Source organism: Rhipicephalus sanguineus, chromosome 6 (genome assembly GCF_013339695.2).
Source record: "Rhipicephalus sanguineus isolate Rsan-2018 chromosome 6, BIME_Rsan_1.4, whole genome shotgun sequence".
Classification (NCBI taxonomy): Eukaryota; Metazoa; Arthropoda; class Arachnida; order Ixodida; family Ixodidae; genus Rhipicephalus; species Rhipicephalus sanguineus.
Genome location: NC_051181.1, coordinates 173696127 through 173840305, shown reverse-complemented (window position 1 = coordinate 173840305; position 144179 = coordinate 173696127). Strand labels below are relative to the sequence as shown.

At 46.2% G+C, this 144179-nt stretch overlaps 2 protein-coding genes across 3 annotated transcripts; one reads left to right on the top strand and one right to left on the bottom strand.

Annotated features, from left to right (window-relative positions):
• Window positions 1-23066: 23066 nt before the first annotated feature.
• On the bottom strand, window positions 23067-121818 carry LOC119397068 (SAGA-associated factor 29). 2 transcript variants are annotated; one of them, XM_037664503.2, is made up of 5 exons: window positions 121684-121818; window positions 121295-121460; window positions 108679-108907; window positions 93610-93758; window positions 23067-24150 (listed from the first exon to the last, which is right to left on the bottom strand). In XM_037664503.2, the coding sequence occupies exons 2-5, from the start codon at window positions 121367-121369 to the stop codon at window positions 23740-23742; spliced, it is 864 nt and encodes a 287-aa protein (XP_037520431.1). In that variant the 5' UTR covers window positions 121370-121460; window positions 121684-121818; the 3' UTR covers window positions 23067-23739. The 2 variants fall into 2 exon arrangements, with proteins under 2 accessions (XP_037520431.1, XP_037520430.1); XM_037664502.2 differs by having other exon boundaries at window positions 93610-93791; window positions 121684-121817.
• A 7844-nt stretch (window positions 121819-129662) lies between these two features.
• On the top strand, window positions 129663-132486 carry LOC119397067 (TELO2-interacting protein 2). Its single transcript, XM_037664501.2, has one exon. The coding sequence runs from the start codon at window positions 129865-129867 to the stop codon at window positions 131173-131175; it is 1311 nt and encodes a 436-aa protein (XP_037520429.1). The 5' UTR covers window positions 129663-129864; the 3' UTR covers window positions 131176-132486.
• The last annotated feature ends 11693 nt before the right edge of the window (window positions 132487-144179 follow it).

Below are 144179 nucleotides of genomic sequence, written 5' to 3'. Positions count from 1 at the left end.
GTTGCGAGTGTGCGCTTTGTGTCGTCGGTTCCTCCCTTTTGTCCTTGTTCCCATAGTGCGCCTATTTGCTTTAAGATATGAACCGTTACCAACTAGCCCAAATGGCTGTTTTGCTACAATATATGAACGTTGGTGCTGTGGATTTTACCCGTCACTGGCACCATAACCAAAAAGAAAGAGAAAGAATGAGGGGAGGGGGGGGGGGGGCTTCCTTCTAAAGGAAGCCGCAAGTACGACTTCAGGCGTCACTGGCAAATGCGGCTAAAGCGTTTGCGACCGTGGCAGCCAGCAAATGTGTTGGTCGGGACGGGGGGGGAGACGTTGAAGGTTATTTTTGTAGCCATTGTTGGGATCACAACTCAGCGTCTTGAGGGGAAAATAGCGGGAAAGGCGAAAAGCAGAGAAAAAAGGGTTGAAGTTGATCTGTTGATCTCCCTGGCCCTTTTTGCTGGACACGGCGGGGGCCCGCGGAGATTCCAGCTGGTGTTGCGTGGAGTCTCAAGTACAGATTATCGTATTCACCGAAACCTCATTCCTTTCAGTCATGCAGGGCAGGGCTTAGCTGCTTTAGCGAAGTTACGTGTACTCGCGCAACCAAACGGCACGTGCCAAACAAGAACCTATGCACACGCCACTTTTTTGAATGAAATGTTGCTGAAATGTTTGGCACCATTCTTGAGTGACATCTTTCTCTCGCACAAGGACCGCCACATTCAAAAAGATTTTGACTTGTCTCTTGTTGTGAAGGTCTGTAGGTTTGTTGACGACTACATTGTATTTGTAGATTGTTCGGACGCCGATTTTGAAGTTGTTGTCCCTAGACTTCTGGGTTTGTTTAAGGATCTATTGCTTCCACTAGAACTTACACATGAGCTACCTTCAGGTAATTCTATTAGGTTCTTAGACCTAACGCTCTGTTTTCGGAGTGATCATTTGTGTTGGCTGTTCACACCGAGAAGTGGAAAACCCATTTTACCCTTTCACTCAGCTCATTCAAAACTGGTGAAAAGGGGCATCATCAATGTTTGCCTCGTCAACGCTCTTAGGAGGTCATGCCCGCACTCGATGCAACGAAGTTTCAAAGCACAGGTCGAGCGCCTCTTAAGCGCTGGTTACCCGATTGCCCTGATTTCTGCTGTTGCGGAAAAGCTTTTGAAGCAATTCAAATATCAAGGAGGGCAGTCTCAGCCTCAAAATGCGTCAGTTCCTAAGAACTGTGTTGCAGTCCCTTATCTGCATAACGTTTCGCATAGGCTGAAAAAAATTGGGAAACGCGCTGGCATCACTGTTGTCTTTTCCGCCCCGAAAAAGCTATCGAAGCTTTGTAAGTTGGTGAATCAACCAGCTGCAAATAGAGTAAGATGCTCTGTGAACCACAGAACGCGCTTTGTTCCTTGTGCTACTGGTGTCGTGTATCTTCTTCCGCTTTCCTGCGGTAAGAAATACATAGGGCAAACTGGTAGGTGCTTGAATGACCGCCTAAGAGAGCATAATAACAATGTGCACAATGCGGTTCAAGGACACCTCGGAATTCACTGCCGCGACTGCGGCTGCGTGCCCCTCTTTGAGCGTTGCGAGGTAATAGGCAAGCACCACTCGCAGGCCACGCGTGAGATAATTGAGGCCTATCACATAAGTAAATTTGACGGTACATGTGTAAGTTCCCCATCAGTTGCGCTATTGCAAAAAGAGATAGCTTATCTCGGTCATTTTTAAGATGTGTACTGGTTTCCAGCTCAATCCGTAAAGTGACAAGAGTTTTGCTGGTATTGTATCGCAGTGGCTGTTAACTGCACCCTTCTACGCATGCCCATTTTTTCACTATATGTACTTCGCTCCGCTATTAAATCATTGTTGAAAGTCAGCGCTGTGTGTTGTTACCTTCCTTTGTCCTTGTCAGTTGCGCTGTTCGTATATTCAATTATGACCTACCAACTTGCCCAAGTTTCCACGCTTCATACCTTCCAGCACATTTAGCACCGTTCACGGTGCGGTCTGTGCCCGTTTTCGCTGAGTTGCTCAGCACCTGCCGTCAGGCGAGACTGTGTCGTTAGCAAATAACCGAGGCGTAGCTCATGCAGGGGCAAAGAAGGTCGTCTGAAGAGAAAATTTCGGTTTCTTCGGAAGAATGCTAGGGGCACAATTCGCAGGGGAAAAGGCTTCCACAGGTGGACGGCTTGAATTTGCCTTTGTTGGTGCTGGCTACCTGCGTATTCGCAGAAGAAAGATCAGTAGAAAGGTTCCCTGACTTTTTTTGACGTCGGGATTGAAAGGAACATTCTGGAAGGTCTCTGGTCACCGATGTCAGCAAGAAAATAAAGCACACATGGAGGAGGGGGTCTTTGGGGATGTGGGCGAGGGTGAGAGGGGGGAGGGCTGGTGCCGCTTGGGGGGGGGGGGGGCAAGTGCCCCTTTTGCACCCCCCTGCGGACGCCCATGATTTTGAGACCTTTAGTCTGAAAGCGTGAGCGCACAATGTCTACCTGAATAATTCTTTGTATCTTCAAAATTGGCTAGCGCGAAAATCGACAAGGACTAAGAAGGAACACTGATGTACAGGACAAGCGCTACTCGCAACTAAACTTTATTCAGAAACGTCTTCCTACATATATACACAGCCGAGTGGCGCGCGCAGGCGCAATGCACATGACAGTCGACATGCTAATCAGGACCGGGATACCAAAACATATTCGCATTATAACCAAGTGTCTAAGAACAGTCTTTCCTTACTGCGCAGAACAACAGAAGTGTCACTGATACATTCACGGTCTTTCTTTTTAATATGATAAGCCTCCATTAGTTCTCTGGCCAGCGCATTCCCACTTCTGCCCAGAATTCGAATGCTAGACAGCACTGGCTCACAGGCACAGGTCCTACAATGCGTAGGCAGATGAAAAGTCAAATTATTCTTAACAGAGCGCTCGTGTTCCCGTGCTCGATCGTTGACGCAACGACCAGTTTGTCCGATATAAACCTTGCCACAAGTGAGTGGGACAAGTGAGTTTTTCCAACGGAAGTACTCGCTCTTTTTGGTTGCATTCAACCTTCGTTTGGACATGCCAAACGAATTTGCCGCATTCTGAAATCTGAGTTATGGAGACAAGTGCGGTTATTGTACGACTGGCTACGAGCGGTTTGCTGCAAGCCAAACGCCGGCGGTGTTTGTGACATGACCTTCAAGAGATTCAAGAAGTTAGCGGCTCAAACTACGGAGTTCCAGTGGCAGGCCCTCGTTCTCCGTTTACCGAAAGGACCTGGGCGCGTGCCACCAAAACCTGGTAACCTCACTGTTCTCGGGGATGTTCAGCTACCACAAGGCGTCTCCACGACCCTCAAAAAAGGTCCCAAGTTTAGCCTTCAGCCAGGTTTGCGTGCGCACGAACTTCTTGCGCTCAACAGGCGTGTGGCTGACAAGGCAGGGAACGACGACAAGGAGAGTTGCCTTTTGGACGGCGTGGACAGCCTATTGAAGACTGTGAAGCACTCCCACCTGAAATCCAACGGAAAAATGAGTGATGTGGTGAAATTCTGCAAGGACAACGAACTTCGTCTTCTACAAGCAGATAAGGACAGTGGTTTTGTGGTATTGCCTTCAACGACGTTTCGTCAAAAAGCCACTGAAGCTTTGACCAAGAACTTCGCTCCTGCAAAAGTAAACCTGAGCAAGGTAAAAACAAAAAGCCGTTTCTTTGTGTAAAGAGATGCAACTTTCAGGGTTGTGTAAGGCTATTATGGACAGTAAGCTTTTGTCATTGTCCGTATTCTTCAGTGTTAAAACCCATAAGGTCGACATACCTTTTAGAAATATAGTTACTGAGCAGAATACTTGGCAGCAGCAGCTAAGTCAGTTTTTGTTAAAAAACTTAAACACTCTGGTTATTGATGATCCATTTATTGTTAAAAATTCTAAAGAAGTGACAACGTTTCTGGCATCTCTTGATTCCTGCAAGTCTGCCTTTTCGATAGATGTAGAGGACTTGTTCTACTCCGTTTCCCACGATGCCCTGTTACCTGCCGTACGCTGTTGTATAGAAAAGAACGGAGATGTCGCTTTCCAGAATTCTACCGGTATCTCGGTCGATAATTTTATGACCTTACTAGAGTACTATCTATCCTCAACTTCTGTTGCTTCTGACAGCGAGACGTTCATCCAGCGAAAGGGAATTTGTATTGGTTCATGTGTTGCCCCAGTGCTCTGCAATATCTTTTTAGCTGCTATTGACCGCGTCTTGAATAACCTATTGGACAGCGAGAAAGTTCTACGAATTTTTAGATATGTAGACGACTTTCTTGTGATTTTAAGCACTAATCCCTTCCAGACGAATACTAGTGCTGTTGATGATATTTTAAACCTGTTTAGACGACATGGAAATGGTTTAACCTTCACCCATGAACTTCCTAACAATGACACCTTGCAATTTTTAGATCTTAATTTGCTTTTAAGGGGGCAGCATATTTGCTGGAAGTACTCTCCGCGAGCCCAAAAAGAGCTTTTACCCTTTGATTCTGCTCATAGTAAGGTTGTAAAACGAGCTATTGCCTCACAATGCCTTGAATCGGTGCTGGCAAAGTCCTGCGTTCACTTGGCTCAGGATAGTTTTAATAGCCAGATTGAGCGCCTACAGGCGGCTGGGTTCCCCTGCTCGAACTTGACTGCTGTGTCCGAAACCCTCCTTCAGAAACTGAAGGGGAAGAAGAGGCCTGGCTCTGCTCGTGCAGAAAAAAGGCCGGAAGTGGTGCCGTATGTGCACAAAGTGGCACACAATTTAAAAAATGTGGCAAATAGGTACAATGTACCTATAGTTTTTTTAGCGCCGCATAAACTGGCTGGGCTATGCCCTCGCATTTCGGGACCACTTAAAAAACCGACGTGCGGAAAAAAGCACGTCCGGCCCTACGTCACATGCGCCGTAGGCGTCGTGTACGAAATCCCACTCACTTGTGGCAAGGTTTATATCGGACAAACTGGTCGTTGCGTCAACGATCGAGCACGGGAACACGAGCGCTCTGTTAAGAATAATTTGACTTTTCATCTGCCTACGCATTGTAGGACCTGTGCCTGTGAGCCAGTGCTGTCTAGCATTCGAATTCTGGGCAGAAGTAGGAATGCGCTGGCCAGAGAACTAATGGAGGCTTATCATATTAAAAAGAAAGACCGTGAATGTATCAGTGACACTTCTGTTGTTCTGCGCAGTAAGGAAAGACTGTTCTTAGACACTTGGTTATAATGCGAATATGTTTTGGTATCCCGGTCCTGATTAGCATGTCGACTGTCATGTGCATTGCGCCTGCGCGCGCCACTCGGCTGTGTATATATGTAGGAAGACGTTTCTGAATAAAGTTTAGTTGCGAGTAGCGCTTGTCCTGTACATCAGTGTTCCTTCTTAGTCCTTGTCGATTTTCGCGCTAGCCAATTTTGAAGATTATGAACCAACTAGCCCAACAACGTATACTCTTAAGCTATAATTCTTTGTATGTTTTGTCTGAAAAAAATATGCCTGAACAGCATGTTAAAGGAGCAACTACTCTCGGTTTTATTTTTAAAAATGTCATAGTTTCGCCGCAACGGCGAAGAAATGAATGCGATAGCAACAAATTGGAATGTAAACGAAGAACGGAAAGCAGCTCGAAATTTCCAGCGCGTCGCTCAATCACAAAGGACGCACGAAAAGAACACGCACAGGACGAGCGCAAACTATCATGCATCACAGCTCGACACTTGAAGCGCACTGCTCAAACATAAAGCAGGACGCGCGAAACGAACGAACAGGTACACACAGGAGGAGCGCGAACTAACTGTCACAATTGTTGCTTATTTCTGTTTGAACAGCGCGCTCCTTTCGCAAATGCGGCCGCTGCAGCGAGCGAAGTGACCTTCGTACGCTCTGTGACTTCAGCGACAGCGGAAGCGCAAGGTTCTCCCTGCGCAAATATTAGAAGTGAGCGAGCTGGCCGACGCCTTTACGTGCGCCCGTCGCGCTCCTCGCGCCATCTCGCTGGCAATGAAGAAACGCTTATAAGCGCCTGCCGCGTCTGAGTACTGCGGTAAAAGGTGTGTATATAACGCTCGCCGTTAGCTACCTGAGGGATCTGCCTTTGGTGGCGTAGTGGTTAGCGCCACGCGCTGCGGACTGAGAGGTCGCTGGTTCGATTCCGCGCTTCGGAAGTTTTCTTCGGAATTATTTTTCGTTGCGACTTTTATATATAGATACATACTTATACATATACGCAGCATGACGGCGGCGACGGCAAAAACGAGCCGAGACTGTCCATATAATTGCTATCGCAATAAAAGAAGCGTTGCAGACGACAAGACCTCAATAAGAATTTCACACTACAACATATAGGCCAGTTGATGGACACTTGGGTAAGTACATTCTTTTCAACCCAATGTGCTCACATGACAATGACTAACGATACTTCTCAGCAATACTATAGTCTGCAACAAGTTATCTTGACAGTGGTGCGAAGGCTATGGAGGCGGGGCTTCCGCATATTCGTGTTGTTCCACAAGTAGTACAGCAACTTGTGGCTGATTTCGGTTTTTCTCGCTCGCATCGTTAACGCGATTAAAAAATTATATACACAAAAAATATGAATGGGAGAAACATTTCGATTGTTCAGTATACATTTTAGTGTCCTGTTACAAGTATATCTTTCTTGGAGAACTAAACAGCACGTTTGCAGCCGCACACCAACCCACTACATCTTGGAAGCCATGTTTAGTTTGGAAAACGGGCGTGCTGAAAAGGTGGTGCTGTCTAAGAAATGGAAAGAAAAGGAAGACATTCTTGCAAAGTGAACAATAACTGTATTTTACCTATGACTTCCCGCAACTGTTTGAGTCTCATAATAAATAAAGCAGCATTTATTTCAGCAAGGCAAATGAGAAAATTATCAGTAAACTTAAGTAATAATTTTTGGTACGGTAGCAGGCATGCACTTCGGTTCGGTTAAAGTCCCTAGATTTTTCCCTGTTCTTTCTTAAAGGCCAACTCCGGCGATTTTTCGAGGTCAATGGATCTCAGTGAAATTCGCTGGGTACGTTCCTTTGCACGTTTCCGTCATTTATGCCAAATTACAGGCTTGAGACATGCTCAGATTGTTTGCAAATGAATTTTAAAGATTGTCTGCAAACGCCCTCCTGGCTTCCCACAATTATTGGCAACATTGCGTCTGTGACGTCAGTGTTGGCAAGGCGGCGGAAGTGACGCAGCCGAGGGCACCGGCGCTTAGGCCGCTACAGCGAGCGTCTGCTGTGCACAAGACGACAGGCAGCGTTGGTTTGGCCGGCGCTTCGCTGGTCGTCCCGGCTGTCACAGTTTTCATACTCCGCGCCGGCGTGACCGGCATGCCTTGCACGACTTCCGGTTCGTTCGTAACAACGTCTACGTCACACGTAGACAGTACACTCGGTTGGGTTTCGGTTTCGGTGTTGCGCTTTTTTGCTTATTTAAAATTATTCTCCAATTTGCCGAGTATTTCTGCTATCGGGCCCGTAACAGGAGCGTCTCAGGAACATAAAAAAATCGCCGGAGTTGGCCTTTAAGTACCGACAACCATTGAAGCGCCACCGACGAATCTCATTTCGGTAGCCATGTTCTTCCTAACGCTTTTCAAGCACCTGGTGAAACGCGTCCCCCGCTCACTAATGACGGGGGGTTGGCGGGAGGAGAAAGGCGCGTCACCTAGCATATTGTCCGCTGAAAGATGCGTGGCTAATCTACTTAGATGTACGTGGCTTTGTAAATCTTCCAAGTTAGGAAGAAAATGGCGGCAGACGCCGGCTGCGCGTGAAAGAGGGCCGGGAAAGAAGGCAGTTGTTGGTACTTAGGCAAGAAGGGAAAAATCTAGGGAGTTTAGGTTCGGTAGCTTCCACAGTGTTGTCCAGAAAAGTTGTCACCGAGTGTAGACAGGTTGGAACACTTTATAGCAGTACGCTCGCACAGCAGTGACTCGCAACAGGCACAAAATGCGGGTGCAGGTGTGCTGCATGTGGTGAGAACCGATTACCTTTGCAATACTCTTGTTGCAACGTGCCCTCCACGATCATTCACTAGTGATTGGGGAGCCTCGTTTTGTGCTGGCAACAGTGCGTATGGGAAGTTTGAAACATTAACTCTATGGTTTGAAAGATGCTTATGCTTATGCTAGAGTGACCTAGAATAGGGGGAGTGTCCAAAGCGCCGGCTCCCGCGTGGGCCTTTTGCGGTGAACCCCCGCGCCGCGCCGCTGCTGTGCCGGACCCGTGGGCTTTCCGCGCTCGGGAAGCGCGCGGAAAGTGAGGGGCGTCTGCTACGCGCTGTAGTTTCTGGCACCGCGTTATCGCGTTTTCACACAGGGCACTTGAAGTCTACTTAACTTTTATAATGCGGTGCGGAATGGAGCTTATCCATCTTTAAGCGTTGTGTTAGTGCTGGGGCAACAACAGAATGCAAAAAATCATGTGTCAAGCGGCATCAGCGTGGCCTAGTCCCGGTCACAGAGATCGAGAACGTTGGTGCGTGTGTAAAAACGCGCAAAACGGACACGCACACGCAAAGAACAAAAACAAAAAACCTTATTCGCACGAGTAATCGAGCAATAGCATCACGCATGCTCGAATTAAGAGTAATAAAAAAAAAGTAAACTGCACGCGCAGTCAGCTTAAATACTTGCGCGCAGTGACCGCTTCACGTTACGGGCTTTTTACTCATGGTCGCCACTGGTTTGCTAGCCATACGCACACCGCTTTATTCAACAATTCATTAGCCTCCACTAGCTCTTTATTATAGACCGAGCACACCGGGAAGACGCAAGGAAAACAAAAAAAGAAAAAAAAAGAGTAGAGACGGCCATACGACCGCAATGCTGTTGGCTTATGTTTTTGCTTCTGAGGTAGCGTACAACAAGCATTGCTTCAAGCCTTCACTATACGTAATGAAAACAGTTTCAAACAACTTATTCTCAACTTTTCTCAACTTGAGATGTTTTCATGGTTCTCGGAGGTTAGCGTTCGCCCGGTTCAGAGAATTTACAAAAAGATGTGGACGAGTAGTTACATAAAATACAATTGTTTCCGCGGCAGTTGAGTGTGCGCCAACAGGGCACCCGACCGCAATTTCCCGCTTTTTCCTGATGACCTCAATATAGCGCCCACCACAATTTCGTGCTAAAGCTCCGGAGTACTTAAATAGCGAGTCTGGTCATCTCTTGAATAAATATAAAGAGATGACCAGACGGGTAAAGCAAGACTTTTTTGTCCCGCAGACGCGTGCAATCAGCTGCTCTAAACTGAGAATCACGTTTGTTTTCGGGCGATCGCTCGTAACGTGAAGTGAGGCATACACGATGATGCACTGTTATCGCTTTATTTACTTTGATTTGTCTTGTTTTTTTTTTTTTAAGGTAGAGCCTTAGATGGGCCTCATCAAACACGAAAATTGACCGTCGGCGTCCCGCGTAGCCAACACGAGTGATGCACAATACAGGGATGCAACAGCCAAAATAGGATTTGGAGCAATTTTTGGAGCAGGAAAATCTCTCTTTTGGAGCAGGAAAATCCAAATTTGGAGTAGGTTACGGTAAAAAAAACTCCGTTTTGGAGCTCAAAATTCCAAATTTGCAGTAGCTTCACAAACAAAGCTTGCTTTTGGAACAGTAACAAAAAAATATATGCAAACATTTCGATGTCACCACCACAATCTTGTTTTCAGTGAATAACATGCTGAATAATGCCAGTGAATTCTCCGGAAACCAGTAAGGCCTTGTGCATTGGTGAATTTGCACCAAGGTCCTTTACACCTGGCCTACGCCACTGGCTGATCACGTCACTGTTGCAATCCACTTGATTCAGCACCGATGCGCTGAATTTTGTATTCCGCCCTGCTAAGAAGATCTTAAGGAGAAAATCCATTCTAAAGAGAGCCGCCATATGTGTATATAGTGCAAGAGAAAAGTCTAAGTCCGGTGTTTATATGTCATGCAACGTCTAAGACAAACCAGCCAATAAGTACAATCTTCATAAGTGCGTCCTCCCCCTTATCTTTATTATATATATATATATATATATATATATATATATATATATATATATATATATATATCTCTATATATATATATATATATATATATAGAGAGAGAGAGAGAGAGAGAGAGAGAGAGAAAGGGAGGGAGGGAGCTATGCACAGCGAAAGTCGGCATCGTTTCATTGAACGCAGTGCCTGTCGCCGCGTAGAGCCGAACCCTTCCTAGTTTCGTGCAGCGCGTCTCCAACAAAGCGGACGCCATCACTCACGGGTCGGTCGCGTGCTCTACCGTACGACAGCTTTTCCCGAGGAGTATTCCTACCCGCTCCGCTCGTGACCGCATGTAAGAATACGGCAAAGATTTCGTTGGGTTAACAATGGTGAGCTGCTTTCGTTTCTGCAAGCGACACGCAATCTGCGTTTCCGCTCAGGTGGCGTCAGCCAACGGCAAACTTGGGTTCGTCGCCTATATTATGCGTGCAATATATTAACAGTATAGTACCAATAGCGCTATGCCGCACGTGCTACCGAGCAGATATAAAGATCCTGATCGCGATAAGGTTGCTGGCGATAACTCGTACTGACGTGCTCGTTGGTATCTGCCATGAAGCATTCGCGCCAGGAAAGCGGTGACCGCACTCGCGTCGCCGTCTAAATGATTAGTCGATCAATGTCCACATTTCCAAAAAAAACGGAAGGCCTTTTTCGGCACATTGTGGTGTCGGCCTCACCGCGACCGGGGAGGAGCAAGTACCTTGATGAACTCTTTCGGCTAAGGCGGTCAGGGTTTTCGCGTGTAGTACTTCTCTAAGCAAAACTTTACTCGTCAGTAGATTTAAAAAGACTTTACTGTATACAACCCGCGAATTCGTGCACGTGAGTACTGCTATTTGAACAAAGGCAACGTTGAACCGGAATCCACCAAACAATAACGACATCCCCACTAAGATTTGCAGCACGTGTCAAACGGCTCGTTTGTAAGTTAACTTTCTTTATGCGGTGCTTCCACATTAAATGGGCGTTCACCTTTGCTCATGCTGAATGACCCTGTAAAGCAGCGTTTGAACCAGCAGTAAAAACTTCATTTACGCCCACCGGCCCACCAGCAAACACACCGGAACAGATTAACGTCCTGTTTGAGTCAAGCGCCACTGGGTCGAATTGGATTGGATGAAAGTGCCTCTGGTGCTTCTTTCAACATTAGGTCGCCAATACGGGCTTCGTTTTGCGTTAAAACGAGGCTAAAACTAGCGCAACCGAAAAGTTTTGCGGTTACCGGGGGCGTTTTGGCGCAGCGTGGCGCAATTTTGAGAAATATCGCGGTTTTGGCGCAGCTCGGCGCAGAAAAATGAAATTGTATCAAAATGGCGCAATAGACCGATCTCACCGCGAGTTGCACTACGCCACCGCTGCCGCCGTGCATGCCGGTACTTGTAGTACTCGGTACGTTCAGCTGCCTACAGCTGGTGCATTGGCGAGCTGCATTACCGAGCTTTAGCGGCCTTATTTGGATGAATTGCGATGGTTGGGTTGACGTGCTGTGTGCTAGGATGCTACAACAGGAGCCTGAAGCAAAAGGACTCGGATTTTACGTGTTCTCAAAGGATTTCAAGCTCTGACAGGAATGTGCGCGACAGTCAACGAAGTCGGACAGAGAGGCAACTATACCGCGCACTTTCTTGTTCAACGTGTTTGTGAACTCCCTGTGCATGATGCATCGTGGTTTAGCAGTCATGGTTGCATGATGCATCGTGGTTTAGCAGGCCGCCGCCGCCAGCCGGAGCGAGCTACTGCTTATCCGTCGCATTGCGTGTGTCGCCAAAATCTCTTACTGACTCATCCATCCCTTGTACAGCAGGAAATATTATGCCATTCACGAGATTTTTGTGATGTTAACCATTGGCAAGCGGCATGAGCGGCCAGTCACCGTTCAGCGGACGCGCCTCTAACCTGCTTCACGGCGACTGTTTTATCTTCATTCGCATTTAACGTATTACTGTGATCGAAGTCCTGCGTTGACAACACAGTCTACATGGAAAGTGTCGCCTCGACAAAAAGAAAAAAAGCGCATTAAGCTTCTTTTTTTTGTGTCCCTTCGGCTTTTTTTTTTTCTCCTGTTGTCGTATAGCGGAGAGCTCTACGCAGTTTGGGCAAGTTATTTTCCGGATACTGTAGCTTGTGTCGCTTGCATGCTTGCGTTCACTGAAGAAGATATTTGCTCTCATGACGACGGGAACGTGATTCCTTTTTTTTTAATTACTAATAGTTAATCAGCAAAACGACGCAAGCGCATCAACCCTACGAGACGACCTCGTCACATGCAAGCACTATCAACTGTTCTTTCTTTCCTTTAGCGCTAGGATGCAGTTAATCTGAAATAAAATAATATAAATTGGAGGTGCGGACACAGTTTTCCACCGCATTCAATCGTCTTGCGGGTCGAGGATTGCTGCAAAACGCCAATATACCTGAAACACGCAGCAAGCAGCCGCACCAGCAGCGCTCCGAGAACTACAACTAGGATGGCGGCAGTGCCACCGTCGGAAACTCGCGCATGCGCAGATGGTCTGGTGGGATCGGTCTATTGGCGCAGCTGTTGCATCCCTGACAATATCATCACGCGATGACGTTGACAGAACTTGTGACGTTACTATGACGTCATTCAGACGTCATATGATGACGCCATCACGTGACACGGTCGCTTTGCATTGCCTCCGTGATCGGGGGCCGATCACAGAGGCAATGTAAAAGCAGGTGAGGTGCAGAAAGCTTGCAATGCCTTCGATCCTGTCGGCAGTCCGAAAGCACGTTATGTACAGAAGAAAGCTTTCGGAGAGGGGCGAGGGAGGATCAATGCATCGACTGACGAAAAAGATGGCTTTCGTTTTCGAGTCATCTCAGGCGATGCGCATAATGCCTTACATGCGTTTAGCAGGTACCACGGCTCTTCGTAGAATGACGAAAAATGGCCCAGTGCCTGCTGCCCTACTTCTCAAACATTACAATGATTTATAGCGTAGTGGGTTCCTCGCAAGTGCACTTGTAGTGGTTACCAAGGAAGCCCATAAGCGCATGATCCATTTCCTCGGGGTCTCCGATAAATAACAGTGATTTAGAGCGTAGTGGGTTTCTCGCAAGTGCACTTGTATTGGTTGCCAAGGAAGCCCATAAGCGGATGTTCCATTTCCTCGGGGTCTCAGTAAAATTACAATGATTTAGAGCGTAGTGGGTTCCTCGCAAGTGCATTTGTATTGGTTGCCAAAGAATCCCATAAGTGCATGATCCATTTACTTGGGGTCTCAGTAAAGTTCTTCACCCCACCCCGTCTCTCTCCCACGGCAACGTATGTTATACAGCATGACGGGAGAGGGAAATAGCAACCGCGCGTCACCCAATGCAAATTACTTAACTGGTGGGCCGTTGAAAGCTTCCAACCCATTACAAAGGGCTGAGAAAAAATTCTTCATCATCATCAGTCGTCGCGTCAACAAAGTGCACATAATGCCTTACGACGTGCGGCTGGTGCCTCGCTTCTCCGCAGAATGACGAATAATGGCTTAGTAGGTGCTTCCCAACTTCACAAAAATTGTGATTTATGGCGTAGTGGGTATCTTTCTAGTGTACTTGTATTGTAGCCCCAAGAGAGCTGACAACGGGCTCTAGAAACGCCGCTCTTCCAGCTTTCGCTGTGACTGTGCTGCGGTTTCAGCGCAGGCCTGGCGTTTTTTTTTTTTTTTCATGTAGTTTTTTTCGCATACATTTTACCTATGCGGTCAGTTCTTCAAAATGTACGTTTTTTATAACCTGACGGAAACAAATCGTCAGAATTATTTCTGGCTACAGAGAGCGGGTTTGCGCGCCACACACCATATTATTATTGTTAGTCGTTACGCAAATGGCAAGCATGTCAAGTTAGTGATGCCATGATCTATCGGTCTTATTGGGCATACGTACATTCGTGCCCCTCCGTGCTAATTTTCGTGTATATACCACGTGAACGAGACGCGAGTAATTTTTTACGCCGACTGACACATTCGGCTTCCCATAAAATGGCTTGAAACAGCAGAGCGCCGTAGGTAGCCTTGTAAAACAAATCGAATGCACGAAATAAAAGATAGGATATGAAGGGTGCAAACGCGTTAGCATGCATGAGCTAGTTACTACGTGTATTATGTGGCTACGTTCTCCTGGTTATCTCCAGATTATTCTTTCCTGCAGCAAGTTTTCGTTCGTCATTCCACACGAAAGTAAGTTAAGCGCCTTTTCTCACGCTGAAGTGCGCGCAGGATGCGTTCCTCAAACAGCCGCGGAAGTGTGGACCAATGCGGTGACAAACCAGCTGAAATATATACAAAATCCCCGTTTCAAAACACACAAACTAACAAACGCGTTTTCTGTGTGATGAGTCGCTGCTGTATTATGTTGCAGTGACGCAGTATTAAATATTGCCCAAATTTCCGCAATTTTAGCTAATAGCGGCCAAAATATCACGCGCGTAGCAAACGCTCGCCGCTTTGACGCGGCGTCCGCCGCGGAGAAAGCCCACGGATGGATGGATGCTATGAGCGTCCCCTTTGTAACGGGGCGGTGACATGTCTGCCACCAGGCTCGGAAAAAAAAAAAAGCTTCCTTGTTTCATGTTGGCCTAATACCTTATCTACATTGATTAAATCTATGTTATTATACCAAAAAATACAAATTCACGGTCTATCTCTCTGCCTCTTAAGGCAGAATGACCTTATTATTCCCCCATTATTTATTTTTGTTCTTTATCTCTACTTTTCTGCCACCAATACTCTAACCGTCTCTTACTTATTTCTATCGCGGACATGTTCAGCTTTCCATTGTTGTCCCTAAAACCCAAGGCTTCATGCAGACTCGTGCCCACACGTATACCTGGGTGAATATCGCCACATTCAATCAGTACATGTTCCATCGTTTCCTTAGTTCCCCCGCAGCATGTACATTGTTCTTCTTCGTTACTGAATCTCGCTTTATAACTACACGTTCTAAGGCAGCCCGACCTTGCTTCAAACAGTAAAGCGCTTCCCCTTGAATTATCATAAAACCTTTCCCTCCTTATTTCCTTTTTTCCCTTTCGGTAGTTACTCAGAGCCGGCTTCTTTTCCATCGCTGACATCCAATAAGTCCTCTCCGCGTCTCTGACCTTCCGCTGAATGCTCCTTGTTGCCATATCGCCCGCACTGCTAGCCGTATATTTACTGGTGAGCCTCCTAGTTCTTTTTCTCCACTGCGTGTCAACACTTTTTTCTATACAAATACCTGAAAACCTTCCCTGCCCATCTACTCTTCTTCATTTTCCTCAGCCTCTCTTCGAATCTCATTTTGCTCTGAGCTTCCCGCACTTCAAAGCCTGTCCATCCCATATCACCCTTTACAGCCTCATTTGTCGTCTTCCCGTGAGCGCCCAACGCGAGGCGGCCCACCGTCCTTTGATTTACATCCATTCCTGATTGTACCTCTGACTTCATGCACCACTGAGTTCCCAAATGTAAGCCCCGGGACCATCACACCCTTCCACAGCCCTCGAAGCACCTCGTACCTATTGTACCCCCATAAAGCTCTGTGCTTCATAGTTGCAGCATTCCTCTTTCCCTTTGCTACCGATGCTTTCTCTTGTACCTCGATATATCTATCCCCCTCATTTACCCATACTCCGAGGTACTTGTACTCGCTTACCCTCGGTATTTTTTGGCCCTGTATAAAGACCGCATGGTCTTCGTGATCATTGAATACCATCAATCCACATTTTGTTGCACTAAATTCTAGTCCTAGAGCCTCACATTCCCTTCCGCATATATCTGCCAGTCGCTGTATATCATCTTGACTGTCCGCAAATAAGACAATATCATCAGCATAAAATAGACCTGGAAGCTTCTGCTCAACCATCGTGCCGACCTGTTTGTGTGACAAATTAAATCCAACGTTGCTACCTTCTAGCGCTTTTTCCATCCTCACCATGTACAGCATGAATAACAGCGGGGACAAAGGACATCCCTGTCTCAGCCCCCTGCTAATTTCAACGCTGTCCTTGCTACTTATTCCTTCCCATTCTATACAAATTGTATTTTCTCGGTATATTTACCTCAAAAGCTGTATACAGTCGTCACCTATGCCCACTTCTTCCAGTATATCCCACAAAATTTCCTGATTAACGTTGTCATACGCCCCGGTAATATCTAGATAAGCTACGTATAAGGGCCTGTTTTCTATTTTCGATATTTCTATACACTGAGTAAGAACAAACAGATTATCGTCTAACCACCTGTCGATTCGAAATCCATTCTGAAGTTCTCCCAAAATATCATTTTGTTCCACCCACGCTTCTATTTTTAATTTTACTGCCTGCATCGCCAACCTGTATAGCACCGATGTAATGGTTAGCGGTCTATACGATCGAATGTTATCCTTTTCTCCCCTGCCTTTATATATTAAGTTCATTCTACTTTTTCGCCAACTGTCTGGTACTTCCCTCTCCTGTAAGCACTTTTCTACGGCTTTCAGCAGTGCTTCTTTAGTGTTATGTCCGAGTTCGTTAATGAGGCTGACGGGAACCCCATCTAAGCCCGGTGTAGTGCGCTTAGGAATTTTTCCTTCGGCTTTCTTCCAATTGAAATTCTCTAGTACTACATCTTCGTCGGTTGCACTCCTTTGCGTACTTTTACTCACCGGGGGAATCCCCTGGGCGACCTTTTTAAACGAATCGGCTGTTATCTTTCGGATGTAACCTAGCGCTTCATACCCTTCCAATTGATTTCCTCCTTCATCTACCATATGTTGTTGCATTGTGACAGACTTCCTACCCAGCGCTTTTAGGTGGCTCCAGAATATCCTAGGCGCGGCCTTCTTCTTTTCGCGAATCTCTGTCATCCAGCGTTCACTTTCACCTTTAATTTTTGCCTCGACTAATTTCTGCACAATGGATTTTTGCTCTAAATATATTTCCCATATTTGGTTGACTTCGTCCTGTGGCCGCTTCTCCTTTTTTGCTTGTCTGTGCTCCCGTGATGCCTCACGTCGCTTCTCGATCGCCTCCCGGATTTCTTTGTTCCACCAACTTTTTGGCTTTCTCTTTCCTTTCCAACAAATCGTTTTCTTCTCTTTTTCCATTTCTTTTGTGATTATATGTAGCAGCTCACTATACTTCTAGTCTTTACCTGGTAGTTCGTCTACTTTTTCCTCGACTCTTGCGGCGCGGAAGTTCACCGCAAAAGGCCCTCGCTCCTGCCATGTATTCGCGCGGCGCTTTGGACACTCCCCCTATCCTAGGTCACTCTACGACTCTACTTATGCCCCCGCACCCCCGCGATGTATCCATCTTTGGTGGCTTGGTGGTCATCATCATGAGTTATGTGTAGCGTTGCCGGCTTTTCTGTACACGGTTCGTTGTTTGTTAAAAGGACACTAAAGAGCAAAACGATTTTTCTCATATTAGTAAAGTACTCTTTCACGATACCAATAACACCACGCTTGCTACGAGAAGACGCTTAGTAAGTGAGAAAACGCGCAAAAACAAAATGTGGGTGGCAACGCTACCTAGAAGTTTCCGCACCATTCGCCGTGACGTCACGTTTTGACGGCGCTTACTAGGAACTACAGGTCCGTTCGATTCGCCTGCACCACCGGAACCAGTTCACGAGGTGCTGCACCTTTCCATTCGTTTCAGCAGTGCAGCAATGGCGGCCTCTGAACCACGCCATTCGTTTTAAAAGGTGGAAGAGTGGTGCAGCACTGGTTCACGATTTTCCTGCACCCTCTATCATGACGGTAGGTCTCTTCGATTTGGCTGCACCGGCGGCACCAGTTCAGCGGGTGCAGCACCGTCGTCCTCGTTTTGCTGGTGCCGCGCGCGCCCGCTACACCGGTTCCCTCGTTTTGTCAAGGTGCAAGCGTAGTTCTGCACGAGTTCTCTGCCGGCCTGCACTCGCTCAAAAGCTCAAAAGGAGGTGCAAAGAAGTGCAGCATGGCGCCCTTCCTCCTCCCAAACTTGGAGCAGACGACGCTGCGTGTTGTTGTTCAGGGCGTGCAAAAGCAAGTTAAACTGCTGACTCTGACGGGTAATTTTAGCCACGTCTTTTCGGCAGCTATTAAGGCGGACCTTTTACATGTCTCGTGAGCAGAAAAATTCACCGTACATGACGGCAATATGAATGATACAAAAAAAAAAGTAATAAAGATGTGGCGCGATTCGCGATGCTGCTCTCTCAGTTCGCCTTTGCGAAATCGTGAAGCTGATGCGATAGGAAGTCTTCTAGAAATACTTTTGAGTTTAAAAATGTATTCATCAGGTGAGCGTGCGTATACACGTGTCTTATTGGTTTACAAGAATTGTCACATTCGTCCCTATATATAGTCTAGCGTGATGTGGCGACGCCAGTAAAACCCTTTGAACACAAATTTGCGAGCATACACTTTCCAAGATAACTGAACATTCGCGTCAAGTCGTCTTAGCGTCGCTCAAATGACCTCAGATACTTTCGTTTTTTATTGTTGTATGGTCTCGCACACGCTTTCATAGAATGCCGAAACCAGCGCAATTTTCCGCTGAACCAGTAAAACGCCTCTAGATAGTCTGAACAGTCTCTTGAAATTACACTCATGGAACCTGCCGACGACGTTCTCGTACCCGGGAACAGGAGTTACATCTTCACGTACCAACATGCAGGCGACAAAACACATACACCGTCAAACTATGGTCCCTATATATAGTCAAACTCCTCCTCGGAGTCGCTGTGAGGATCGCCATTGTCCGAATCGTCCTCGCTGCAGAGTCGAGCAGTTCCATACGGCAGCTACGAAGAGTGCCACCGCGGCAGTGTTTTGGTAAACAACACCAGCGATACACGCTGCGTCGGCTGTTCGACCAACACGGCCTGCTCTTGCATCTTCGGTGGTAGCCGCCGCGTGGTAGTGTCGCCAGTGTCGCGGCTGCACCGGCTGCACCTGCACTTTGCTGAACCGGCGCAGCACCGCTTCGCACCGCCACGGCACTTTCCAGAACTAGTGCAGGCAGTGCAAGCAAAATCGAAGAGACCTTACACGTAGTTCCTAATCGGTAAAAATGAAGTACATTGTCTTCTGAGGGGGCCATACACTTAACATACCAAGTTTGGGGTAATTTTGTTGAGCCAATGGCGCCAAAATATGATAAATACACCTTGAAATCTGCGACGTCACGCGGCGAGATTTTGGCGTGAAATTTAAAAATGAAACTTTGAACTTGATTTTCTCCTCTATTAATAAACCTATGATGGCGAAATTAATGACAGAGTTCTCAGAGCACAATTTATCGATCTAAACCGATTCATTGTTTCTCTTTATTGTCCCCTTAACTAGAGTCAAATAACTGTGCTCCTACTGTTTGCAATGTGTTTTGCATAAGTGCTTCGTAAAAAAAAAATGCTCTACAGTGTGTTTTTGCTGACGGTTTGCTAAAAGAATGGCTGGATCTTTGCTTGTCACCTTCGCTGCATGTGAAGCATCTATGCACGTCGCAAAAACACTTTTTCCAGCAAGTGAAATTCAATGCACTTGACTTTTCATCAGTACTACAGGAACTTTTTTTAGCTGTATTGTAACTAAAACATTAAATACAACATTTATTTGCTGGCAGTTGAATTTTGGTTGATGTAACACAAAATTTTGGAGGATGCGCTGGTGCGAATCATCAACCACTGATTCACCCTATTCTGGGTCCTTTTGTTCACCGTGGTAGAATAGGAAAGGTGGCCAAACGATCCTCTAGAGTTTCTTGCAGTAGCTGCCAAGTGGTGGAACGGGGTAATGGGTTTTAAAAGGTGCATTGCAAGCTTTCATTGTGCTGTAAAAGGTTGGTCATCATAGCAATTCAAGCGAAGCTTGTACTGGTCAGGTGAAGCCGACGTCGTGAGAAGGAAAAACCCAGTCTCGCTCAGAGGCGACAGGCTCTCCTCAATCGCAGCAGGCCGCCGGAAACCCTCCACTCTCGCAAGTGGCACACTGCATCATGCAACTCTCACAGCCAATTACAAGCGCTCTCTTCGTCCAGAAAAGGGAAAGGAGACTCCATGTGCACCATTTCTCACAAGTTCAAGGCCAACTGAGCTCTGCCGGACAGGGTTGCACACGACAGTAGAGGAGGGGCTGAAAATTTTTTTCTGGCTTTAGAACGTTGCGTTTTTAACAGCTTGTAGTGGCTGTCGGACGGCTTTGCCCACAAAAGTCTACCAGGCTCTATGGAGCTCAAAAAAAAATTTGGCCAGTTCCACGCCGTGAGAACCGTCTGACAGCAAAGCTGGAAGTGCTTGGTTAAAGTGAGAGCACATGAACTGACAGCTCAGGCAATGGCGTTTCAGCGAACACCTTATGTCACGATTTTCTGCCAGCGCAGCTGGAATTCTGCCAAGTGTGCACTCCTTGTTACCTACATGACCCTCTTATGCACCCAGGTGCCTTGCCTTGGTTTATTACAATGAATGTAAGTCTTTAAGGAAAGTCCAAATTGCTTTACCGGTATTTTGTACCAAAAGCACCACAAGGTGCCACAAGTGTTCTGCTTTTCAATTGTGTTACAATCGTCTGTACAACTCATTCACGTGCTTTCCATAAGTTCATATTCTGCAAGCATAGGTGTATAGCCCAGAGATTATGACACTTGCTTTCGGATCCCGAAGGCCCAGGTTCACACCTCGCCTCACCAAAGAAATTTATTTCGTTTTATTATTTCTTGGGATATTAAAAATATACCAATATTTTATAAGCTACGGTATCTATTTCCACCTACGTACCCTTCTAATCCTTTACCATAGTTTTGTCGAATCAGATGTGTGACATTATATTTCAGTTTGCAGACTTACGGATCCCACAACATTACAGCCAATTCAGGTAGCTCAAAATACAGTTCTACAAATAATCTGTTTTACCCAATGCACTAAGTCCATATTATTTGCTAATCCACTATTAAATATTTTGCACTGCATTGTCACATTCATTTCCACAATGCAGTTCTTACGTACAAATTAAAAAATATATATTATACACAGCAGCACTGATTGTTGGCAGGCGAGTTGGTGCATGTTGAGCGTGAAAAACAGTGTGCCGAGAAAGAAGAAAACAAAAAGAAGCACACATACACAGCGCTGTGTATGTGTGCTTCTTTTCGTTTTCTTTGTCCCGTCTCGTGCGTGCTGTTTTTCACGCTCATTATACACAGTCCGACAGTTGAATTTCATCAACACACAACACAGTATGCAACACGATCCTCATTGTTAACGTTTTTAAGTCTCGCGTGCACGCACAAATTATGGAACCTTTTCCTTTATAAATACTGCAGCCAGCCTTTGGAATACACTTCCTAAAAATTAATTGCATCATCAATGGATCAGTATCTTTCCAACTCACTGTGCCAGTACTTTCTGTACTAATCCTAAATTCATAAAAGCTTAGTTTCCTTTTACGTATTGTGTACCGCTTTGCCTTTTTTCTTTTTTGTAATCTTTTCTGTTTTGTATAGTTCAGTTTCCTTTTACGTATTGTATAACATTTTGTTTTCTATACACCCATGTATAAGATCTGTTTACACGGATATAAATAACACTATCTGTCATAGGGACCCCTTCCACAACTCACGTTGAGATCTGGGGACCCAACTGTATAAATATGATGCACTGCACTCTATTTTGTTATGAATAATAAACAGATTGATTGAGTGATTGATTGGACTGACTGGTTTAGTCATACCCTCCCCCCCTCTTTTAGACATTTTGTCTGAAAGTGCGATCGAGCACAGGGTATAAGACACCAGATGAAAAAGTGCCATTTCCAGCCGGATTACTGAACCGGAAGCCTTTCCAGCTGGAAAGACCTACAGTTCAATAATTCAGCTCGAAGTGGATGAATATTCAGCTGGAACTATGTCAGTTCACTGCTGGCATTCGGCCGTATTCCAGCTGGCTATTCGTCGATTTCGAGCTGAATTATAGCACTATATAGCTGAATTATCGAACCGGAAATCTTTCCAGCTGGAAAGGTCCAATAATCCAGATGGAAATAGAACTTTTTTCATCTGGGACAGCTTTGCTGAAAAAATTTCTAATGGGCCCCTGCAATATTGACCTAACTGACACAGCACCAATTGCAAGGGACACATGCGTATTTTAGCAGTGAACCTGTTCTTAGCGTTAGTCAGCGAGGGATTATTGGTCAGATGCCAGCTCGTAAAAAGATATGTGCTTCATGATGCCAGCAGGTAGAAAAAGAGTGTTCCACACTCACCGTCATGGCTACTAGTAGCGCTGACTAACAAGGTTTAAATGCACATATATACCCCACAAAGTGGACAGGAGGATGACCACCACCGTAGCTCAGAGGTAGAACCTCAGAAGCATTATTCAAAGGTTGCAGGTTCGGTCCCTGCCAGCGGTAAGTTATCTTTTCGTCTACTTTACATTCTTCACATTTACATCACAATTACTAAAAATAACATCCCCGATACTTTCCTTGGCTTCTTGTCTGTTAGTTCTAATGAGTGATTTTTGTGATTTTTAAGAAATGAATATGCCATAAATTGTCACGTCCCTAGAACTTTTCCATATAAACAACTTTTCTCAAGTTAATGCTTAAAAAGTTCATTATTGTGTTTTTGTTAATCACTCATTTCAATGTAGCTTTAGGTGCGGCAAAGTTTTTCCACCTCAGCGTAGAGTTCATTTACAAAGACGAGCCCGACTGTCATAGAATTTTTATAAAATCTCTATTGTCTAAAAAAACGCCCTATATATACTAACACTACAAAGCAAACATTGCAGATGTATGCCGACCCAATTCATCAAAGACAGCAAAGCTGTATTAGTCAGTTCTCACACCCCTTTTGAAGCTTGGCGGCTATTCTCAGCAATCACCGATGCCCTAGTCGAGTGACCACTTTGGAATTGCACCGCCAGAAAGCACAACCGTATAAAATCCTTACGGACTTCCCACAAGGAGTGTTTATAAATATGATGTGAGAAACAAAAATGAGATATTGCTGATAAAAGAGATGTGCAAAGGAGCAGTTCACAATTTTAGGAAGACATTTGTAAGGTAACTTTTATTTTATCATCATTGATAATTACATTACAAAGCAAATATTCCGGGCTTGGATGTAAGCTGTGTTGTTTATTATGTGCACACTGACCTTTATCACCTCATGAAAACAGCTGTGGAGTTCTCCCTAACAGTTTTAATGAAGAAAATTTTAAAATGCCTTTAAGTGTTCCATCAGCAGACTTCAATTATAAGGCAGACAAATGACAATGAGAAGATTAATATTACTGCATCAGAGCCTCCTAATCAAATGCCCAGAACATGTCATCTGTTCCCCCTGCACAAGAATGGTGGGAGTACCTTAGACACCACCTATCACAGTGGAACTTCCCAGAAAAAGATGTGCACATTGGAGCAGGTAACACAGATGTGTGCAATCATGAATGGGGCAAGTGCCAAGCAGACATCAGCAGAATCCCAGCTGATACCTCATTAACAGCACTTGGTGTGAAGGAATTTACAAGATTTCATTCACCAGCATGACTAAACTTCACTTTGTTAGATCTCTTCCTTTACAGCAGGACACAACGTACAACTTACCCCTTCGAATCTCTTGGAGATTTGTGCATTCCAACTGTGCAGCATAGAGCAACCACTGTAGCCGTAAGAATTACTGTCTGCCCTCTGAAAAATGCTAAAAGTCTGTGCACTACTTCTTGCGCATCTCTTTGCAGCAGATGACATAACGTTGTGCCACTGCAAGAGGTGGTGAGTAACCTTCCGGGTATGAGGAATCTTCAAACAGTACGAGATAGTCGTCTTGGGGACCACTGGGAGGCTCATGAACCAGTGCTCGATAAAAGCAGGTAGTCTGTGGATACAATGCCATCACGAGTGTTCCTTTCAAAAACAGTGCCGATGGGTCGGTCAAGGGATTGGCTCGCTGAAGCGGTAGGGGAACAACTCTGCGACGGCTGAGCGTGTGCCGCTCCTTCTGTTCTTCGTCAATATCGTCTACCTCATACTTGGCACTGCCATGACTGTAATGGAGCACTTCCGCTAAGATCCAGTTCTCATCATCATCAGGACCACGTGCCAAGGCTGCCACCATGTCACCAACCTGTCATGACAACAAGAAAGGTGCATAGCTAAACAACTCACCAAGCGAAACTCATTATGCAAACAAAACATACAGGGACATGTAAAGCGCCTCATTCCTAATGAGGGACAACAAATGCAGATTTTAATCCAAAAATGCCTTTCTGAATATAAGGTATGTTAAATAATTATCACCAAGTTTAACGTGTTGACGTCACATCGTCAAAATATGTCCAACAGCGCTCTAATAGGTCGGTGATGTTCTGTCCTTCACAAACATTCCATATCGCCTCCTTTGGGAACGGCAGCAATTTTCATACCATGTGATGAGGCACTGCACTTCATTTTTAGCTCCTTCAGAAAAGCACTTGTTTTGAGAGGGCTGTAAATTTGCAGAATCATATTATTGTCCTGATATACTGATGCCACCGAAAAAGATTTACTCCCCTACTTTCTCAAAAAAAAAAAGGGGGGGGGGACTTAAGGGGGTATGGTAGGGTAAATCGACCAAAAAAAGCGATTTTTTTTATTTCATTACTAGAAAATAATAAGCACACTCTGAGGAGCAAAACCGTGTACTGGCGAGCGCGTAGGAGTGCTCCAAGTCATTTCAAAATGGCGCCAAAGACTGCCTCCTGACGGATGTGCAGGCTCTTTTCCATCATTGTTTCTGCATGTATGTATTTTTTTTATATTAAAGAGACCCTGAAACGGTTTCGACGATTTTGTACAAACACATTGGGCCGGTAGAGCAAGCCCTAAGGATCATTTACAGACTGATTTAAGCTCTCTGCGTAAACTGTGTAATTTATTACAAGGCTATAAAGCTGCGAACCGCCACCGATGATGGCGACTCACCCAAACACGTTTTCAACCGCCCACGTACTCTTTGCGAGATGTGTGTGTGTAGGCGGCTGATCTGATTGGATGTACACATGTTATGCCACAGGCAATTTTTTTCGACATAACTGCGAACCAATGTTGTTCGTAATCTTTTAAACTCTTTATAATTTGTTTTGATTAAAATATTGTCACAAGTAAAGAGAACATAATCGCAATTTACAAGTAGGCTTTAGGACTTTTGGTGCACAGTGGACGTCATCTGCTTGTGATACCACGTGCTGCATGTTGACGAGCTGCGCGACCAGCTATCTAAAAACACTGGCAACCAGCATTCTGCATCGCGAGGTTTGTTCTCTGGGTTCGTGGTGTCTGACACGATGAATTGCCCTTGCTACGTTGTGAGCTGCAAGTCCAGCGTTTGGCGCCAAGTAAGTCTACGACACCGGGTGCCTTTGGAAAGCAGCAGGCGTACTGAGTGGCTGCAGCGCATCGGCCTCCCGGTGTCGGATCGACGGCACGATATACGCATTTGCGGTCGCCACTTTAAGGCGGAAGATTATGAATACAGTTCCATGCTGGTGCAGTGATTCGGCCTCGGCATCAAGAAGGATCGCCTCAGACCCGCCGCACTGCTGTCTTTGTTTCTTACCGCTAGAAAGATAAGTTCACAGTCGATCCAAATTTCGTGTGCTGTGCATAGTGCTAGGTAACCTTGGTTCGCACATGGGCACTCTCAAAATTCAACGTAATCTCATTAGTTATTACCATAACCAATTCGTCTCTTCAACGTAGCGTGGTTAATTTCGCAATGCCTCTCGCTGGTTTGCAATTTCCAGCGCTGGTTATAAAATGACAGGGTGCATGTGAATTCAAAACAAACCATTTGACACCACTGCACAAGTGTCAACGTCGTAGGGCCAGCTGGAAATCCCCGGTTTAAGTGTGCGGTATGCATGTTTCCTACATAATGAGCTGAAATAAATCAAATATTTATGTACTTATTGATTCATTTGGCGGTGGAGATAATTTTATCATGTGACTAGTTTGCCCCAATTAAACCATACAGGTGCAAATGTATGCATGTGTGTATAAAGGCAGCATTGCAAGAGAATGTGTGTCAAGTGCTCTTATGCTTAATGTTATCAACAAAACAACATTAGCTGAAATAGCAAATTGTTTGATAGTTGGTTCGATTCATTGACTGTGCTGGGGGAAAATGCATTTTAAAAGATTATCACGGCTTAAGGGGGTGATTGTAAGCAGGTGGCTGTTATAGCATTTACCGTAGGGAAGTGAACAAGCCGAGATATGTTTACACTGCAGTGGCTCTCAATTAATTCACTGATAGTTTTGCTGCAAAATTCCATTTGTTTCTGCCATAGATGGGGGTGCGTCCCAAGCTGTTGTGCACCAAATCGCCCGGTTTAGAACATTTGCCATTTCATCAACACCATTGTTCGTGTAAGGACACCAAATCACAGCAAAGTGATGAAATGCTGGCTTGACAACAAACAAGACGAACTTAGCAGTTCAACGAAGGAAAAAAAACTGCTGATTAGCACAACTCCACTCAGAGTTAATGTACTTGTTCCATCCCAGAAAACAATGACGCCAAAATGTTATACAGCATTTCTTGGTAACATGCTTTTATTACAGACATAGAACAATTCATGCTAGGAGGAATAAGGAAATTATTCTGCATGCAGTGTGCCAATAGCAATCCAAAGACAACACTCAAAACGATTGTTATCCATTACGTTTGTGGTGAATTAAATTGCTGCTTTTTTCCAGTTTCACACACTGCTCCAGAAGAGTGTCCCAGAGCATGAAACTGCCTCGGAACCATCTGCCAGCCAGGTTAGTCCTGCTCTATTTGTGTGGACTGACACTGCAAAGACGTTAACGAGAGAGTGTAAAAGTATCCTATATCATCTCTACATATTGTGGAAGAGAATTCAATAATATCTTTGTTATGCAGCCCCACACTGTGCAACAAGCTAACTCTGGAGAAGGCAGTTCAACTTCCATGGCTCTTACCTCAGAGGTGAGAAAATATTTTGTGTTCTTTCAAACATAACTTGGCACCAGGAAAGTTATACCCATCAGAAGCATTTTAATATCCCTGGGCACGTAGTGGTTGAAAACAAACACAAGCCACTTTGCATGAGGGGATTTTAATACCTCATGCTCAGGAAGGTACCATGTGATGTATAAAATATACAGTTTAGAAAAACCTGATGGTGTAACGTGGTATGTGTATTATCACCTCACATCCAGCAAACCACATGGAAAACTGTGCGCAAGACAGCCACAAGAACAGTGGCAACTCAGACGACGCTGGAATGCCATTCCATTGGTAAGTTGACCAAACAATTGAAAACAAAGCACATCTCAAGCACGAAATGTACAGACGTAGTTCAGAGAGAGGATTCACTCGTAGGCTGTAAAAAAAAAAATAAAGAAAGAAAACTTGCCGAAAATAATGCAAGTTATTGATGAACAGTTGGGCACGACAGCCACTTCAGGAGTTTTGCTCATTTGTGTGTATCATAACCATCCAGCTACGCAGGTGCACATGAGCCTGGAGACTCTGGTTTCTGCCAAGACACAGACAGAGCACGGTGCTGCATCGCATGAAGCACCAGTAGCAGCTGCAGTCAATGTTGCTCCACTGCCACTGCTCTCTGCAGATTTCAGGCCTCTTCGTGGTTCAACACCTGTCCCATTGGATGAATCATCCTCTGCTGATGAAGAGATGCTGGCGGCTGAAGTTGACGCCACCTACTTACCATAATTTCTGCAGGTATTACATGAATTAGTCTACGGTGGACTAACAACAAAATCAAACTCTTGGAGATTCACAAACTACTCAGAGATATTCAAACCATCACTTGAGATGGTTATTGTGTGGCATTGTGCCCACACTTTTTATGTTTGTACTAACAACCAGGCGTCACACAAATGCGAATTCTGTAACTGGGTGTCACAAAATGCAAATTGCGCTACGAGTGGTTTGTTGAGTGCTTCCAACCCATTACAAAGGCCTCTGCGATAATTCTTCATTGTCATCAGCCACAGCATCAACAAAGTGCACATAATGCCTTACAAGTGTTTAGCGAGTACCACGGTTCTTCGCACAATGACGAAAAATTGCATAGTGGCTGCTTCCCTACTTCACAAAAATAATGATGATTTATAGCGTAGTGGGTTCCTGGCAAGTGCACTTCTACTGGTTGCCAAGGAAGCCCATAAGGCTCCCATGATCCATTTCCTCAGGCTCTCTTTAAAGTTAATTCCTTCTCTCTCTCGCTCTCCATTTCTCCGGTTAACGTATGTTATAAGCGTGGTGGGACAGTTAAATAACGACCGGGCGTCACACAATATGAATTACGTAACTAGTGGGTCACTTAAAGCTTCCAACCCATTACAAAGGGCTCAGCCATAATTCATCGTCATGAACCACAGCAATAACCAAGTGCACATAATGCCTCACAGTTGGTACCTCGCTTCTTCGCAGAATAACGAATGATGTCGTGGTGGGTGCTTCCCAACTTCCCAATAATTATGATTTGTGGTGTAGTGGGTACGTTGCTAATGTACTTGTATTAGTACCCACACGAGAATTTACAACAGGCTCTAGAAATGCCGCTCTTCCAGCTTTCGCTGTGACTGTGCTGCGCTTTCCGCGCAGGCCTGGTGTTTTTCCTACCTGAGTGTTTCCAAAGAATACAAATGTGAGGAGGAAGTTCTGTGCCTGTGGGAAGCCTGCTGAGACACTTTCGTGCATTGCATGCAGAGCTGCAAATTTTATGATGAAGCACATGAGAGCTGGTATAGGCAGCGTTAACAGAACCTTTCATTGAACTTAGCTAGAGGAAAGGAGTTTCATGACAGCAGCGATGATCGCTCTTGGTGCTCATTTGCAATAATGATGCTTTATAACACAGCAGTGCTCTTAGATGTTGCCACAAGCTTTAGCAAGATAACGAGGAGTATAGGAAGCCACGGTCCCCTACAATGAGCATGCTTAGGCCCAGCAGCTAGACTAGCAGAGCAATTATGCTAAAAGCTGTGCCCGACTAGAATTAATCCTGCAGGGAGGCTTCACAGAAAAAATTATGACCTAGTTCATAAGAAACACAGAGAGGTTCATGATGAGCACTTTCCTTTATTACAAACACATATTGCACAGGTTTTCAGATGTGGACCAAATAACAAGGGACACACTGACCCATTAGTGCAACTGCATTCTGCGCAGCATCCCCAATGGGCTGCCAGTTACCAAAGCAGTTGCATAGTGGACACAAACAAACAGTAAAATGATTTCATGTGGCATTATTAAAGGGACACTAAAGAGAAACAATGAATTGGTTTAGATTGATAAAGTGTGCTCAGAGAACTCTTGAGTAGCTTATTTCACCACCATAGGTTTATTATTAGAGGAGAAAACCAAGTTCAAAGTTTCATTTTTAAATTTCGCGCCGAACTTTGTAATTCGTGAAGTAAAAGATTTCAAAGAGCATTTAACGTATTATGGCGCCACTGGCTCGACGAAATTTCCACAGACTCGTAATGTCAAGTCTCTGGCCCCCTCAGAGGACAATGTACTTTGATTTAACTGATTAGCAACTACGTAGGCCCAAACAGGCGCCGTCAAAAATATGTGACGTCACGGCAAATGGTGCGGGAATTCCAAGGTGGCGTCGCCACCTGTATTTTCTTTTTGCGAGTTTTCTCGCTTATTAAGTGTCTTCTAACAGCAAGCGTGGCGTTTTTGGTATCGTGGAAGACTACTTTACTAATGCAAGAAAAATCGTTTTGCTCTTTAGTGTCCCTTTAAGCATTATTACTCTGTTCATACATAAGGTTGTTCTGTATAAAGCATTACCTATTATTTTATATAAGACACTGCCAATCAATTCTATTCTAAGCTCATGGAGTGAGAGTTTTACAATAGCCTACTTCTGCACCACTGCGGACAAGCTTTCAGCTGGTATTGCTAGTAATGACAGTTCAAAAAAGATGTGTGTGGCTGGTTAGAAGTGTTGACTGTTAAGTGAAAAGCCATACTTCCAACCAACTGTGGCACTCCTAATGGCAAGCAATGGCCTGGTAATAGTAGGAAAAGAAAAAAAATTCTAGACAAGCGTGCAATAAATATATGCTACAAGCACAGCCTATAGGGAAATATAATATTGTAACCACGCCACAGCATGTATGCTTCTCATTTTTGCCGCCATTACTAGCAGCACTTGATTCATTTTTGATTGTGAGTCCTCCCCCCCCCCCCCCAATTTGGATTCAAACCTATGATAAAGTAGGATGACCTACTACAGTCGAACCCACTCATAACGATCCCAGATACAACGATCTATCGGTTATAACGACCATATTTCGGTGCACTTACGATTTTCCTATGCTACCCATTGAAATTGCGTCCACATATAGCGAACATTTTTCAAAGCCTCCTACTTTTACAACGAACGCTTCAGACACGGTCGCGGTAAAAATATGGCGTATACGAAGCGAAAAAAAAATGTTAAAGTAGGCCTTCTAAAGCATGAGAAGCGCGCGCTCGCGCGTGCCCCGGTCCAGTTTACTCGTGACGAAGATACCAGATATCGGCGAGCACCGCACGCGCTGCTTTCGGACGCTACGAGCGAGGTCACTCGCTTTCCGGTCGTTTCTTCAGTGGCAGAATGGCAGTGGGGAATAAAAAAAAAGAAAGAAAGAAATAGTAGGCAGCATGAAGCCTTGCAGTCAGCTTTCGCACGGCAACCTTTCCTGGCGCCGTTCTCTGCAGCTACGACCGCCTACGATGAACCTATGCCTGGAACGCAAGAATCCATAAAATGCAATAAGCGATGACCGCAATAACTTTTCGGCGCTTAAATGTTCACTGCGTCGACGTCACAATGTGCCGCAAAATGTCTTTCATCTTTTCTGTAATGGCAGAGACCGGCCGATCAGTGATTACGGCTTCTGCGCGATTGTGGCGATTCCTTCACAGATAAGCATCAGAAGAGAGTGAAGGCGACGTGGCGGCCGGCGATGAACGTGCAGTTATGATTTATCGCCGACACCCTTATCACAGTCATCTGCAGCTATCGGCTCGGCTGCACGTGTGGCGTAAACTGGTGACGGCGGTACAAGCAGTACAAGCGCGCGATGCCATCCCTTACGGAAATGTCATATATGGCACTTACCGTAAAATGCCGAGCAAGCGCCCCCCTACAGTGAAGGATAATCTGACCAGATTTGGAGGGGGGCGCCTGCTCGGTCCCTGACCGAAATTCAAGATGGCGGAGGGAGAGCCGCTCAAAATAAAAAATGCCCATGCATGTTTCTAATGAAATTCTTTATTTATTTACTGCTTTTATTCCCCCTCGTCACTGCTAAACCATTGAAGCAGCGACCGGTTTGACCAATACACGACAGGCCACATGACAACAAAAGTTCATAAACAACATTAGATACCCATTGAGTGTACTCATTGTGGTTCTTTTTACACAAGCAATGCTCGTCTTGAAAAGAAAAAAAGTGGCCGCAGGGGCGGGGGGGGGAGGGGCGCTTGTTCGGTCACTGGCGCTTATTTCAGATCTCCCGAGAAAGGAAGGAGGGCGCTTGCTCGGGTGGGGGCGCATGCTCGGCATTTTACGGTATATAAATTATATGCGGCCATATATGAGTATATATGTCTGCATATGTGGCTACCGCTTACCATATATGGATGTAAATAGGGCCATATATGGCGCGATTGGCCCATATATGGAGACAAATACAGCCATATATGGCGCGGCTGGTCCATATATAGAGTGAAATGCTGTTATATATGGCACGGCCACACCATATATGTACATCAAGCAGATCCATATATGGGGTTGTGCTACCATATATGGGATGAACAACGTATATACGGCACGAGTTACTAACATATATGGGGATTGTCATATATGGCAATACGTACAGGAAAGTGGCCTAATTGGTATCTACACCAACAAGAGTATCAAGTATAAACATTGTTGCAATGCAATCATGAAAGATAAAATAATAAGGTCTATGTACGTGTCAGTGAGTGGTTCACTCGTGCATAGCTTGTACTGAGTTTTACATGAACTTTAGGTTTCCAACAATAAGTGGCAATTATTACGAAGTCATTATTATATATACGAGATGTTTTTACAAGGGCGCTATCCTGTCCGCACATATAATACATGCAAGCTCCCAAACCTCGCTATTCTCATTAACCAAGCCGGTGTGTATAGTTGTGGTATATAAAAAACGCCATGCATGCAACTTCTATTGTTCACAGTAATGCATGGTTAAATAAAAGCTAGTTTTAATGCAGCTTTTTATCTCGCACATCAGTGGACAAACTTGCCGATAATTCGAAGTTTGTGATGGCTATATGCTGGACACTTCATTTAACGAGGTTTCTGTGAACGTTGTTTACTCACGTCTGGGATCACTTTCAGTTGACATTTACCATAGTAGTATGCGCAGAGCAATATTTGAGGCAGTACTTTCAAAAACAAAAATGAGACAGTACAACTCGCAGGCCTTATGCTTACATTAAAAATTGGTGTCGTGCTCATGTCTTTCAAAGATGCGCTTTGCGTTTCATTTGGCTGCATATAAACTTCTTGAATGTGCAGATCGTCAACTTAATGTCCATTTGTAATGAGTACATTCAAAGAATTCATTTGATGCGAGGTTTGAAAGCGTCAGTTGAATCTCACTCGATACATACTTAAGGGGCATACGTTAAGAAGTGTCCAAGTGATGCACACACGATGCACATTTAATTCACCAATTATTAAGCGCTCAGAATAATGCAGTTTTATAACACCGAATTCACCAGACTTCTATTTTGTGCGTGTCATTTCTTGATCGGGATCGCTAATAACGTGCACCAATTGCCTTAAATGTTACCTTGCGAATGCATTTATCACGAGACGTTTTTGTGAATAATTAAGGGCCTGACATAAACCAGACTGGCCATTCTATTTACAGCGCTCCGTAGAGCAGCCACGTAATAAATAAAACTACATGGGGCTTTATCCTTTCAACACTAACAGTGTGGCGCATATGCTTGTGAACTATACGCGAATACGTATACATATGCGCGCACATGCATAATTACACGCTCGCGCGCAGCGGCTCATGGGTACGCGGACACACCCGTTTGTTTCAATGGGGCCATATAATTTTTGCCATGGGAGTAATATCGTTGATTCAACATTCATCTAGGGTTTGTAAGAACAGTACATTTATTATGACCATTATTATTATTATTATTATTATTATTACTATTATAGTTGTATATGTGCAATTTTATAACGTTTTTTATCCCTGATATTTTATTATGAATGTTTGCCTTTGTTTTTTTTTTTCGTGCGCCAGTACAAAGACCTTACAGTTGTTCCTGGGCACATTAAAAAACGTTTGATTATTAAATAAACGTTTGATTATTATTATTATTAAAGCATGAGAAGTAAGATAAATATCCGGATCGAACACGTCGTGGCAGCCAGCGTACGTGAAGCAGCGAATTGCAGATTCTACGAACGCCTCCCTAAAAGGTCATGCACCTGTCACTCTCGGCAGCCAGCGGGGATAGAGCGAGCCCTATTGTCCCGAAACCCGCGTGACTAGTTAAACGCGGGGCTGCTTGCACTCGGCGGACACAAGCGAGGACGAGCGATTTCGGTCTGAGGGGTGAGCAATTCGGCGAATGCATACTGGAAACTTCCACTGCACGCAGGAACACAGACGACCAGAAGGCCCGTAGGCCCATCTACGGTTGCGATAAAGAAAATAGCGCACGAAAAGTTTAACTTGTAAGGTGTTAATATCGCGTTAATAATTATGAAGAGTTGAAACTTTGTTTGCCAATAAGCTTCGCAAAATTTACTGCAGCGACAACTGTGTAAATTGCTGATCTCACGGACACCTTAGCGCTGCATCATGATCGAGGCTGTATCCATCCGCGCCGCTGTTGCTTCTTTGCTGACCGGAGCAGCATGCGCGGCTCGTGTTCGTCACTTGTGGTCTCTCTTGCACTTATTTCGTGTTCAGCGACTGCTTTGATTATGCACTGACTTCAACGCAGACCTGAGGAATTTACTTCTCTGCATGTGGTGCAATTGTCGATGCAGAGGCAACTGTGTTTTTGTGGAGAGGCCGTTGGTTTGACCATCGTTAACTTTTGGTGCGGAAAAATGGACGCCTAAGCTTGCGTCCAAGTTTTCCTCGCATCTTCCTTTCTGAAAAGCTGTACGGATAAGTGTGGTCGTCTTAAGTTGTGATTAAGTTCCTCTGGATTTACTGGCTCTGTACACCACAGCCTCTGCTAAATTTTAAGGTAAGTTTATCGTTTTCATTGCCTTCTTACGCTGTACTCGAAAATTATGAAAACTCACAAAGCGTAGTGCATTGCATGTTTTGATTAGTATATGACTGCATAATAATTGTGGTTACGTGATTAAGCCGTCGTATTCTAGCTATTTTATTTTTACAACACCATTTTGTTTTGTTTTTTCTATTTCTACCAGACATGACTCCCCCAATTTATCGGAAGCAAGCGCTGTACCAACTAAATTATGGCTTTCGTGTTATTGTAGTTTTTGTAAAATAAAAAAAAACATAAATATATCTGTATATTTTTTTTTGCTTTGACATTTGAGAGAACACCAAAAGTCAATTACAACTTACGCAATTAACAAATGAAAAACAGTTGGCAATCCGCATCCCCATGTATGTGTCATGACATTTATGTGCCCGTGTCCTAATTTGTCGGTTCTCGCCCAGCTTTTACCTTGTTTTTAGAATTACGCTTGTCTTGAAGATAGGTGCACGGCTAAAACTTCTTGCGAGGGCAATTCTAGAAGACGGTGCACAGTACTCACGGTTTGAAACGGGACAATTTAGGACCAATTAACGCACATACTTTCGTCTCCACCGTCTTCAGTTCGGGTCATATCGGCGTAATTGCGACTCGATCGCGTAGACCAAAGCAACATTATATGTAGAGACCAGATTAGTTGCGATATGATGTGGTTATCTCGAGCGGTTGCGCATACCAGTCGTTATACTAAAAAAATGTGATGTCGCCTTTGAATCCGTGAGCACTGTACGTAATTTTGTACAAGTCGACAAATTAAACCAGACTGATCTGCTTAGGACTTGCAATTGATTAAAATATTAATGTTTTAGTAGCTGTATCAATAGCAGGCAACGTTTTGAAAACACAATTTTTTAGCGTCTGGTTTTCAAGAAATGTCACTCCATTTCTACTCGCACAGAGACTTATAGCTGCCATTTTTCCACTATACTTGCACATCACAAGCTTGCGTACCAGCCGCTATTGGTCGAACTCCATAAAGGTTAAATATCACGTCCCCTAAATCATTCAATGCACACGCAGTCCACATGGTCAGTGGCAAGTAGATAATTTAATTTGTCTCGCAAAAGAATCCCAATTGACACGCAAAAATATTCTCAATAAAAACACGGTGGACAATGTGTTTATGAAACTGAATAGTAAAAATACGTTCTTTGTGCGCAAAAACGGTTCAGAAAATACAGATAGGAGTGCGCTCTGTCCTATCTGTCTTTTCTGAACCGTTTTGCGCACAAAGGACGTATTTTTCCTTTTAGAATGCAGTACCAACCAGCCCAAGTAGCCACCCTGTTGAAACTGAATAGAATATGTCGATAAGCACTCAATTTAAACACAATGTATCTTTTCGTGAAAAGTTGATATAGCTTGAATGAAATCACTACAAAGAAACAAGAGAGCAACTTATTTGCATGCTTTTTAGCTACATGGGCACAGAATGCTTCGATCGTGCATGTTAAAAGAATATAACTGATCTGAATCTTAGCTGCCTTGCCAAACTGTTGTTGTGCAGTGAATGTCTCCATACATTAAAATAACTTGACTAACAATCATGTGCTGACCCCAAACAGTAATAAACAGCAAAATGACAGTTCTAGCAATAAAGCTTTGAGGATAACTAATTTTTCTTGGGAGGGCAGTGAAACAGCTCACAACCCTCGTGTTAAAAACACGACTGATACTGCAGACCGTTGGGTGGCATCAATAGGCCTGGTGCGCGCCGACGGAAGCGCCATAGGCGGCGAACTCAATCATTGCTCTTGGGAAAGCAAGCAGACGGCCGCCGTGGTTTCCTACGTTGTTGTACATGTGTTTCCGCGTTGTTCACGTTTCCGTAGTGAAATAATCAACGTTCGTCGTATGTGTGTTGACCGAAACTTCAAGGGATGTCGAATAACAATTGCTGTGGAGTGGAGTGCTCAAACACCAACAAAAACGCGCCCGGAACACGGTTTTACTCACTTACCGCAAGGCCTCCTGAGCAAGAGCGACGGGAGCAATGTATCGCCGCTGCTCGTTGGCAAAGACGAGCCGCTTCGTCATTGTGCGGGTTAACACGTCGCTTCTTGTTCTAATGCTTTCGTTCTGCCATATCAGTGCTCGCTGGATGCACTGGATCATGTTGATACTGGTAGACGACCAACGTTATCGGCCTGAGCATGCGTTGGTTCGGTTCGGCCGCCGTGCAGGGCACTTCACTCAAACGTTCTATATTTCAGAAGTGTTGTAGTTCGGGCGAGTTGGTCATCCATGAACTTAGCTTGTACTAGCGCGGTACATGTACCGCGCTATTCCAAGCTAAGTTCTATATTTATTATTTACAGAAACAGAAATGCAGCAATGGTTGACTTCAGAAAGAAGAAGAAGTGATTGAGACGTCACCTTTGTAAACAAAACAAAGCGGATGTTCACCACGAGCTGCACCTCATAGCTCGATCTTGTTACGCTGGTCTGCGCGACGCACCTTTAATATTCACCGGCAAGACGATTCACTCCACGCGGACGTTCGTTCTCCTCCGCAGTCGGTCATCACGTCTTCTCGGCGACTCTCTTCAAAACTTGTCACTGTCATCTCTTGATACTTAACTCACAACACTAGATCATCAAACAACACGTCTTCTGCGGTCGAGCGAACGATGCTATCACTAGAATGACATAACTTCGCCGACTAACTCCTCACTGACTGACTCTGCCCCCGCGTGCTTGCTGCGCTTACATTGCCTGTATCGGCTCGCGCCTGGGTTCGGGAAGGTGCGTATGATTCGTATGTGCGTAGCACAGCGAAAGCTAGGGAAAGCGCGAGATCCTCTCACCGATTCGTCTGCGGAATCAGACGGCGCCGCTGGCTCGGCTTCGCTTTCTCGAATATCCCAATCTTTCGCTGCTTTCGCGTTCGTTGGCTGTCGGTGGCGTCTTCTGCGGAGAGGGTAAGAGGCGCGCGGGCGCACTCCCGGCGCCTTTTTATACTTGTTTTTTCGATGCGCGCGCTCTGTCGCGCACGAACCGTCGGCGCCAGGCTTTCATGCCGTAGTTCGAAATCGGCGACGTGCGCTTAGTTAAGCGCTCGTTCGTGACAAACATCGTGCACAAGTCCACTTTCGTAGAGGCCCGCGCTTTTCCTGCAGCTGCCAGTGCAGAATTAGTTGTCTGGCACCCACACGAAGGGGGAATAGCAGCCGCGAACTTCATTCATCTCCTCACAACAAAGCTGTGCAAAGCGCTGTCGTCTGCTCGGCTTCCCGCACGTACTGTCGGCGGCGCCCGCTAGGTGGCTATCAGTGGCGCCTCTATTAGAGTCACTAGAAAACTTTCAGAGTACCGCAAATGTAGGCTGCACGCGGGCAACATTGAGCGGCAGCGGCCATTTCCCTTCCGGACCGTCTGGCGCGTTGGTAGCGTGTGTTGAGAAGTGACCGATCTCTTCGCCTCGATGCCGTGTTACGCTCGGCGTAACTGCAATATGTGTGTGTGTTTCTTCAAAAGGATATCAGAAGTGATTTCGAGTCATCGACAGTCTGAATTGACTGCGCGGTAAGAGGTGTAGCTAATGAAACGTGCGGTGAATGTTGCCATGTGCTCGCGGTCGTGGCTTCATCGGTCTCTTTTCGTTACACGGCCGGGTGTGTTCGCAAGGTCCGGAGCTGTAGACATAGTTGCATTAGCGTAATGACCGTGCGAGATGCCATTTACTTCGACACTTGGTGAATGTTGACTGTTTGCGCTAGCTTTGCAGTCGGTGTTCACGTTCACCTCATAGCGCATTCGATAACATTATCGAACATAGAGAACACTCAGCATTGCGTCCTTCGACTGATCGCTGACGCATATCTTACTTGCGCACCATGCTTGCTGTTCAGCTGGGTGTTATCTGTAATAGAAGTGGTGTGTGTACGGTGAGTGGAAGTTGTGCGTGAAGTGTTTGTCTCGGTTCGGAACGCCAGCAGCCGAACGCATGGGCAAATCGGCGTGCGGTAGGTAAGGTGCATCTTATTTTGCGAACACGTTGTCATTTCCTAACAGATACGTAGAAAATAGGCCACCAAAAATGATTGACGTCACTACTCAGTTGTTTCATTTCTTATTTTTTGTCTCCTTAATATTACCAATGTCGCAATGCATTTGCAAATATTTTGCTGTGTTCCGACAAAGTTTTCTTTTTCTTTTTTTTGGCGTTGCCAGCGCGTAAACGGCTAGTGTTCGGTTTCTGCACTGCTTTTAACTTCAACTTTTTTTTTCGCAATGCACTCTTGTTAAAACTTCCTCGGTGCAGTGCTTTAAGTTATCTTGATCAGAAATAGCACATCCCGAAAATCTTTAACGCGCATGCTACTGCAACACAGTATGTATATAGATCTAGGGCTCGCATGAAATCGATTCCCTCAATAGGTGAGAGGATAAGCCCTTTTTTTTTTGCTGTGACCATTTCTCACCCGCTAAACAGTATTGTAAGGGTACGCTCGGCGCAATGCAGCATTAGCAACATTCTTTTTTGAAAAATATAAAATACGCTTAATAACATTGCCTTATACCAAGTTTATCAACAGAGTTCCACGCTTCAGTTTTGCGCAGTGGCAAATGATCATGCGACAATTGCCTTCAAGGTATAAAGTAAACAGTTATTATTTTAATAAGTCTTCGATTTCGCTCTAGTGCGTGACACGCTTATGTAAGTCGAAATGCATGCACAATCTCAAAGTCAAAGTCAAAGTTTATTTTCCATTCTGTTGTACAGAAAGAAAGGACTGTGAAAAAAAGCTGTGTTAGAGAGCTGATCTGTTCAACAGATTGAGATATAAACAGCCGAGCAAATAGAAAGGTATGTATGTAGTTCTCAATATCGCTGAACATAGTGAACCGAAAAGGTGAAGTATCCTGTTGCATGAGAGGTTTTCCAGCAAAGCTTGTGTAGTTCACTGCAGAAAGGAGTGTTCTTCGAGGGGGGCGAATTCATTCCGCGGCCATCTGTGCAGCCACGTACAACGACGCTCTTTGACGTTAATGTTTCCCACACGGAATGCAAAAATATACGAAATTCCCGGAGTAGCTCACCAGCAACGTTCGGTTACTGGTGAGCTACTCTCTGGTATCTGCATGATGCGTTTAAAAAAGCGACGAACTACTTCTAGGGACCGTGGTACTGTTAAATGTCCAGCCGCGCTCTGCATTCAACGCGCCTGCACCCAAAGCGCTTGGAAGGGATATGGCGGCGAGAGGTCACGTGATGCGAGTAAGCCAATCGCGGCGGCGGCGGCGCGCGGAAAACAGATGCGATACTCTGAAATTTTTCTAGTGACTCTAGCCTCTATAGGCGGTGCACAAGGCGTATAATCATGGAGCCTTAATTCTAGCTGTAGAATGATTTCTGCAGCTTTAATTTATGCCGTCCTCACTAGCGGAATTCATATGTAGCATTCATCTATATATGGCTATATATAAAAGTACCCATATAAAGCCATATATGGCTTGCATTCATATATAGGCCTCATCCATATATGGGTATATCAGGAATTGGGCATATCAGGCCATATATGGCCATATATGGCACATATCAGGAATTGGGCATATCAAGCCATATATGGCTATAAATGGCACATATATGGCGAATATTCATATATGGGCCTGATATGCCCAATTCCTGATGTGGCCATATATGGGAATTTTTATATACGTCCATATATGGGATTTTTGTAAGGGATTGCCGTTCGAAAGTTAGCTTCCGCCGCGCCGTGCGAGATAAAGTGCGCGTCGCTTCGTGTAAACGAAACTAGCTTGCTGGTGTTGAGCGACACAGGCACCGAGAAACGTTGATGCACTTACGAGCGTATACAGCGGGTTTTATTAGGCGGCAACCCAAGTGCGCCGCGCCTGTCGTGCAGGGCCGTCAGAGCATCGCGGAGACGCAGAGTGTGCGTTGCTTGCAAAATGCTTGTCTTCGCCACGTTGAACGAACAGGCCGCTCGCCACACCCGTGCACGCTCCGAAGTGAAGCGGGCACAAAGAGCGCACAAATGCGCGTACAAGTGCAAGCGGCCCGGCAGTGATGGCGTGAGCCGAGTAGGCGACGCGCTGCACGCAACTAGCCAGGAATGATCGGCTCCACGTAGCGGTACCGCGGTTCAATGAAACGGTGTCGGTTCACTGCAAAGGCAGTTTAATTCACTCGTGCACGCAGCGGACCTCGCTTCACAACACGAAAAGGCCTAACTTCTCACCGGAGGAGTTGTTAGCACTTTTCAATAAAAATGCGCAGAAAAACAAAAAGCGGCTTGGTCGCTAAATGCATGTTTTTGAGGGCGAGTCCATTTACAACGAACTACTGATATAACGACCAGTTTTCGCGACACTTTCGAGTTCGTTATAAACGGGTTCGACTGTATCGTGTAAATACGGTAATAACTCTTGTTCTGTAGTGTGTCCTGGCCCGATAGTGATATCGTTTCCCTTCATCATGCAGGATATGTCGAAGAGCTGCTGAAACACTCTGTGGACCTCTGTGAACACTCGTCGTACAAGGAGAGTTTCAACAACGAGGCAGTTCAGCTGTGCCATATGTCCCTCACATGAACGGCCATCAAATGAGGAGCTCAGTACTCAGAGGAGCACACGCTTTTCGACACGATCACCCTCATGAAAAGAACTACATCAAATCAGTAACACGTATTTATGATGATGATGATGGTTGGCATTCAACATCCCGAAACCACGATTTGATCGTGAAGAGCGCCGAGGAGTAGGGTGCCGGAAATTTTGACCCTCTGGTGTTCTTTAACATGCACCTAGTCCTAATCCAAGTACATGGGCCTCAACCATCTAAGCCTCCATCGGAAATGTGGCCGCCATGGCCAGGATTTGATCCAGTGACCTTTGGGTCAGCAGTCGAGCACCATAACCACTAGATCATCGTGATGGGTAGTGACATGTATTTAGGGTAGCATCAAAAGCTTGCCGTCAAATCTATTTTCACATGTGTGCTACGGCTAGCTGTCTACTGAGAGCCACTGTGTGAATCGAGCGAGAGAGGCACATTTGATGGGAGAAAGATCGAATGCTCGGCTGAGCAGAAAGTGTGCAGTCACAGAAGCGGTGCAGCTGAAGTCTTCTGACACTTGGGCAATGCAGCAACCATTCCTGGCTGATGGGCAATGATGCAACCGTGACTATTTGTGGAATCTGCCGTTAAAACTTTTTTCATGTGTGCGTTTTCTACGGCTAGCCGTCAACTGAGAGCCACTATGTGAATCGAGCGAGAGAGGCACATTTGATGGGGGAAAGATCGAATGCTCGGCTGAGCAGAAAGTGTGCAACCACTGAAACGGTCCAGCTGAAGTCTTCTGACACTTGGGCAATGCAGCAACCATTGCTGGCTGGTGGGCAACAATGCAACCACAACTGCTTTGTGGAATCTGCTGTTAAATCTTTTTTCATGTGTGTGTTTTCTACGGCTAGCCATCCACTGAGAGCCACTGTGTAAATCGAGCGAGAGAGGCACATTTGTGGAAAGTGCCGTCAAATCTATTTTCACGTGCACGTTTGCTACAGCTGGCAGCACACAGTGAGCCACATGAACTTAAGACACAAATTGCTTAGAACTAACTAGAAGTAACAGAACAGAAGCTCAAGGCAAACTTCTGGTCTGTTACTTCTAATTAGTGATTAACAAAGAAAAAACGAGCCCTTACAATTCCCTTTTTTTCATTCATCTCCTTGAGACAGGATCACAAATCTGAAAGGACGACTAGATTGGAGTATTTGGGAAATGTCACTCATGTTGGGGCAAGTGCCTCTTGGAGGCACACACCCAAACATATATATAAAGAAATGTTGAATCATACTTGCTCGTCTGCTTTGTATGACTGTTCTGTTTGGCAATTGCCCATGGTGTGTGCACTTCTATACTGTTTACTCTGATGAAAATGGTCTGTGATTGTCATCAGTAGAGAAAGATCTGATGGTTAAGCCCTAAAAATTATTAACTTAAGAGTTAACTGAAGATCATGCACGAAGCACAGTTACTTTGGAGCACAACATGATTAAGTAACAAGTCTGCTGGCAAAAATGGAAACCTGAGCAGACAGCTCAACCTAAAAGGAATGTGGAAATAATTTATGCGTCATTTATTCTGCAAGCAGCATTCAATTAAATTTCAAGTAATGATGTAAGAAACTGTCACGTGCCTACAGAGGTGGATATCTGAAGCCCACGTAGTCGGCTGATGGAAACTGCTTCCGGATGGCCGTGACCACGCACACAGGCAGCACAACTCTGTTGCGTCTCCCCAGCCTCTTCCAAACCCACCGAGTGAAGAATCTGTACGCCAGAAAGCGATATTTCCTGAAAGAAGGCGTAAGATTATGCTGCTGGAACTGCAACTTCAACATGTTTTTTACGTCAGTATTAACTGTGCACTTCTCCTTCAACCCCGACGCCGTTTTCCTGCAGCTCCCAATACAGAGCGCGCAGCACCGCGGAGCTCAGGCACATGCTTCGGAACTCCTCATGCGTAGTGATGCAGCCGTCCGGACTTCCGCGCACAACTTCCAGTATGTCGCGGCAGCACACTTGTTCAAGGGCCGTTGGCGTTGGCCCGCAAAGCCCGCAGTCACACCTGCATCGCCGAAAATCGGCGTAAGCGATCGTTATCACGAATGCCACACATACACCGCGAAATAGACAGTGTCTTGTCGGAATCGTTTGTAGCGCTTGTAGTTATCAAGCACAACATACAAGTTACACACACGGCACAGCAAGCGCGACAGCTCTGTGAGGTCGAGCAAGTACCGAAAAGAAAAGGTTACTTCGATCATTTACGCTTACCGGTGATCGTTGTCATCGTCGTGGAAATCCAGCGAGTCTGGCGGTGGTGGATCACTGCTGCCATCCTCAGCACGAAGCGCAAGATCGCGAAATGGCGTGTCACTGTATGGGTCGAAACCCATTTCTCGGCTCATTCGGCACAACCGCTCTTCGAGGCCGGGGTCCATCCTCAGCAACTGTCTGAACTGCCGTGAAACAAAACACGCTGCTCGGATGGCGCTCACAGGAGACTGACGATCAGCCGAGCCAGCGGCCCAGCGCCTCACCCACTGGTGGCTACTGCGCTGGCTTCGACTTACTGGAAGTAGACGAAGCGATGGCACGCAAGCGTTCTCACACGTCACATCGTGACGCGGAGCCTCTTGAAGGCGGAGTTTAGCCCCAAGCGCTCAAAGGAAAAGTTGAGGGTGAAAGGTGAAGTGAAGGAGGAGGGAAGCTATGTATTATACATAGCTCCCTTAATAAAGGGCGTTTCAACTGAATTATGGTGCCAATGATTTTCTCCAGTAATGGTCTTAGCAAAAACGAAATGTCAAAAAACAGTTTCAGGGACCCTTTAACTATGGCTAGATCAGTTGAATGTATCCACTTCTTACCATTTTCATACGTTTTGATTGCAAATTTTCCCACAAAAATGACTTTGTAGCATAGTCATTGCTGTACATTGTGAGTTTTTAAAAATAAACGTGCGTTTTCCTTACGATTCGTTTTTTTTAATATTTTACAAACTTGATGTATCTTTTCTGGAAAACTATCAGACCGATCGCGCTGAAATTTTCTGAGATTATACCTAAATCCCTTCCAAATAGTCTGAAACTAAAACTTTAAATAACTGTAAGTTATGATTAAGAAAAAAAAATTAATTGGAAAGTCTCTTTCATGGCACGTGACATGTAAAGACATTATTTTTTTTTCTTGTGAGATAAATGTAGGAGCCCATTGTTATAGGTAGGGAATACCAATATCAGGTGGAATAAGCATGCCAAATTTCATGGTCGTACTTTTTTTTAGTTTCTGAGAAAGGGTACATTTACCTTTGTACACCAGTCCAAAATTTGGTACTCAACCAGAGAAAAGCAAGAGAAGCTACAGGGTTGGAATTACACTGAGTGAAGGCCACAAGTTTTCTTCTTGAGTACGCAAAATTGAGAACAAAATATGGAAGAGTTCCCGAGATATAAAGCTGACACCAGGACAAGCCGTTTACCCCACTATACCCCCTTAAAGGCCAACTCCAGCGATTTTTTGGCCATGTCAAAGTAATGGTGCTTTTATGTTCCTGAGACGCTCCTGTCACGGGCCCGATAGCAGAAATACTTGGCAAATTGGAGAATAATTTTCAATAAGCAAAAAAGCGCAACACCGAAACCGAAACCCAACCGAGTGTACTGTCTACGTATGACGTAGACGTTGTTACGAACGAACCGGAAGTCGTGCAAGGCATGCCAGTCACGCCGGCACGGAGTATGAGAACTGTGACAGCCGGGACGAGCAGGCGCACTGTGGAGAGGTGAGCACGCCGCGCATCAGCTGTAATGTCTGCGACTGACAGTGCCGCATCTGATACAGACAGTGTCTCGACCAGCACAGCACACGCTCGCTGTAGCGGCCGAAGTTAGCGGTGTCCTCAGCTGCGTCACTTCCGCTGCCTTCCCAATACTGACGTCACAGACGCAATGTTGCCAATAATTGTGGGAAGCCAGGAGGGCGTTTGCAGACAATCTTTAAAATTCATTTGCAAACAATCTGCGCATGTCTCAAGCCTGTAATTTGGCATAAATGACGAAAACGCGCAAAGGAACGTACCCAGCGAATTTCATTGAGATCCATCGACCTCGAAAAATCGCCGGAGTTGGCCTTATAAGGCCAAGGAAGGTATAAGAAACATTAGTCGTAGTTTTTAAACTGTATTATAGTAATTATGATTTAAAACTAAAGAAATTACAGTGGACGAAAAGACAAGTTGCCGCTGGCAGTGACCGAACCTGCAACCTTTGGATAACACATCCAATGCTCTAACACTCCACCTACTTTCTCAAAGGCACATAAAAGGAAAAAAAATGAAAAACCAGGCCATTAACAGATGGGCTTTCCTTGCATGGAAGGAGGAGTGTGCCGGCATGTGAGGGCCCCCAGGCTTTCCTGCCTGCTGCAGAGACACGCTTGGGTGGCCCTATGCAGGATGAGAAATGGCACTCTGAGAACGTTCGAGCCACATGTGCACTTAGCAGCCTTCGGCCGACGGCTTTTACAGCGAAAGCTGTTATGAGATCATTTCACCGGCCGTTTTTGGCGCCGTAGTTGTCCGCCGCCGCCGGTGTCCGTAACCAGTATCGCTCGAAATAAGAAAAAAACAAAATAAGAAAAAAATTCCAGGATGGAACGAGGTTCGAACCTGGGCCCTCTGCGTGGGAGCCCAGTATTCAACCTCTGATCCATGCCGGTGCTTGAAACTGCTTTGCAAAAAGGTCCTATACAGGCTTCATGTCGGGAAGGAACAACATTAGCATATGTAATATGGCGTGGTAGAAGAGTAAAATAAGCACCAAGCGTCGCACAACGCGAATTCTGTAACCAGACGTCACACAATGCGAATTGCGCAACGAGTAGGTTGTTGAATGCTTCCAACCCATTACAAAGGGCTCTGCCATAATTCTTCATCGTCATCAGGCACAGCATCAAGAAAGTGCGCATAATGCCTTACATGCGTTTAGCAGGTACCAACGCTCTCCGTAGAATGACGAAAAATGGCACAGTGCCTGCTGCCATACATCTCAAAAATTACAATGATTTATAGCGTAGTGCGTTCCTCGCAAGTGCACTTGTATTGGTTGCCAAGGAAGCCCATAAGCGCATGATCCACTTCCTCGGGGTCTCAGTAAAATTACAATGATTTATAGCGTTGTGGGTTCCTCGCAAGTGCACTTGTATTGGTTGCCAAGGAAGCCCATAAGCGCATGATCCACTTCCTCGGGGTCTCAGTAAAATTACAATGATTTATAGCGTAGTGGGTTCCTCGCAAGTGCACTTGTATTGGTTGCCAAGGAAGCCCATAAGCGCATGATCCATTTCCTCGGGGTCTCAGCAAAGTTCCCCCCCCCCCCCCGTCTCTCTCCCACGTCAACGTATGTTATACAGCATGACGGGAGAGGGAAATAGCGACCGGGCGTCACCCAATGCAAATTACATAACTGGTGGGCTGTTTAAAGATTCCAACCCATTACAAAGGGCTGAGCCATAATTCTTCATCGTCATCAGTCGTCGCGTCAACAAAGTCCACATAATGCCTTACAGACGTGTAGCTGGTGCCTCGCTTCTCCGCAGAATGACGAATAATGGCTTATTAGGTGCTTCCCAACTTCACAAAAATTGTGATTTATGGCGTAGTGAGTACCTTTCTAGTGTACTTGTATTGTAGCCCCAAGAGAGCTTAACGGGCTCTAGAAACGCCCCTCTTCCAGCTTTCGCTGTGACTGTGCTGCGGTTTCAGCGCAGGCCTGGCGTTTTTTTCACCCTCAAAGGCAAGAGGGATGTCACTGGAAAAACCAGCTCATTGGAATTTTCAAAATAAACCTTGATGAAGAGAGGTCCTCTTTTAAAACTGTTTGTTAATAAGTTTTAACACGAAAGTGTTTTATGCCGGGGTCCACCATGGCTACACTGACGTATTTCCGTCACGGATATTATGTTGTGAAATATAAACTAATACATGTCCAAGAAAAAAACTAGAAGAAAAAGTTCCGTTGCCGGGAGTCGAACCTACGACCCCTCACTCCGCAATGCGCGGCGCGAAACCACTCAGCCACAAAGCGTACATTCTCCGGCTTACTAACGCCGAGCTATTTATATACACCATTTACCGTTGGCAGTACTCAGAGCTTGGTGGTTTCAGGGTGTTCTTGTTATCACTAGCGAGATGGCGTGAAGAGCGCGGGTGCGCGCTTAAAAGTTGTCGCGCAGTACTCAGAGCTCGGTGGCTTCAGCGTGTTCTTGTTCTCACTAGCGAGATAGCGTGAAGGATGCGGGGGCACGCTTTAAAGTCGTCTCCCCGCGAGTTGCAATGCGAGGGCGCCTATACAAGGGGGTGTCTCTCGTGCACGCGCACTTATCTCGTGAGGGGGGCGGTTTGTACACCTTGTGCTTTCACCGCAAGTTTCTGTTGATGTTACAGAGAGCATGAAGGTCACTTCACTCACTGCAGCAGTGCGTTTCCGAAAGGAGCATGCTGGTCGCACGCAAAGAAGTAACAATTGTGACAGTTGTTAGCTAGCGCTTGTTCTGTGTATGTTGTTTTCCTGAGTCCATTCTGCTTTATAGCGCGCTGCATGTTTTGAGCTGCTTGCAGTTCTTCATGTGACATTACAATTTGTTGCTATAGCATTCATTTCTTCGCCCTTGTGGCGCAACAATGCACAATAAACACTAAACTACCCATGTGAAGACGCATTTCACTTTCGCGTTATACCAATTCCAATGAAAGGGGGATTAGTTATGTTTTTTTTATAGTATCTTCACTATGTGCATCCACTTTCGTGGACATGACTACACAACAGCAAACTGCTCAGTGCCATTGAAAACTCATGCCTTCGTTGCCCAGAGTGTCCTTTATGCATACTCCAAGAGTGAGCAGCAGAAGTCAACATTAGAGGCTTGTGCAAACAAAACAAGAACGGAGGCATGCAGCTCTAGTATATATTTTTTTTATACACAGTGGTGTGAAAACAGTTTCACCAACAGTAGGGGGTGAATGTCTCTCCAAATACATTTTTAATTGTGCCGCATTGTCTGCTCATCTTGGCCCTGTCTCTGTAGGCCTAGCTGCTTCAAAACAAGCAGCTGATCTCAGTAACGTTGAAACACACCTTATGCTTCATTTCCAGCGTGAGATGACACAAAGCTACGGCTTATATACAGTTAAACCTGGATGTAACGAACCTCTATTTAACGAATTCCTGGAATAAATATTTTTTTTTATTCCCCAACTTCATCCACATAGGGAACGTGAACTGAGTTGGTGGTGCCGCGGCGCTGGAGTGAACGAAAGCTACTGGCATGCTCCGCGCAGCAGCCGACCCACGAGCAGAGCTGTGTCAGGTTGTTAGCGGCGTTTCGCAATGTCAATTATAAATTGCTGTGTCGTAAGCTGTGCTAATAACTATAAGAACTATGCACCTGGAACAACGTTTTCCAGTTTTCCACCGTGACCATGCTTCAGAAACAGGTGGGAACACTGCATTAGTCTACGCCACGTAAAGCAAGTGATCCTGCGAGCACGCTTATGAAGCACATGTAGCTAGTTTGCTGTGAATTAACGCTCTACGCAAGTTACTTAACTGATATTTTATACTGCTGACGGAACCGCGTGGCAGCCAGCAATGTGATCAAGTCTGCAGTCTACGTTTCATTGGCAGAAAGCCATCGACAGATCCAGCAATTTTCCGTCGTATGCTGCTGCTGTTTTTCCGCTGTACCGCAGTTCGTATACTGTGCAGTTGGTAAGCAGGAACAGTTAGGAAGAAGACCCTCATGCCTGACAAAATGCATCGCGGACCGCGAGAATTTAAAAATTTATTCCCTTTGTACTGCCGTTGCCCTTAACCTCACTGTGCATGCAAGCAAAGCCGCGCCACGCCGTTCTATTGCGCTGCGTGACAGCTAGGATATCACGTGCAAAGCTAACATGTGACAAAATTACTCAATGACTCATGCAGCCCGAGCAATGTCTATGAACAAAGCTTAACTACAGCACGGAAAACTTCGTGGAACTGCCACACATTGCTAAATGCAACATGCACAGTTCAGCGACTGTAAATTTTACTTGCGCACATCGCAAGGGGTTGTCTAACACACGTCAGACACAAATGTCATCGTTTACTCAACAATAAGCAGGCAAAATGACAAGAGAGAATGCATATAAACATCAATGGTGACGGCCTATGCTTCGAGGTTTACGCTGGCCAGCTGCACGAATTGCCCTTTCAAAACACTCCGTCGCACGTCCATGCTTTGTCACATCGAAAGCATGATTGATTCCATACAATTTGTCCTTTCTCTTCGTCTGAGGCCCTAAAAGAATCCTGCACTGCCAACTTTCTGAAAGCCTAGCCGTTCTATCAAGTTTGTCGCCTTCGCGTGAACGCACGGTTCATGGCACGCCAGTTGAAAATGAAGTGGCCGCTAATGGCCACTCGTGGCACTGGCGGCATAAGGCGGCAAGTTAATCGAACATGCAAAGACACACAAAAAACCCTTCAAATTATCAGTGGACCGGCTGCGCATTGGCGACAAAACGTACGCATACGATGTCACCACTGCATCAGTGGTTGAACTCAACAGATAGCTAGGCACTGGGATGTCTCCAGCGCATCGCGTTGCTCCATCCTTTTCATTGTCATTCACAAATATTCGAAGTGTCATGTCAAAACGTGACCATCTTGCTTCCTATCTTGATGACTGCGATTGTGACGTTCTTGTGCTGACAGAAACATGGCTGCACCCTGATATTTCCGACAGTGAAATCGCTTCTTTAGCGGACGCCCATAATATATACCGCTGTGACTGCACCAAAAAAAGAGGTGGTGGTGTCCTTCTCGCAATAAAAAAAAACGATCATCTCCCATGTTATCAACACAAATTCTGAGGTTCCTTCCTTTTGTCCTTGTTCCCATAGTGCGCCTATTTGCTTTAAGATATGAACCGTTACCAACTAGCCCAAATGGCTGTTTTGCTACAATATATTCTGAGCTAGAGGTTGTGTGGGCCGTGTGTCTCAGTTCCACCACGCAGGTTCTGTTTGGAATTTGCTACCGCCCCCCTGACTCCACAAAGTGCTTCGTTAATGAACTCCGGTCTAGCATCGATAAAGCAACAGAGCTTTGTTTGACCAAATTCACTTACCTCCTTGGTGACTTCAATTTCCCCCTAATTGACTGGTCACAGCTGTCCTCATCATGTCGCCTCTCAACAGAATTTATTGATCTAACTGTAGACTTTAACTTATGCCAGGTTGTTCATCTACCGACTCGCGGTAATAATTTGTTAGACCTGATTCTTACGAACGCACCAGAGACTATAGAGCAGATTACACATCTAGACGGTTTCAGTGACCACAACCTACTCCAAACAACCATAAACGTTCCTTTTCAATTCGCTGGAGTTGAAACAAAACCATATGCGATTATAGCAAAGGAAACTATGTTGAAATTAACAAAGAGCTTGACTCCTTCTTAAGCCTCTCACTTTTACCGTCATTTTACTCAAGACCCATTGAAGACAACTGGATAAGGTTCAAAGAGAAGTTGTGCGCACTGGTCGACCAACACGTGCCTCTTATCAAAATAACAGCTGATAAAAATCCGTGGTTCACTAAACATCTTCAACAGCTTCGTAACAAAAAGAAACGCTTATACAAAGCCGCAAAACATTCTGGCAAACCGACATCCTGGGAAAAATATGACTGCTGCGCAAAAGATTACTGCTATGCTCTTTCTGCTGCAAAAGATAAATACTTTGCTCATGATCTCCCCTCACTGCTCAAATCTAACCCTAAGAAATGCTGGCAAATCTTGCACCCCAGTGATCACATTAACCGCATTGTGTTACACAACGATAACGGTGCTCCTTTTCCAGACAATCAGTGTTCATCTGCCTTCAATCATTTCTTTTCATCCATATTCACGAATGAAAGCTTAGATAAGCAGCCAGTGGTCACTGATTTTGACTACCAATACATGACACCCATAGACATTTCAATCGAAGGTATCACGCCCCTAACTGATAATCTTAAGCTATCCACTACATCAGGTATCGATAATATTAACTCCAAAATTCTAAAGGACACGGTCTCGGTTTCTAGTAAGATTTTATTCCACATTTTCAAGCAATCTCTAAACACTGGTCAGATTCCCACTGATTGGAAAACCGCCAAAGTTGTACCCATCTTTAAAGATGGCGACAAAAACACAGTTTGAAATTACCGACCCATTTCATTAACGTGCATTTGTTGTAAGATGATGGAACATATTATCGCATCTCATGTTTAGTCATCTCGAATCTAATAACTTCTTTTTCGCTAAACAGCACGCGTTCCGGAGAGGTTTGTCATGCGAGACTCAACTACTGGCATCAACAACAGATTTGCACTTTAACATGGACTCAAACTTACAAACACATTGTATATTCCTTGATCTCTCTAAGGCATTTGACCGCATTGCACATTGTCGCCTCTTCATCAAGCTATCCGCAATAGAACTGGATTCGTTAACTCTATCCTGGCTCTGAAATTTCCTTTCCAACAGGCAGCAATTCACCATAGCTAACAATGTCTCCTCATCTTTTTCTTATGTTTCCTCATGCGTACCTCAAGAGAGCGTACATGGTCCTCTATTGTTTCTAATTTATATCAACGACTTGCCCAATAACATATCATCCTGCATGCGCATATTCGCTGACGACTGCATTATATATCGCCCGATTCACAGTTCCACCGACCACATGGCCCTTCAAGAAGACCTCAGCTTAATTACCGACTGGTGTGACACATGGCTAATGCACTTGAACTCAACAAAATGCAAAGTAATGTCTTTTAGCAGGAAGCATTCCAAATCCAACCTTTGGTACAATACAAATAACAGCACATTATCCGAGGCCTCTTCTTTCAAATATCTAGGCATCACCGTTACTCTGAACCTTTCATGGACTACCCATATTACTAACGTATGTGCCAGCGCTGCCAAGTCATTAGGGTACTTACGTCGCAACCTTCGAAGCTCGCCCTCCCTCATTCGCAAACTTGCTTCCCAAACATTCATCCACCCACAACTTGAGTTTTCCTCTTCTATCTGGTCTCCCCATCAAAAGTATTTGATTACCTCATTAAAATCAATCCAAAACAGGGCCGCTCGTTTCACTGCTAAAAACTTTAACTATCGTTCAAGTGTGACACAAATAAAACTCTCTCCTTCCTCGAGTTGTTAAGTGATCGTCGCAATATTGCCCTGTTGTCGCTATTCTATAAATATGTGTGCCAGTTCGACCATCATGTCTTAGGCCTGCATACATCACCTCACACACCTCGTAGAATACAAAATAATCTAAGTTTCACGCAACTTTACGGTAACACTGACGCCTTCAACTATTCGGCTCTTCCGCGTGCCATACGAATATGGAATAGCTTATCTGATACTACAGTTGTGGAAGCTGACTCAGTGAAATTTCGGCAGTCGCTCAACGCGCATTTCACCAGCAAACCATGTTCTGCCCCCCAACTTATCATAGGGAATGATTAGTGTTTTCAGGAGTCATTCAGTTGATTGCGTAGTTACATGTGCGATGCTTTCATGTTGTAGTCCCCCCCCCCCTTATTCCATGGTATCCGCTGTATCACATGTATTTGTCTATGAAGGAAAGAAGATGGATTTTAAGGGCTCGTTTTTCTTTGTTAGACACAATATTAATGAGAACTAACAGACAATAATGCCAAGGAAAGTATAGGAGATGTTATTTTTAATAATTGGGATATAAATGTGAAGAAAGTAAAGTGGACGAAAAGATAACTTGCCGCCGGCAGAAAGATAACTTGCCGCCGGCAGTTATCTTTTCGTCCACTTTACTTTCTTCACATTTATATCCCAATTAACATCTCCTATACTTTCATTGGCATTATTGTCTGTTAGTTCTCATTAGTATTTGTCTATGTATATTATTGTGCACAAAATTGTTCTATGTAACTTGTATTTCATTTTGATGTTACCTTTTGTGCCTGGTTCCTGTATCATCGACCTTTTATAGCATTTTTATTGCACAGTAGAACCCCGCTGATATGTTTTCGAAGGGACCGTAGGAAATAAACGTAAGAGACGGGAAACACAAGAGCCAAAAAACAAGAAAAACGACAAGATATATAGTGGTACAGAATTTTACTCCAACGCTTACGAGCTGCACGAAAATTGGCGCACTCAGCCACGATCTAGTCGACAGATAGAAACGTGGAGCTGGGGACGGCGTCATCCACAGAAATATAATCAACGTATGTGATTTTTTTTTAACACCAAATAGCTGTAGGCATGAAAGAACTAAGCACATGCAATCGCGACTAGCGCAGCGAGTCCGACCGTGAACCGCGCGCACGACCATGCGAGCTCCAACCAGCTTGAACTCCTCCCGTCCATGATGATGAGTCTACGCCAACGCGATGGCAGAAGTGAATGCCAATCCCTAAGGCCTTGCTTTCGCAGGCAATTACGTCATGGATGCCATGTTTGTGCAACACAAATCTCAAAGGCTATGTTTTTGTCACTAGAAAATGCCAATCTCGAAGGCTTTGCTTTCGCGAGGCCTTCGAGATTGGCATTGACGTCATAGACGCCATCTTTGCAATACGAATTTCGAAGGCATCAATCGTTTTGTTTGCATCAATCGAAAGATCCTGTTGCTTGCACTTCTCATGCGGCTAACGTTACGGTCAAGCCAGGCCAAGCTGCGTGAAAATGCACCAATGACCGCTCTCTTCGGTAGTCACTCGGTTGGCTCCGAGCGCACTTCGTGACGTATCATACGGGAACGGTCCGACAGTTACGACGTAACAGCGGGGTTCCCAATACATTGTATCCTATGGGAGCTATGCCGGGACCGGCGGAAAACGACGTAACAGCCAGGAAAACGCAGCGGTGAGGAACGTAACAGCGGGGTTCTACTGTACTACTTCTTTGTTTTACATGCTTTGTTCTTGTATATCTGTTTTGCTTACCTCATATAAATTGGTTTATACCTTTTGTGTATGCAATTTCTGTCACACCCCCCCTTACCCAATGCCCACGTGGCCATGTAAGGTACTTTCAAATAAATAAATATTGGCGCAGTGGACTGCTGCGCCACCTGTAGGTGCTGCACGTTTTCCACAGAAGCCCATGTATTTTTGACCTCCATGTAACGAAGGCATTGTGGCAAATGACATGGGTGTAACGAATTTTCCATGCTCATCATTCATTATTTTGAGCAGTAGATCTGTCGAAAATTTGAATAAATAATATGTAACTTTTGCAATTGCTAAAGAAAAGGAAAGCGGCGATCGCGACAGGAACGTAGCGAGCGCAGTGAGCCAGAGCATTCGATCCGGTGTGCCGCGATGATGATGATGACGAAAGCCGCTAGCTCCCCCAACGCTGCGCTCTGTGGCAGATCTGAGTTTTTCTCCCTTTTATTGCGATAGCAATTATATGGACAGTCTTGGCTGGTTTTTCCTGTCCCCGTCGCCGCCGTCATGCACCATATACAGTCGATCCCGGATATATCGAACTCGGATATATAGAATTATTGGCTATATCGAACAGCTGAGAAATCCCCTTGAATTTCCCATGCAAAAGTATGGGGTTGGTGTGCACGTATATTGAACTCCCGCACAGCGAAACATCCGCTATATCGAACGCTGCCCTGCGCCGAAGCCCAGAAAGTGCATTTTTCCTAAAAACTATTGATCATTTTTCGGCCGCGTTCTTATAAGTTCCAATTCTTCGTCGCGCACAGATGACGAAATTGCATTGCTCTAGTTCGTTGCGCAGCGCTTGTCAGTTCACCGGTTATTTGACGCCCGGTCTGCAGGTTTTAACGCATGGGCTAGTGTATTTCAAAGAGGCTGATTGCCGAGGGCACCAAAATGAGAATCCGAAGTGACTTGGCAGCCTTGTTGTAACGTTTGCATTCCTTTCCTTGTCTCTTCGCGCACGATGGCATGCGGGCCCGCAAAGCATGGCCTTAGAGATCCGCAACTTCGACGTATTTTTAGTTTTCGGTTTTAAAATGCTGATCTCAGAGGCTACGCTTTTTTCGCATTTCTTGCCAAAGTAGCGGCTGCCTTCTGCAAAGCCACAAGTGCCATCGGTATCGCCAACATGTCGACGATGGAGAAATGTTTCTTCGTGCAGCGTTGTCTCTTGCAGAATGTGTACTTTGCGCTTTGTTCTTGATAAATCGTCATTCGGGAGTCGAACTAAGCATTGTCCCGCTCGTAGCGATAAAAATGATGACCGGTGCTTGGAACGACGTCAAGTAAAGCACCGTCGTGCACTGTTTCCTTATGGGCCTTGGTGCCAGGTGACGGCTTCGGGCGCGTCATGACCGCCAACTACGGCGTACGGTGCGTCAGTGAAATTTGCGACTTATCGTTTCCGGGCGCCGTATCTGACGGGAGCACAGCGAGTGACTTCATCGGTGAAGATAACGACGTAGCTGTTTCTTAATGCATCGATGGCGAGATCATAGCCGACGTTGCCGGTGCTGCGGAAATGGACCCGTGCGGTTTGAAGATGCCAGCCGCCGTTGCCACCGCTAAACCCTTTGCCGCGCTACAGAGCTCGCATCAGCGTTCAGCATCGATCACCGCTGTTATGGCGGAAGGTGCTGAATTTACTTATTTGGAAAGCTTCAATAATGTTGACGATGACTTGATGAATTCACGGCGTGCAAGAAGCAAGACAAGTTGACAGACTTTTTTCATGCGAAATAAAGTGCGCTAACTTGCAAAAGAAGTTCTCGCCTTGTTCTTTAGCATATGTGAGCGAATCGTCATGTTCGCGCTTTTTACGATTTCAGAAAAGTGTGTCGAGGCCTGCAGTGCTTTAATTAAAGCCTTACATACGCATATTTCGAATTATCGATATATCGAACTATTTCGCGGTCCCCTTCAAGTTCGATATATCCGGGACCGACTGTATGTATAAGTATGTATATATATATAAATGTCCCAAAGTAAAATAATTCAGAGAAATGCTTCCGAAGCGCGGAATCGAACTAGCAACCTCTCGCTCCGCAGAACGTGGCGCTAGCCATTGCACCACAAAGAGCAGATCCTTCAGGTAGCTAGCGGCGAGCATTATATACACACCCTTTACCACTGGCAGGACTCAGAGACGGCAGGCGCTTACAGTCGAACCCACTTATAACGATCCCACATATAACGATCTATCGGTTATAACGACCATATTTGGTAAAACTTGTTGTTGGGCTAGTTGGTGCATGTTACAAGAAAATTCGACGACGCACACCACCGAGGAAAGTAGGCGAAAGGAAAGAGCGTCAACTCGAAACTAATTTTATTCTTGCAAATCCACCGCAATATATACACCATGCCACACATGCGCAATAACACACCATGCGTCCCATCCAACAATCGCCCACTCTCAATGCACGTGCTAGTTTAGAAACCTGTCAAAAAAATCAAATTCAGCTGAACGCAGTACCACCGACGTATCGCTAATACATATATCTTTTTTCTTTCGGATGAGGTATGCTTCTAGCATCTCTCGCTCAATCACCTCCTTGCTTCTACCTAAAATAGTGATATTGGCAAATCTTGCCTCACATCCACACGCGCTGCAATGCATAGGCAAATGTGCCAAAAGATTATTCTTTATCGAAAGAACATGCTCCCTCGCTCGATCGTTTACGCATCGGCCGGTCTGGCCGATGTAAACCCTTCCTTTCGCCTACTTTCCTCGGTGGTGTGCGTCGTCGAATTTTCTTGGACCATATTTGGGTGCACTTACGATTTTCCTATGCTAACCATTGAAGCTGCGTCCAGATATAGCGAACATTTTTCAAAGCCTCCTACTTTTACAACGAACACTTTGGACACGGTCACAGTAAAAACATGGCGCATACGAAGCGAAAAAAAGTTGACATGCCTTCTAAAGCGTGACAGGGGCGCGCACTCGCGCGTGCCCCGCTCCAGTTTACTTGCGATTAAGATACCCAGATCGGCGAGCACCGCACGCAGATTTCGGATGCTGCGAGCGAGGTCGCTCACTTTCCAGGCATTTCTTCAGTGAGAGAATGGCAGTGAGGGGGAAAAAAATAGTAGGCAGCATGAAGCCTTGCGGTCAGCTTTCGCACGGTAACCTTTCCTGACGCCGTTCTCTGCTGCTACGACCGCCTGCGATGAACCAAACAATGCCTTGGAACGCAAGAAGGCATAAATGCAAGAAGTGATAACCGCGATAGCTTTCCATCGCAAAAGGTTCACTGCGTCCCTAAACTCGTCGACGCCACAATGTGCCGCGAAAAGTCGTCCGTCTTTTTGGTAACGGCAGAGACCGGTCGTTCGGTGATTACGACTTCCGCGCGATTGCAACGATGCCTTCGCGGATAAGCATCAGAAAAGAACGAAGGCGAGGTGGCGGCCGTCGATGAAGGTGAAATTATGCCTTATAGCCGACAACCTTATCACAGTCATCTGTAGATACTCGGCTTTGCGTGTGACGTACGCTGTACACTGCGGATTGACGGCGGTACGAGCGCGCCATGCTGCCGTTTGCAAGTTCGCCGCCGCCGCGTCGTGCGAGACCGCTTTTTTTTTTTAAGTGCGCGTCGCTTTGTAGAAACGAAAGTAGCTCGCTGTTGTTGAGCGGCGCGGGCACCGAGAAACGTCGATGCACTGACAGCGAGCGTATACAGCGTGTTTGACTAGGTGACAATTGAAGTGCGCCATGCATCGTCGTGCAGGGCCGCGAGAGCATCGCGGAGACGTAGAGTGCGCGTTGCTTGGAAAATGCTTGTTTTCGCCGCGTTGAACGAAGAGGCTAGTCGCCGCACCCGTGCACGGTCCGGAGTGAAGCAAGCACGAAGAACGTACAAACGCACGCATACGGCATACAGCAAGCGGCCCGGCAGTGACTCCACGACCTGAGTAGGCGACGCGCTGCACGCAACTAGCCAGGGATGATCGGCTCCATGTCGCGGTACCGCGCTTCGGTGAAACGGTGTCAGCTCATTGCAAAGGCGGTTAATTCACTCGTGAGCACGCAGCGGGCGTCGCTTCACGATGCGAAAAGGCTTAGCCTGTCACCAAAGGGCAGGGCCGGATTAAATGTGCGGAGGGCCCGGTTCAAAAATATAAGGGGCGCCCCTCCCCCCTCGCCCCGCCCCCTTTCTTTCCCACTTTGTCATCTGATCATGCTTGAGACTTGACGCTTTTTAGATTTAGCTGCAAAGAACACAAGCCATATTTATTCTAAGCCTCTCCGGAGTGTGTAATATCACCTGGGCGTTTTCTTTCTTGCGGAGCACGTGGAGAGATTGTCATCGTAATAATTAACTATATCAGGAGACGAAGACACATGGACAGCATTAAGATTTGTCTGGTTCCTTGGATCATACTGAAAGAAGACTAAACTCTGCGAGAAGTTAAGACGAAAAGAAGGAATGCATACGACACTTAGAAGTGCAGTCCAAGCGCCGTGTGTGTTTCTTCCATTCGTCTTAACCTATAGCGTTGTTTACCCTTATTTCAAGAGAGGACATCTTCCCTCGAAAATCAGGGAGCGCCTTTGTGAAAAACAGCTTCCTCTATCTGCTTCAGCTTCACCGATTCGGTAGCGCACGCTTTGGTTGCCTGCGTGCGAGCACTGCCGAAGTTGACAGGTGGGCCTTTTTCAGAAACTGTTCGCACGTACTTACAGTAAATACGCTACCAATCGTCTAGCTACTTTTGATTTCATACAACAACACACATTTAAGCTCTTCTAAGGCAGCATTTCGATATAGTGCTATTATGCATATTGTATATGCCTACTGATCACAACATGTAATACAGATGGTTTAAAATTAAAATATCTTCAATATGGGAAGGGGGTGGGCCAAATCTTTCGGAAAAGGTGGCGCCTATAAAAAATGAGATCCGTGTAGAACTTTCACAAAAACGTTTTTAATAAGACTCGAAAAACGACCACACATATTTTCATTTATGCACAAATCGGTCGCTTTTAAACATGTAATAGGGTAACATTTTTGCCGGCAATATTCACTTTCATAGGGCTATAGGAGAAGGAAACACATTCATTGCACACATCTTTTCTGCGTTTAAATGCAGAATATCTTGATATTTTACGAAATATTTCTTCTTAAACAGTGTACAAAATTGGTGAACTCTTTCGCAGAAATGCAACCTTGAAATGGGGCGTGTATACCTATTAACATGTTCTCTGTTTTCATTATTCTTTTAAGTAGAGAAAGAAGGTATGTACGTTTCTACAAGCGTTTTCGTGTCTTTTGCTGAGACAGTTTGTTGATCAGCTCTTCAACATTTACCCTTCTAAGAACCTCCGTCTCTACGCTCAGCAGTGACAAATCACTGAGGTGGCTGTCGGTCACCGTTGATCCGAAGCCTGTTTTTGATCAATTTCAGTTTGCTGAATGATCGTTCACCAGTGCAATTTGTGACCATTAAGCAAAAAAAGAATTCTAAGAGCCACATGGACATCAGGGCAAGAACCTTCAAGCTTTTCACGAATTAGAAGTTCAAAAGTGTTAAAAGAAGTTCAAAAGTGATGGTCAGTTGAAGACCCCCACCACAACGCTCAAGCAATCGCGGTGAGGGTCTGCTGGCGGCCAGATAGTGGATATATGTTGTAGATATTTCCTGCGCACAACCTTTACCAAGTGATGGTCTCTTAAGGGGGGACAGGGGTCCTTAGACCAAAAAAGTCATCAAAAAATCAATTTTTCGAAAATAGCATTTTTGGAAACTGCATCTATTACTCTTCCTTATCTGCCAAGTTTCCTGTCTCTGAGGTTAATATTTCAGCTGTAACATCAATTTCAAAATATGTAGAACACCCGATTTTTTGCCTGTGTTGACGCTAAAACAACATATTCAATGATGCCATGCTTGTATTTCACTCCCTAGAGGGTCTACTGATTGTAACCAACTAATGTTTTGCGAGTGTGCATGTGCACACACATTTGTGCCGCTCTACAACGAAATGTCATATTTGTTTGTTTTCTTCATTTTCTCAAAATAATAATTTTGCACACCCAGCAAGACAGTTACTGTGATATATCAGTGGCTATCACAGATAGAACAAAAATTCTTTTTGCAGCATGAAGCTAAGGGTTTGGAGCACACAACATAGCAAGTAAATTTTAATTAGATTGGTTTTAGGTTTTTCAAAATCTGTCTTTTCTGGGACTGCTGCATGGCCATATTAAAAAAAATGGAGTTTAATGTACTGTAAAGTAAGGAATAATGATGCATTTATAAGAGTACTTCCTATGTTGTGAGCCTTGTGCTTGTTCCTATTGATGCATATGTCATTTGCATATTTCTGTGAGGTGGTTATTTGTCTATTGTAGTAAGAACAAAAGATATTGTCTTCTTAATTATATAATAAAATAATGAACCCAGAGAAAAATAACTGCATCTTTAGAATCGAAAGAAGCAACTAATTAAGCATGCCAATTCTTATCAAATTTGGTTCAAAAACAACTAAGGAGAGCTTTAAAACCCATGTGCCCCCTTAAGTTTCCCTATATAACCACCAAGCAGGAATTAAGACAGAACGGCAATGCCATAAGCGAAGAATCGAACCATTACTCCTTCGGAGTCCTGGCATAATCAGGAAGTTCCGTACCATACAAATATTTCATGGTACGTTGTTCACACTATAATCAAAGCATACTATAGCATACCTATGCGTCAGCTTCATACCGGTTATTTTCATTCAGCGCATTAAACGATATTTCAAACAGGAACCACTCTCTATGCGCCTTCGCATTGCGTGTTGGACCGTAGCTGCTAAAATCCTCGTCAGGCTGCTCCATGTGTCCATCCGCTGGATCAGCTCCTTCCCTCTACACGATGCATGGTCTTGGGCGAGTAAAATGTTTTTACCACAGACTGCAGAACTCTGAGCTGACTTCAAGATTATGCACGTTATGCAACGAACAACCTCTTATAGAAGCATGTATATTGATTATTGAAATAGACAATCTGTTTCTATCAGGGGAATCCAGCAGGAGGGTTAAACTTTTTCGAACAAAACAACGAAGTCGGCCATTTTTTCTGGCCCTTGGGGGGCCCACTAAAACCGGAGGGCCCGGTTCATTTGAACCCTTTGAACCCTGGATAATCCGCCCCTGCCAAAGGGGTTGTTAGCACTTTAATAAAAGTGCACAAAGAAAAAAAAAACGGCTTGGCCGCTAAGCGCACGTTTTTAAGGGCGAGTCCATATACAACGAACTACTGATATAACGACCACTTTTCGCGACACTTTCGAGTTCGTTATAAACGGGTTCGACTGTATAAGCGTTTCTTCATTACCAGCGAGATGGCGCAAGGAGAGCAACGGGAGCATTTAAAATTCGTCGACTAGCTCGCTCGCTTCTTCTAATATTTGCGCAGGGAGAACCTTGCCCTTCCGCTGTCTACTCGCAGACAACTTTTCTTGGCAACGAAGGGAAAGCTACGGGGGTGGAGCGTCTGCACATGTACTGCTATGCGAAGTAGTCCGGTTTGGTGCACGTCTCGTAACACCGTGGAAAGTGATGGCTAGCATTGCATTTTGACGTAAACGCTGCTTAGCGTCTAAGGTACGGGTAAAAGGCGCGACTTTTTCACGCACGCAAAAACGCAAAGTGACAACGTATAAAGTAAAATAAATACAAATATCTCGCTTGTGTGCGCTGCGTTCGTCTCAAAAAGCTACATGTAGAAAATGAAGGAGTATTTTATATATCTCACGCAAAAAATACAGACGCGATTGTGGGACTACATTCATTAGCGGTAGGATACGTGCATTGTGGCTCTGTAGCCTTCGCTTCACTGCCAAGAAAAGTTGTCCGCGAGTATAGTTGCTGCCAGGGGGCAGATGTTTACGCAGCGTAGCAGCACGTCCATCACAGGCCACTTTTCTTGCTATCGCATTCATTGCTTTGCCCTTGCGGCGAAACTGTGACTTTTTTTTTTCGCTTACGCATTGTGACACCAGGTGTCACTGCTGTGCATACCTGATTTTGTTTGATTTTTCAATCTTGTGCGTGTTTTGTTGTCGTTGCATTGTGTGCGAGTAGACACGACGTGAGCCTTAACGTGAGTGTCATTGTCAGCAGTGTGTATTGCGCTTTCTCGCGCATTCTCACCGAAATCGAAAGAAAATGAGTTCGGCGAGAATGCGTGAAGTTTTGTCTTTCGAGGACAAGCTGTCGATCGTCAATGCGGTCGCCGCTGGCGTGAAAAAGAAGGATGTCACTGCGCGATTCAACATTCCTGCCAGCACTGTCGACTATCTTGAGTGTGAAAGACAGCATCCGCAGTGCAGTAGAGTCGGGCACAAGCTCGAAGAAAAAGAATGAAGTTGTCAACGTACACCGAGAAGCGTACGTTGGAGGGCTAGTTGGTAAGACATAATTGAAAAAATTTATAACTGCGCTAAGGATGAGACACCAGAAACGAAGTGGACAGCACGATCGCAGACTAACAACTGGTTTATTGAAACATACACCACCCTTTGTCTGCGATCGTCCTGTCCACTTTGTTTCTGGTGTCTCGACCTTAGTGCAGTTATAAATTTTTTCAACGTACACCGATGTGGACAAAGCCATGTTTACGTGGCTTTTGGACACACGTGATCGAAACGTGCCCATAAGCGGTGCCATCCTACAACAAAAAGCGAATGATTTTGCTTGCATCCTGGGCCACGACAACTGCAAGGCTAGCAATGGCTGGCTACAAGGAATTAAGAGCCGAAACGGACTCGTCGGGAAGATCATAAGCGGTTATTCGTCCTCTGTCGACAGGGATGCTTGTGCATCGTGGGTGGCTGAGGAGCTGCCTGGCGTTTCGAGCCGCTACGAGGCAGCCGACGTTTATAACGCTGATGAAATAGCTCTGTTTTATCAGCTCTGCCTAACCGCACACTGGCGCTTAAAGGAGAAGACTGCCATGGAGGCAAGCAAAGCAAACTCCGCATGACAGTTTTGCTTTGTGCCAACAGCGATGGCAGTGACAAAGAGTGACAAACGGGTCTCGTTAGTTATCGGGAAAAGTGCCCGGCCCAGATGCTTCAAGGGAACAAAGCGAATTCCGGTAAAGTATGTGGTCAATTCATAGGCGTCGATGTCACGCGCGATCTTTTCTGATTGGTTCAAAGACTGCTTGAATGAGTTGAGCGCATGCGAGGACACGGACAAAAGGAAGAGACGTACACACACTGGCGCTACTAACAACAATGGTTTATTTCATTCTCCTGCCGATTCATATACCAGTTTTGCGCACGACAGTCACGTGAACACTCTTTCATAAAAAACAACAATTTGATAACAAAAAAGGAAATTCACCTCACGAGATAGATAAACAGGGTGCACAGGCAATGACAAGCAAATTTAATGATTCATGCGCAGAAAGTGTAATTCTTTAGCACTCAGGGACATTGAGGGATTGCTAACACAAGCGTCTCCAAGATAATCGATTTGTTCGGCTTCAATGATCAGCCTAGTAATTTCAGACGGCTTCCTGGCGCAACATTGCCATGGTTGTGCGTGCAAACCGAACTTTCAGGGAACTGTTGTCGTCAGCAGGAACCGGTCCGAAATTACTAGGCTGATCATTGAAGCCGAACAAATCGATTATCTTGGAGACGCTTGTGTTAGCAATCCCTCAATGTCCCTGAGTGCTAAAGAATTACACTTTCTGCACATGAATCATTAAAACTGTTTGTCATTGCCTGTGCACCCTGTTTATCTATCTCATGAGGTGAATTTCCTTTTTTGTTATCAAATTGTTGTTTTTTATGAAAGAGTGTTCACGTGACTGTCGTGCGCAAAACTGGTATATGAATCGGCAGGAGAATGAAATAAACCATTGTTGTTAGTAGCGCCAGTGTGTGTACGTCTCTTCCTTCTGTCCGTGTCCTCGCATGCGCTCAACTCATTCAAGTATGACCAACCAACAAGCCCGCATCGCCACCCTCGTCAAAGACTGCACCGAAGACATAAAGCGACAAGGCCGCCAAATCTGTTTGCTCCTGGACAATTGCTCTGCACACAACGTTGATGGCCTTCAGCTCTCAAACATAGAGTTGATATATTGCCACGCCCACTTCTCTTGTTTTGATGTGTTCGGGTTTGACCGGCAGGGACGCTTATCAGCGCTCGACGCTGTCCGCGAATCAGTGTTCGAGAAGCTTCGCGATTGTAATAGATCGTTTTGTTAAGATTGCGCCCCGCACACCAATGTTCCAGCTTTGTCTAGAGATAACGCCGCCACCAGCGATATTGCTGGAAAGTTCGATAGCGCCTGTATAAAAGCTGACGCGCTTGACCGCTTGTCAGTTGATCGACGGTCGACGCTCTGTTCGCCGCTATCAGTGTATTGCTGTAGTTTGACTTTCAGTTTCCCGGCCACAAGTTCGGCCAAATAAAGAGTTTCATCTCTGACGTGCAGACTGCTGCCTTCGTCGACGTCACGACCATGTGACATCTGGTGGAGGTGCTGCTTCTTCCATGATGCGGACGCCCCCGCGAAGCGCTGACCCAAGCCCAAGCCGCGAGGAGGACGACGGCAAAGAAAACCCGGATCGTCGAACAAGCCGCAGGCAGAAGGGACAGCAGCCAGAGCACGGGCTCCTTCCCGAACAAACCAGGCAGCCCCAGGTCCCAACACCGACCGCAGCGACGATGACCGACCCCGTGCAGCCTGCGCCGATCCTACTCCGGCAGCCCAAGGAGCCGCCAACCTTCCGCAGGTCATCATTCGAAGACCCGGAAAACTGGCTCGAGACTTTCGAAAGGGTAGGGTACGGATTTGGGCTGGTTGGTGCATGACTTCACGTAGAAAACAGCGCTACGAGACGGGACAAAGCGCCGTGTTTGTGCCCTTTCTTTGTCCCGTCTCGTAGCGCTGTTTTCTACGTGAATTCGAAAGGGTCTCAACATTCAACAACTGGGACTCTGAGGACAAGCTGCGCCACATTTACTTTTGTAAGACGCAGCAAGGACCTGGTTCGAGAATCGGGAGTCCACTCTTCGAACTTGGGACGCCTTTCGCAGCGGTTTCCTGCAGACGTTTGCAAGCGTCGTCAGAAAAGAAAGGGCCGCAGCCTTGCTAGAGACACGGGTCCAACTTCCAAATGAAAGCGTTGCCATCTTTGGAGAGGAAATGAACAGAATGTTCCGCCACGCTGACCCAGCCATGCCTGAGGACAAGAAAGTCAGGTTGCTCATGCGAGGGGTAAAGCAAGAGCTCTTCCCCAGGCTGATGCGGAACCCACCCTCGACAGTCCGAGAATTCATCTCAGAGGCGACGACGATTGAGAAGACGCTGGAAATGCGCAACCGCCAGTATAATCGCCGATCGATTCAAGACAGCCCAGCTGTTCATGCCATTGGCTCCGACGACCTGCGTGAAACCATCCGGTCGATTCCACGAAAGATAAAAAAACGGTGTATACTTGATGTTTCCGATTTTCCTGATAATTTTGTAGGTTGTGCACATATGACTGCACAGCACGAAATCGCAGTTCGTTTTCAAATAAAAAATTTTTTCAACACAGGAAAATTCTGCAAGCGTCGCCGGTTGACGACGACCATTTTACGAAGAGTGCGTTTTCGTAAATTCGGAACGATGCTGGCAGCTACTGAAGCTATATATTACAAATATCTTTCTTTTTACCGGAAGTAGAAGTAAAGGGGAAATAGCTCTTATTACTTTATGGAATCTTGAGCAAATTACGTATTTTTAAAAATTCACAAAAAACGCGTTTTTGAAAATCAGTCATATTTGGGACGCTATGGCTACTTCTGTGAACATCTTAGCTTGTTCATATTTGCAGTATGAATAGGCCTTTATGTGAATAATGAACCTCTGCATTTGTATTTCTCTAATAACTTTCATAGTAAATTTTCATGCTCGAAACACCAAAAAGACAAAAGTGCTCCTCGATTCAAAAATCTATAATAAAAAAACCCCAATCTCAATTTTGTTCAAAGTCCCGCAAAATGTTCTCAAAGGACTGCAAAATGATATTATGAAAAAACATGTTGCATCATTTTTATTAGAACAAAAGCAGAAAATGTCAAACATTGTGTTTCCAGAGCGTGGTGGCTACTGCGTAAAGGACATCTCTAGCAACAAGAAAATACAGTAACACGTCTTTTTCCTTCTCTGAGCTTCGCTAAACAACAGTAATGATCTATTGTCGGAAAGTGGGAACTTTCCGACAATAGACAATAGTGGGTACAAAGCTTTTGAGATACTAGCAGATTTTTATTCAAATGAAACAAGATTGGTCGCAGTTAATAAATTTTCATGCGAACATTTTAGGGGCAATTAAGGCTGGGGCTTGTCTGTCCGTTTGGCATCCGTGTGCACGGCACAGCACCGTGTAAAATCGAAACATCAAGTTTAACAATAGACTAATATAAATCATAATTGTGCCAGAACAATATAAAACACCTGAAAGCACAAACCCTTTATACTAGTCGGTGACTTCAACGTACACATTATGGACCTTAGGACCTAGCTTTGTCGTCGACTCTCACTGTCCGTTGTCATGGTATATATAAAACCATTGCTATAGTCAAAACATATATGTGTGTATGCTAATAAAAAAAGGTTTACAATAGACGAACATTAATCATAACTGTGACAGAACAATATGAAACACCTACAAGCCCAAACCCTTTATACTAGTCGGCGACTTCAACGTAGACATTATGGACCTTAGGACCGAGCTTTGTTGCCGACTCTTTTATGTCAATTAATTTACATTATATGAGGCAACGCTCGAGTAACGTACAGTTATTCACCCATACGATACCCATAGCTTCGCCCACTCGTCATGATTCACTTCGTGGAGATGCGTGGATTTTTTTGTGCGTAGGCGTTTAGTGCTACATTATATTGTCACATGATCGTGACGTCGATGAAGACAGCAGTCGGCGTTTTCAAGATGAAACTGTTTATTTGGCCGAACTTGTGGCCGGGAAACGGAAACTTAATTTACAGTAATACACACGGTATGCACTGATAGCGGCGAACAGAGCGTCGACCGTCGATCAACTGACAAGCGGTCAAGTGCGCCGTCTTTTATACAGGTGCTATCGAACTTTCCAGCGATATCGCTGGTGGCGGCGTTATCTCTCGACAAAGCTGGAACATTCGCGTGCGACGCGCAATCTTAACAAAACGATCTACTACAATCGCGAAGCTTCTCGAACAATGCTTCGCGGACAGCATCGAGCGTTGATAACCGTCCTTGCTGGTCAAACCCGAATACATCAAAATAAAACAAGAAGTGGGCGTGGCAATATCGAAATATAAAAAGTTTGAGAATGTATTGAAGTATCTTAAGATACAATTAGAATGTATGGTATCGAATACAATCACTGTTGTAGTATCTTGTATCTGTATCTCAAATACTTCTTGCCTGAGTATCTCGTATCGTGTCGCGATACAATTTCAAAGTATCTTTGGCCAGCCCTGAGTGTCACGATATGGCTTGTGTACACCTCATAGATTTGGTGGTGCTGCACGTTGCTTGTGATAATAACTGTTGGGGTTTAGCATCCCAAAACCAGCAAGTTACTTGCGTACTTGTGAAGTGGAGTATTGAGTACACTCAAACATCTACTATATAACGAACACGGATATAATGAATTATCGGTTATAACAAAGTAAATGAAGAAGAGCCTTGGTACAATGGGTCAAATATATGCTTATAATGAATTTTTGAATATAGCAAAGTTATTTTCGTGTCAAATGCAACTTTGTTATAATGAGGTTTAAGTGTAGTATGCACAAGCACCACTTGAACAGCAGTTACGAGGGGTGTGTGAATAGTGAAATTTCATCTCGAATCGAATAGTGCCGAACAGTGGCCAAAAATATTAAATATCATATACAAAAGATTTTATTGCAAATTGAAAGAAAGAACAAAGAAATGAAATCTGCTCATGTCCTCGAGCACATGACGCGGTGAGTGACTGCCACCGAAAGACTACAAATTGTGATGAAGAAACACAGGCTGTTCCACATGACCTGGCTTCAGGCTCTCTCGCTGTGATGTTACGGTGTTTTCTGCAGTTGAAAACATGCGCTCATTGGGCTACCCTTATTTATCTATCTTATTTACATGAAACGTTGCTATGTTGCTGCCATCAACTTGGACAGTTTGATGTAGTGCCACAAGATGGCGTTCTTATTGCTTTTATAATAAATGAAATAAACGTGCTGCTGGCCACATACGTCAATCAGCATTTGGACTGAGCCTCGTGTGTGTGCTGCCTCAGGAGAACATCACAACTGGCGACGACAGAGAAAATCTGCAAGTTGGATGCGGCAGAAATCACCCGCACCTGGATTCAACAAGAATGTCGTCCGTGGGCAGACTGGAAGCGTTCCACTCAAGCACAAGTGAGTGGCCGGAATATCACGGCCGTGTTTTGCTTTACTTCACTACGAATGATGTGGCCGAGGATAAAAAGAAGGCGGTATTGCTGACAAGCTGCAGCGCAGCAACATACTCGTTGCTACGGAACCTACTGTCGCCTACAAAACTGAGTGATATGATACTTGCAGCTATCTTCGCGGCCCTCGGCGCACACTTCAAGTCCAAAGTTTCCGAAGTGGTCGCAAGTTTCAAGCTTATTTTTCTAGGAAAAGGCACGAAGGTGAGGCCGTTAGTGGCTACGTAGCTGCACTTAACAAGCTAGGAGATGATTGCAACTTTGGCACAGTGCATGAGTGAATGTGCGCGACCAGATTGTCTCCGGAATTAACGACTCTGGAATGCAAACTCGCCTTTTGGAAAGTGCAGAATTGAACCTGGAAAATGGCAAAAAATCTGGTCATGATGATAGAAACCGCAAGAAGAGACTCGCACCTGCTAGGCGCTCCGTCCGTTTCTACAGATATGGTACAGTCGGCAAACTTTGTAGAGCGGCCAACAAAGGAGATGCTAAGGTGCGCCCGGTGCAGTGGCAAACACCAGACGATGCGCTGCCAACACCGATACACCACCTGCTTCAAGTGCGGTCAGCAGGGCCACCTCAGAAGGGTTTGCAAGACAGCTGCGTCTAACGGAAGGAATGGGACAGGCTCCCGCTCCATGCACAACATGAATGACCTTCCCGAAACAGAGCCGGCACAAGGTGAGGAATACACCATGTGGTCTCTTCGTTCTACCGGACCAGAACCCATGAAAAATGAAGCTCGTGTCAATAACGTGCCGACAGTGACGGAACTTGACACCGGAACCAGTGTTTCGATAATAAGCGACGCGAAATTTAACGCACTTTTCCCAGGAGAGCCGTTGGAACATACTGACGTGTGGCTCAAAAGCTATTCTGGGGAGCTGTCGGCCTAATGGGAAAAATGTCGGCCACAATAAAAGTGGGCATGCAGGAGGCAACTTTGCTGTTATTAGTTGTGAGCAGAGCGTGCCCAACACTTTTCGGAAGGGACTGGATGGAAGCGTTCGGTATTACCATCTTGAAGCCATTAGACGTGAGAACAATCAGCACCGTTGAAGGCTTGGTTGAACAATTCAGTGACATCTTTTCAGACAACCTTGGTACGATGGAAGGAGTCCTGGCCAGCATAATGCTACAAGAATGAGCAAGGCCAAAATTCTTCAAGGCGCGACCAGTGCCGTTCACGCTTCTTGACAGGTATGTCGAAGAGTGGCAGTGGTTACAGCGCGAAGGCATCATACGCCCTGCAAAGACGTCCAAGTGGGCCGCGCCAGTATAGTTCCAGTGGTGAAGCAAGATGGTAGACTACGCGTGTGTGGTGATTTTAAAGTAACTCTCAACCCAGTCATGGTCACTAAAAGTTACCCGATTCCCAGAATCGAAGAGCTGTTTGCCAAACTGTGTGGCGGAAAGAAGTTTACAAAACTTGATTTGAAGGACGCCTACCAGCAGATAAAGCTAGATGCACAGTCGCAGGAGCTAGTTACTATCAACAGAGTGAAAGGCTTGTTTCAATTCACAAGGCTTCCATTCGGTGTCGCTTCGGCGCCCGCAGTAATCCAGCAGGAAATGGGCAATTTGCTGAGCGACCTTCCGCACATCGTTGTCTACTTCGACAATATCCTGGTGACAGGAAACACTGACGAGGACCACTGGAGGAATGTAAGCCAAGTTCTTCAGCGCCTACAAGATGCCGGCTCGTGCCTGAAGCTAGCAAAGTGCGAGTTTATGAGAGACCGCGTGGAGTACTTGGGACACGTCATCACCGCCGAAGGCTTGCATCCCCGCCCCAGGAACGTTGAAGCCATCCTTTCGGCACCAAGGCCACAAGACGTGAAAACTCTGCAAAGCTTTATGGGGTTGATCAACTTCTACCGGAATTCATCCCTCGCTTGTCGGCTGTACTCAATCCATTGAATGGTCTATTGGTACCAGGTACACCGTGGACCTGGGCGCCACTTCAAGAGGACGCCTTCGGCGAAAGTAAGCAGCTCTTGGCATCTGCGAAGACATTGGCGCACTTTGACCAAAAGAAAACTACAGTGCTTGTCACAGATGTGCCGCCATATGGTCTCGGCACCGTTCTAGCCCAGTGGGAAGCGTCGGGAGAAGAGCGGCCAATCGCCTTCGCGTCCAGAAGCTTGGCCACAGCTGAGCGAAACTACAGCCAGCTCGATAAGGAAGCCTTAGCAGTTGTGTGTCAATCAAACCGTTCCCGGAGAGACCGTGGTCCCGGATTCATGTAGACTATGCTGGACCACTGAGGAATGCTTACTTGTTCATAGCAGTCGACGCATACTCGAAGTAGATAGAAGTGTTCCCCGTATCCAGCCCATCGACTGCAGCCACCATTGGTTGCCTGCGAAAAATGTTCACTACGCATGGACTCCCTGATGTAGTCGTATCCGACAATGGCCCAGCGTTTGTGAGTGAAGAATACAAGATCTTCCTGCGTAGAAACGGCATCCGACAAATTCTTGTACCACCGTACCACCCAGCCTCTAATGGAGCAGCGGAGCGTGCAGTGGAGACTATTAAACAGAAGCTGAAGAAAGCACAGTCAGGGGATGATTTGCATGTACAGATAGCGAGAATTTCGCTCACATACCAGACCACTCGGCATGAAGTAACAGGCTGTAGTCCCGCTGAACTTCTCATGGGCCGGAAGTTGAAAACTGCATTGGATTTACTACAGCCTGACTTACGGACCACGGTGATGTCTCAACAGATCTCTCAGAGTCTCCAGGTCAACCGAGGATCGGCAGGAGCCGTAGCCACACCACCAGGAATGACTGTTTTCGCTCGAAAGTTTCATCCAGGTCCCGTCTGAGTACTGGCAACGGTGGAAGCAGACAAGGGGTACGTGGCAGTGCTAAGACTACCGGATGGCCGCCAGTTGGCACGGCACCACGATCACGTGCAGGCAGTGCCATGGCAGCCTTAGCTGTCAGAGTATTCTGGGCGTTCCTACACAGACCCTCCGAATGCTTCAGGCATGGAACCAGCTGGGCCTCTGGATGCTACGGGTGCCTACGAACCAGCAGACACCGCCGGTACCACTGCAACTACAGGGCCTTCGTCTGGGAAATTCGAGGGCACATGTGTCTCCAGTGATCCGGGGTATGCCCCGAAGCCAGTGACCCTTTCTCAGACTCCACTTCGCCGCAGCTCGCAAGTGCGGAAACCAGTTACAGTCGCCGACCGTTTATTCGGACACCTTCGCGGCACTGCCACTCGTCCCATTGAAGTAATGTAAACTCACGACCGAAAATTCGGACGCCCCACAGCCCGCCGTTCGATTTTTCGGACTCCGGCTGGCTGATAGAGTGCGACGTTGAACGCCATAACAAGCTGTCAGCAATGTGATGATGATGATGATGATGTCTGCTGCCTCTTCCCTTTGGAGCGGGAGATCAACGGTCTATGCCGGATCGGGCAAGGGAGAAAAAGACAAAGCGAAGGTCAAGTTAAGAAGAAAATTTTAAAGGTGGGAGGAGAAAGGGGAGAAAAAGAAAAGAAGAGAAAAAGGTTGGTAACATCCAATGCGCCCTCGGCGCATCATAGCCGCCGCTACCGCCGCGGCGCGCGCGTTTGCTCGACCTGTTTTCTCCACCAGCATTCGAGCCGCCGCTTCGTAGCCTCCACCGCTTCCCAGCTTGGCGTCTCGCCGGACCCGCGAAAACCGAGAGCCCTTGCCAAAGCGCTGTTGTCGTTTGTTGCGCCCGTCGCGCCTTGTGCCGAGGTGCCAGAGTCCTGAGCATCATGTATCGCAGGGCGCAGGCCAGTACACTCCAGCACAATGTGCCGGATTGTCTCTTCTGCGCCCTGGCACAAGGGGCACATCGTGTCAAGCTCGGCAGTGTACCTGGCGCGCAGCGAGCGTGTCCTAAGTACACCACTTCGCGCCTCGCACAGTAGCCCGCTGCCCCTGGAGTTGTCATACAACGCCTCCTTGGCAATATCCGTCTTTGCCTCCCAATACAAGGCCAGGGCCCTCTTCGCTCGTCCCGACTCCCTCCATCTCTCAGTCTCGACCGCGCTAACTGATTCCCGCACCTTTTTCCTTGTGTCGCGCTGGAGGGGGGCCGTCAGCCGGATAGCCTCCACCCTGTATCACTCCGATAGCGAGCGGGTTCGGGCGACCCATTTCGTCCGCACCGACCGGAGGTGTACGTACTTGTACACCTCCCGGGCCCAACGGCCATCTGGCAGGCCGCTGAGGCGCCTCTCGTAAGAGAGTTTGGCGACTGCCTCCCTCGCCTCGAAAGACGACCACCCAAGGTCGCCCTGTACTGCCTCATTAGGAGTGAAGGCGTGCACCCCCAAGGCTGTGCGACCCGCTTCCCTTTGGTGAACCTCGAGCGCCTGCCTAGTCGCGGATGAGAGGCACACCACAGCGTTACCGAAAGTCAGAGCAGGGACCGCAACACCCTTCCACAGTTCCCTGGTGACCTCGTACCTGCTGAAGGCCCACAGAGCTCGTGAGCCCAGGAAGGCCCGGCGCTTTAAAGCCTTGGCACGCAACTCCTTCTCATACCCGCATATATAGTTCATCGTTGCCGTCACCGTTACCCCAAGGTACTTGTAACTGTCCGCCCACTCAATTTCCTTGCCCTGCAGCAGGAGGGTCGGGTCCCGCACTGCCTCCCGTGGTGTGAACCGCATGGCCGCAGACTTTCTTGCACTGAAGTTCAGCCCAAGATCCGTACCCTCCCTCGCACAGATGTCAAGCAGAGCCTGCATCTCGGCCGCATTGTCCGCCAGCAGGACTATGTCATCTGCGTAGAAGAGGGCAGGCAGCCTTCGTACCCTCTGAAAACCCTCCTCTAGGTAGTTCAAATTGAACCCCAGTCCAGACTCTGAAAGCTTCCTCTCCATTCCGGCCACGTACAGCATAAAGAGCAGTGGTGACATCGGACAGCCCTGCCTGAGTCCCCTAGACACCTGAATCCGGGGAGTGATCAAGTTGCCCCACTGAACCACTGCCTCGGCGTCTGCATAAGGGCGCTGCAGTAGGTTGTGCCACTCCTCTGGCATATCAAGCGCCTGCAAGATTTGCCATAGCCTGTCCTGCTCAATGCTGTCGTAAGCCTGAGATATGTCGAGGAAAGCAAACAGGAGGGGGCGCTCTTCCTTTACTGCAATTTCCATCACCTGGGTGACAACAAATAGGTTGTCTTCCAGGCAACGGCCAGGCCTGAACCCATTTTGCAGCTCTCCTAGGACATGTTCCTCCGCCCATCGCTGTAGTCTCGCCTTGATAACGTGGCAAAACAGCCTATACATAGCTGATGTCACGGTGATGGGCCTGTAGTTGTCCAGCAGCTCCCTATCCGTTCCCCGCTTCCATATCAGGCGCACCCGCATACATCTCCAGGCCTGCGGTATTTTCCCCGATGTTAGCACTCCATTCAGTGCCTCCAAAAGGACTTCCCGAGTCTGCCTTTTTGTGCGCTTTAGCAGCCCAGGGGGAATCCCGTCTGTGCCAGCCGCCGAACTGCCCGCCAGGCGACCTATCGCTCTGTCCAGCTCCCGTTGGGTGATGCTGTCACAACGTAGCGGTGCCGATGCCAGCTCGTCCTCCTCCCGGCGGCACACCGTAGATTGAAACTTGGAGGCCATGCCCCTTCGTATCAGGTGCAGGCACTCCTCGCCCTCCATTACCCTCCCTGATTCCGGATCCCTCAGCTGATGGCTAGGGAGATCGGAGTTCGTCTGCTGGGCCTTTATGTGCTGCCAGAACTTTCTGCTCGAGTCACGCCCCGCTTCCTTTATGGCACGCAGCAGCTTCCTGTTTACCGTGCTTTTTTTTTACTAGGTTTTTTTTTACTAGGTTTTTTTTACTAGGTTGCCAGCACTGAAATGTTGCACTGGCTATAACTGGAGATCGTGCCAGTGTCAAAAATCCACGCAGAAGTTACCGATCTCGAAGGCTATGTTTGTTGGCTACACGTAACGGTTGCCTTTTGGCTTTAGCCAGTCACGTATCCATTGAACGGCTACCACGGCCACACAGCAGGCCAAGCCAAGCCAAGCTTGGAATCGGCTCTGTGTGGCGTTTGAGGCGAATGACAGCGCGTACGAGTACGACGCGGATCCGAATTCGGACAAAGAGAGTACGACAACAGATTACAGAAGCGCTGCAACATCAACTAGACCAACGTCGTTTCCTTTTGGCGTGTGGGGGTTTGCGTTCTCAGATGTTTCTGTGGCTAGGCCTGATCTGCATCCAGAGCTTTGTGTCCTGCTCGTGCGAGGCCTGATCTGCTGAAATTGCTCCGACGCTGCCCGTTTCATGTGCGCCGTCGGAACTAAAGTAACGCGGCAACTACAAGGCCCTGACGATGGCGAAAAAAGCGGCGATTATTCACCAGGTGGAAGTTGCTTGGGAGTTATCGCCGAGTTGGGCGATGAGATCATCCGTCAGCTACTCGAACCAGCGCATGTGGACAGTGACTGCCTGACGACGCACCTCCTACACCACAGCCATCAAATGCGGATTTAGCGTAGGCCGGTGCAGTGCTATTCGCAACTTTCACGGCCTATAGGTGGCGCGACGGTACATCCAACATGGCGGTCGTTGAGATTATCGGCCCGCTGCAGACGATTCAGGAACGTACATGTTTGGCGAAGAGTTCAGTTCTTTGCGCTTCGGCTGCACTCCGATTTATGTTTTAGTGAAAGCAAGGTTGCGGTGACATATTATAATAAGTAAACGAATGTCGGGTACGTGATTGGAACCTCATTAGGAAGATAAATATGCACACAATTGTAAATAAAGCAAACACACTAGTCTCGTTGCTTGCGGCGCTTAATCGCGCGTTGCAACCCCCGCTGTGTTGTTAGCACGATATGGTAGTAGGAGACTCAGTAAAGATGTCTCAGTAATATCAGAGACATTCTCGGAGACATGCTTTATCTCATTTGCTTGCATTGCATTCTGCCGCGTAGCTAGCTCAGCTCCCTTCAAAGCACGAAGTAATGTAAATAAACGAAAAAAAATGTGTTGCCCTTCGAGACCGAAGCACAAGAACCGCTTGAGGCATGTGCGATTATCGGAAATACGATTTTATTGCGCTTTCTTGGTAAAAAAGAGAAAAAAAAACCAGCGGAATGCCACAATAGGTCGACAAGCAGTGAATGAAACCAGCGCAAGACGCAATTTTCACGTTTAAGAAGGGACGTTTCTGTTATCATCCTACGCTTTCGGTCTTTATGAGAAGTGCAATAAGTAACATCGTACGGGACAGGGACGAAAAAACAGCGCCATCAGCAAGTAATAGAGAACAAAAAGAGCTGGAGATGTGAAGGTCACAGAGGCACTTCACAGCCACTTCAGACGTGGAATGGTGCAATGGACGCTTTGAAAGCGGACTTTTCATTATATTCTAGAGGCGGAACGCATTCCTTATCAGTTCTGGTACTGTCTGCACAGTGACTGTATTGAGCGGAGGAACGAAGCGCGAGAAAGGTGATATGAGGTAGTAGACATATACTCAAACACAAAATGGGATTCTGCATACATTCACGGGCCTTGGTTATTTGCTTGCGAAGTTTAACCCGCTTAACCACTCACGGCTTTTCGAGGCGCTAATATGAAGGGGAGGCTTTTGCTTTGCCTCCCGCTGTACGCTGTGAGCACCGAGGCCCGCAATAAAACCAGTTGCCTTTTTCTTTTATTTTCCGTTCACATTGAGGAACCGAAAGTGTCACGTATCGAGACCGTGCACACCGTCGCAAAACGACCCCAAACGAGACAAAACAAGTGGCAACATTCGCTGACTCAAGCGGGTCCAACATTTCAATAATCTCAACAGAGCTTCCGGCGGCCACCGCTCGGCGGCGCCACGGTACCTGGAAGTTGCGAATTGCCGACCATCAGGGGTGGCCAAACATTGGCTGAAATACAGGCCGACTTGCTCGCGCGTAAGCGTGCACGTGTACAGACGCGCACTAACAAGTTTTTTTCGGCCGGTGGGCCAATAAAAGTGCTTTTTTCTGGTGAATCCTTTTTTTCAGACTCCCGATTATTCGGACTTTTCAGCGGTTCCCGCCAAGTCCGAATAAACGGTCGGCGACTGTATGTGTTATGTGCCCCAGTTATCAAGCTGAACACTGTGCGCTTGCGCATCGCAGTGCTCCTTGTGTTTTTTTTTTTTTGTTCTTTCACTTCTTTTGTTAAGAGAGGAAGGAATGTTATGTTGCTGCCATCAGCCTGGACAGTTTGATGTAGCACCACAAGATGGTGTTCTTATCGCTTTTATAATCATTGAAATAAACGTGCTGCTGGCCGCATACGTCAGTCAGCATTTGGACTGAGCCTCGTGGGTGTGCTGCCTCGGGAGAACATGACAAACGCGTACCACCAGTTACGGCAAGACACAGGAAAAATCAGGGACGCTACGGTGTGGTGATGGTTTTATTACGCGCTTGTTCGGGAGCATTTTTTTTTTTCCAGCTTTTATGGGCACGCAGGCATGTTGATAGAAGAGTTGTCATTCAAGTCAGCAGCGGCACTCCTAACCTCCCAATGGCTAACACAGGAGGGGTGCGGTAGCTAGTTTTTTTTTCCCCATGGTGGTGCAATACGGCTCATCTGACAACGCAAATGTCGTGCTTCATCGTCATGAGTGCTCCGTGCCTAAAAATCATTGGGTGCCCGATCACAGCAGCGTTTTAACCGCCTGCCGTAATGATGGCAGTTTCTGAACGAGTGGTGTGGTACGGCAGTGGTGACTGCACAGCGTGAAAAAATTTTCACATGTGAAGCCAATGACTGAAGGTTTCACAGGCCAAAGTCTGCACATTTTACGGCGCTTGAAGCCGCAACCAAACTACACAAGAAGTTTGTGCCTTCGTTTCAGAAGCGAAGTTGTGAAGGTCTTGAAGGTTTTCTCTGGTGTTCTTTTTTACATGCGAAAATGACATGACCTCCTCTAAAATGAACATGCGCTCGTTTTTTAACCAGGATGTCAGTGAAAGTTTCAGCGAAAGGCCTACTGTAATGACGTTAGCGTTAGTTTTAGCCACCCCAGCCTAACCAAGTTGCATTATTGGCCTTTTTCGCATTTAACTATTCGTTCTATCTAATTTTAGAAACTTCGAATACTAGCTATTCGAAAATCAAATCGAATTATTCTATTCAAATTCGAAACTCGAACATTCACACACCCCTAGCAGTTACACAAAAAGCTTTGCCATTCTTTACCTGAATGATACATGTAGAGCTAGTTGGCTGTACATCATCACAAGGCTTTGCTTACTTTTATTCTTTTGTGTTTTAAACCTGTGAAATATGCCTGGACAACAGTTAAAAGGGTACTGGCACGAAAATTTCCTGTCATTTTTTTTTTTGTGTCAAGTGAAAGGCCATGTCCTCAAGAGCCCAGAAAACGTACTGGTAAACGTGAGTGCACCCTGAAAATTGATTAAAAGACGCTTTTAAAAGCTACTTTCGGTCCTTGATGTGACATGCTATGAACTTCTGATCACGTGCTCGTGCAAGATATGACATTTCCACAGTTGCTTCGCTTTGTGGCTCCATTGGTGATGCACAAGCGGCCATTTTGTGTGCTTTGGCACCTGATGTCATCACAACTAGCCGCACTGGTGAGAAGTCACCAGCCAGACGTCACGCTAGTGCATTTGTTAGTGGGTGCACCATGCAAAAATTGACTTTAATGTCAAAATAAAATATCTTCCGAGCTTCACACATGCTTAGAGTCGTCTCTGTATACAGGAGTGTAAGTACCCTATTAAGGCAAGCAGCTGCTTCAAGTTGAAAGTTATTAAGGGTGTGTCCAGATAAGATCGAACACGAGGTACCGGTCACCATTCCCGATTTTGATGAATTTGCTGTAGGTCTAGGCATTACACCCAGAACAACAGTATCGAACTTAGTTTTGCAGAAAAAAATTTTGTTCACATGAAAAAAGAAATACAAATTTTAGCCACAAAAAACCCTTTTCCGCCAATTTCACGATTTCTGAATTTTGAGTGCACCTAGGGAAAAAACGGTGCACTTCTCGGTCACAATATTTATCCCCCTCAAGGAACAAGTTAAATACATTCTTATGAGTCTATTTTCCTTGCTTGTCGAAGCACTTTTGAAGAAAAAAATCACAAACTTGGCAAATTGCACAAAATACCTGTATTTGAGGAATTTACTGCTGCAAACAAGTTAAAGTGAGGATAATAAAAATCAGTACATATTAACTTTGATACTTTCACTCTCTTTTAAAATAATTTTCGTAGCTTTATCACGATCCATTTTACTCGATAATTGGGCTGAAACGTGATTTACCAAAAACGCCGAACTTTGAAAATAGTTTTCTCAAAAAGGCCATTTTGAATTTTTTTTAATATCCCTTTGATTGAAGTCAAGGATGTCATCTATCATTCTGCATAAAAAAACGTTGCATTATTTTGGTTGCTAAAAAAAACGCCAGGCCTGCGCGGAAAGCGCAGCACATTCACAGCGAAAGCTCGAAGAGCGGCATTTCTAGAGCCCGTTATAAACTCTCTTGTGGCTACTAATACAAGTACACCAGCAACATACCCACTACGCCACAAATCATAATTTTTGTGAAGTTGGGAAGCACTCACCACAACATTACTTGTCATTCTGCGGAGAAGCGAGGTACCACCTCTAAGGCATTATGTGCAGTTTCTTGATGCGACGGCTGATGACAATGAAGAATTATGACTGAGCTTTTGTAATGGGTTGGAAGCTTTAAAGGAACCTCTAGTTACATAATTCACATTGTGTGACGCCTGGTCGTTATTTCACTCTCCTACCACGCTTTATAACATACGCTAACGTGAGAAAGAGATAAAGAGAGGGAATTAACTTTATTGAGACCCTGAGGAAATGGATCATGGGAGCCTAATGGGCTTCCTTGGCAACCAACAGAAGAGCACTTGCGAGGAACCCACTACGCTCTATATCATCATAATTTTTGTGAGGTAAGGAAGCAGCCACTATGCAATTTTTCGTCATTCTGCAGAGAACCGTGGTATCTGCTAAACACCTGTAAGGCATTATGTGCACTTTGTTGATGCTGCGGCTGATGACGATGAAGAATTATGGAAGAGCCCTTTGTAATGAGTTGGAAGCATTCAACAACCTACTCGCTGTGCAATTCGCATTGTGTGATGCCTGGTTAGAGAATTCGCATTTTGTGACACTTGGTTGTTATTTTCCTCTTCTACCACGCTGCATTACATATGTTAATGTGGTTCCTTCCCGACATAAAGCCTGTATAGGGTCCTTTTGCAAAGCAGTTTCAAGCCCCGGCATGGCTCTGAGGTAAAATACTGGGCTCCCACGCAGAGGGCCCAGGTTCGAACCTCGTTCCATCCTGGAAAATTTTTTTATTTCCTTTTTTGTTCTTATTTCGAGCGATAGTGGTTACGGACACCGGCGGCGGTGGACAACTACGGCGCCAAAAACGGCCCTGTTGTGATGTCATAAGAGCTTTCGCTGCAAAAGTTATAATGCGTCAAATGTGACCAAGTCAGCCTAGCAGCCGCGTCGTTCGTTGTCTGCTGAAACTAGGATATAAGTTGTTCAAAATACTAATGCGTGACATAATCACAGATAAGTAGCTCCACACCAACAAATGCACAGCCAGGTGTCATGGTTCAGCAAGCTTTGTCTTGTGATCAGCCGCTTGACAAACCCGCAGTAGCGGCCGCTCAATGCTGCAGTCGCCCACATTACATGAGTGCCGCTTCGACTGCGAAATTGCCGGCAGAGTTTTCGTTGCATATTATGACATTTGTTGGCACTTAACAGTCTTTATCTTTCATAGTGATGCATTCCTTCTCTCGTTCGTCCTCTGAGTGTAGTTTGGTGCGCAAGCGGAGTTCATCCACAGTCGAAGCGGCACTCGTAATGTGAGCACCCGCAGCATCGAGCGGCCGCTACTGCGGGTTTGTAAAGCGGCTAATCGCACGACAAAGCTTGCTGAACCATGACACCTGGCTGCGCATTTGTTGGTGTGGAGCTACTGATTTGTGATTATGTCACGTACAAGTATTTTGAACAACTTATATCAGAGTTCCAGAGCATAACGAACGACGCTGTCTCTAGGCTGACTTGATCACATTGGATGCATTATAACTTGTTAGCAACCAAAATAATGCAACGTTTTTTAATGCAGAATGATAAACGACGTCCATGACTTCAATTAGAGGGATTTTTTAAAAAATTAAAAATGGCCTTTTTGAGAAAACTGTTTTCAAAGTTCGGCGTTTTTGGTATATCACGTTTCAGCCCAATTATCAAGTAAAATGGAGCGTCATAAAACCATGAAAATTATCTTAAAGAGAGCGAAAGTATCAAAGTTTATATGTAGTGATTTTTATTATCCTCACTTGAACTTGTTTGCAGCAATAAATTCCTCAAATACAGGAATAACACGTTTCGAGCTAGTTGGTTGTTCATACCGAGGCAAAAACAGCGTGTAAAGACGAGAACGGACAGACACAAGAAAAGGCACAGAAACAGGCGCTGCCTAACAACTGGAGTTTTATTGCTCATACGCCACGAAAATAAATAGCACGTATCAACAAAAAACCAATAAGAAGAGAGGCACAGCAAAAAAAAAACGGTTTGATAGGACACTCAAAGCAGTTAGCCAGTGGGACCGTGATTATCTAGCCCCCGATAGGAAGGCTAGCTCTTTATCTAAAAGGGCTATTGATGGGGCACTTACGCAGCTGTCCTGTAAGTTCACGATATGTTGGGCCTCCATGATTTCTCCGGTCACTTTATCGCAAGACCTGCGTAATACTCTCGTGTTGTTGAATAGAAATTTTTCAAGCACATGAGCGCCACCAACAGGCGCACAAGGGGTCATGGGAAATGTGTGTACGCCGCAGCAGCAGCCTCGATGAGCGCGTGGGCCTCGCACTATAGCTTTCTGCTTGCACAGTGCCAGGACTTCTTAGACACAGTGAATTTGGCAAGGTGCAACATGTTACTGCGTAATTCAATCACGAACTTCAGTATTTAGCTGCGACGGCCTCTCGATTTCTGTCTGTCCCACTGTCGGACTAGTTGAGTGGCTCAGAAGCGTCACTTTTCTTTCTGTTTTTTGGCGCCATTGCGCCTTACGGCATAAATGAAAAAAAAAGAAACAACTCGGTTGCCTATGAAGTGCAGGAACGGTCTATGATTCGCGGATGCATTTAGAATCAACGTCCATCGACACTGTCGACGAACACAGTGTGAGGTTCTGACATTTTAAGGGGGGACACTGCTCTTAAAATTTTTTTCTCATTTCTTGATCGATTTTGATGATACTTGGTGAGTTTATGTATATTTGTGCGCTGATTTTAAATATGCAATTACCTTTCTAGTATAACCGATAGTTCCTAAAATACAAAATATTTCATGTGCCTTTTGGGGAGGAGGGAGGAAATAACTTTTATTTAAGACGGCAAGATTTGAGGGATCGGCTCCCTTCTCTAGGTGGCAGCCATGAGTCCTTGAGCTCTGGCGGCACCCTCGGCTTGCCGAAGGACTTGGAGTTGCACTTCTGGGTCTGGGCTTAGCAGTGCGGTCTCCCACTGCTCTCCGTTAGTGTATGTTCTGTCTTGGAAGATTTTTTTTTTAACAGAGAGAGTTACAAAGTAAATCAGCGTATCACAATAACCTGTAATCAGAACTGAGTGCAACGAAACAAAAACTGATGTTCTAAGCCCATTAGTACAAAAGTTATGGTATGTTGAACATTCGCGAAGGAAATCACAGCTTGAAATTGATGCACTCGTGAATGTTCAACATATTGTTTTTGTTCTAATGGGCTTAGAACATCAGTTTTTGTTTCGGTGCACTCAGTTCTGATTACAGGTTATTGTGATACACTGATTTACTTTGTAACTCTCTCTGTTAAAAAAAAAATCTTTCTCCCCAAAAGGCACATGAAATATCTTGTATTTTAGGAACTACTGGTTATACTAGAAAAGTAATTGCATATTTAAAATCAGCGCACAAATATACATAAACTCACCAAGTATCAAAATCGATCAAGAAATGAGAAAAAAATTTTAAGAGCAGTGTCCCCCCTTAAAGAGAACACTAGAAAGTGTAGTCGGAATTTGGGGAAATGAGATGCATTCATTGCGTCGCTCGCACCATATATGTAAAGAACGATAAGTGCTTACTAACCTTCGTTGGTGCTACAACTATAGGTTGGAATAATACTTAGAGCGAAAAAAGAAAGGAGCAGTACAAGGAAGGAAATGCACAAACCAGCACTCACACACAAGTGAAAGTTTATTGCACGCGTGAAAAAAGAAACATATATACAAAAAAGGAAGCGCGTCGTGCGTGTCATAAAGAGGCACAAAAAGTCAAACAACCAAGGCGGGTGCTTACAGTCGACTAATAAAGTTGAATTCCTTGTCTTGTAACGACTGAGAAGGTTGACTGACACAAAGTGTGTCGTTATTTGTGACATGATCAGTGATGCTACCGAAGACTTCTGATTTGGAGCGCTTTGGAGCAGCAAAAATTTTCATCTTGGAGCACTTTGGAGCAGCAAATTTTACATCCTGGAGTGCAATACAGAAGCATATTGCATTAACATTCAAGCCCCTGAATATTATTATAGGGCTCTTATGAATGCTAGAGATATTTCGATTCATTGCAAATCTCATGGAAAAAATCATCTCAGGAGATCTCCATACTTCACTCGCTAATGAAAAAATAAGGGCTCATGCAGTTGAGTGTTTTGGATTAACCTCTTTGGCGATTATTTTCTACACTAACAAATGAACAGAATGCCGGATCAATCAAATTACATTTTATGAAATAACACTCTAAGTACATCTATGTGGTTATCAGCACACGTGGTAGACAAACGCCGTGATGTATAGCAGTGCCTCAATGCCAAAGAGCCACACTGTCCCTAATGCATTCCCCTAAGAAAACTCCAACGCCAAAGCCAGGTTCTTTTTCTTCTCGATCGACGGGTAGATCCTCCCCCTCCCTCTCTGCAAGCTTTCTGCACCTCACCTGGTTTTGCGCTAGCTCCATGATCGACGCACCGATCATGGAAGCAGTGTAAAGCGACAATGTCATGTGATGACGTCATCACATGACATCACAATATATGACGCCATGATGATGTCACAAGTTTTGACGATCTATCACGTGGTGATGACGCCATCACATGATTATTTTTTGCATCAATCGATTGACGCTGCCGACGGTCAATTTTCGTGTTTGAGAAAGCATCTAAGGCTTTCGCATTAATATTGCGTATTGAACGTTAACAGCCTGGCCGTTAACAACCTGGCCTTACATACCAAACTGTCCTCCACCATGTCACCTCTGTGCCATGCGCGAAACAGCTTCGCTTATCATCCACTTCACAGAGTGAAATGGCTCGTCAAATTTTTAAAAAATTTTTATTGTGATAGTGATTATATGGACACTCTCGGCGGATTTTTGCCGTTGCCATCGCCGTAATTTTCCATATAAAGTCAAAATTAACATCACCACGCGCATTCTAGCCGCGGGTAAAAGCTTGCGAGCACTGGCGACGAACGCGGCTGAAGCGGCCGTCTGTCTCTGTCGCACGGACAGCACGAGATAACATCTTCCCGCATGCGGACCTGCTGTTGATTGCTCAACAAACAGAGAGGAAACGCTCCGCCCGTCTTTCGTAAGGAGCACGAAGGGATGCCAGGGGAGCGGAGGGGGGGGGGGAGGGGACCGCATCGTTCGGCGGGCGCAGTCGCTTGCGCGCGCGCTATCTCGAGGGATCAAGAGACGGTTCGTAAACCTGCTGTGCTCTCAACGCTTACTTCGCGTTTAGAGAACTCAGAGCACGAAAACGCTTCGGTTCCTGGGGCGGCCATATTCCCTTAAAGGGGTCATGAACCACTTTTCCAAGTAATGATCTAATGACCTTAGTATCGGAGTTTACTGCCTCCCGAATCGATTGCCGCAAAAATTTCTCGAATCCGTCAAGAATCAGCGAATTTACGGGGGTTTGGCGCACGCTCTCAGTGCTTTCTCTCTTTTCTCGTGCTGATGAGCGCACTGGAAGCTAGACAGGGAGGGATGGCACGGGGGTAAGAAGTTACGTCAGCGCACGTCATGAAACGCGATCGCTCTCCCGCTGTGATTCGCATGCGCGAGTGCGGCTACTGTGTAAAGTTAGCAGACTGAGGAGTGCGGCGCGGGCAAGTGGCGGCACCCCGTGGCAAGAAGCGCATCTCATCCGGCTATCGGCCAATAAGCATGCTATGTCTCCGCGACGTCAACGTGCAGACGCCCCGCCCACCGACGAGAGTGAGAACCGGCCTCTGTTTGAAAAGAGGGCGCCTGAGGAAACGGCAACTTCGTGCTCCGCTTGTGGCCTTTACGCGGCGTGCACGACTGTAATATTTTGCAGAACGGTTCATAGCCGTGTCAGCTTTCCGCAGGTTGTGTTTTTTCAACAAGCCCAATTGGTGCTTCATGACCCCTTTAAACCAGCGTTTTGTTGAGTTACGCGAGATCGGATCCAAAAGAGTTAGCTGCTAGCCTTACTTCGTTTAACAATACAATTTGTTGGTCTCGCATTCATTGCTTCGCCCTTAAGCGAAACTGAGTTTTTTTAAACGTCAGCTATTGACCCTCGAAAGCGAGGAGCGAACGTGTAACATGGCGTAGCCGCTTCACTGTGGGCCGTCAGCGACGAGCCCGCTTGACAGCTGCGCATTTGCGGCTGCTCCGACCAGGAGATATGCTTTTATTAATGATATTACATTTTTAAAAACGCAAGCAAAAATTAGAATTGGAACCCAAGCACGTGAGCTCGAAAGGGCAGGGCCTTTTAGGGGATATTTACCGCAGAATGATTACAAACTCGGATGTGCTGGTGGAAGGAATTACGGAAAGGCTCTTCTGGATGAAGATCCATGGATAAAGTGTATCTGAGGAAAAGTGTCAACGCGTTCCCACCGTTCGCGTGCTCTTCCATAAACGCGAAGCAAGGAAAATTCGATATTGTTCCATATATCTACTGCTAGCGATCCCAGATTTCATTCCGCGATGTCCAGAAACAGAAGCGAGACATTTCAGCGGCACGCATGTAGTTATTACTGAACAGTGCTTTCCTTGCGTGCCGTGTGACGCTTGAAACGAGCTATCAGCAGAGTTTCTGGAACAGACGACGTCCGCCGATGAATCCCCGTCGCACTTTCTTGCTACCGATAGGCCTAGACGTCCCGAGCCTCTGCGGAGAGCGCGTTTTGCTGTCGAGCCGACTTGCTGAACAGAAGCTGCGTCGACACCGTGCATGGCATCGTGGCTTACTTGGGACACACGCGCTAGTGCTATTTATTCAGCAGAATAATTCTTGGTCCATGGTTGCGACTTTGGCAGCCCCAAGATCAAGCTGCACATGTTCTGACGCGCCGGCGGTGCGACTGCCGGTGATAGACACCCCCAAACCCGAGATTTTGGCGCAGTTTGGCGCAATTTTCGTCGATATTATCAGGATGGCGCAGTAAATACAATTTGGCGCACTTTGGCGCAGGAGTGGAATCACTGTATGACATGCCTCCGAAATTTCTCGCGTTGTCTGATTAGGTTGATGGTACAAATTACTGTGCTTTCGAAGATGGGATTACATTTTCATGACTGACATAGCAATGCGAGATGAGACGGCTCCATTCAATGAATTTCGATGCTCTCTGAGGCACATATTAATACATCGACCAGTCTGGCCGATGTACATGTGGGCACAAGAAAGAGAAATTTGCGGTTAACTACTACACAATTTACAAAACAATTGGCATGCCTCTGACCACATTTTTCTTTGCCCACCGCAGACCCCTGCGACCTTAATGCGAAAAGGCTTATTTGGGGCGGCAAACAGAACCTTCACCCCCACATCGCTTACCTATGTTCTTCAGGCCATGCGACTTCTTATACATATGTGGAATAACTGCAATATTTCTAGTTTCTTCATTATTTACGGATGGAGGACGTCCGTGTTAATCTTTCTTTGCCATGCGATCAGATTTTCGCAAACCGATACAACGATATGCAAGATATCCCGCCTCTTTGATCACTTTGCAGCTGGAAACTACTGCTCATCTTATGTGCGCAAGTTTTTTTCCAATGCCGTGCGTAATCATGACATAACAATTCCTCGTTTAACAATATTCGAATGCGCCGACGGGAAATTAAACACCAATTTCGCTGAACGCGGGCTATACTGCCCGCAAACATGCTCCGCAGTGAAACTTAAAAGCATGTATCAAGAAACTGCAAATAATCTGAGCAAGGCATCTCGCAAGTGAATTCTAGTCCCATCCCTTTTTCTTTAAACACGTTTAGAATGTGCTCACTTCTTTGTACAGCGTGTGACTTGTCAATTAAGATCAAATAATCATCTGTATATCTGAACACTGTAACACCTCTCTACAGTTTGGTTAACCATTAGCGGTCCGTTGTCGGGCGCTGCCCGACAAGGGTGTTCGTGGTTTAAATTTCGCTGTTTTCACACTGCGAGTCGCGCGCATTTTTTGTATACATGAAGTGCCATCTCTTGAGGAATAGGTGAGCTTTGTTTATTGAGGTTTCCTTTTTTTTACACTAGAGTGCAGCACTATGTTCAGCACGGAGCCCAGAGCGTACCCACTCGCACGCGGTTCGCTGAGAAGCATGGCCACATTTTCACCGCGTGTGTTTTACGGTGGTGCTTTTAGTGAAAGCGAGGATGACTTTAGCGAGGAAGAGAATTACGTGCCTCCACCAGACAGTGATGACAGTGATTCGACAGAAGTGAGTGACTAAGAAGACGACAACAGCAGTGAGACAACTCCGCTGTTGACACACAGGGGAACAGTAAACACCCTGGCCTGCACCCAGGAGAATGCTTTGAGCGGTATCATACACTGTCCAAATATCGCTAAAGGAGTGTTCTGCAGAATGCAGGAGCAAAAATAAATATCTTGCGAGTTCTTCTTCCACAGTTTGTGTTTTTTTTTTCGCGGCGCCAGAAACTGGCAAAATAGTTTCGGACCGGTAGAGCCGGAAAGTGGGTAAAAGTTTTGGACCGCAAAGGGTTAAACCCGATCGCGAGCCACTATGGCATTAAATGCCATGGCGGCTTGTGAACAAGTAATCATTGAATAAATACGAATTCGGTATTCCAGCTCACGTCGTTCACGAAAACACATTTTGACTGCATGTATTGGCACGTACGTGATAACTCGCATGCCGCTTAACTGCTACTTCCGTTATACATCCACTCGGTAATACCTACAATGACTGCATCATTCCTTTCGCATTTCATTTCATTGCAGGTGCGTTCAGACATGTGTCTTAGAATAACAGAGAGCTGAGCTAGTTGGTAAGTATTCATTCTAAAAAGACAGGGCGTGCAAACACGGACACAAGAAAGAAGTCAGGACACCACAAACGACGACTAACAACTGAAGAGACGCACAACGGCTGAAAAGAAAGAAGGCACGAAAACTTATCTGCGCATGCCCATGCAACAGGCGAACCTATCAATCCGGCACGCGTGGCGGTCTACGCGGACGATAACGGTTAAGGCATTTGATTTCATCTTTATGCAAGTTAATCGACGGTTGGCTCACGCATGCGCTACCACTATTCTCGATATGCCATGCTTCAATCATCAGGCGCGTTTCTTCATTTCTATGCCGGTACAACACTGCGCATTCATCAAATTTTGGCGTGCACTTACAATCTCGACAATGTAAAGAAAGATTAGAAGGTGAGCCTCCTGTTAGCGATCTCTTATGTTCCAACAATCTCTGGTTGATGCATCGGCCCGTCTGTCCTACGTAGAAGCGGTCGCAGCTGAAAGGGATCTTATACACCACACTCGTACGGCAATTAGTGAATTTGTTGGTGTGTTTTACGAAACAAATATCGGTCCGCTTCTTGTCTTTTACTCCCTCATTCTTCCTCTGCACAGCGGCACAAATCTTACCTAGCTTATTGGCAGCCGTGAAAACAACATTAATGCCGTATCTAGTTCCTACTTTCTTTAGCCTGTGAGATACGCGATGAATGTACGGTATACCTACGACACGTTTCTTCCTATCGCTTTCTGCAACCATGCTCGGACATGTGTAGTATTTAGGATTTAATAATAGTGAACCAGCGGCGACGCTTTTTTTTTCGTTTGGTGCTCCCACGGCACCAACGAGCAGCGAGTGACGGAACAGCCGGCAGGCTTGCTGTACACACTTTTCCCATAGTGCTTTGCGCGCCTGCGGGGGGCTCTGGGATTGCTTGAAAAAGGTCTATTGGGGCGCGCATTCACAATCTCGGCAGTGGATGCCCAGGTGTCCTGAAATTCGCAAGGTCATATTGTATTTATGTTCTAACAATCTTTTGTTAAGGCATCGGCCGATCTGGCCGACGTAAGTGCGTCTGCAAGACAAGGGAATGGAATAAACGACTCCCTCAGTACATGACTAGGGGTGTGCGAATATTCGAAATTTCGAATATTTTTCGAATACTGTTTGCTATTCGATTTGATTCGCACTAGAATTTTACTATTCGAACTATTCGAACTTCCCAAAAACAAATACTGTCAACGTCAGATTGAAAGTGACCCCTTCAGATTTTCAATATGCTTCACCTCATTACACTCTCGTATTGCGGCAAAGCTGCCTTTCAAGCTCCGTTACGGTCGAACTTTGCCAAGAGACTGTCAACGTCCGAATGAAAGTGGTCCCTAGATTTTTCAATATGCTTCACCTCATCACACCCCCGTATTGCGGCAAAGCTGCCTTTCAAGCTCCGCTACGGTCGAACTTTGGCAAGAGACAGTCAACGTCCGATTGAAAGTGGTCCCTAGATTTTCAGCATGCTTCACCTCATCCACGGCCACCTGGATCGGGGCGCGCGGCGGTGTTGCTCCGGCCGTCCCATTCGGCGCGCGCCCCTTTGAAAAGTTGTAATTGAGGTAGTTCAGACGCGCGCCGCGACGCGGCGCTCTCCTCCCACCCCCTTGCGAATGATGCCGCGCTGACCGCGCCGTAGACAGCCGCAGATGTGTTTGGAAAAATGCACACTGGACATCGTGCACGTGGTGACTGGAATCAAGGTACGCTATTATGTATTGTTAATCGGGCTTTACACAGTGAGTGTTGTTCTCTGTAGCATGTTACAATCGAGATAGAGCCAAGCAGCGTGCTTAAGAGACTTCGTGTGGCGCGGCGCGTTCATGTGCCATGACCACGGCCGCTACATAAGTGCCATGACACATGTATTTTGCCGAGTACGTGATTTTCCGTGCTTCTCATTCTTTGTTTTGGCACTCGTTTCTCCCACGGCCGCCTGGACCGGCGCGCGCCATGCTTCTTTCTAAATACAGTTCGTCGTCGTCGGCACTGCATAGATGTCTTCTGCGGTCGAGCGCTGTCTTAACTGGAAAACAATTACGGTAATGATAATGCTGTAGTCGTTTTCTCCTTGCCGATGATAGGCAACATTTTGATGTGGGCACGTCTCTTTGCATTCTGAAGTTTCCACGATACAACAGTGATGTGAATGCGACGTTCTTATTTAAGCGCAGGCCGCATGTAGGCGAATTTGAACGCGAAAGCGATGAGCGACGCTTGTCGCCTGCGAATTAGCTAAGGGTCGGTCGCGCAATGGCCACTTTCTCTCGTTTTGGTATCGCTTGTCGTTTTAACGCGACAGCATGAAAAAGCCCGTTTCCCAAGCAACATTTTATCCTTGGCAAAATGTCGGCCTGACGTCGCTGGCGAACACACTGTCGTTGGCTCAACCTTGGCAACCAATGTAGGGCCGGTCTTGGGGATTGACATTGGCCTCATGTGGGCCTGCGTCGGCACCCGATGTAGGCCCGTACACCGTGGCCGACGATGCCGAGTGCATGCCGCTCGCGGGTTGACCAAGGCCCGACGTTACATAAGCGTCGATTTACCGACGGCCGTAGGTCGGTTGCGGACGTTTCTCGCTAGTATTGCTGCTTTTTTTTCTTATTTTTTTGTGCGTGTTCTAACAAAACGCATCAATTGTTTTTCTGGTGTATTGGTGCGTGTCGTATTTAATGTGAACGGGCAGTTTATAGAGGCGTTTAACTATATCTGAATTAATTACGGGCAGACTGCACATGTAATACGGAAATAAACGCCTCTAACGGTCTGCACTAATTAACGTGTTAATACGTAACACACAATAAAAGAAAGACGTGAATATAAGTTTTCTCTCTTTAGATGTTTCACATTGTCATACCACATTGACTTCAGGCAAGTAATTTGTTTTTAGTCTGCGTACCACGAGGTTACGCCTGTTAGCTGTAGCTGTGAGTTTTTCACTCGCTCGCCTCATTTACCGTGTTTTTCAGAAACGTGCCGTACGGCTGCGTGCCTTACTGTAAGTCAACACCAAGAAAGATTACGTTGCCTCGACGCCAAAGTGGCATTCCTTCCAGCAGGTAAAGCTCGCGCACTCAAGGCCGCAGCATCCCTTGGGATGCTGCGGCCTTGAGTGCGCGAGCCTCCTTTAAGCAGCGGAACCAACCTTCGGATCGTTTCCCCTATTCTGGAAGCACTCAGAAAAATAAAAGGTTTTTTTAATAAATCTCGTGCTTTCCTTCACATGTATACTTTTTACTGATATGCTGCACTTAAGAACACCAAAACAATTTTCTTGAAATGTGACTCACGGGTGTTTTCGCTTCGGTCACCATCATCACGACAAGGACTGGCGCACACACACAAAAAAAGTAAAGAATATAGCGATAGCCGCCATTCATCCTTTTATGTGCTTTTTGTGAAGGTGGGGGAAGTGCTATGCTAACTCACGGTTACTCTACAGCGATATCTTCAAGGCGCCGCAAACCTTCCCGCATAGAGCGCAAAGGAATGGAGGGGTAGTAGGCGCGCGCCGCGGTGCGGCGAAAGGAGCGGTCACGCCCCTTTCTGCAATTACGCCTCCTCCGTCCGAATGGGACGGCCGGAGCAACACCGCCGCGCGCCCCGATCCAGGTGGCCGTGCCTCATCACACCCCCGTATTGCGGCAACGCTGCCTTTCGAGCTCCGTTACGGTCGCAAATGTACTAACTCAAGAAAACGCTGGTTCCAACATGGAGATGAAAGATGTGGCAGAGGTGGGGGCTCAATTAATGCTGTTTTGGACCTGAAATTTGGGCAGGAAGTCTGAAAAATCGGAAGTCGAAACGTTTTAGCATCTAAAATTTCAGATGTTCTTGTATATCGACGTCTACGAGGCAGATTTGGAACTCCGGACTTGAAGGGAGCACACCCTTGTCTGCCACATCAGTTGGGTTTCCACAGAAGTTGAAAGAGGAGGAGAGGCTGAGGAAATGGCATCTTTGCCTATCACGTGTAAAGTGTTGTCGGCAACACTTTGGTTGCACCAAATCATGTACATAAATACAATTCAACCTCTACATTGCCTCATTCTTGATAAGACAACTATGAAACACCACCCCGCCAGTGCTTCATCAACTTAGCGAAAAGAAACACTTTCATGTTGCTATCTCATAAGAATATGCTTAGGAATCCTCTCTAACTTTTTCCTCCGCAATTTCGCTTCGAAGTATTCGAAAAATATTCTAGAAATATTCGAGAAATATTCGAAAAATATTCGATTCGATTCGCGCTCACACTTCAATATTCGAATTCGCTTCGCACCCAAAATTTTGCTATTCGCACAGCTCTATACATGACACGAACTTATCGCGATGATTAGTGGTGCAGCCAACCTTTGTCCGACTCATCCGATTCACTCGCTTGCAAAGACCTGACAAGTGGTCAGGAGCTGAAAACAGAACGTGTATCCCATTTCTGCTGCTTATCTTTCTCAGGTTGTGGGAGATGCCATGTACATAGGGAATGACCACACATTTTTTATCTTTGTCTCTTACGCGAGTCTTATCTGTCCTTAACATTGTTTCTGCCACTGAGAACAGGAGGGTTATCGGGTACCCAGCCTGTACTAGACGGCACTTCTGGTTAAAAAGCTGTTTTTTAGCTTGTGCTCGCACGATTTCGACCTACGCAAAATGGAATGGTTCGTTTTTTATTGAAAAGAATGGTATATGTATAGGCTCATCTATTGCACCAATCCTCAGTGACCTTTTTCTGGCTATGCACGACAGTGTTTTAAACGAGTTCTTTCAGGATAAATAAATAGGAACATAAATACAAATACTTTCAGGAACATAAATACAATGTGACCGTGCAAATTTCAGGACACCTGGGCATCCACTGCCAAGATTGTGAATGCGCGCCCCAATTCAACAACACGAGAGTATTACGCAGGTCTTGCGATAAAGTGACCAGAGAAATCATGGAGGCCCAACATATTGTGAACTTACAGGACAGCTGCGTAAGCACCCCATCAGTAGCCCTTTTAGATAAAGAGCTAGCCTTCCTATCGGGGGCTAGATAATCATGGTCCCACTGGCTAACTGCTTTGAGTGTCCTATCAAGCCTTGCTTCTTTTGCTGTGCCTCTCTTCTTATTGGTTTTTTGTTGATACGTGCTATTTATTTTCGTGGCGTATGAACAATAAAACTCCAGTTGTTAGTCAGTGCCTGCGTCTGTGTTTTTTTTTCACCCCAAATACAGGTATTTTGTGTGATTTGCCAAGTTTGTGATTTTTTTCTTCGACAAGCAAGGAAAATAATAAACTCATAAGATTGTATATAACTTGTTCTTTGAGGGGAATACATATTGTGACCACGAAGTGCACCGTTTTATCCCTAGGCGCGCTCAAAATTCAGAAGTCGCGAAATCGTAGGAAAAGTGTTTTTTATGGCCAAAATTTGTATATTCTTTTTTTCAGGCGACCAATATTTTTTTTTTTTGCAAAACTAACTTCGAAACTATTGTTTGGGTGTAAAGCCTAGACCTACAGCAAATTTAATCAAAATCGGGAATGGTGACCGGGACCTCGTGCTCGATCTTATCTGGACACACCCTATAGTTTTTCATTGTTTGCACTGTGCTCCTTTATTTATGTATACCAGTTTTGCAAAAACAGCAATAAAAAAATCAATAAGATCATCCTTGACCTCATAGGCATTGGTAAGCTTTAGAAGTGTAACCGAACATGAAATATACTGTATCACCTAAACAGACTTAACCATTGATTGAAGGATCGTTTACAAATCAGAGCAATAATTGAGTGTTACCTTGGCAACGTAGTTGGGCTCGGCTGGAATGGCTCCGCACAATGGTGGTGGCTTTTCATCCTCCTTGCCAATGAACAAGGGCAGCGTGAGTGCATTCTGCTGCAACATCTTCATCAGGGCTCCTCGGCGCAGAGCCTCCTTGGGACGTTCTGAAAAAGATGTGCTCCGTCTGCCTACGCTGCCTGGAACACGTGAGGAGGCACAGAGATGGTTATACCACTGCCAGGACAATGCAACCCAGATTTCTTCAATCATGCCAGCTGCGAAACTCCATTCCAAAATACGGACATGCACACAAAGAAATTAGCAGAGGCGAGCAAACTGATGGGTCACCTGAGAGCGATGACAGAAAAAACACTGCATTAGCACAATCACTGCGGTCTCCGCTGTCATTACGCGAGAATTAGGACAAGTACTTTCAACCCTTCGCGGTCCGTTGTCGGGCCCTGCTGGACAAGTTCTTTCGTGGTTGATTCATGCGCATTTTTTCTCACTACATTATGCGCCATCTGCATATGAGTAAGTTAACTTCTTTTATTTGAGCTCTGAGTCGTTTAGTTTTCGACCAGAACGGATGGAAGGTGTGAAAAGGTTTTGGACAGCAAAGGGTTAAGAAAGGTACCATGGCTGCAGTGTCATCTGCGAAACGTGAGCCGCAAATGTAAACACGGTGCTCGCTTCATCAATGCGGCATTGCTTGCGAGCTTGTGCAACACAACAGACAAAAATGCCATTTGCTAACTTGTTTTTCGACATACAGGCAGTGCCACAATCAGCAGACTTCCACAACGTTTGCCAATGGCAGGTCTACATTTGGATACCTGGAGCCTATGATGGTGTTTCGTAACTCATATGATTGAAGAACTCTGAACGCAACCAGCCAGGACTCATGCGCACTTCACACCCAGCTGCAGTGTGCAATCAGAGCTGACATGCTCAAATGCTGGAAAAGTCGGTACTTAACACAGTGCTGGAGACATAATGGCCCTCCAGTGCATGCACCCTGGTTGGCTAAACGATCATCTCAGTGTGGTGCAGTGCTTGGTGTGTGCCATGCCGCAGTGCATAGGTTTTTTTATCCGAACATCCACAAGCCTGATCGCCAACAAGAAATATCACAAACAAGTTTAATACACTCTGGCCAATAGGTATAAACGTTTCAAAGGGAACTTTTTGAATCTATCTGATACAGTAGGTACACAACAACAACCATCACACTGAAGCCATTTATCTAGGAATTTTTAACCATTCTGAATATGAAATTCTCATGTTTAGTTGCTGCTCACATGCGACATATTTCTTTGCGAAATACGATGGTACCAATTCTTTGAACCCTGGCTGATTTATGACTCAGGGCAAAGACCTCCACCCTACCACTTCTACCCTATCAAAGTTAAAGGGGTACTGACACAAAATTTCGCGGCCGAGATAGCCTGCTGAATCGATTCCCGTGTACGTGGGTGTACCATCTGCAAAATATCGACAGCGAATAAAGCTTGGAAGGTATTTTATATGATTTTTGAAGTTCGCGAGCGTGATCCGGCATTATAGGCAGCACCTGGTGCATTGACACCCTCGGAGGTGATCCGAGGTGACCCCCCTACTTCCCCTACGTAACCGTTGCAGCCGGTACAAGTTATGATGACGTCGTAGCCGCCATTTCTGTTTTGACGCGCTTCCCGACAAATCACTCCTCGCCAGCGGGTCAAACCTGAAGTGATTCGCCACGTCGAAAATTCCTTCCATCCCCACCGCAAGAATATCGCCACCAGACGACGATGAGCCCGATGACGACAGACCGCGCGGAAATGCGTCACTGTTCTATGTGCTCACGTGACCGAGCGTTTCACTCGCTAGGTGGTGATAGTTGCACCCGGCGGCTGGTCGTTTTTGGAGCTCTGTCAAACCGAAACTGAGGCTGTGTCGGTAATGAGGAGCTTGTAATTAATTATTTGTCGCGCGCTGCAGCAAACGATGTGCCGTGTTATGAGTAACAGGCCCCCAGCAACACATTGCAGCAAAAAAACGCGGGGCGATAATTTTTGTGTCAGGACTCCTTTAACAAAACCTGTATACAAACTTATTGAAACATCTAGGTGCATAACAGACAAGGACAAAGAACACTGCAGGCAGGACGGGTGACCGAGTATGTATGACCAACTAGCCAAAACCAAAGCTTTTCTGTATACAACCCAGGTACCCACCCCCCCACTTTCTTTCTTGTAATCATAAATTCTTTTACCTCTTGCTGTCAGTGACCTTCAAGTGACCTTAAGCCAAAAGCCAGAGCCATTATCCAGGCCTTCAAACAAGAGCATTTGGGCAAACAGTCAGAAGTTTTAAAGGGGTACTGACACCTTTTTTCGAAGGCTAGTTTACTTTGCCAAACAAATCTCCTGTACGCAGAGACAGCTCTGAGGAAGTGTGAAGCTCAGCAAGTGCCGATAAGATATTAAAGACGATAGTCTTTCTTGGGATACTTAAACGGAGAAATTTTGGTCTGTCTGTCTTTCTGTTTGTCGGCATGTCACTCGATTCAACCACGCGGCCAAAGTTGAACCACTTGCCCAAGGGCCAGCCATCTTGAACTGGTACGGCTGTTCATACTTGTGAACGTTGTCGATCAAAAAGTAAATATCACGCATATCTGAGGCGCAACATCACTAGGTAAATATTAGGTGGTGTGTTCCTTTAATAGAAAATGCATACATATGTAATTCTAAAAACCCTAGTTTCTTAAGCTGCGCTGAAAATGTGACTGCGCTGAAACTTGCCTTCCTCCGTGCCCTCTGCACGAGCTCATTGTTGTGCTTCGGTTTCGGTTCTGTATTGCACTGTACGAATGCCATGGGGCGCTGCTCTGGCATTCCTGTTGTACCCGGGCGACGTGTAAAGAAAAGAGTGTGTGGAGAGTACTCGTTGAGTGCGGACGTTTCTTCTGCTTCAGCGCTTCGCGCCAAACCGCATGTTCGGGCTGGCTGGCGTCCCCGCTGGTCGCGTTGGTCACCGCCGGTCTTCGCCTGCTGCTGCGCCAGGACTACCAGCCCGCAACACAGCACTCGTGTTTCCCGAAGTATTGCCAAATGGCGTCCATATCTCACGCAGCGCCTCTTCTATCGTCTTTAGACGACATTTGCAGTGAAGCACGCAGATACGCGGCCAATTTTTTTATTTTGATATTAAAGTCAATTTTTCCATGGCACACCTACTGACATCGACACTAGCTTGACGTCAAGCTACAGTACCAATGCTGGTAACTTCACGCAGCAGTCTGGCTAGTTGTGATGACGTTAGGTAACAAAACTTCCAAGATGGCCGCTTGTGCATCACCAAAACATGCAAAATGGCCGCTTGTGCATCATCAATGGAGCCACGGTGCGGAGCGGCCACGGAAACGTCACTATATATTGTGTGAGCACGTGATGAGAAGCTCATACCATGTTGTGACATCAGGGTACAGTAGGAACCGAAACTAGCCTTTAAAAACGTACTGTAATTACTTTTTCAGGGTGCACTCGCGCTTCGCACTACCTTTTCAAGGCTCTTGAGGTCTTGACCTCTTTCTATTTGACACAAAAAAATGACAATTGAAAATTTTTAAGTCAGTACCCCTTTAAAAAAATGTGGCAACTCATTGTACAGGACCACATTACATATGCCAGTTACTGAACAAACAAGTTACAAAAATATTTCTTCCAAATTCTTCTTAATGTTAGTTTCCTCCATTTTAACTCACCCCAGTCCATCTCCCCCCTCTTCTCCCGTATTTGGGGTTACAGTGAGCAAAGCATAGACGCTGCTAAGGATTGCCGCCTTGACAAGGAAAAGTCCACTCATCAAAACTCCAGTGACATCCCCTGTTCCACAATTCCTCATTGCTTCAATCCAGACCACATTACAGTGAAAGCTCGATGAACCGAACCTCATGGGACCACCAAAAATATTCGTATCATCCGAAATTCGTATCACCAGAAAGCATGGAAAATTAGCATGCGACAAAAGAAAGCTGGCGTACATTTTCATTTATTGTTTTTCAGGGCGGCAGAAACGTCAGGCAGAACCCTGAATGATTGTCAGTTAAGTTTTTAAATGTCCGCAATCATACCAGCACTCGTAAATATACGACCCGTACGCGCGTATTTAATTAATGAACCAGGTGCGTTATGACCCGCGACAGCAGTAGCCCCTTCCAAGTTTTAATATGCTTTTTTGCATGACACTAGAGTACTACAGCGAAAGTAGCAAAAGAAGCACTTTGACGCAATGGATCAAAGCCACAAAATTATGAAACTACGCGGAGGTGTTGGGGATGATTTTTGAGACTCTTTGTACCTGGGCGGTAGCGTAGGTTCGTATCAAACGTTGCTGTGTGAAAATCGGTTTGCAACAACGTACTCCATTACATTGCAGGCCAATGGGCCTTGGCCGGGACCAATGAAAATTCGTATCACCCCGAAACTCGTATGAGCTGTGATCGTATCACCGAGGTTTCGCTATAGTATTGTGTGTTGAAGAACATTGGTCTGTGATAAACCATGGAATGAAAAAATGATGATGCTGACTATCCTCCTCCCAGAAGTGAGTAACATTGCTGTCTGTCATGATACAGAGGCGCGGAAAAAAAACAAAAAACAACTCAGTGATCGCCGTGCGGGGGCGATGAGGAAAACGAAGCGTGCCGCGTGGTGCGTGCGGTGGTTCGAGGCAGCGCATGCAAGGACAGTCAGTTCTCGGCTGGACGTCTGGTCCGGGGAACTAGACAACGTCGTCTAGGCGCTCTACCGTTCCTGGGCTCCGGCTGGGCGACTGGCCCAGGGACCAGGCGATCTGCTGCTGTTCCGGCTGCTGTTCCTGACAGCTGGACAACCGGTGAACGAGACCTGGACTCCGGCTGGGTGACTGGCCCAGGGACCAGGCAAGTTCCGTGGTTCTGGCTGTCGTCCAGAGGGGCTGCAAGTTTCGTTGCTGTGGGCCGATCTTCCTGCTACCATTCCGGGTGGCTGGCGCGACCCCGGTGCGCTGCTGAGACGAACGTGGTGGCGGAGAGCTGCTGCGGGGCTACCAAGCAGCTACCGATACTCTACTACTGCTGCTGCGGCAGAAGGCCGGGTCATGGCGTGGTGCGACGCACGTTGAGGACGGCAACGAGCCAGACGGCGCACAGCCCACAAGCGATCGGCGCTGGCGTCCAGCAAGTCACATCGAAACACGGCGAGACACTTATAATTTAGAGAGACATTGAATACAGCTAGGACTGCATGTTTCTACTACTTTAAGTGTTATTCGTTAAGCGTTACGTCTTCCTGTAAATATATTCTCGTGTGTGTATGTGTGTGCACTCGTGTTTCGATTCAGTTCCTTGCTGAATGGTCCTGGGCCCAAACCTGACACTAACATCACAATCTGGCGAGCCTGCCAGGATCTCGCTCGTAAAAACGCCGAAGGAAGTTATCGTCTCTCGAGTGCACATTCACATAACTTATTTTGATCATGGATACCGAAAGATTAGCTGGTGTTGGGGCACAGCTAGGATTGAGTGGAGCAGAATTGCGTAAGTGGGTTGAGGCAGAACAGGCGAGGCAAAGAGATGAACGTGCTGCTGAGAGAGAGGCTAGCAAAGAAGCAGACGAAAGAGCTCGACAAATCCTTGAGCTGAAGCTAAAGCTTCAAGAAGGAGCTCCGAGGGTAGATGCAACAGCTTCTATGTCTCAACCGAGTAGCTCCTCTGCAGCACTGAATCCACAAAAATTGCTTCCGTTGTTCGATGAGCGACGTGATGATTTGCACGCATACCTGCAAATATTTGAACGCGTGGCAACAGGACAAGGCTGGCCACAAGAGAAGTGGGCATTAGCTGTGAGCATGTGTTTGAGTGGTGAAGCGTTGACAGTAATTGGCTGAATGACTGCCACAGATTCTCTATACTATGAGAAGGTAAAGAAAGCCTTGTTGCAGAGGTTTCGATTCACTGCGCAAGGGTACCAAGAAAAATTTCGCAAGGCACGACCTGAAGATGGAGAAACCGGGAGACAGTTAGCCACGAGACTCTCAGGGTACTTCGACCACTGGGTCGACATGGCTGACGTGCCCAGAACATTCGATGGCCTTCGAGACTATATGCTCGTCGAACAGTTTCTCCGCTGTTGTCATCCAAAGCTAACGATATTTTTGAAAGAACGCGAGTGCAAGTCACTCCACCAGCTAGCTGACGCTACTGATCGCTTCATGGAAGCACAAAACTTATCCAACCTCGGAAAGGGTCCAGACGACTCAAAGGATTTCAAGAGTCCTGATAATGCTCCAAAGAAACCACCGACAAGGTGTATGCTATGCAAGCGTCTGGGACATCAAGCATATGAATGTCGGAGCCCAGCTAAAGAAGCAATAAAGTGTAGAGTATGTGGGAAAATTGGCCACAAGAACGATGAGTGCTGGAGCATGAAAGCACAAAAAGAAAAAAGTTCCGCATGTGCAGTGAACGAGAACCGTTACGGTTTTTCTTTGAGTGACAACACTGGCGGAGGGAAAAAAGGAAAGAAACGTTACCCTCTTAATGCAAGTGTGGATAAAAGCATACCAGTATTTCTGGTGCAAGGAATGCCAGTAGTTGAAGGCGAAGTGTTGGGTAAACCAGTCAGGGTTCTTCGAGATATGGGCAGCAATACTGCAATTATACGAAGAGACCTAGTGCCGAAAGAACGGTTGACCGGGAAGAGTAGCAGAGTCTTGCTCACTGATGGTTCCGCCATAGACGTAACCAAAGACCAGTTCTCAGAAGAACAGCAGAACGACGAAACATTGAAAGCCGTGTTTGCTAAAGTCGGTAAAGACTTCAAGTTACCGAAAGGCCACGGTTATTCGTTTCTTGAAAGAGGTGGACTTCTCTACCGACAGTACTGTCTCGCGACAGGCAGGACGTTTAGACAGCTCGTCGTGCCGAAGATCTTCAGAAGGCATATCCTCGAAGTCGGCCATGAAAGCCTTATGGCAGGGCACCAAGGCATTCGGCGCACGACAGATCGAATCTTAGCAGATTTTTACTGGCCGGATCTGCATGGCGATGTGAAACGGTTCGTCAAGTCCTGCGATAAGTGTCAGCGAACGACACCAAGAGGTAAAATTGGTGTTGCGCCTCTGGGCGACATGCCTGTCATTCGTACGTCTTTCGAACGTGTTGCGGTCGATTTAATCGGTCCGTTCTCACCGAAGTCGGACCACGGCAACCGTTATATTTTAACTCTTATTGACTTTGTCACCCGATATGCGGATGCCATTGCACTCCCCGCAATCGATGCTGTGCATGTAGCAGAAGGGCTGATTGAGATTTTCTCTCGAGTCGGTTTACCGAAGGAGATCGTAACAGACCAATGAACAAGTTTCACAGCGGAACTCATGAGAGAGGTGGGCCGTCTTCTTGCCATCAAGTTTCTTCAAACGACCCCCTACCAGGCCATGGCGAATGGGCTCATCGAGAAGTTTAATGGGACGCTGAAGATGATGCTGAAGAGGATGTGCCAGGAAAAACCACGTTCCTGGGACAGGTACCTCGCCCCACTCCTTTTCGCTTACCGAGAGGTGCCGCAAGCGAGCTTGGGCTTCTCGCCTTTTCAACTAATTTACGGTCGTCACGTGCGAGGACCACTGACGCTACTGAAGGAGCTGTGGAGCAATGAAGACATCGACGGCGAAATTCGCACTACCTATACCTACTTGGTCGACCTTCGAAACCGCCTGGAAGAGACATGCAAGCTTGTGCATGATGAATTGGAAAAAGCACGCGCAAAAGAAAAGACTTACTACGACCGCAGAAGCCGTCCTCGGAAGCTAAACGTTGGGGATAAAGTGCTACTTCTTTTGCCGACAGATTCCAACAAACTGCTCATGCAATGGAAAGGTCCACTTGAAGTCGTCGAGCGCAAGAATGAGGTCGACTACGTTCTCGCGATAAATGGAAAAAGAAAAATTTTCCACATCAATATGCTAAAAAAGTACGAGGAACGCGAACCTTTACCAGTGCAGCAGGTGTCGGTCACAACCGAACTCAACCAAGGGCCACCGGAAGCGAACGAGGAAATGTCAAGTGAAGAAAGCTCCCACGAGATTCCTTATCCTTGCTTATTTCGCACACAGACTGCAGATGATGTGAAATTATCAGGAAATCTGAGTGTTGAACAGCGTTCTGAGGTGCTTGATTTATTCAAAGAATTTGAGATCATCTTTTCGGACCTTCCAGGAAAGACTGACCTAGCAGATTGCACACTACGCTTGACATCCGATAAACCTATACATGTTCCGCAGTATCCCATCCCACTAGCTCTGCGGGAAAGCGTCGAGAAAGAAGTCCAAGAAATGCTAAAGTTGGGCATAATTGAAAGGTCGCAGTCAGCATACCATGCTCCCATCGTAGTTGTCAAGAAACCTGACAACACGATTCATTTATGCATCGACTTCAGAGAGCTAAATAAAATCCTGATTGCGGATGGTGAACCAATACCGTGTATAGACGTGGCTCTTGCCCTTGCTGGTCAATGCAAATTTTTCTCAAAATTTGACTTCACCAAGGGCTATTGGCAAGTGCCCATGGCTATGGACAGCCGGGAAAAAACAGCCTTTTCCAGTATATCTGGACTATACCATTTTGTGTTCATGCCCTTTGGCATAAAGACAGCTCCGGCTGTTTTCGCACGCCTCATGCGAGCTGTTCTTGGTGATCTAGAAAATGTCTATCACTATTTTGACGATGTAGTCATTGCCACAAACACGTGGCATGAACACTTGGTCACTCTATGGCGTGTATTTGACCGAATACAATGCGCCAATTTAACCATCAAGCCAAGTAAGTGTGAGATAGGAGAGCAAACTATCTGTTTTCTTGGCCATCGAATCGGAGATGGTAAAGTTGAACCTCTTCTGAAAATGCTTGATAAGATCCTCGCAACTACAAGGCCAAAGACGAAGAAAGCCCTGCAGTCTTTCCTGGGTCTAACGGGCTATTACAGGAAATTTATTGCAAACTACGCTGAGATCACCAAACCTTTGACCAACCTCACACGGAAAGGGCAGACCAATACCATCGCATGGGGACCGTCTCAGGAAGAAGCTTTCACTATTTTGAAGAACAAGCTTGGAGATACTCCCATTCTACAAGCACCCAACATGACAAAGGAATTTGTTCTCCGCACCGACACCTCGACCACTAGTCTTGGTGCCGTACTGCTCCAGCTAGGAGAGGACGAAGTTTTGCATCCTGTTGCCTACGCGAGCCGCAACCTATTGCCTCGAGAAACCCGGTATTCCACCATCGAACGGGAATGTTTGGCACTTGTCTGGGCGGTGCAAAAATTCCACTTGTATTTGTGCGGCAAACAGTTTGTCCTACAATCCGACCACCAGCCTTTGCAATATTTGCAATCCGCTAAACACCTGAACAATAGTTTTGCGATGGAGCCTGCTCTTACAAGAGTACTCATTTTCAGTCTCTTACATCAAAGGGTCGGATAATGTCGGAGCAGATTACCTGAGCCGGGTGTAATGGGAATGTATTGCACTATGTTATGTAAAATACTGAAGTGCTGTCGACGTACAACTGGACATTTATTGAATTATCTGGAACTTTGTGACATTTTTTCCGCCTCTTCGTCACGTCATAAAAAACAACTTTCTTAAACGGGGGGTTGTCATGATACAGAGGCGCGGAAAAAAAAAACAACTCAGTGATCGCCGTGCGGGGGCGATGAGGAAAACGAAGAGTGCCGCGTGGTGCGTGCGGTGGTTCGAGGCAGCGCATGCAAGGAAAGTCAGTTCTCGGCTGGACGTCTGGTCCGGGGAACTAGACAACGTCGTCTAGGCGCTCTACCGTTCCTGGGCTCCGGCTGGGCGACTGGCCCAGGGACCAGGCGATCCGCTGCTGTTCCGGCTGCCGTTCCTGACAGCTGCACAACTGGTGAACGAGACCTAAACTCCGGCTGGGTGACTGGCCCAGGGACCAGGCGAGTTCCATGGTTCTGGCTGCCGTCCAGAGGGGCTGCGAGTTTCGTTGCTGTGGGCCGATCTTCCTGCTACCGTTCCGGGTGGCTGGCGCGACCCCGGTGCGCTGCTGAGACGAATCTGGTGGCGGAGAGCTGCTGCGGGGCTACCAAGCAGCTACCGATACTCTACTGCTGCTGCTGCGGCAGAAGGCTGGGTCATGGCGTGGTGCGACGCACGTTGAGGACGGCAACGAGCCAGACGGTGCACAGCCCACGAGCGATCGGCGCTGGCGTCCAGCAAGCCACATCGAAACACGGCGAGACACTTATAATTTAGAGAGACATTGAATACAGCTAGGACTGCATGTTTCTACTACTTTAAGTGTTATTCGTTAAGCGTTACGTTTTCCCGTAAATATATTCTCGTGTGTGTGTGTGTGTGTGCACTCGTGTTTCGATTCAGTTCCTTGCTGAGTGGTCCTGGGCCCAAACCTGACACTAACATCACACTGTCTAAGGTGGACCGTTTACTTATTCCACAATACTGCAGGCAGCCATACTGCCAAAGAAAGAGGTTGCACAAAGATGCTAAGCACATTTAAAAGAATGAGACATCGCTATATTCCACAGCAGACACAACTAGAAAATACTGTAGCTCGGTGCCAGGAAAAAATTACCTTAAAGGGGCCCTGCAACACTTTTCGAGCATGCTCAAAAAGCGCTGCCGATCGGTAGTCGAGGCTCCCGAGAACACGCGAGCCAAATATTATAGCGATGCGCACGGCCTGGAATTTACAATAAATTCTCAAAGTCAGCTGAAAATCGCTCCCTCTTCTCTCGACAAATGATGTATTAGTCCGCAAAATATGATGCGATTGTCGGCAGTTCCACCATTGGCTGATGTTGTAATCACGATAACACTCTCATTATTACTTTCGTTGTTAATTTTGAGTTCAATAAGTAGATAATATGTATGTTTATATTCTGTTATCGTGTTAAAAACACCGACCAAACATTCATATTAGCACTTCCGGTCTCACCGACAGCTCGTCTGCTCGTAGTTGCGTAGTTCTGTTTTCTTCGCCATGCGCAGTGCCGAAAACGTGAATATTTCTGTGCTTTTGACCATCGCCGGTTGCCGTTGAGAGTGGCAGCCGTTCGAGTGTTGCCTCGTCCGCTGAGAGCTGCATCGTCGGCACGTTCTCACGACCGACCGAGGCAAGGGCGCAGCGTGTCTCCGATAACAATGCTGGCGTCCGGTAATGGCGGCGCTTCGGGGTCGTCTGCCAGTGCCGTCTTACGAGGCGGTGTATCGGAGTATGGGCCGAAACTGATCTCAGCTGTCATTCGTTCCAAACGAGCGCGCAGGTTTGCTTCCATGGTTGGCAGAGCGATGAAAACACTACGGCGTTCGAGGTGCACACCCAACATTACCAAACCGACGCGCAGTTTTCAAGCACGCGCGATACACAGCGGCTCCGCTCGACGAGAACGACGCAAGCCGACCGGAAGTGGCGGCACAGACCACGTGGTTGCGCCCAGACGACAGAGAGAAAAAAATAAAGAAAAAAACTCCGCCGGCGCTCTTGGGCGGAGCCTCGCTCTTCTGCGCTCCCTCCGTCGACTCGCTGCCTAGATTTCCGCGCGCTCGCGGCGTTGAGTTGAGGGAGAAAGCTGCGGAACGTGATCTCTATAATTTGGTAACACCACTTAGACTTGACGGATTCGAAAAATTTTTGCGGCATATGACTCGTGAAGAGTCATACGTCAATAATGAGACTATTCCAATATAACTAAGAAAGGTGTTGCAGGGCCCCTTTAAAGGGGTCATGAACCACTTTTCCAAGTAATCATCGAATGACCTCAATCGAAGTTTATTGCTTCACGAAGCGATTGCCGTAACATTTTCCTGAATCCATCAGGAACGAGCGTAGTTACAGTGGTTTGTTGTACGCTTTAAGCATTTTCCCTCTTCTTCCGTCCCGACGAGCGCGCTGGAAGCTACACAGGGAGGGATGGCACGGGGGAAGAAGTTACATCAGTGCACATCATGACCTTGAGCGTGCGTGTTGAAATGAGATCGCTCTCTCCCACTATTATTTTTGAGTGTGAGCGTGGCTCACTGTGTAACGTGAGCAGGGGTGAGACAGCTGAAACTGGATTGGGAGTAGTTTTTGGAGCAGCAAAATTTTGATTCTGGAGCAGAAGAACCTTGATTTGAAGCAGTTAGCGGCATTTAAGATGTCGTTCTAGGAGCTTGAAAAAACGAACTTATAGCAACTTGGGGGGACAAGTACATATTTTAATTGGCTTTGACACATAACACTGAAACCGCATTTGGTGCACGTGTAACAAACTTATCTTGATGCGCGCAACCACAGTATCAACACTGCCCGCGTTGGCCTGTTCTCTTTTCTTTGATATCGAAAGCTATCGCCGTTGATGTCGAACTACAGATAATACATAAACTTGCACCCCCCCCCCCCCCCTGCGCGCAGCTCTGCGAGTAAAGAGCCCGCCGACCATACACTGCATGCCTCAGGCACCACACACCGTAAGCAATATGTTCACGAACGAAGCACTGGACATACAGAGGCCACTTATTTTTTGCAAAGCAATAAAGGAACCATGCCAGTCGCACAGCGAAACGGCCATCGACCGATACACCGGTCGTAAAGTTAAGCCTAAATGCTCGTGTAGCCCACAGCCGGCAAGAAGCGACGCCTCTTTCGCGTATCAAAGCGCTCGTTGCGCGTTTTGATTACAAAATCGACATAAAGCAGTAGTAAATCACCGTGTATGAAAACTGTGCCACATGAACGCCGACGCGCCATGAGCCATGAATAAAGCGCCGAGGTGCCTGTTAATGTCGTTTGAACTGGTTTGAGCGCTCACGAGCAGGAATTACCAGCGCTGCGCGCGTTAAGTTTCATGGCGTGCACTAGAAGATGAGTCTTTAGTGCTGCTACCATGTGGGTCTCTCGCTACCTGCAGACACCCGATATGCGGTGCGACGTGCGATGGCTTTGGTAAATGCAAATTTGCTTGTCTAAAATAAATAAATTTGTTACTAATGGGGGTAAAATGGGGAAGAGGTTGCATTCGTTCTGGCAGCTGGCGGAACACTAAGATGTCCTTCACGGACACCAGCTTGAGATACCATATGCGCTCGAGCATCGTGGAGACGCACTGCATGCAGGAAGCTAGTTGACGCTACGTTGACGCCATAAGGTGCTCGCCGACGGCAAACGCGCATGTAGGTAACCACACGCAGCAGCGTGGACACAAAAACCGCAGTGACCAGAGGAACACACTACGCACAACAAAGAAGCTGAGAGTCAACCTCGCTACGCATGCCACTCGGTAGTTTTCACTGAGCGCGAGTAGCGCCAGAACACACAGCCTAGCACGTAGAAGTTGGACTCTCTGGGCAAGAGCACACATTTGTGGAGTCACCCATATTGACAAGAGTCCAGAGGAGATTATGGCAGCACCACAAGAGCCTTCACTAGAAAAGTGCATCGAAGAAACATGCTTGGGCGCGTCTGTATGTTCTGCGAGCGTCTTATCTTCCTGGTATTTCTGGTGCTACTTGGAAAATCCTGTGGTCAAATCAGCCTTTTTTCTCTACTGAAGCTGACGTGGGCGTCAAAATTCTTGCTTTCGAGGCTGTTTTAGAGCAGTTCAGCGCAAAATTTGCGATTTTTATGCTTTTGGAGCAGCTTGGCATAGAAAAACGGAATCGTATCAAAAGGGTGCAATATGTGCAGCTGTCTCGCCCCTGCGTGAGCAGACTACAGAGCGCTGCGCCAACACGTGGTAGCACCCCATGGAAAGAAGCGCATCTTATGTTGTCCATTAGCCAATAGCATGCTGCCCACTGTTCCACGTCAAGCAGCGGGTACCGGCAGCTCCAAAGAAAGTGAGGATGGGCCTCTGTATGAAAGAGGGCGCCTGAGAAAACGGCAACTTAAAGCTGTGCTTGCAAGCTCTCCTTGCCACACACGACTGCAAGATGTTCATAGCAGTGTCTGCTATCCGCAGGATCTGCTTTCTCACCAAGCTCGTGGAGTGGTTCATGTACCCTGTTGATCCAAATGCACTCCGTCCATCCATCCATACGTGTATCTAATATCTACCTAGCCACCTATGTCTTGCTGCTCTCCTAGTCATTTTGTTAACATGGTACTATATCTCTAACTTTGTGTGGCGTGACAAAAATTATTTACAGGTCATGACATGAATATCATGACATATCATGCACGTCAGGACACATGCCATCATGATGTCATGGTGGTAGTTCCATGTATACTACATCTGCATTAAGCCAGAAGCAGTGCCCTTTTCTCAAACTGTTGCAACATGCATGCCCATTCCACTTGAGGGGGTAGTGAGGGGGTAGCCACTGGACACACTAGAGAAGGAAGGTATCATCCATCAAGTTGACAAGCAGACACCATGGCAGGCAGGCTTCATAGTAGTCTCCTAAGCGGCACGAAGATACCACCTTTGTGTTGAACTAAACAAGCTAAATCAGGTCGTCTTGCACAAGAGGCCCCTCATGCCTGCTGTGGAACAGGCACAGTTGGAGTCTGCAACAGTCTCCTCCAAGGTGGATGCTAGGGCTGGGTTTCAACAAGGGTGCCTCTCCGAAAGCTGGCAAGAATACACCACTTTCATTAGACCCTTAGATTGCTACTGCTATTGCCATTTGCTGTTCGGACGCATATCAGTGCCAGAGGTGTTCCAATGATTCAAACAAAATCCTGGGGTCCCTTCGAGTTTGAATTTCTAGAGCCTACTGTACTTGCTGTTTTTATTTATGTACAACATTGTCTCTTGACAACTGTATTTTATTTAGTTAATATTTCTTTTATGTTTTTAAGTGATGGCATTTGTTTGTTTTCTTTAACCTGTATTTGCTGTTCCTTTATACGCTACACCATGTGCTATTATTAACTGAGGATCCTATTGCAGTCTGACTGTAGGGCCCTCGCCGATATATCACCTGTATCCATTTCAATGCCGAAGAATAATAAAACAAACCTCAAACAGAGCTCCTATTTCTGGCCATACACTAATGCCGTGCAGAAGTGCTCACCTGAATTCTTGGCAGCAATGCGTCGTTCACTGCGGACAGTGCGGATGTCGAAGATGATGTCCAGGGCCTTGCGAAGCAGCTCTTCCTCGCTCTCGGCATCCTGCAGTGCAGTTTTGTACTGTCCTCGCAATTTGGACTTGTAGTAGGGCGACAGCTTCTGCTCCTGCTGGATGCGTTCGTGGGTCTTGGTGATGTTGGTCAGGTTATGCTCACTCCGGTTTCGCTCTTCCTGTGATTGAAACAGCCGCTTCATCAAATGTGCTCACCCAATGCATTATCTGCCAAAGCCTCTACCTGCACGCTATGTGTGCAGAGGTATTAGCAAACTGGTTCTCTTGCATATATTTACTGCAGTTTACTTTATCTCAACCTGCACTTTAGGTCACTGACATAAGAGATTTTTTTCCTTGAAACAATAACAACAAAACAGTTCCACTTTCACCGAAATTAAGAAAAATGCAATACGTTATAATTATAACGTCTGGGGTCTAACATCCCAAAACCACGATATGATTATGAGGGACGCCGTAATGGAGGACTCTGGAAATTTCGACCACCTGGGGTTCTTTAACGTGCACCTAAATGTAAGTACGCGAGCCTCAAGCATTTTCGCCTCCATCAAAAATGCAGCTGCCGTGGCCGGGATTCGATCCCTCGACCTTCGGGCCAAATGCAATATGTTTATGCAACAAGTTTTGACCAGCGCTTCCAACCCCCTAACCTATGCAATGCATAGTACAGCCGGCATTCAGGAGTAAATGCTGCCCTAGGCACTCATTCCAATTACAACACTGGGCTAAACAGAAGCCTAAATGGTACACTCACAAGAGTGTATTTGAGATTTTTCTTGTAAATGCACTTGGAAAGTCATACTGTATTAGCAGGTTGTTACTGTTGTTACCCTCACACCTTTTACTCCCAGTGGATTAGCCAGGAAATTGGAAAAGTATGTGTTAAAATAATAGTATTAATAACGAAAATAATCAGCAATGATTTCAAATTTTATACAATTTAGAAGGGTATCGGTCTGGAAACAGAAACAAATTCCTAGACAACAGTCCAAACATGCCAGTAGTTGATGCCTAGAGGAGAAGCCCCTAACTAAAAAATTACCCGCGTATCTGCGTGCCTCGCTGCAAATGTCGTTGAGAGACGATAGGAGCGCTGCGTTAGAATTACTGTATATGCTACCTTTGGGTAGCAGAGTTGCGCATAGGTCTGGCTAGCAACCATGGCTATGTCGCGAAGACTCACTCCGTTTTTGCAGGCGACATGCCTACTGGGTCAGCGGTCGACATGTTTGGCGTGTCGAAGACCGGTGATTTACTTTAATGTGAATGACTACTGTCAATCCAGTTCGCTGCAGCGGTGCCATCGAGAAATACGAAAATTGGCCTCAGCGTCAGCTTCTCCGCAATGCATGCACTCTAAGAAAAAAGCGAGTATTTGGGGAGTATTTCTGCTACACAACAATAATCGTCATCTGGCTTGCTCGCGTTTCCTTTCTTGAAAACCCGGCTCTCGTCACTTTCCTATCAAGAATGCTATGTCACGCTGATAACGCGCGCGCCGTTCGTGACCGGAAAGTGCCAGGACCGCGGTGATAACGCGAGGAAAGTACACGAGGTGGATGACGATTATTGTTGTGTAGCAGAAATACTCCCCAAATACTCGATTTTTTCTTAGAGTGTGGTTGCTATACTCGCGGACAACTTTTCTTGGCAATGAAGGGAAGGCTAGAGAGCCGAACTACGCATCTGCTACCGCTGAAGATTATAGTCCCACAATGGCGTCCGTGTTTTCTGCGCGAGAATAAAAAAACAACATTACTTTATTTTCTACGGGGCTCTGTTTGAAAAGAGGGTCAGCACGCACCACGGAGATATTTATACTTGTTTTGCTTTATGCAGTGTCATTTCGCGTTTTTGCACCTGTGAAAACGTCGCACCTTTTACGTGCACCTCACAGTCAAAATGGCGTCTGCGTCTTCAGGTGGGGCGCTCGCAGGAGGTCGTGGGCGCTCGTCATTCTCCAGCTTTTCCGACGATTCGCCGAGAGAGCCGGTGACGAATTTCACTAACAAATGGCTGTCTAGGCCTGTGACGGTCACTCGAATAATCAAATGGCTGTCACAGGAGATACGGAAGGTTCACAAACCAAAACTAAATTCGAAACGCGCGCCGAACCGGACTACTTCACGGAGCAGTACATGTGCGGTAGCTCCGCCCCCGTAGCCTTTCCTTCATTGCCAAGAAAAGTTGTCCGCGAGTATAGCGGCGTTTGGAAGACAGATGCGCAACTCTGCTACCTAAAGGTAGCATTAGCAGTAACTCTATGCCGCGTGAGATATGGCCGCCATCTGACAATACGTCAGGAAACGAGCTTGTGCAGAGGGCACGGAAGAGGAAAGTTCTTTCCTTCCTCTGTGGCAGAGGGCTTTCGTCGGCGCGTCACTTTTTCAGCGCAGCCGCATTTTCAGCGCAGCTTAATAAACTAGGGTCTTTAGAATTACGTATCCGTGTATTTTCTATTAAAGGAACACACAACCTAATACTTACCTAGTGATGTTGCGCCTCAGATATGCGTAATATTTACTTTTTGATCGACAACGTTCACAAGTATGAACAGCCGTACCAGTTCAAGATGGGTGGGCGGTAAGCAAATGGTTCAACTTTGGAGAGGTGGCTGAAACGGGTGACAGACAGACAGACCAAAATTTCTGCGTTGAAGTTCCCCAAGAAAGACTATCGTCTTTAAAAGTAACAGTTTACAATAATTCCAGGGCAATATTTCTTAAGGGAGGTTCTCTCACCTTTTCATTGGAACAAAGCACTGACTAGAAAGAAGCAATTGGTGAGTCACTTCTTGCTGCTTATTTTCTTCTTGGAATGGGCTTGTGATCTCCAACCTAATTTCTGTCAGTGTACAGTACTCATGGATTTAAACGCGACATCAAATTCTTTAGTGTAACGACTGGTATGCGCAACTGCTCAAGATAACCACGTGATGTTCAGATGCATCTGGTCACTAAAGATAATGTTGGCTCTGATCTACGTGTTCAAGTCCAAATAACACCGATATGACCTGAACTTAAACGGTGGAAACGAAAGTATGTGAATTCCTTAGCCCTAAATTGTCCCGTTTCAATCCGTGAGTACTGTACATGTTGAATACATTGCCTCGGAACAGGTACAAGATAAGTGGATCACGTGGGGACTGGAGGTTACCAGGTCGGTTGTTTTGGTCGCAATGTGTGTTCCTAGAGGACACCAATTGGTTGTGTGGCCTGAGCTCATATTGATTCAAACAACATTTGACTCATTCTTTCATTCCAACAATTATTTCAGTTTGCGTATCAACCAAGCAGTTTCCATAACACAAAACAATTATGAAAGAAACCTCTGTGTATTTCACATTCTAGTTAAATATAGGCCAGTTTCGGTTTCTGGCTAATTTTGAAAAAACTCCTCGTGTGCTTTTGCAACCATTGTGATGAGGCTGTGTATAATACACCTAAGGAAAAAAATTAACCCCTTAACCATTTTGGACGAGCCCAGCTCGTCCTTGCCAACTGTGCCCATGCGTTTTGAACGAGACTCACTCGTTTCGAAGCTAGTCCATGTGTCACTTCACAGATGGCAGCACTTGCTTGGCAATTTCTTTTATTTTAACCACCATTTTCCATTTCTTCACGACGTGTGTTTAGAAAATGTTGTCCAGCGAAGGCGCGTGTGCGTTGCTCGTGCGTCGTGGCAGATAAGAAGCCTGTCGTCATGGCACTCATCATTCATATACCGATGTTTCCTTTGATGACTTGGCATGTTATATTCACCAGTTTCTCGACGATGACATTATTTTGCAAATTGCGACAGACATTAATAGGCCATGGGACAATAAACTTTGTTATGCTTATTTGACTTAATATACGCTTCAATATTTTTGTCAATCAAAACACGCTTTTCAAAAGCAACATATTCAATATCAAATGGAAAAAAAAAGTTTTTTTAGACTGAAAAACTCAAAAACTCTCAAAAAATAAAAATGGTTAAGGGGATAAGGCATATAATTTGTTCCAGGGCATAAAAGTACGATCCAAATGAAGTTCTAAAAGCAACATCGCGGATCATCGGAAACAGTTATGAATGAGTGGTGAATGCAAAAAGGAAGCCATTGCTTTCCTTACGATAAATTGGCTTGCAGTAAAACTGATAGCTGGGCGAGTTGGTATAAATTCATGTTTAAAAAATTTTTCTAGAGTCCACAAAAGACAGGAACTCACAGAAAGAAGGTACAAACGAGTGCTTACTCACAAATGACTTATTTTTTGAAAGGGACTAAACATATAAGCACAAATAATAATCACAAAGCATGCGCAGAGCAAGTCATGAGGCATGTGAGCAGAATACAAGTTAACCAAAATTCAAAAAAGACATTTCTTTATATGTAAGCACCACCGACGGTTGACCGATACACTTTTTCCCACAGCTACTTATATGGAACGCTTCCGTGACTTCACGTATCAGTTTATCACTATGAGCAAACAGAATGTCTATGTGGGATGAGTGAAGTGCACGTTTTAATGCGCGCAACATGCAAAGAAGAAGAGCGCGCACTAACGGTGGTCAAATAAAAGATGAAGACGACGACGTCAAGCACGCGGCGCAAAAGGTTCAACGTGCAAGTCGTCCAATAGGAAGTCACCACGGAGATCCCAGGGACCAATAATATATGAACGCGGCAGTCGAGCAGTCTCCAATCGGGCGATGACAAGTTGACCCGAGAGCGAGAAAAGCCTGGGGCACGGAAGAGTTCCAAGAGAGTTCCAAGGTAACGAGACAAGGAGAAGGTTGTCACCGTACCGGGCGCTGAAGATGGGCTGTCGGGTCGCGGACCCGAGCCACCAAGACTTCAACCGGCCATGGCCACTTGCCACTGAGTTCCTGTGTGAGACCATAGCCATGGTGCGCGAACTTCACCCCAAGGCCTGCGGACTCAGGTGCCGGCAGGCAACGTAAGAGCAGCAGTTGGGATACGGGCCCGAGCCGTGCATCGAGCTGCCCAACCAGGTTGCCGCTGGCTTCTCATCGTGTCGGCCAGCAGCATCTCTCCAAACTGGAGCCACCGCGTTCCAGTTTTGTAAGCGTCGCCCAGCAGCCACCGTTCCCCGTCAACTCAACCAGCCAAGCCTCGGCTAGTTGGCGAGATCGAACTCGAATTCTTCCTTGCTCCGCTGTTCATCCGCGCCTGAACTGTAGCACTTAGTTTAAATTTTTGAACTTGCTCTAGGTTTTTTGTTAAGAATCTTTTACCGTGTGCAGTGAATCTTTTGTTCAGTGTTTAGAGTTATGTAGATTTTTTTTTCTGCTCTAATGGTTTATTAAAAGTTTTTTTTTCTGTGTTGAAACCAACGGCTTTGTCCTTGATAAAGCTCTCCAACACTCACGTTGTAAAAAGAGCTGTTATAAAAAGAAGAAGAACTTGCATCACACATGTAACTGAAAACAAGATTACAATTACATGATTTGCAATGATTGGACAAGTGCGAAAAGCTTTCTTTCCCCAAATAACTTTTATGTTCTTTTAGACGTGTGTTGATGCAGCGACCTGTTTGTCCGATTTACATATTTCCACAAGTTAGCGGTATCCGACAAACAACCCCCTTTCAGCACCTTATGAACTTCAATCCTTCTTTCAGCCCACAACTACATTTTCTCTCTTTTAAGTTAGACTTTTTGGCAACTGCCTGGCACAACTTTTGCACTTTTATCGGAGCGCTGAAAACAATGTCTTCCACATTTCTGCTGCGTTCGTATAGCTAAAAACGTTGCCGAGAGGAGCGATAAACATCGTAAGTACACGGAGGCACGATATCTGCCTGTGACGAGCGCCCCAATAAGGATGATTTATTGCTGGTGCATCTTTGACGTGCAGCACTGTTGGCGATCATGTAACCGTACATTTCCTATATTATGCGACCGTAACGTGCCGCACTACCACTTGTTCACTATGCGGGACCACTTGTGAAGAAAGACAGTGACCCATGTGACTGGTGGCGGACTGTAGGCACCTTCAGATACCCCAGTCTGGCAAAGCTTTGCCCCATGTACCTCCATATACCAGCCACTTCTGTTCCAAGAGAGCGTGCCGTTTCAGTGGGAGGGGGGGGGGGGTCTGTTAGAAGGGAGCGCCTGCTGCCTGATCATGTGAAGCAACTCATATTTCTTCATGATGACATCTAGTCATTACTTTCATTGTGCCGTGATATTTGATTGTGTTGTGATGTGCATTGTGCTAGCTTGGACATTGCGTTCTGGAGATAGCAGTTAAGATAGCTACATGTTAAATACAATATTGTTACTGTGGAGGCATTTTTCCTTTGATATTCGATATTCGAAGGTGGATATTCGTATGCGATTCGTATTCGAAAAATTTGATATTCGCACACCACTAGAAATAAGCAACGTTCGTCGTATGTGTGGTGGCCGAAACTTCAAGGGATGTCGAATAAAAATTGCTGTGGGGTGGGGTGCTCAAATACCAACAAAAGCTCGCCCACAACACGGTTTCACTCATTTACCGCAATGTCTCATGAGCAAGAGCGACAGAAGCAATGGATCGCCACCGTTCGTTGGGAAAGGTGAGCTGCTTTGTCATTGTGCGAGTTAATAGGTCGCTTCTTGTTCATATGCTTTTGTTCTGCCATATCGGTGCTCGTTGGGTGCACTCGATCAAGCTGACACTGGTAGGCGATGAAAGTTATTGCAGCCTGAGCATGTGTTGGTTTGATTCGACCACCGTGCAAGGGCACTTCGCTAAAACGTTCTATATTTACTATTTACAGAAACAGAAATGCAGCAATGGTTAACTTCAGGAAGAGCAAAAAATGATTGAGACATCGTATTTGGAAACCAAACAAAGCGGATATACACCACGAGCTACATCTCATAGCTGGGCCTTGGTACGCTGGTTTGCGAGGCTGACGGTTCGTTCTCCTTCACAGTTGTCTCATCGGCAACCCTCTTCAAAACTTGTCACTGCTCTCACGGCGTCATCTCTTGATGCTTCAAAGTGCAACTGACCGCGCTACATCGTCAAGCAACATGTCTTCTCTGGTCAAGCGAATTATGCTATCACTTGAACACCATAACTTCTTTGCTGACTGTCTCCTGACTGAGTGACCCTCCGTCACCGCGCGGGGTTCGGAAAGCTGCTACATGATTAATCTGTGCACAGCATTTGCACAGCAAAATCTAGGTAAAGGGCTAGACCCTTCTCACAGATTCGTCTGTGGATTCGGACGGCACCGCATTGATTTCTCGAATTCTCAGATGTTGCGCAGTCGTTAGGATGTCTCGGTGGCGTCTTCTGCGGAGAGGGTAAGGGGTGTGCTTTCGGCGCCTTTTGATACCTGTTTTTTCAATGCACGTGCTCTATCGCAGGTGAACCGTCGGCACCGGCTTTTCATTGGCGATGCGCACTTAGTTAAGCTCTCGTTTGTGACAAACACCGCACACAAGTCCACTTTCATAGAGGCCTGCGCCTTTCCTGCAGTTGCCAGCGCAGAATTAGTTATCTGGCACCCGAACGAAGGGGATATCGCAGCCACAAACTTCATCCATCCCCTCACAGCAAAGCTATGCAAAACCTTGTCGTCTGCTCGGCTTCCCATACGTACTGTCGCCAGTGCCCGCTAGGTGGCTATCAGTGGCGCCTCTATAGGTGGTGCACTAGGCGTATAGTGAAGTCTTACTGTCAGTTAATGAAAGAAAGTTTTTCTAAACAAGTAGCCAGGTTAACTTAAGCAGGTTGCCCAGAACTGGTTATCACCAGAGCGATTGATAAACTTATACGAATAGTAAAGGGTTTGCATTCATCTTCAAGGAACAGCCTGAACAGGGACAAAAAGCGCTGTGCAGTTGTGCCTTACGTTCACTTTTCTCATGCTTTGAAGAACGTTGGCAGCAGGTATGACATTGATGTTGTTTTCGGTGCTCCGATAAAAGTGCAACAGTTGTGCCAGGCAGTTGCCAAAAAGTTTAACTTAAAAGAGAGAAAATGTAGTTATGGGCTGAAAGAAGGATTGATGTTCATAAGGTGCACAAAGGGGGTTGTTTATCGGATACCACTACCTTGTGGAAATATGTATATTGGACAAACAGGTACCTGCATCAACACACATCTAAAAGAACATAAAAGTTCCCTGGGGAAAAAAAGCTTTTCGCACTTGTCTAATCATTGCAAATCATGTAATTGTAATCCTGTTTTCAGTGATGAAGACATTTTGTTTGCTCATAGTGATAAACTTACAAGTGAAGTCACAGAAGCGTTCCATACAAGTAGGTGTGGGAAAAAGTGTATCAGTCAACCATCGGTGGCACTTACTGATACAGAAATGTCTTTTTTGAATTGTGGTTAACTTGTATTTTGCTCATATGCCTCATGACTTGCTCTACACATGCTTTGTGATGATTATTTGTGCCTTAAATGTTTAGTCCCTTACAAAAAATAAATCATTTGTGAGTAAGCGCTCGTTTGTACCTTCTTTCTGTGAGTTCCCTTCTTTTGTGTGCGCTAAAAAAGTTTTTTTAAACATGGATAAATTGGCTGTTGAAGATGGACACATAACATTTACATGACCTGCTGAGTACTCCAATCATGGCAGGTTTATCTTATTCAACACATATTTCAAAGTCTGCAGCCTATTACACCTGTTCACCAATTTCCATGCTTTGAGTGGCCACTGATATGCTGCACAGCAAGGTAAGAATACTGTTCAGGAACATTTGTAAAAGTGGCGCTGGCCACCTGTACATTGAAACACTTCTTCAATGGGGAACTACTGGCAATGCACATGGACTATAGGTGACGTGCTTGGTTATCCAAGGTGGCAGACCGAAGGAGTACGAAATTGTCGACTGCGCATCCGTGTTGTAGCACGTTGGGATTTCTCATCCTTCTTGTAGCACGCCAAGTGTATGCTTATTTTCCAGAGTTTATTCAATTCGACTGCAAAATGCTGCTGCCTTTTATAAAGCTGCTACTGGTAGGAAACATTATGGGACACCTTGAAACTTGCGAAAAAGGATCCGGTGTCTAATTGAAGACGAAGAGGTTTTGAACACTGCAGCCATCTAATCTACTGAAGCATCAAGACACGGAGCATTCATGCTGCTACGATTCAAGAACTCTGTTTGCAAGCATCCCACGTTACATGGAAGCTTTATGAAAAGTTTATTTTTGACAGACACGTAGTATCAATTATGTACGCGAGATTTTTCTCGTACGCTGCTGCCACAGCGGCCGCACATTTGTCCACGACATGCTTGCCTTTACGCCCCAAGCAAGTATAGATACCTAGTGCGCACAACGAGAAGTGCATGCATGCTTATTATTTTATGGCGAAGTGCTTTGCCATATCTAAAGGATTTGTGCAAAGTGGAGCATATCTAGAATGAACGCTATGGCTCAACTGAGTGCAATGTTTTACCTTTACGCCAGGAAAAGTACGCCAATAGTGTTTTTAAGTTAGACTTATTTCGTAATGGGTAGGTGCAAGCAAATATTCTACAGAGCTAGCAAGTGGAGCGCAGCTGTGAATTTCAATTGTTGCACTCTGATGCAATGAGCCTGGCGAGTTGAAGAATGTGCTTCAGTACATCATCCATATCTTTTGTTTTCATATGTTTCACCTGTCACTGATACACAAACGAAGGTAGGCAGAGGGGTGTTCGTTAGCACAGAATGGCGGCCAGGCCTGTCAGTCATCGCAGTTCACTGATTTGAACAAGTGCGAATTGGAACGCAGTATCGTACCATCTACTTTAGCGGGAAAACAGCGCCTGCATTATATGTTGAACCTCTGTATCCATACAATTTTATTGGATTTGTAGTAGGGTATCCACACCCTCTAAATTTCTACACAGTCATGCTGAATTTGTATGACGCAAGCGCACTATTGAAAAATTGAGCTCATGCATCCTTCACAGCTTAGTTGATGCACTGAAGCACGAAACACATAATGTTGCTTTTAATTATTTCTTTCCATGACATAGACAGAATCTGTAAACAAATCACAAACGAGGCGAAATGGAAGAGGCCCATGTGCTCTGCAATCTCAGTGCATGTTAAAGAACTGCAGGTGGTCTAAATTTTCCGGAGCCCTTCATTACGGCCTCCTGATCATATCAGGGTCTTGGCATGTAAAAGGCCAGGAATTATTCTGCCCATCTAGAGCCACACGACAACACCGCGCCTACACTCTCTGAAGTACTGCTCTTGCCAGCCACTATGCGGCGCGAACATAAGTGTGCATTGCGAATATTCAGCCTCGCAATTTTACAGCAATACACAGCTGTTGCAGTGCACAGCTCTGGGCATTTTCCCTGCTGTGCAACAAGCCAACAATTCAGAACACGTTGAATATAAGAGCTTTTATAACCATGAACACGTAGAGCGCCTACTTTGGCAACATGTGAATAGGCAGTTTTAGAATAGCGTACGCAAAGCTTTGCGTTGGGTTTTCGCGCAACTGCGCATGCGTCGTACACTAACCGCTTGTGGGCTCTCGTTAACACTTTCGTGACCGCACCTATTCCCATCGATAGTATGTTATCGATGACTTCAAGATCATGTTTTGGCACTCTCTGAGCGGTTCTGGACAGCTAACACAATACAAAGCATAAAATAACATGTTTTTTATCAGTTTTGTTTGCGACTTTGATTTTTCCACCGCGGGGAGATTTTTAAAGCTCGTTCGCTCAGACTTCGCATCGAGGCCACTCGCGGGTGCTCCACAGAAACGGCGAATTTAGGCGGATTCCGATTAATATGAGCGGGAATCTCTGGATGATGGTAGCACCACAGACACGGAAGACGACTTCGATTCGCCAGGCTTTAGTACGGACGGCGAAAGTGCGTCAAACCTCCCTGGAACATCAGCAGCTATCTGCCGGTAAGTTTCGTCTTCTCCTCGGGTCGTTTTATCGTCGATGTAAACGTATCCGGTGCGTTCTAAAAATAACAGCTCTTATCTGCAAGGTGTACATTCATTCGGGCGGGAGCATTTGGCGCCGGCTGCAGAAAGAGCGCAGTTCTCTTCGCGAAGACGGCGCAGAGCGGACTTTGACCCAACACTCCGGTGTGCTGCGCGGCGGCATCTTCGTGTTGTTTTTTACCGCAGAAGTCGTCAGAGAGATATGCAACCACACAGATAAGTATGCGTGGACGCAAACTTTCGAAAAGCCAACATACAGTGAGAGGGACAGATCCATGGAGGGAGGTTACTGAAGAGAAGATGAGCAAGTTCGTCTCACTCAATGTGTACATGGTAATCGTTGAAGTCCCGCGCTTGCATTGGTGTTGGTGTCAACGACACATATTTCCAGGCCTTCGTCCACCGTCAGTGATGCCCCGGAAAAGGTTCAAGGCTTCTTGAGTGTCTCTGATCTGAAGAAGATGACCGTCGCATCCCACGAGAATCTTCACCACGTGTCTTCTCTGTTGCAACACATGAACGATTTTTCTACGCTATCTTTTAACCCCGCCGGAACCTTTCAGTGGATGAGAAAATGGTAAAATGTGAAGGTCGGTATAGTATTCGGTAGTATATGAGCGAAAAAGAGGTCAAATGAGGGTACAATTATGGATTTTTGCAGATTTGGAACAGGCCACGCTGTTCATTTCAACAAATACACAGGAAAATTGAAAAATACCAGAACTGCAAACTATGCTAGGAATGTTGAGCAGAAAAGAATTGTTTTTTTTTCCCGAAACATGCCCAGCCAGCCTCTGTTTCACCGCGTCGAGAACCTGCATCGCGCGGTGGCATGATAGGCACTAGTGCCTATATTCTTGTATTTATGTAAATAATCTTTGTACTTACAGAGCTTATAATTCCACTATTTTACGAGGGCTTTGCGTTCAAAACGTATATTTCGATTTTTTTAATGTGTAACCTTCGCAGAGTAGCATTGATGTTTTTATGAATCTTTCTTCCTTTTTGATGCATTTTTCTTTGTTTGATAATTTTTTATTATATTCGAAATAAATTCGTTGTTTGAAATTAATACTGTTGCAAAGACCAATTCTTCCTCTATCATTTGATACCCTACACTTTAGCATCAATTATCTTCTGTGGCAGGAAAAAAATATTTCCTGGACTAGCCAAAAACAACCGATTTTTCCGAGGTCACGAAAGTGTTAAGTGACGAAAATAGCGGGCCGCTAACAACGCTAACTTAGCGTACGCGATTCGAAAACATAGCGTACGCTAAGTTAGCGTTAGCGGCCAATAGGCAGCCCACAAGCGGTTAGTGTACGACGCATGCGCAGTTGCGCGAAAAGCCAACGCAAAGCTTTGCGTACTATTCGAAAGCTCCCTACTAGCGGAGAGCACACCGAAACAGAGCACCTAAGGTAATGTAAAAACTGCAAGAGTTGCTTTGTCGACTTTTGCATGACTGAATTTCAGAACAGTAATATGCTTCGCCAACCAGCTGACTTAGAACCAACCTGCCAAGATAACTCCTGCACGTTTACGCTCGTCAGAGAACCTTTACATAACGAGTTGCACGGTTGCTTCGAGTGTTGCCCCTTTGTAAACACAAGGAACTTTCACCTGACACTGCTGAATGACGTGCGCCAGCTCCCGTAGCTTCTCCTGTATAACAGCGTTGTCGGCTTCCTTCTGCATTGCTTTACGTGCGCTCAAGATGCTTCAGAGACGCAGCAAGGCCCGAGTAGACGGTGCACACCCACGATACCACCACCAAGCAGGAAACGAACTGAAATGCAAACAACATTTGTCGGGCCTCACGACATCGCGCCAGTAAGCCATGGCCGTGTGGGTAAAAAGTTGACAGCAAGAGAACAAACAGGCGTTTTCTCGCGTATCCCTCGAACGTTTGGGAATAGGAGCGTGTCTACACATTGCATATAACTCAGTAGCTTCGTTGGTACTGCTTGTGCAACACTCCAAAGACGCATGGAGGGCGGAAACACGCTTACCGCATCGAAAGTACGCTGTGCCGCTCTTTGGCTAATGAGAGTTCTCATCAAGCTACCCTTGGCGAGATTACAGCTCGCAGGAACTCTATTAACTCTATTAGCTCTACTCAGTGACTATTCTGTGGTCCAGACCACAGAATAGAGTGCAGCTTTATTCTGTGGACCAGACCACAGAATACAGTGCAGCTTTATTCTGTGGGCTGTGCAGAAAGGCACTGACTGGCACTGTACTACGGTCTAGTACACTGTAACTACGGTGACGGGGCCCGTCAGCGCAGTACCGTCGTAAATCACCGTAGTGTAAATTGTAATAGTGACGGGGCCCGTTATAATAACGACGTACTTGTATGTTATAACAATGCCTCCTTGACTAGATGCCCGCCGCGTTGCTCGCTTTCCCATTGCGGCGGCGGTTCTCTCAGTTCCCCACAAAATCCGTGAGGCAGCGCTCGTAGCCTGACCAACTTCAGCTGGCTGCAGCGGAAATAAGCTTACACCTTCGACTGTAACAGGCGTGATGGCAATCACGGAAGCAGCAACACGTGACCTTTGTTAGTAAGTAAGTAAAAGTAAGTAAGTAAGGTGTTCCTATTCCCTTTTAGCACAGGAGAGGCGTTTTAAGTGCCGCAGGAAGAAAAACCCGTTGCATCCGTTGCAGGCGTGCGCTATAGGGGGCGCGCGTGGCCTGACCGTGGTAAAGTCCCTGGATATTTTTGGGAAAGTACCGTCTTTCTTTTAACCGAGCCGCCACGCCGAGCACCCTCCTCTCCCGCCTTCCACCTCCCCGCTTCACGGTCCGTCGCCTGGGAAACGCGCGCGTTATCTGGGTGACATAGCATTCTTGATAGGAAAGTGGCGCGAGCCGGGTTATAGGGCCGGCGCCCGCACGGTGGTCGTTTGGGAGAGGGGATAGATACGCTTTGGACACTTGGGAGAGGAGGGTTGGACACTTGGGAGAGGATATGGAGGAGAGTGTCGCTACTTTCTATATATCAAGGGACTTTAGACCGTGGTAGGACCGTGGAGAAAAAAAAAATCACAGCATATCCACGGGGTGAATGATGATGAGTGGGGCGAAGCTACGGAGGGAATCATCTGTAAACCGTGAAACTCTTCCGTGAAATGCGCCCAGTACATAATATAAAGAGTGTGAAACATCGTGTATATATTAAACATCAAACTTTTATTGTACTGTTGGTTTACGTGGTCCCTTCATTATCACTTGTGATCGGTGAAATGCAAGGAAGAAGTCCGCTCCCGAGCGAAAGAGCGCCAAGAGCGACCGCATTCCCCGCTCGCCCTGTGCGAATTAAAGGCAAGGCTAGAGGGAAGACAGGACGCGCGTTCCACGACGCGAGGTCGGTAGCATGCCCAACGAAAGCCAACGGAACGCGATCGTGCAAGTGCTCCGGCTTCGCATCGCCTCATGGTTCCATTTAGCGTCCCAAAACCAAACATATTGCTCAAGTTTTTCGTAGAAATAATTTCTTTATCATGTACATTAAGACGAAAAGTTGAAAGCTCACTAGAGTGTATCGCCCGCAAAGTATGTCTTTTAGTGTGATTTAACTCTCGTACGGCAGCGTCCTCGCGCCGTTGCCGGTCCACCTCGCCCGTTGACGATCGGGCGAGGTGGCTACACACAACTACTACTACTACACTTTAAGAAAAACATCTGGCGTTCTTTCGTTCTGCTTTTACAAAACATCTGGCGTCTTTCGTTGGTTTATTTCATCAATCAACGGCGTTTTGAACAAAATTTTTATTGTTTAATCACGCACAGGAGAAATCTCACCAGGCACTACCTTGGAGATAAACAATGGCTGCTAATGGCAATGAGAGACAGAAGAAGTCGGCTTTTAGCTAACACTTACACTTCTACTTCTACTAACGTTTCCTACTGGAACATGCCAATGGCTGCTAATGGGGAATGAGAGACAGAAGAATTCGGCTTTTAGTTAACGCGCACGCTGCGAATTTTTTATTGTTCAACAACGCACAGGAGAAATCTCCCACCGGCACCACCTTGGAGGTCAAAGCGTAAGACTTGTTACTCACTACTACGACCACGACGACTACGAGGGACGAACGGGTGCCGCCTTAAGGAGCTTCGCCCCTAAAAGAGGGAGAGGGTACAGAACCGGGTTACCGGACCACGCGGCGGGGCATCTAGTCAAGGAGGCATGTTGGTTGGCGCGCTCTCCATGGAGTGTTAGGGCTGCAGGTCGTCAGTTCGATTCCTCCCGTTTTTTCTTCCTTTTTTTTTTCAGGTTATGCGTCAACATCAACGTTACTGCTCTGACGGAGTCGTAACTTTTTCGTTCATGTCTGCGGCGGTTAGACAGCCCTAGCGTTCGGATGATGCGTTGTTCCTAGGCTTGTGCGAATATTCGAGCACTTCGAATATTCGAACGAATATTACAGTATTCGAATTCGCTTCGAAACGAATTTAAATTCTAGGAAATTTCGAAGTATTCGAAATGAACGAATAGACATATATAAACCGCATGTAACCCCCTGTAAAAGTGGTTTCACTGCAGTAGAAGTGTGCTATACCGTGAACACACCTTTCCAGGAGAAATCCGCACTTTCGCGAAGCCCCACTTCAAGGTTAAATGAGCATGTAGTAAAACCTTGTTAATTCAGAGTCACTGGGACTGTGACAAATTTAATTAAGCGGGTTTTCCAATTAACCAAACATACAAAAGGCGGGATGCAAAGAACTTTGTATTACTGGAAGTAATCGGAGGTGGTCGTTTGCTGTGCCTCCTAGTTTGCGTCTACAAGGGTTTTTTCCAGCAATACTTGGTCCGAATTTTGCCGCTAAACCGGGGAAGCGGCAGGCCTCGCTGAGGCCAGTGCAAGAAAAAAAAAAGAAAGAGGGGAAAAAAAACGGTCTCGTGGTCAACTGAAATGCGCGCCTGCGGAAAAGAAGACGTGCTTCGCTGCAACACAGTGGTGATACACGGGCAGCATGTCACCTGCTCCTCGCAGCGTCAGTGCGTCATGATGCGGCCATTCGCCCATCCTTTCTGGTAAAATAAAGAATGTAATAATGACCAGTGTGATGGAATTCGCGATGTGTTCTGGGTGGAAAAAGAGGATCATTGAAGCTTTGGAACTGAGTTTTCGAAGTAGGCGTTGCGGGCAAGTACTCCGCCAGCAGTGCAAGTGCGCAAATTGCCGGAACAATTGCCAATCGGAGGTTCACACACATCGCGAATTCTGTCAGACCGACCTTTATTAATTTCTCTATTTTCCCTGAAAGAATGGGTAAATCATGACGCACTGACGTTGAGAGAAGCATTCACCATGCTGCCCGCGTGTCACCGCTGTGTTGCAGTGAAGCACGTCTTCTTTTCCGCAGGCGCACATTTCAGCTGACCAGCGCACGAGACCGCCTTTTGTTTTGTTTTTTTCTTGCGCTGGCAGCAGCGAGGCTAGGATGCTTCACTTGTCACTTATTAGTATCGCTACACTGCATTGCCTTGTGGCTCCTAAGGGCCATCGTTTCTGCGGATTTGCGGCTAAATCGGGATCGGGAATCGGCACATAATTGGCACCCAAAGTTTTTGAATTAACCGGGCTGGTACTCACCGCCGCTTCAAATTATCCACTCAGATTTACATCCTAAAATACAGGCATAGAAATTCTTCTAATTATGCGGGATTTCGAAATAAAAGTTCGAATTAATGAGGTTTTACTGTACGTGTTACCCTCACATCGATTCATCATTCTTTAAGTTTAAAAGCGTGTTATACCGGCTTATATATATGCTCTAATTATAGTAAATTTTAATTAACGTATTTTACGGGTTATCACTTTCATTCAACCGAAAGTCAAATCCTGCTACTTGTCAAAGTTGCTTCGAATTCGCTTCGGACCTAAAATTTACTATTCGCACAAGCCTAGTTGTTCCTATGCGACCTCGATTCTAATCGCGCTGAATAAGAAAATGTTTCCCTTTTTTTTGTTGTTTTTTCAGTATTGTTTCACAATACGTACCGTCCCGAGCTTCCGGCTAGTCAACAATAGTTACTCATTCGTGGTAGCACGGCTCAGCGTGGGAGAGCGGAGCCCGTTAGCATGTCGCTGCGCCGCTAGGTCATGCGCTGCGCAGGCAGTTACAGGGACGCCATCGGCACAGCGAGGACAGCCAGTCAAATCAGCAATGTTCCCTCCGAGATCTCTTTCGACCATGGAAAGCAATTCAAAAAATCACAGCATATCCACGGGGTGAATGAGTGGGGCGAAGCTGAGGGAATTCTGTAAACCGTGAAACTCTTCCGTGAAATGCGCCCAGTACATAATATAAAGAGTGTGAAACATCGTGTATATATTAAACATCAAACTTCTATTGTACTGTTGGTTTACGTGGTCCCTTCATTATCACTTGTGATCGGTGAAATGCAAGGAAGAAGTCCGCTCCCGAGCGAAAGAGCGCCAAGAGCGACCGCATTTATAATTTTTCTATTCTGTAACCTCCCCTCTAAAGAATTATAACATTTATAAAACCACTCAAGTCTTGGCCAATCCCCCACAGTGGGTGTGAGCCAAAGTTGCAGGTGAACAAGAACAAGAACAAGCGACCGCATTCCCCGCTCGCCCTGTGCGAATTAAAGGCAAGGCTAGAGGGAAGACAGGACGCGCGTTCCACGACGCGAGGTCGGTAGCATGCCCAACGAAAGCCAACGGAACGCGATCGTGCAAGTGCTCCGGCCCTCCGGCTTCGCATCGCCTCATGGTTCCATTTAGCGTCCCAAAACCAAATATATTGCTCAAGGTGTGCCTTGCGTTTTTCGTAGAAATAATTTCTTTATCATGTACATTAAGACGAAAAGTTGAAAGCTCACTAGAGTGTATCGCCCGCAAAGTATGTCTTTTAGTGTGATTTAACTCTCGTACGGCAGGGTCCTCGCGCCGTTGCCGGTCCACCTCGCCCGTTGACGATCGGGCGAGGTGGCTACATACTACTACTACTACACTTTAAGAAAAACATCTGGCGTTCTTTCGTTCTGCTTTTACAAAACATCTGGCGTCTTTCGTTGGTTTATTTCATCAATCAACGGCGTTTTGAACAAAATTTTTATTGTTTAATCACGCACAGGAGAAATCTCACCAGGCACTACCTTGGAGGTAAACAATGGCTGCTAATGGGAATGAGAGACAGAAGAAGTCGGCTTTTAGCTAACACTTACACTTCTACTTCTACTAACGTTTCCTACTGGAACATGCCAATGGCTGCTAATGGGGAATGAGAGACAGAAGAATTCGGCTTTTAGTTAACGCGCACGCTGCGAATTTTTTATTGTTCAACAACGCACAGGAGAAATCTCCCACCGGCACCACCTTGGAGGTCAAAGCGTAAGACTTGTTACGGACTACTACGACGATGACGACTACGAGGGACGAACGGGTGCCGCCTTAAGGAGCTTCGCCCCTAAAAATCCAGGAAGACTACAGGCGCATTGTGGCTGTTGTGGTCGGCGGTGCACGTCAGTACGAAGACATTCCGAGGGGGGGGGGGGGGGGGAGCAGCGACATTGGCGACATGCTGATATGCAGCGTCAGCGGCGCAGCGACATGCTGATTAGCTCGCTGAGCCGTGCTACCACGAATGAGTAACTATTGTTGACTAGCCGGAAGCTCGGGACGGTATTGTGAAACAATATTGAAAAAAGAAAAAAAAAACGGAAACATTTTCTTATTCAGCGCGATTAGAACCGAGGTCGCATAGGAACGCTAGGGCTCTCTAACCGCCGCAGACATGAACGAAAAAGTTACACGACTCCGTCAGAGCAATAACGTTGACGCATAACCTGACAAAAAAGAAAAAACGGGAGGAATCGAACTGACGACCTGCAGCCATAATACTATGGAGAGCGCGCCAACCAACTACGCCACGAACACTTTTTTTTTCTTTATTACCTACGCCACGAACACCACACGCCAAAAATCTACTCTAATCTACGGCAAAGGGGCATGCAAAGGGGCCCCGTCACTTTTACGCATGCTTTTACGACGGTACTGCGCTGACCGTAGTCACCGCTTTACTAGCCACCCTAGCTTTACGACGACGGGGCCCGTCACTATAAGTACGTCGCTATTATGACGGGCCCCATCACTATTACAATATACACTACGGTGACGGGCCCCGTCACTTTTATGACGGAACTTCATTGACGGTACTATAAGCGCTATAAGTACTGGTACCAAGGTCAATCTAAATAGGTCGCGAAAGTCGGAACGAAAAGTGGTCGGAAACCTATTGCGACAAACATCAACACCCGCGTGACGATTAAAGCGCTACTAGGTGAGGGGGGGACAAATAATGAAAACAAAAAATTATTTAGGCGTTTATTTTCATTAGTTTTAAATTTATTTGTCACGAATTAAATTAGTAGATTACTTTATTCAAACTTTAGTCTTGGGTATGTGGTTGAGTGGCCAATTTTTTTCGTTTATTTTCAGAAACAGCGGGCACATGCAGGCAGTCTGGTAACATGGGCCAACGGTTTTGCTCATTTTGAGATGCAAATGGCGTCGCTCGTTTTTGCGCAGTAGGTTTGTGCCTGTCGTCCGTAGATATTTCCTCGCATAAGCGTTGTTTTTTAGTCGTGGTACTTGGCAGAAGGTAATATAGCCCATCGCAGCCATCGCGAACCGTTTCAGTGACTGTGTTTTGCCAGCGCACGGCCGGCGTGCTGTCGCCCTTCGGGATGATGAGTCCGCCACGCTACGCGAAGAAACGCTGCGCTGTCTACGGATGCAAGAGCAACACTTGTGCAAGGTTTGTGTGTGTGATGATGTGGATTGTGTGGCCCGTGACGGGGCGAAGAGGGAATGACAGTTCTGCTCTGCGGTACGCCTTGGAGGGGAAGACGACGAAAAGGAATCGCGAGCGGGGCGTGCGGCTCGAGGAGTTGGAGCGCGACACGGTTGGAACGGCAGCCGCTGGTCGGCGGTTCGGGTCGCGACATCGCTTAACCAGGCGTCCGGCAGCCATGTGGACCTGGTGAGCCTGATTCCCGCTCTGTGCCCGGTGCTGACACAGAGACCGGCAGCCTAGTCTGTTCCTGGCCTGAGGTCCTGGGGCCCGAGTGGTGTCACGAGGTGGCCGCGGCTCATGTTGGCGACGGGCAGCGAACCTGCGCTGCAGTGGCCTGGTGATCTACCGGCCTGCAGTGCCATCATCACCACCACTACCACCTCGCCACGGTCAAGGCAGCGTGACTGTTGACTGCCCAAGGAGTACCGGTGACGACCGACCTCGCCGCAGCGGCAACAGTTCATAACGGCGAGTAGGACAGTTTGTGTGCGAGGCGCGTAGGACGTTTAGGATGTAAATAAGGAATGCTGTAGTGTGTTGTGTGTGAATCGTCAGAGTTATCGGTTGTGTTAAAATCTGTGTTGTGTGTACAGAATCACCTGACTGCTGGTTGAATTATTTCGGATCCTGGGCCCACATTACACCATCACAGTGTGCACGTTGAATTGTTATGCTATTCTGATTTCTGTGTTATATATTTTGGGGTAATATCCTGTTCAACTGCAATATTTCGCCAATAAAATACACCTTATTTATCAAATCTGTCTTTTTCGTCTTCAAGATAACCCGTTATCTTGCAGGCTTCCATTATAGAGCCGTCATAGTGATAAGAAAAAGAACATGCAGCTATAAAAAAAAAGTAAGAAGCGGCGCCTTGTCAAAAAATTTCATAATTTCGCGCCCATCGCGTTAAAACGTGACGTCATTTCCGCTTCCGATTGTGGCGTCATCTTTTTCTTTTTTTTTTAAATTCTGTTTGTCCCCTCCTCACATAGATGGCGACTGTTGCAACAACTAGCCACCGGCTTGACACGTGGGCTTCTACGGAAGTTACGCTACCAGTTTACATATACCTTGCTGGTACTGCGCTGACGGGCCCCGTCCGTCACCGTAGCCCGTAGCACCGTAGTCAGTGCCTTTCTGCACGGCAAACGCACAGCCCACGGCGCGCAAGTTTATTGTGTGGTTCACAGAATAAAGCCATAAAGCTGCACTCTATTCTGTGGCCTGGACCACAGAATAGTCACTGCGTTTAGCGACAGTTCAGGCGGTTCAGGCAAGTTCAGGTATTCAGGGGTTGCGCAGGTGCATTCGGAGCAGAGGTTTATCGTGACATACCTGGAGCTCTTAACATGGAGCTTGCAAGATCTTTTATTTCTGAGAAATGTCCCGTCAAGAAACTCGCGCTTCTTCGAGCACTTCGCGCCACTCTCGGGACGCTACGGCCGGACGACGCGAAGACCGACAGTGGCACACTTTATGCGCTGGCCCAGTCGCTTTTGCTCAGTGGCATCCCGAAAGATTCAAGCGACGACGAAGAGAGGGAGCACAAGAAAAAGGACTTCCCCGGCGTTGCTGAAGCTGCCACCGAAGGAATGATTTGCGCCCACCTTCTGATAAGGACCGTCGCGTCGGAGTTCACCGAACACCTTGCAACGCCGTTGCGAGTTCTCTGTTTCGCACACAGCAAATCTGAATTGCCGTGGTGCAGTGATGAGTCGGTCGCTGCATCGTCAGCGCTATCGTCGCAACTCAACAGCTCGTTTTCGGCGCCAGAGTTACGACTTTCCGTGCTGAAGTATATTCGGCCAAAACTGGCAAAGAAGACCTGGAAGAAGAATCCTTGCTACAGGTACGTCTATCGGGAAGTGCTGTTTGATCTTTCTCCGAATGACGTGCGTGACGCGCTGTCCGTCGTCGTGGCACCAGCGTTGCTGCTTGTAGACGACTACATGACGTACAACCAGAGACTTGGTCTTGCCTGCGTTCGCCGTATTGTTGTCAGTGTTCCACCGAGTGAACTTGATCAGTATGGCCGCCTCGAGCTGCTATTTGACGCTCTCAAACATTTGCTGTACGTTAAAGAGCCGGACATAATTGTTCAACTCCACACGTGTTTACGGAATCTGATCTTCGCAGACTATCTGGACGCTCTTCACATCAAAGATCACAGGCGCCAAATAATGGCAGGTGACGTGTATTGCGAGGTGCTCACTGCTGCTGAAGTGGAGCAGACATTTGCCCTAAGGAAGGCTTACTCCAGCCAGTTTTCACCCTACATTAGATGCCTTGGAATGGATGTTGCCAAGTACATGAACAGGACATTAAGAGTCCTGTTGGAATACATTCAAGTGGAGGACACGGATGAGCAGACCTGTAGGAGAAATGCCTTGTTGTCATTAGCAGAACTTACCAAACAGATGTGGCCAAGAATAACATTTCATTTTGGCAGGATTACAGAGAGCATATTCAAGCTTGCGTGCGACCAATGTGAACATCGGAACTCTGCACTTTGGGACGAGATTGGCCGTTGCCTCGACTTGCTGCAACAATCTTGTCCCGAACATTACCAGCGTTTCCATGAGGATCTGCTTTTCCTTAGGGAACAGAACCTTCCTGGTATTGCATCATTGCTTGCATGCTCATGTACTGAACAGAGATAAGCAGTGTTGTTTCATATTGTTGTGTGGATTTGGTCAAGGAAGATGCTGATGGCAGAGTTTCTGCAATCTTGTTAGCATGAAGTTAGCCAAGGTGTATTTTATTTGACCACAAAACATTGTTGCTGCCCAGTATTTTCCTATGCTTGACTACACATGCAGTGCAAGGAAGCTTGTGTAAAACACTGACATTGAAAAAAAGTTCTCATTGTTCACACACCGCTGAACATTTATTACATAAACGGACACGCCAAAACTTTTGCGACTGGTTTTACTTGGACCACACAATCTGCAACAAAAAGTGGTTCTTACCACATGCAGTATAGTGCATTTCTAGCTTTTTATTTAAATGTCATGCGCATAGGCCGGAAAAAAATGTGAAAAAAGGTCACTCACTCTGGACTCAGACTCGCCAAAATTTTCCTTAACCAGACTCACTCAGACTCTCTGAAATTTTTCTCAGCCGGGCTCACTCGGACTCAAACTCACCACTATATTACTCACTGAGACTCATGACTCTATCAGAGTCCGAGTGAGTCGACTCGCGAATCGGTTAGCATATAATTGGCTTTTTCGACCATGGGTGTTAATGCTCTTTAACACCAATATCTCACGTAATTGGTGCTCTATTTGGTGCCTTTTGATCTCGTACCTTCAAATATGAGTTATCAGTGGTTGCAATCCAGTAAGGACATTTTTATTGAAAGAGGCGACTCACACATGATATTTTTATCAAAAACTTCCTGTGAAAGAGTGCGCGGGGAGGTCAACCCACCACAAATGTAATCTTAATGCGAAACTATTTCACCAATGTGCCAGCGTATTTAATCCAGACGCTAGATCGAATAAGCGGCGCGCCAGTGAGTCCAAGAGCCAACATGTTAGAATTCCATCTTTGCGCAGCGCACGAACTTGACAAGGACACAAGAGAAGAGGACGGTCCTTGTCAAATTCGTGTGCTGCGCAAAGATGGATAAGTTCCAACTCGCCCGCCTATCAATCCTACTACAGTATATGTTAGAATTCAAATACCAGTAAGTTTATTCCATGCAGAAGAAGCAGCAAGATGGGACATAAAAATGGCAGAACTATTTTAATAAAGCTCCTGATGACCAGGCGTCGTGACAAATGAACTAGGTTAATAATTGAGGCAAAAAAGATTGTTGAAGCAAGTGATTGCTGCGCGAGTGTGACTTCCATATCATTATCACAAAAAGAGCTGCATTTTCTGAATGTGACTGCGCAGCGATGAAATGTGACAGTGCTGTCTGTATAAAGAGCACCCATGTTTTTTCCATGGCTGGAAGTGGTGGCCTTGGTGTGTGTGTGTCTCTCTTTTGCCCGTTGCCTCGGATAGAATACGAAATGTCATAATCGAGAGGCGGAAGGTAGTCTATGCTTGAATGAGTGACGTCGTTTGCATGAGCCCTATACACATGCTGGGAGTGCTGTGTGTCGGTTAATGGGCTGGGCCAGCAGCACTTCAAGAGCGAAGACACCTATGCACTGTTCATTGTGTGCAAGGTCTTTCGTGGCCAACCACAATCCAGTGTTCCCCATTACAGCTTCATAATACGATTGGTGTTTTAGCAGGCAATGCCCCAGAAGTTATTTTCTACATTTATTTTAGTTCTTAGGCTTTAATGCAAGCAAAATGTAATATATGCGCACATTGTTTATTCCAATTTCAAGTGTGCAAATGTTGGCACAATCTTCAATCTATTTATCCCTATGAATTTGATTTGTATGTATGTATACACACACCAAAGGTTTCAAGAAGCTTGCAAAAATCCTCAAAAATAAGAGAAATGGGATATTTGCTGCCTGCCGTCATAATTACTTTTTCTGTGGCAGCAGACATCTTAAGATGGCTAGACATTAATTATAGCATCGAGTGCTGAAATTAAGATAACTTTTTAAATAGATAAAACAGGCAGTTCATGCAAGGAGCCCATTGCCACTTTAGGATTGTCAAGAAGTGGCCACTGGTAATTTTTGCAGACTGGCCAATTTCACCAGTGAAGCTGAAGCACCAAAGAGTACAACTGCCATACCCTAGCAGCTCGTTCCAGTTCAGGGTGGAAAACATTCTGCGGCCTCTAGTGGAAGGAGCTGTCCCAACCTTCCCAAGAATGCCTGTTCAGTGATTTACTAACTGTAAGAAAGAGAACATTTCATCACACCACCTAATTTTTTTATCATCCCTAAGTTGTGCTTACCCCTCCGGCCAGCCATTCTGTAATTCAAATAAGCATGCTGCCCTGCACCATTTTCCCCCATAAACTCTTAACACCAATCATTAGACTATTGGCTACGCCCAATTTCTCCGTAATCCACTTCCATATTTCTTAATAAGAGGACAGAAGTTCTGGGGAGGCTTGCAGCGATGAGCAGTCCTTGAACAGGGAATGGAGGCAATCTTTTGGCAAGCAGACTTGTCCTCATCAAGGCATGTCCTTCTCCTCCCCCAACCTCAAGTGGAGGAGGGAAAGCTTGGAAACAAGGAAGAAGGGCAGGACATGGCTGTTGAGGATCAAGAGGTTGGCGTGACAAATGGGGGAGTGAGGGAGAAAAAAGGGGGTTTCGTTCGCTTTGACGGGGATGAGTCACAATTCTGATGCAGTTGAGGAAAATCATGCCGTTGTATTTCGCCAAAATATACACGTGAGCAGCAAATGAACATGAGAATTACATGGCCAGAATGGCTAAAGATTCCCAGTTAGGAGTCTGACTGGTTGTTGTTGTGTACCTAAAATATCGGATAGATTCGAGAGCGCACTTTATATCTATTGGCTGGAGTGTGTGAACCAGGTGCGAATTTCTATATTTTCTGTCTCTGTGAGAAGTTCGGCTAGGGTACAATGAGTTCATCGAAGTTGTGATCTGCCACATTAAAAGATCCCCAACAGCAAATTTTGTTCGTAACTTTTATGCTTTAATTAGTAGCTTTGTGTTTGAAAATACTGAAATTCAATCGTAAATGCTCTAATGTACTGGTATTGCTTTGGCGACGTTGAAAACGTACTTTTTAAAATTGCGTCCTCGCATGCTGGAGAGAATGAAATGGTACTGCAGCCGGTGCTCCAGTACCAGTTTGGTTGCGATACACCAAGAACGTTCTCTTGCTGAAATTTCTGTGTGCAGTTAAAGGGACACTAAAGTGAAATGAATCGGCTTAGATTGATAAATTGTACTCTGAAAACTATAATGACATTGATTTCACCATCATAGGTTTATTAATAGGGGAGGAAATCAAGGTCAAAGTTTCATTTTTAAATTTTGTGCCAAGTCTCCACATGTGACGTCACGGATTTCAAAGTGTATTTTTTTTGTATTTTGGCGACATTGGCTCAACGGAATTTACTGAAACTTGGTATGCTAAGTCTATATCCCCTCAAAGGACAATGAACTTCATTTTTACTGATTTGCAACTATGTAGGAACTAGTAGATGCCGTCAAAATCTATGATGTCACGGCGTTTGGTGTGGGAATTTCAAGGTGGCATCGCTACCCGCACTTTTTTTCCGCGTGTCTTCTCACTCACCAAGTGTCTTCTCGTGGCAACGTTGGTGATTTTGGAAAGTAATTTACTATTATGAGGAAAATAGCTTTTCTCTTTAGTGTCCCTTTAAACAACACGAGATGCACTGGCCTGCCAAGCGCCCCCTTTACTGTCAAGAGTGCGCCCCCTCAGAAAAAAAAGATAACAAATGCCACTCGCGTAAGCAGCCTAAGAACTGCCTTTAGAGAACAGCCCGACAACAGAGCGAGGGGGGGAGGGGCAAGGACCAATAGCCCCCTTCAGATGCCAGTCATGGTGCTACCTGCAAGCTTGCCTGCGACATCGAAAATACTTGCTCAACTAGTTCAACTTCACAGAGGGAACCCTATCCATGTCGTGCTAAACTCGGTACAACCCAAGAAAAAAGGGCACCCACAGAACCACGGCAGACCTGTGAAAGACAGTCGTGCTATCTGGTTTCCGCTGGAACCGCAAGTACTTTTTCTTGGCTAATGTAAATAGTACACATATTAAGAGTTAAAAGTTCATCGTTAATACCTAAAACATTACCTTTGGCTGTGCAGCGATTCAGTCCCTGACGAAATTTACCAGGACGTTCAAGTTCCTGACAAAAACCAGCGACACAAACGTGGGTCTCTATCAATGTTGTACATGTTCCTCTAAAACAGGAACGAAAGCTCGTTCCTTGCCAACATGGAACGAGTTCCCGTTACAAGTTCCTTGAATTCAAAAGGAACTCGTTCCAGTTACATTTAACAAATTGGAACGTGTCGTTACATTACCATTACATTTGAATTTTTAATCAAAATATAGGGCCAGTCACTGCCAGATAATCCTGAGATATTTGACATTGCTGGCAGCAGGTTATATGTAGATGAAAGAAATCTAAAGAAACGCTCCTAGACAAATTTTTTTTAGAGACCACTGGCCATACTACAGACATGTCTAACTGCAACTTTCGTGTGCAACAAAAGGGGCGCTTTCCACGTTAATCTTCAAATGCGCAGTCAGAATACTGCTCTTCGGATATCCAACCAGAAATTTCCACACATGCATAAATATAATTATTTTCTTGCACGTCGAAAGGAACAATACATAGGTGTTTAATGAGTGCTGATTCAATATTGCAATGTGATTAGAAAATAATGTCCAGGATACACAGTTGCAACTTAGTAAAGTCCCTTGCTCGCGCTTAGCAAGAGTTGCATCTCCATGTTGTTGGTATCCGACAGACGAACCTGTTTTCTTATCAGCATTTTGTTGCCAGTGTTGAAGAGCCTCCATCACGCTCTAGAGAGTACTGCCATGTTGTACACAAATAGGAACAAAGTCAACCGAGGTCGTAGGGGCGAGGGCAGGCTCAGTGGGTACAACAAAAATGTAGCGCTGAATTTATGCGTGCCGTTTATTGCATGACAGACGATATCGGTGCGGCGGCTGTCGAACTGAACTAGTATAATAAAAAAAATTGGCACAGCTTGCACTAAGCCGTGCAAGGCTTGACACAGCGAAACTGGACGATTATGAAGACTTATCTGGTTGCTTCTCGGTTGTTTCTAGGCCTTAGTTAGGTGATGGTTGTTTCTAGGTTGCTTCCAGGGCGTTGTTAGGCTTTAGCTAGGTGATGCCAGTGGCGGATCCGGAGGGGGGGGGGGGGGTCGGTAGGGGCGATCGTCCCCCCCCCCAAAGCCTGTATGATACACCCCCCCCCCCTTCCATCCAGTGCCTGCGTCCACCTCCTTCGTCAGGCTGCCCCGGCTACCACTGCCCAAACCGCAGAGGAAGCCGAATGGCTTGAGCGTCCGCTTCCAATGCCGGAGCTACCGGGCTCGATTCCCAGTGCCGCCGACCACCCACCGTTTTTTTTTTTTATAGGTAAAAGAGTTGCCCCGGCCTGCCAGTTTGTGTTCTGGGAACTCGAGATGGTGCCCTCATCTTTCCTCCAACTTTTCACCCCCTTTTCAACAACGCTGAGCCTCTGTTCTGCTATTTTAATACCCCACATCGGGACAGGAGGGTTGAGATGTCCTTCTCAACGAGAGACAGTTACTATCCTGTGCTTTTCTCTTCTTCTCTATCTAAGAATTTCATCTCCTCAACCCCTTTGCTTGATTTTATTTTATTTTATTTTATTGATTCATCACAATACATGTGATCGGGGGCAAAGGGAAAAGCCATTTTAATGGCTTGAGGGAGTCCTTCACCCCCGTACAAAGACAGCAGCTCAGTTACAAGCAGGTTCTTGACACTGTTAACACAAAAATTTGTAATAAATCATGTTGAGCAAAATATGAATTGAAACGAACCACCAAAATATACATCGATTGTTAGTTACCCTTTACAGAACGTCCTGCATTTTTATACATCCTGTTTAGATCTGCATGATGCACCAACACAACACTTCATCACTACTATAGTTTTGCATTAGTGACAGTTTCCTTAGCAAAAGGGGGTGGCAGCTTAAAGGAGCATTGACAGAAAAAGTTTGGATCTTGTTTTTTCTGCGACTCACTTATTACGGATGGAAAGCTCGTTTCCTCGAGCATGCGACGGTACTGAGAGGGCAGCCACTGTACCGCAGAGAGACAGCGAGAGACACACTACGCGACTCCCCTCCCTCCCTGGCCACCCCACCGGCTGCAATGGAATCGAAGAAGCCGGCCCGGCGCATCGTCATTCCATATGTGCCGGGCATCAGTGAACAGCTCTCGAAGGTATTCGGAAAAGCGGGGGTCACGGTAATTCACAAACCGGAATCGACGCTCGCCCGCTTGCTACCGAGGACGAAAGACCAACCATCACCAAGGTGTCGTGTTCCGAGTGTCCAGCCAGCTACATAGGCGTGAGCAAGTGTTTCCCGGAGAGAATACGCCAACACAAGAACGACGTCAGGAAGATGGAAGCGCAGCGCTCTTGCAGAGCACTGTGAGAAGCACGGCCATAAAATCGACTTTGATGGCGCTTCTGTTGTAGAAACAGAGAGGAATCTGCAAAGGAGGCTTTTGCTCGAGTCTTGGCACATTTAGCACACACCTGCAAATGTGAAGTGCTCGCTAGGAACAATGCCCCCAGTATATGTTCACGGTCTCCGAAACGCTAGAGAAAGGAAAAGCTGGAGCCGTGGTGAGAGAACAAGACGCGGCGATCCTTCCATGACCAAAGCAGTCACCCCCTGAGGAAGGGACCGAATAGATCCCGAAACGTTGGGCTCTCTTCAAGCTGTGGCTGGAGCCATTTCAACTTCCTAAAACGTAGTTGACTACGTGAGCACGCAAAACTGCATGCACATACGCACCGCACCGTCAACTCTTTTCAACGAAGGCTTTGTGGGTGCTGCTATAATCCCCTCTGAGGCTTTGTAAGTACGTGTGACCCCCCAAAAATGCACTGTCGAGGCAAGGACACCAGCCTTTGCACTCCCGTGCAAGTGTGCCCCCTCTTCCCGTTGAAAAGTTCTGCTAGGAGAGAGCGCTCGCAAGAATCGTGACAGCCAACACAAACTCGGGGAGCAGGTGGTGGTTGATTGGTTACACGAAAATCAAAAGCGAGTTTCGCGTGCAGTGGTGCGACACGCACTTTAATATCGATTTTAAATATGTTCTAGGCGATATTATCCATTGATATTTCGCAGGTGATGCGTATGTGCCCACACAAATCTATCCCACAAGTTATCTCGCCTTCAAAAGTTTGTGTCAATACTCCTTTAACAAAGTCTCTTCACGGCGTAAGGCAAGACGCTGGATTGCACACATCGCTGACATATCTGAACCAGAGAAAGTTATGACAACGAAACAAAGCCTGCAGGAACCTCTGGATTGTTGCCGTCGACGGGATGAAGCAGTGTTCTTCACGTCACCGTTTTTTCCCGCATTCCCAGTCGGCACAGGCGGCTGGCGACTGTCCCACCGTCCTGCGAGTGTCTAGACGTGTGCGTTGCTACCCGAGTCGCATGAATCTGGAGACTGGTACCGTAGTTGCCACTTGACCCGTCCCGGCGACACAAGGTAAGCGTAGGTCATGCACAAATATATAGCTTAGGTTGAGTACTTTAGGTTTGATACAGTCACCCCTTGATTGTTTTGTTTGCGAGTTCAAGAAGACTTGAAACGCGCCTATCATTGCTAACTGCAGTATTAGAGATACCAATGATGCCAGTATTCAGCCAAGTATATCCTGCAATTTGTCGTTATTAACCTGTTCAGAGCAGCCAAGAAATCCGCAAACTGACTATAGTGTATCTTTCTGCAGTCCTTCTAATGCAGTTACGAGGAATGTACCAATATCCTACAGAATCCGCTATAACGCTATGATTGAATTAAGTACTTTTTGGTTCAGTATATTTTTTCCATGTGTTAAAAAACTTCAAGATATGTTTTCCTGTGAAAGAATATGAACATGCATTGTTTTCTTTTGCATGAAATAAACACTGCCCAAAATTCTGTGCTCGGAAGTTTTAAAGGTACTGAAGCAATGTCACACTGACTGAAATAAATTTGCTAAATTACAAGCGATATGTCTCACGCTCATATATCAAGCATCTCTTGCTCATGCTCAGCCCGATATAATGTTGATACGTACATTGCGATTTAATCTTTCGGTTACCAAGTGCACAGCTATTTCTTTTAAGGTATTCCGCAGAAAGTCGCGATCCTTTGCGAGGCTTACGTAATTATGCGTAAAGTACTGTGCCACTTGCTAATTTTCGTCGTCTGTGATGCTGCTACCGTTCTGTTTTGCCGTTGCTGTCTTCGTTTTACTTGTCAAAACGATGTGACGTGCGCGCGTGGAGATGAGCAAGTGGAGCAGCGCTTGCGCAATCTCCTCTGTATATCCATTTATTATTCGGAGAATTGTCTTTACGTGACTAGGCTCCCCTAGCTGTTAGTAATTTAGATGCTCATATACTCTTGTACGGATTCTAGCATGTGGCTGTCAGTCGTGAGCTCTCGTTCTATCTGCAGGCCAGCGAAATTTTTTTTTTTTTGTATTCTGCATTTGAAACATGAAGCATCTTAAAACAAGGAGCTCGCAATTGCGGCTTGTGATTGTACACCGACAGCATTTCACCACAACATTTTTTTTGTCTGTTTGCGACACCAAAGCTCTCTCTGGAGAATAGAGAGGGCAAGTTCGCAAAATATCAACAAGTTCTTCTCTCCTGCTCTTAAGAAAGCTTGGCACCGAACAGGCCACCTTATCAGCAACTGTCCCAACGCTGCGAGTGGATGAGAAATACACTAACACTTGTATTCTTCCCCGGTCGGCATCATGTAGCACATCGCTACCACTGCAAGGTGAATGTTCACACATTGCTTCTCCATGCGACCAAACTACCGAATTTCAAAGCGAAAGATTGGATGTGACATCCCCTAGCATCTCTGTGGAATTCTCGAGCGACATAGGAAAGTTCGTCGGCGGGCAAGTAGATGAGTACACTTAACGGCGTTTGTTGGAAACGCACTGGTGCCCTCCGAATAACTACAGTTTTCCATACTCACTTCACCGGAAAAACGGCAAAAATGAGAAGCGATACGTAAATCTGTCGCATGTAAACAAGTTCAAGTGGCTTGTGCTCTCTGAATATAGCAGGGACCTGTACTGCAAGTACTGCGCTTCGTTCATAACAGGTGCGATGGGAGGTTACCAGAAAAATGTCCCCCTCTAAAAACTGGTCACCAAGCCACTAACGTCCTTTACAAAACTGCTGGGAAAGGGTGGTGATCTTCGTGTACATGAAGCAAGCAAGTACCATAAGGAAGCAATGCAGGCTGGGAAGGAGTTCCTCGCACGTGTAAAGGCCCCCGAAAAAGATGTAGCCAACCAAATCAGCAGTCAGCGTCTACATCAAGTGAACGACAACCGAAACCGCCTGGTCCCAATTATAAAGTCTATCATCTTTCTAGGGCGCCAAAATATACCATTTCGTGGACACAGAGATGACGGAAGACTTCTTGAACGGTCAAATGAGGCCTCATTGACTTCGAATGAGGGCAATTTCCACGAGCTTCTGCGCTTTCGTGTATCAAGTGGGGACACTGAACTCCAGAAGCACCTTGCTAGCACATCATCCCGAGCCACGTACATACATCAGCAAGACGACCCAGAACGAATTAATCAAGTGCTGTGGAGATGAGGTTCTTGCTACACTTATTCAGTGGGTGCACGAGTCGGGCGTCTACAGCATTATGTTCGACGAAACAACCGATGTATCGCACACATCGCAGCTAAGTCTTGTTCTGCGGTATGTACACGAGAACATAGTGCGAGACGCCTTTGTCCAATTTGTTGACGTTGATGGTTCACTCACGCATTGCTCGCCTTGTTTCTTTATCAAGAAGGCTTCTAAGAGCTCCTGCTCGTGCCTTGTCGCCTTGAAAGGTTTGACCTCGCTTTTCAGCAACTGAAAATGACCTGGAGTGGGTTGAGGGGGAGCAATAATTGTGTTACAGTAACGCTATTCCTTTCTCGCTCGTTGTGCTTTCGCCGTTGCTAATTGCGGTAAAGGCACCCCAACACCACAAAAGCTTTTTCAAAATTTACTGTATGGTGTCACGCCTCATTATTGCCTGTCATTCTTAACGATGCACTTGTCGTTCGGGGGACGCACTAGTGCGTCACTGGAACTGGGAGCGGACGAGCGAGAGAGGAGGAGTGCTACCATAATCCCGTACCGTAATCCCGTACCCTATTTCCGTACCGTCTTTCCGTAACTTGCTAAAAGACTCTAATAGCACACAGTCTTCGGCGCCGTACGGATTACCTTTGTCCAAACGTATGATCCGCGTACAAGTGCTGACAACGCGGGGTCAACGAGCCTCCTAATTCCTGAAAGGATCGTGAGAGATGGCGGCCCTGAACCTCTGAAGTCCTGCGCGGTCAACGGGACATTGAATTTTGAAGTGCAGGTGTGGCATCATTATGACCCTACCAAGGTTCCAGGATTGGTGAAATCCTGGTGACCACGTGGAGAGAGAGAAAATGGGGTGGACCTCAATCAGCTCATTTAATCCGGTGCTGGTGCGCAGGAGAGCACTGTACCTGTTCCTTGTGATCTGAAGTATATAAACACTTGTATAGTTTTCTTTCTTCCATCAACTTATCCTGATGAGTGCCCAGCAAGACACCAACCCGTGTTCGCACCGGCCATGCAACCCGATTTCTAACAAAATGGCAAAATGCAAAATGGGCATATATCTGAAGTGTGGTATAGCCCGTAATTTGTAGTAATTCTTCCAATTTATTAAGATAAGAAAACTGATTAGGACGAATGAGTAGAACCACTTTAAGCACAAATTAACAGTATTTATGCTGTGATGGAGTTCTTTTAATAACAGTAACTACTAAAAACAAAACTCAGCCCCCCCCTCTCCAGTTTTCTTCAAGCGACCGCCCCCCCTAGAATGAGGGGCTGGATCCGCCCCTAGGTGATGCCAGGTTGCTTCTACGTTGATTCTCAGTGCAGAGAGGCTTAAGTTAAACCACAGACAGTCACAAACACGACACAGATGTCCAAACTCCAGAGACAGAAGCTCGCACTGAAACCAAGTGTTTGCACCTCTCATAGACCTACGGGCAGGTCGTCGTTGGCGTGGGCCTTCCATTGCTTCGGGGTCTTCTCGCAGCCGCTGTTGCCTTTCCCGTTCCCTGGTGTTGGGCTAACTGTTGCCTTCTTCCTTTTTAGAGGACCAGGGGTGAGTAGAGGGATTTACCCAATTTCTGTGGCACATACCTGATGGGCCGCACAGGAGAGGCCACACAGGATAGGCCGCACACATTACGGCTGCCTTAAATAGCTTCGCTGTTAAAATTGTCGACCGATAGCCACGCAGATAACTCGCATGTTGAAGAGACGCCTGCCCAAACGCAACCATCAAAGGCACCGGACAAATGCCACTGCGGCACCCGCGTCCACTGCGTTTCGGTGCTCTTCCTCACCATCCACAACCAGGTATCAAAAGATAGATTTGTCTATAGCTACTGGTGGCATGCGCGGCGTACTAAAGGGACGATCGAGCCAGCCGCTAAAGGCCACGCGACGAGAAATTCATATTTTTCTTCTCTGTCGATGTTTGATGCTGCTCTGCCACCCGTCGAAAGCTTTCTGCACCTAACATGGTTTTGCACTGCCTCTGTGATCGGACTATCTTTGACCAAGCTACGATGTCACGTGATCACGTAATCATGTGACGTGACATCACAGCGACGTCATCACGTGATGATGATCTTTTGCATCACTCGTCCCCTATGCCGCGGGATGCCAACGCCGATGGTCAAATTTCGCGTTTGATGAGCCTTTTGCCTTAATAAAGCTACTTTCAAGTTGGCCGAACAAAAAAGTCACCGAGGTAAAAAAATAGCATGCCCTTTCCTGGCGGCAGCCTTACAATGGGGTTCCACGATTCTCGAATGTCAAGTAAAAGTTCTCCAAGTAAAAAGTTCTCTGTCAAGTAAAAGTTCGGCCCTTGACTGCTGTCAGACTGGCTCAGACAAAAAAAAAAAAATCAGCTGCTCCTCCCGCACGTGGTCGGTCTCGGCATCGCTCGCTTCCCTGCACCCCCAGCGGGTGCCTTAAAGTGAAGATCAAGATGCAGCATAGCCAAGTGACAGGCGAGCGGTAGCTTCTTGTGCCTCCTGCAGTCGAATCATCCGCCCTGTTCTGCATGATGTGCTGCATGCACGTGCACTGTTCAATGCCGAGGAACGTTTATAGAAGGAACGCCATTCCCTCTGCCATTCCTACGTAAACGTAACGAGTTACCGTTACAGTTCCACCAATCCTCAATGGAACGGTGGCGTTCCTTCGTTCCTCCAAAAGGGAACTAGTTCCTAGAACGTCGCTCCTTCGAATGCCATTTCATACAACACTGGTCTCTATGGTGAAGTTAGATATCTGATATGCTTCTCAAGTGCTTGATTTCACGAATATGAGTAAGCGCTATTGGACAAAGCTCTTATGCCAATTCTCTGTGGGAGGTACAGTGATCGGTGAGGGTGGTGCTGCCATTTTTTTTAAGGTTGCAACCGAGTAGAGTGACGATATTGTGAGGTGCTGTCAATGCAGTTGAGCACTCATGCTTACTTTAAAACCAAATTAAAGTATCTTAAAGGCAACGTTCACCACTAATGATCGATCAGAAGTGCCCATGTATACAGGACAATCAAATAACACAAACATCTCGAGTCTGCAATTTTGTCAGGGTCAGCTCCTGTCAGGGTTCCTTTAAAATGCTGTGCCACTGCTTTCAGTAATTTCACAGCAGCGTCTGCACAATGCCCATTTAATGTATCATTAAATGGTTGCCCCATTTTACGAATGTGTTTTTTTTTTTGACAAAGTGAACATTTGAGCATGTAAAGAACATTTGAACTAGTGCAGGTAAAACTAGATTTTACATGATGGACGTAAAAGTCTCGCATCTGGGACGAGAACAAGCTGTTAGGTGGGTGGTACAATGAAAGTTTACTTTTGTTTGCACTAACATGT

Excerpts from the sequence above, each read along its gene's own strand:
- LOC119397068 (XM_037664502.2), bottom strand. The coding sequence starts at position 121,369 with ATGCAGAAGGAAGCCGACAACGCTGTTATACAGGAGAAGCTACGGGAG. Across the intron at positions 93,792-108,678 it reads CATTGCTGCCAAGAATTCAG|GCAGCGTAGGCAGACGGAGC; the intron begins GTGAGCACTTCT and ends CACGTGTTCCAG. Across the intron at positions 24,151-93,609 it reads AGCCCAACTACGTTGCCAAG|GTTGGTGACATGGTGGCAGC; the intron begins GTAACACTCAAT and ends TTGTCATGACAG.
- LOC119397067 (XM_037664501.2), top strand. The coding sequence starts at position 129,865 with ATGGAGCTTGCAAGATCTTTTATTTCTGAGAAATGTCCCGTCAAGAAA.